Here is a 139,848-nt window from a genome sequence, read left to right as displayed (position 1 = left end):
GTCTTGCTTAAAACAATTCCTCTTGTCAAACGATCATATTGAGCCCCAAGCTGTCTTAAGTCTTTCTTACCTCAAGATTTTACCCCATAAAAATTAGAGATGGTTTTTATCTCCCCCCCACACCTTTTTTCCTTGAGGCTTAAACATCTATAAATTATAAATATATCTCTGAAACTATCCACAGAATTTATCTGGTGCTCCATTCTAAGGCTCTCCATGCTTTTTAACCACATGGCTGACTACCAGGACTGCTATGCTATCTGTACAAGACCAGAGGCCTTCATATATGTCCACGTGGATGGAGATCCTGGAATTGTGTAGTCACGTGTGGTGGCCCTAAGATTTTATACATTTCCAAAATCTTTATGGACATATTTCTCTGTCCCCTTATTTGAAAATTACAAAACATGCCTCTCTAGTAAAATCCCTATCAAATCTTAGCATTAAACTAGGCGTCAGCTAACCTATTCCATTGAAGAATTATGATCCTTTTAACAGTAAAAATAATGTAATAATAGTATATCTTCTCAGAAGTTAATTTTTTTAAAGGTGACTTTTTTAATATGGTCATTTCAGTCTGCAAAGAATTTCCACATTAATTATCTCATTGTATTCCCACATCAGCCCAGAATATAAGGTCTGCAATTCTCGCTTTCTCACACTGGGAACTGAGGCTTAAGAAGAGACAGCAACTTGCCCAAACTCACACAGCTACTTAGTGACTGATTGGAATTCAAATTGCTGATTCTACTTGCTGTGATATTTCCATTATGCTACTTTTTTCAAAAATTAGAAATATCTTGCCTGTGCCAGAGATAATTCCAGTGATCTCATAGGTATATATAAAATCAAAGAAGGTTTAATGATATTACATACAAACTCAAAAAGAGCAGAAAAACTACCCACAGATGTCAGAATGGTCTTTCTGGGAAATTTTATTTATTGTATATTAAATGTTTTTTATTTATTTTATTTTATTTTTGGCTGTGTTGGGTTTTCGTTGCTGTGCGTGGGCTTTTCTCTAGTTGCAGTTAGTAGGGGCTACTCTTTGTTGCAGTTTGCAGGCTTCTTACTGCAGTGGCTTCTCTTGTTGTGGAGCACGGGCACGGGCTCTAGGCGCACAGGCTTCAGTATTTGTGGCACGGGGGTTCGGTAGTTGTGGCTTGTGGGATCTAGAGCACAGGCTCGGTAGCTCAGTAGTTGTGGTGCACAGGCTTAGTTGCTCTGTGGCATGTGGGATATTCCCAGCCCAGGGCTTGAACCCCTGTCCCCTGCACTAGCAGGCGGATTCTTAACCACTGCACCATCAGGGAAGCCCCTGTATATTAAATGTTTTAAATTTTATTTTGTTATAGTTGGTTGATTGACTCGCTCATTAATTCAGTATACATTTTTGGGGTGTCTGTTATCGACAAGGCAATGAACTGAACACTATGAGAACTGTAAAAATGTGTATGACACAATCACTGACCTCATGAGATGTACAATCTCCTAGTACACAAGTAACTATAATAGCAGACAAAATGTTACAGATGCTACCAGAGGCTGTGAGCACAGTGTTACAAGACATTAGCAAAGGAGACTGTTGCAACTGCCTGCTGGTCTCTGCCACCACAGGCACTTTGTATACACCCCAGTCGTGGCTGCTGTACTCCTCCCCAGCCTGAGTGAATTGATGAACAGCTGCCTCCCCGCCTCCCAGGAGACCTTCCAAGACCAGCAGGTATCAGGGAGACTAGGAAACATCACTCAAGGATTTTACATTCTCTTCTGGGAAAGAGAAGCAGTACAACAAACAACTATTCAAGAATAAGATATCACTGGGAGAATTTAATATAGTGCCATGTGGCTGACAGGGTCTTGGTGCTCTGGCCAGGTGTCAAGCCTGAGCCTCTGAGGTGGGAGAGCCAAGTTCAGGACATTGGTCCACCAGAGACCTCCTGGCCCCATGTAATATCAATTGACAAGAGCTCTCCCAGAAATCTCCATCTCAACACTAAGACCCCGCTATGCTAAACGACCAGCAAGCTCCAGTGCTGGACACCCAATGCCAAACAACTAGCAAGACAGGAACATAACCTCACCAATTAGCAGAGAGGCTGCCTAAAATCATACTAAATTCACAGACACCCCAAAACACACCACCGGACATGGTCCACCCCACCAGAAAGACAAGATCCAGCCTCATCCACCAGAACACAAGCACAAGTCTCCTCCAAGAGGAAGCCTACACAACCCACTACACCAACCTCAACCATTGGGGGCAGACACCAAAAACAATAGGAACTACAAACCTGCAGCCTGGGAAAAGGAGACCCCAAACAGAGTAAGTTAAGCAAAATGAGAAGACAGAGAAATATGCAGCAGATGAAGGAGCAAGGTAAAAACCCACCAGACCAAACAAATGAAGAGGAAATAGGCAGTCTACCTGAAAAAGAATTCAGAATAATGATAGTAAAGATGATCCAGAATCTTGGAAGTAGAATGGAGAAAATATAAGAAACATTTAACAAGGACCTAAAAGAACTAAAGGGCAAACAAACAATGATGAACAATACAATAAATGAAATTTAAAATTCTCTAGAAGGAATCAATAGCAGAATAACAGAGGCAGAAGAATGGATAAGTGACCTTGAAGATAAAAGAGTGGAAATAACTACCACAGAGCAAATAAAGAAAAAATAATGGAAAGAATTGAGGACAGTCCCAGACACCTCTGGGACAATGTTAAATGCACCAACATTCGAATTATAGGGGTCCCAGAAGAAGAAGAGAAATAGAAAGGGACTGAGAAAATATTTGAAGAGATTATACATGAAAACTTCCCTAATATGGGAAAGGAAATAGTCAATGAAGTCCAGGAGGTGCAGAGAGTCCCATACAGGGTAAATCCAAGGAGAAACACACCAAGACACAAATTAATCAAACTATCAAAAATCAAATACAAAGAAAAAATATTAAAAGCAGCAAGGGAAAAGCAACAAATAACATACAAGGGAATCCCCATAAGGTTAACAGCTGATCTTTCAGCAGAAACTCTGTAAGCCAGAAGGGAGTGGCAGGACATATTTAAAGTGATGAAAGGGAAAAACCTAAAACCAAGATTACTCTACCCAGCAAGGATCTCATTCAGATTTGACAGAGAAATTAAAACTTTACAGACAAGAAAAAGCTAAGAGAATTCAGCACCACCAAACAAGCTTTACAACAAATGCTAAAGGAAGTTGTCAAGGCAGGAAACACAAGAAAAGAAAAAACCTACAGAAACAAACCCCAAACAATTAAGAAAATGGTAATAGGAACATACATATCAATAACTACCTTAAGTGTAAATGGATTAAATGCTCCAACCAAAAGACATAGACTGGCTGAATGGATACAAAAACAAGACCCATCTATATGCTGTCTACAAGAGACACACTTCAGACCTAGGGACACATACAGACTGAAAGTGAGGGGATGGAAAAAGATATTCCATGCAAGTGGAAATCAAGAGAAAGCTGGAGTAGCAATTCTCATATCAGACAAAGAAGACTTTAAAATAAAGACTATTATAAGAGACAAAGAAGGACACTACATAGTTATCAAGGGATAAATCCAAGAAGAAGATATAACAATTGTAAATATTTATGCATCCAACATAGGGGCACCTCAATGCATAAGGCAAATACTAACAGCTGTAAAAGGGGAAATCAACAGTAACACAATAATAGTAGGGGACTTTGACACACCACTTTCGCCAATGGACAGATCAACGAAAATGAAAATAAATAAGGAAAAACAAGCTTTAAATGATACATTAAACAAGATGGACTTAATTGATATTTATAGGACATTCCATCCAAAAACAACAGAATATACTTTCTCCTCAAGGGCTCATAGAACATTCTCCAGGATAGATCATATCTTGGGTCACAAATCAAGCCTTGGTAAATTTAAGAAAATTGAAATCATATCAAATATATTTTCTGACCACAACACTATAAGACTAATTACAGGAAAAACACCATAAAAAATACAAAGATATGGAGGCTAAATAATATGCTACTGAATAACCAAGAGATCACTGAAGAAATGAAAGAGGAAATTAAAAAATACCTAGAACAAATGACAATGAAAACACGACTACCCAAAACCTATGGGATGCAGCGAAAGTAGTTCTAAGAGGGAAGTTTATAGCAATACAATCATACCTCAAGAAACAAGAAACATCTCAAATAAACAACTTACACCTAAAGCAATTAGAGAAAGAAGAACAAAACAACCCCAAAGTTAGCAGAAGGAAAGAAATCATAAAGATCAGATCAGAAACAAATGAAAAAGAAATGAAGGAAACAATAGCAAAGATCAATAAAACTAAATGCTGGTTCTTTGAGAAGATAAACAAAATTGATAAACAGTTAGCCAGACTCATTAAGAAAGAAAGGGAGAAGACTCAAATCAACAGAATTAGAAATGAAAAAGGAGAAGTATTAACTGACATTGCAGAAATACGAAGGATCATGAGAGATTACTACAAGCAACTATTTTCCAATGAAATAGACAACCTAGAAGAAATGGACAAATTCTTAAAAAAGCACAACCTTCTGAGACTGAACCAGGAAGAAATAGAAAATATAAACAGACCAATCACAAGCACTGAAATTGAAACTGTGATTAAAAATCTTCCAACAACTAAAAGCCCCAGACCAGATGGCTTCACAGGCGATTCTATCAAACTTTCAGAGAAGAGCTAACACCTATCCTTCTCAAACTCTTCCAAAATACAGCAGAGGGAGGAACACTGCCAAACTTGTTCTATGAGGCCACCATCATCCTGATACCAAAATCAGACACAGATGTTACAATAAAGAGAAAACTACAGGCCAATATCACTGATGAACATAGATGCAAAAATCCTCAACAAAATACAGCAAACAGAATCCAGCAGCACATTAAAAGGATCACACACCATGATCAAATGGGGTTTATCCCAGGAATTCAAAGTTCTTCAATATACGCAAATCAATCAATGTGATACACCATATTAACAAATTGAAGAATAAAAACCACATGATATTCTCCATAGAGGCAGAAAAAGCTTTCAACAAAATTCAACACCCATTTATGATAAAAACTCTCCAGAAACTAGGCATAGAAGGAACTTACCTCAACATAATAAAGGACATATATGACAAACCCACAGCAAACATCATTCTCAATGGTGAAAATCTGAAAGCATTTCCTCTAAGATCAGGAACAAGACAAGGTTGCCCACTGTCACCACTGTTATTCAACATAGTTTTGGAAGTTTTAGCCACAGGAGAGACAAAAAGGAATCCAAATTGGAAAGAAGAAGTAAAGCTGTCACTGTTTGCAGATGACATGATAAGAAAAAAACATAGAGAAAAAAAACACAGAGAATCCTAAAGATGCTACCAGAAAACTAGTAGAGTTTATCAATGAATTTGGTAGAGTAGCAGGATACAAAATTAATGCACAGAAATCTCTTGCATTCCTATACACTAACAATGAGAAATCCAAAAGAGAAATTAAGGAAACACTCCCAATTACCACTGCAACAAAAAGAATAAAATACCTAGGAATAAACCTACCTAAGGAGACAAAAGACTTGTATGCAGAAAACTACAAGACACTGATGAAAGAAATTAAAGATGATACAAACAGATGGAGGGATAGACCATGTTCTTGGATTGGAAGAATCAACTTTGTGAACATGACTATACTACCCAAAGCAATGTACAAATTCAATGCAATCCCTATCAAACTACCAATGGCATTTTTCACAGAACCAGAACAAAAAATTTCAGAATTTGTATGGAAACACAAAAGACCCCAAATAGCCAAAGCAATCTTGAGAAAGAAAAACGGAGATGGAGGAATCAGGCTCCCTGACTTCAGACTATACTGCAAAGTTACAGTAATCATGATAGTATGGTACTGGCACAAAAACAGAAATATAGACCAATGGACCAGGATAGAAAGCCCAGAGATAAACCCACACATATATGGTCACCTCATCTTTGATAAAGGAAGCAAGAATACACAATGGAGAAAAGGCAGCCTCCTCAATAAGTGGTGCTGGGAAAACTGGACAGCTACACGTAAAAGAATGAAATTAGAACACTCCCTAACACCATACACAAAAATAAACTCAAAATGGATTTGAGAACTAAATATAAGACCATACACTATAAAACTCTTAGAGGAAAACATAGGCAGAGCACTCTATGACATAAGTCACAGCAAGATCCTTTTTGACCCACCTCCTAGAGAAATGGAAATAAAAACAAAAATAAACAAATGGGACCTATTGAAACTTAAAAGCTTTTGCACAGCAAAGGAAACCATAAATAAGATGAAAAGACAACCCTCAGAATGGGAGAAAATATTTGCAAACAAAGCAACTGACAAAGGATTAATCTCCAAAATTTACAAGCAGCTCATGCACCTCAATATTAAAAAACAAACAACTCAATCCAAAAATGGGCAGAAGACCTAAACAGACATTTCTCCAAAGAAGATATACAGATTGCCAACAAACATATGAAAGGATGCTCAACACCACTAATCATTAGAGAAATGCAGATCCAGACTACAATGGGATATCACCTCACACCAGTCAGAATGGCCATCATCAAAAAATCTACGAACAATAAATGATGGAGAGGGTGTGGAGAAAAGGGAACCTTCTTGCACTCTTGGTGGGAATGTAAATTGATACAGCCACTATGGAGAATAGTATGGAGGTTCCTTAAAAAACTAAAAATGGAATTACCATATGACCCAGCAATCCCACTACTGGGCATATACCCTGAGAAAACCATAATTCAAAAAGAGTCATGTACCACAATGTTCATTGCAGTCCTATGTACAATAGCCAGGACATGGAAGCAACTGAAGTGTCCATCAATAGATGAATGGATAAAGAAGATGTGGCACATATATACAATGGAATATTACTCCATAAAAAGAAATGAAATTGAGTTATTTGTAGTGAGGTGGATGGACCTAGAGTGAAGTAAATCAGAAAGAGAAAAACAAATACTGTATAGCTAACACATATATATGGAATCTAAAAAAAACAAAAGGTTCTGAAGAATGTACGGGCAGGACAGGAATAAAGACGCAGATGTGGAGAATGAACTTGAGGACATGGGGAAGGGGAAGGGGAAGTAGGGACGAAGTGAGAGAGTGAGTGGCATTGACATATATACACTACCAAATGTAAAATAGATAGCTAGTGGGAAGCAGCCGCATGGCACAGGGAAATCAGCTCAGTGCTTTGTGACCACCTAGAGGGGTGGGATAGGGAGGGTGGGAGGGAGACACAAGATGGAGAGGATATGGGGATATATGTATACATATAGCAGATTCATTTTGTTATACAGCAGCAAGTAAGCCAGCAGTGTAAAGCAATTATACTCCAATAAAGATGTAAAAAAAATAAAAATTTAAATATTTAAAAAAAAAAGAAATTAGCAAAGGAAAAGAAGATGCAACATAAATTTAAATTTTTGTCTACATTGAATATGTACTACTTTTGTAATAAGAATAAAAAGATTCATTTGTTTATTTTTTAAAGAAGGGATTGTTAAATTTATGAAAGAGAAACAAAGGTATGGAAGTGGCCATGGAGAGTCAGGAATGTATAGACCAACTTCTTTTTCTTTGTTCAGTGAATTAACAGAAGGAAAAGTAGCTGCCTTCCTCAGCAAAGTTTAAGGAAATGTTGTAGACTGGGGAAAACTAGGTTTCAATTAAGGTAAGCAAATTGAAGGATTTTTAGAGCTGGGGTGGGGGAGGGATCTTGGCTATCATCTTGCACACCCCCCATTATTTTAAAATTTATTTTTGGCTGCGCTGGGTCTTTATTGTTGCACGGGGTCTTTCTCTAGTTGCGGTGAGCAGGGGCTACTCTTCGTTGCGGAGCACGGGGTCTAGGTGCGCGGGCTTCAGTAGTTGTGGCACATGGGCTTAGTTGTTCCGTGGCAATGTGGGATCTTCCCTAACCAGGGATGGATCCCGTGTCCCCTGCATTGGCAGGCGGATTCTTAACCACTGGACCACCAGGGAAATCCAACCCCCCATTTTAAAGTGGAAGAAATTGAAGCACAAACAAATGAAGATACTTGCCCAAAGTCACATAATCGATTGCAACTGAGACAGAACTAACATTCTTGTCTCCACACCCCATGCTGCTTTCACTGGCAGTATGTAGAATACTGTCAGAGGCATAAACAGACTTAGATTATCTTTATTGGCTATCTACAGGTGTGCCTTAAACATCTAGGCTTTCACTAATTGTTCACTGAATGAGTAAAAAATTAAATTAGTAGTATGTTATTTGATGATACAAGGACAAATAAAATGATATCTATAATATATATCTGTCTACTTGACATCCTGAACAACTAATAAATATTTCAAATTTTCCATGTCCAATACTGAACTCCTCATCTTCTCTCCCCATACCTGCTTCCCTCTCAGTTCTTCTTACCTCTAGGGATGGAAACTCCATCCTTCTAGTTACCCAGGCTAAAAGTCTCCAAGTCATCTTTGACGTCTCTCTTTTTCTCCTACCACACATCCATTTTGTCAGCAAATCCTGTTGGTTCTACCTTCAAAATATCTCCAGAATCTGACCTCTGTCATCACCTTCTTTACCAGCACTGCCTTAAATTGACCCACAACTGTCTTTCTCTTGGATTACTGCAATAGTCTCTAAACTAGACGTCCTGCTTCTACCTTTGCCCACATCCAGTCTACTCTCAAAACATCCAGAATGATTCTTTTAAAAGTCAAGTCAGATCATCACTCCTCTGACCCCAGCTCTGAAATAGTCTTCCACTTCATTCTGAGTAAAGGCTAAAGTCCCTCCGTGGAACAAATGTTTAGAGCAGCTGTAGTCATAATAACCAAGAAGTGGAAGCAACCCAAATGTCACCCAATGGGTGTATAAACAAAAATGTGGTGTACCCATACAGTGGAATAATACTCGGTAAGAAAAAAAAAGTGAAGTACTAATACATGCTACAACTTGGATGAACCTTGAAAACATTACCCAATTGAAAGAAGCCAGTCAAAAAAGACCATATATTATACGACTCCATTTATATGAAATATCCGGAATAAGCAAATCCACAGAGACAGAAAATAGGTGAGTGACTATTTAGCACTGGAGGGATTGGAGGAAATAGGGAGGTGACTGCTAATGGGTACAGGTTTCTTTTTTTTAATTTTATCTTATTGAACTACAGTTGATTTACAATGTTGTGTTAATTTATGCTGTACAGCAAAGTGATTCAGTTATATATATATATTCTTTTTTTTCAGGTTTCTTTTGAGGATGATAAAAATGTTCTAAAATTGATTATATATATATACATATACATATATATTTTTTCAGCTTTCTTTTGAGGATGATAAAATGTTCTAAAATTGATTGTGGTCATGGTTGCTCGTCTCTGTGAATATACTAGAACCATTGAACTGTACACTTTAAATGGGCATATTTTTTGGTGTGTGAATTACATCTTTATAAAGCTGTTAAAAAATGGAAGGTAATAGAAGGGAGGAAAGAACATAATAAGAGGAACAGTATATGTAAAGACTCCAAATTGGGAAGGAACTTAGTATCTTTGAGGAATACAGGAAAAGCCAGTGTCCCTAGAGTGTATGAACAAGGCGGGAAATAAGCTGGAGAGTTAGTTAAGGGCCACATTACGAAGGATTTTAAATTTTATCATAAGCCTCAAAGTTTAAAAAGGATTTAAGCAGGTAAGTGACATAAGCAAATTCCCATTTCAAAAATCATTCTGGCTGTTGTGGGGAGAGTTAGAAGTGGGCAAATGTAGAACCAGAGCATTTAAAAGGTTATTGCAATAGATAAGGAAGAAAGGATGGTTGATGTTGAGGCAGAGATAAGAGATAGTTTGTGATCTACTTTGGAGGGAGAAGCAATGAAAGTTGGTGACTGGTTGGATGTAGGGCATGAAGGATATTGGTAGATGGAGATTCTATTTACTAAGGTGGAGACCCCTAGAGGAGGAGTGGTTTGGGATAGTATATTTCTGGACATGCTAAATTTGAGATGCATCTGAAAGCAACAAAGCGTCTATGTACATAGGTAGTTTGATATAAAGTCTAAATTGGGTTCAGATATTGGCTCTGCCATTTACTAGCACTGTGACATTGAGTAAAATTATTTTTTCCTGATTCCTTCATCAGGAGACAGCAATACCCTCTAATAGTCAAATAATAGCCTATTGGGTTATTACAGCTTGTTGGTTAAGAGCACAGACTTTGGACCCCAGCTGTCTGTTTTGGATCCTGGCTCCACCATGACTATTGCTGTGTGACTTTGGGCAAGTTACTTAACCTCTTTGAATCTCATTAATAAAAGCACCTATCTCCTAGGGGCATTAAATAGTACATGCATTAGATCAGGGATCCCCAAGCCCTGGGCCGCGGACTGGTATCGGTCCACGGCCTCTTAGGAACAGGGCTTCACAGCAGGAGGTGAGCGGCGAAGCTTCATTTGCCACTCCCCATCGTTTGCGTTACCACCTGAATCTCCCCCCAACCCCGTCCGTGGGAAAATTGTCTTCCACGAAACCGGTCCCTGGTGCCAAAAAGTTGGGGACTGCTGCGTTAGATAATACAAGCAAAGTGCTTTGGGCTTGGCATATTAAGCCCGATATAAGTGGTAACTATTACTATTATCTCACAGGGTTAACATGAAGAGATGAGATAATATACATGAAAGACACCAGTGTGTAATAGATGTTCAAAGAATGGGACTAAAATTTCTTTCCTTATTTTTCCACCTGAATTTTGTCTTAATCAAACTTTTAGCTTTTATCCAGATTAGATTAACCCGAGACACCCTCTCCTACTGGAAAGCCCACTATACCGCCCAACAATGTAAGGTGGGAGATAAAGCCTGGTTAACATTGCCGAAGAGGGGACAATGGATAAAGGAATGTCTAAGAGAGGAGGCACAGTCCAGGCTGGGAAGATAGAACGCAATTAGCAAATTTGGAATTCAGCTTAAACAGTGAAGCAGACACTATAGTTCCTGAGAAAAGGAGAGTTGGGTTGGTCTGGGACACTGGCTGCTAAGAGATGAAACTCCACAGCTGTGTCTTTTATCTGATGAATATCATCAATAAAGCAGGCCTCCTCCTGTGAGGACTCTGACTTGACAATATCTAAACTTATCATTAACTCTTCCCGAAGCGTTCGTGTGTGCCATCCCAGCTGGTCATTCATTCATTTACTCACTTGTTTGATTATTTAGTAATTCAATTAGTTACTAAGTTGACTATTTACTAATTCAACAAATATTTACTAAGTGCCAGGTGCTAAGGATACACAAGGTGAAAAAAGACAAAAGTTCTTATTCTAATAGAGCTTGAAGTCTGGTGGAGGAAGACAGGAAAGAAACAAGTAAGATGCATAAGTTCTATGGAGAAAAATAAATTAATGGCATCAGGAGAGATGTGGTCATGGTGAATAAAGGGCTGAAGGAGGGGAACATTACAACAGAGGGAACACTCAGTGCAAAGGTCCCGCATCTTCCTGTCTCTACCTTCTGTATCCCATTTCCCCATCCTCTAACATTTAAAGAAAGAAAGAAAAGTTTTTGTTGGACTGAAGAAAATAATATACTCAGTAACTCAAGGTATTCGTTTCTTAGGGCTTCTGTGTGTCAATTTCTCCTTTTCAACATTATGCCTGAGAGATTCATCCATGTTCCTCTGTGTAGATACAGGTCATTCTTTTTCACTGCTGCATAGTATTCCACTGTATGATATATCCTAATTTATTTAGTCATTCTATTTTTAATGGGCTTTTGTGTTGCTTCTGTTTGTGAGCTATCATGAATAAAGTTGCTTTGAACCTTCTTGTACAAGTCTTTTGATAGACATATGCCTTTATCTTTGTTGGGCATATCCATAGGAGTGGGACTGCTGGGTCATAGGATATGCATATGTTTAATTTTAGTAGATATTGCCAAAGAATTTTTCAAAGCAACTATACCAGTTTTCACTCCTGTTGGTCCACATCCTCATCAACACTTGATATTGTCAGGATTTTTAATTGTAGCCATTCTGATAGATATACAGTGGTTTTAATTTGCATTTCCCTAATGTCTAATTATGTTGAGCACCTTGTCCTATGCTTATTGGTCGTTCATACATCCTCCTTCATGAAGTGCCTATTCAAGACTCGCTCCTCTCCCCTGAACCTTTAAAAATTTGGGGGGTTGTCTGTATTTTTGATTGATTTGTAGTTCCTTATACATTCTGGATATAAATCCTGTTTGCAGATATACATCTTTTCCTAACCTGTCCTAATTGCCTTTTCACTTTCTTACCTGTGTATTTTGGCTGTCATCAAACTTTTTCCGTAAAGGGCCAGATAGAAAATATTTTAGACTTTGTAGGCCATGTGATCTCTGTTGCAACTACTCAACTCTGTCTTTGTAGCACAAAAGCAGCTGTAGATAGCCACACAATCAAATGAATAAGCACGGCTGTGTTCCAATAAAGCTTTATTTATGGGCACCAAAATTTTGCATTTCATATACATTTCACATATCATGAAACATTCTTCTTTAGAGTTTTTTCAACCATGTGAAAACGTAAAGACCATTTTGAGCTCACAGGCTGTACAAAGACGTGTAGTGGGCCGCATTTAACCTACAGGCCGTAGTTTGGTGACCTCGGATGTACTTCATAAATATAAGTTCTTAATTTTAAAATATTTCAACTTGTACCTCTTCTTTTGTCATTATTGTATTTTATTCCCATATAGGAAATCTTTGCTTACCCCACAGTCATGAATAGGTTCTCCTTTGTTCGATTCTAAAAGCTGTATTTTATCGTTCATGTTTATATCAATGATCCTTCTGGGATTAAGTTTTATGAATGGTTTAACTCTTTTGTTTCTATGTATTCAAGTTATTACATGTCTTTTCCAGCCTTAGTATGCAGCCCTGCCTTATCTGCTTTGTGAAACTTTCCCTCATGGCCCTATGTGGAACTTATAACTCTCTGCTAGCCTTTTATTCAACAACTACTTTTTGACGACTTATTATGTACCATGCTAAGCACAAAGGTTTGGCTTTTGTCTGAAGATTACATGCTGTTTTTTTTTTTTTTTTTGCGGTACGCGGGCCTCTCACTGTTGTGACCTCTCCCGTTGCGGAGCACAGGCTCCTGACGCGCAGGCTCAGCGGCCATGGCTCACAGGCCCAGCCGCTCTGCAGCATGTGGGATCCTCCCGGACCGGGGCATGAACCCGTGTCCCCTGCATCAGCAGGCTGACTCTCAACCACTGCGCCACCAGGGAAGCCCGAGTACAGGCTTTTGAAGAAATCAATTAAGTCTTTATAATAAAATGTGATGAGAGTCAGGATAATATTGCCAGTATTTGGTTATGTTTTTCTCCTACTAAAAATGAGTCATTTGAGGAAAGGGACCATAAGCTTTTCATTTGATTATCTCTAGCATCTAGCATGAATTCTAGTGTAGAACAGGTGCTCATGAAAATGTGTGAGTGATTAAACGAATGAATAAACACCCATGTATATACAGTGAATAAATACACACATAATGTATGTGAATAGGTATACAGAATATGTATATATATGAATTCAGTAAATGCACATAAATGTGTATGTTTGTGTATACCCACACAGAAACACAAAACTGTTCACATCTTCTACCCTTCTTCCCAGACACACACAGCTAAAGTGTCACTTGGAGAAACCACTGATCTTTCCCTTAGACAGAGGACAAAGTTATTCAGTGTGGATTAATGATTAAAGTCTCAATGGCTCTTGTATCAGACAGCCCAGGTTCAAATCCAGGCTTTACCACTCAGTAACCTCATAATCTTAGACTCGTTTCTTAACTTCCCTGTGCCCCAGTAACCTTATCTGTAAAACGGCAAAACCTTCCTCATAGAGTTGTTTAATGAGTCCATACATATGAGATAATTAGAGATCTAATTATCCGTCCTCAATGAGGACAGTAATTCTTGTCTGCTTTGTTCATTGACATATCCCTAGCTCCTAAAATTGTTTGGTACATATCAGATACTCAATATATACTTGTCACATGAATGATAAATACTGGATCAGGAAAATATCAAAAAGTCTGGGCTATTATTATTTCACATATGATATAAAAATTCTGAATTCCCATTACAGCCATTCCCCATCCCCCAACTATGACAATTTTCACTTTGGGAGTCCCAGCATTTTTCTACAGCGACACAAGGTGGCAGCATCAGTCTCCTTTTGAGTTATCAGCCATGCTCCAGTATTACCCATTCTGGAGACGAACTGCCACATCTTTATTTGCAAGTTCCTCTGTCCATTCTAGACTGCTTTTTTTTTAAAAAAATTAATGAACAGCATTCACTCTTTGAATTATCATAAAGTTAGCTCTTAACTGCTATAATTTCTAGCTAAAGAAAAGACGACTGCTTGTAGAAAGGTAAACATATTGACATGAACTGAGGCTACTGTACAGTAATACTACTGTTTTGTGTTCTCAAGCTCCCTTTTTGTAACAAATAACTGCTTGACACACAATGAACCCAATTCTTGCTTTTCAGTGACACAAGGTGCAACAATGTTGTTCCTTTCCAAGTCTATAAGAAAATACAAAACAACATAAAACTTCTCCGTCTTTTTAGTAAAGACGCGAGGCTAATTCTGCAGTCCCTCTAAATTACTCTGTGAAACCATGGTTGAGCAGCAGAAATTTCTGAGCACTTTTGAGGATGTACAGAAAAGAATTTTAGTTTAGAAATTAAGAGATCTGGAATTCTAGTCCTTCAGGAATCTCTTTACCTCCAATTTTAAGCAAATCTCTTATCTTTCAAAAATTCATTACCTTCATTTCTAAAATGAAGATAATAATCTCTGCCTTATCTACCTGAAATGAGATCAGTGAATGTAAATTCCTTTATAAACTGTGAAGGGTTCTATTTTACTCCGCATGAGCTAATGTTAGAATCATTTCCATTTTACCTTCAAGGAAAACCATTTCTATCCAGTTAAATGGGCTTGCCTCAGTTTTGTCATCTATAAAATGGGCTAACGATAGCAACCCGCCCCCACCTACTTTGGTGAACTGTAAGAATAAAATAATACATGTGAAAGTGCCTTTAAAATGAAAGTACTCCCACTTGTACAAGATTATTAGTTTAAGTAAATAGCTTTTCTTGAGTTTCACAAACAATCCTGAAGAAAATAATCTGTAACTAAATTGTCTAAAAGAAATAAGCTTGTTTGATTCAATATCTTCAGAATTCTCAAGAAATTGCACATTTCAAAAAAAGATAGATATAGAGATGCTGAAGGTGTTTTGCATCTAGGGAAAAATGAATAAAATTAAATGGTACATTCAGAGTTAGTACTGGATAAACACCTTTTTAGATCTCTGCCACATCTTTGTTTGCAACCTAGGCAGTCTGATACAAGAACCACCAAGACTTTAATCCTTAATCTATACTGAATAACTTTTAATATCTGTGTTTAAAACAGGTATATTGTAGAAACAAAGTGCTCATTTAAAATATTAACATTCAATTAACATTTGTCAACTACCTATTGTATACTAGGTATTTTCAAATGCATTATTTCATTATTAATGTTTTAGTCCCCAGAACCAGAGAAAAATGTCAGTCCCATTTAAAAGTTGAGGCAATTCAGGTTCAGAGAGGTTGTTGAGCATATCTCAGATCAAACAGCACATCAAGATGCTCAAAGCTTCTGCTCCTTCCTGCCTTTTCTCCAGAGTGTTACTCTGGAGGCCTCTATTCAGTCCAGTGGGAGCAGTTGTGATATTGAATCCAACACTTAGAGCAGCAAGCCAACAAGTTTTGTTTAGTAAAAACCAGAGATGGAATGGAACACTTTTAAAGAACTTGGATAAGTGGGTACTTGTTAGGCCAAACTTAGGTTTCTTTAAGTGAATTTCAATGGCTTGGGAAATTTGGGCTCTGACCTTTTGACTACACAATTTTATGTAAAGGAACTCAGTTACCTTTCCCTTAAGTATTTCCAGAGCCAATTCATGCCTTTTCAAAAAATAAAAAATGATTAATTATTAAATGTTAGGGGTTAAAAAGAGAGAGAAATAAAATTATGAGGTAACGAGAGATCTTAGAAATGAAGGCCTTTTAAATCTCTTGGGAGGTATCAGTTATTTAAGAATGATGTGCTGTGTTGCCACACATAATAAGTTAATCTTAAAAAGGCATTTATCCCCGCTGATGTTATAGTTTTTATACAGACTAGTTGAGTGAAATGGATGTCATTTTCAGGTGTGCATTCTGGTGGGCTATGTTTACCAGGAATTTAAATTATGTAATTACTTTGAAATGACACCATTCTAAACTATCCAGTCTGTTCTGTTGCATTTTACTTGCTAATTGGACTCTTCAATTTTAGGATTTAAAGCAAAGAGGCCTTCAGATGCATCTGGGGAGGCTGTTTTATTTCCTATTACATAAAGAATGATATTGACACTATATTTATGACTAGTTCAAGTCCATTTTAATGAGTATCTGTAGTGTTCTGTTCCCTTGAAGAGTTATCCAAATGTAATCATTGTTTGCACCCAACTACATGCACCAATTAACACTATGATCTTTTTGTTATGAAAAAAATAGCCCCCAGTGCCTTGTGAATGGAAATATAAAGCTCTTATTTAAACATCCATTTATTTTCCCTTTTATTCGCTCCTGGAATAACAGATTTTTATCTTTCTTAATAAGTAGCTGAATTTAATCCAGGGAACCTTTGAAGCCAAAAAGGTTCCTAGTATTCAATCCAGTGCCAGCTGAAGTTTACCATCAATCTTGCCCAGTAACTTTAAAGAGCCCAACAGTGACTGCTGAGTTATAATACCATTTAACTACAGTAAAAGTCTGGCTTTTAAAAATGCCTGTTCTTAAATTAATAAAAGTCATTTCACAGAGAAGGAAAAACAGACAGGAAATGTAAAGGGAGGTGACTATAAAATTCAAATAATAGAACAGAGGACTCTACAGTGGAATATTCATGGCTGTCAGTGGCACAGATGCCCTAGGACTTTTGAAACTCAAAGGAGGGAAAGATCAGAGTGGGCTCCTGAAGTTTCAGGGGTTTGCTCTTACTTTTCGTTTGGGATTCCAAAGATGTGGCTTGGTGACTTAGAACTTCAAGGGTGATTATCATGACAAGGAGTGCTGAGTGGGCAAAAGGGAAGACACCAGGAGCCCAGAATTCCTTTCAGAATGTCAGTAATGGTGAAATCGGTTTTGTATTGTTTCTGCTATTTTAACATGTCAAGAGAAGGTATTTCTCCTGGTAAAGCCGTCTAAGGAATTTGTTCTTCTGGTTTCCCTGGCTTTGACTTGCTGCTATTTGATTGAGAATGCTGTGTCTGATCTGCCGCTAGATACTGCAGCTCCAAAACTGTCTCAGAGATTCAATTACTCTTGCTTCCAGAAGACAGCGATTTTGCCTTTCTCTGCCAGCCCAATGGTTGCTGTGCAGTCTGGACTTAAGCTTAATTCTGCAGGCGTCAGACTCTGTGCGAGGTACCTGGGAGATGCTTTGGAGCTGATAATCTGTAGAGTGGACTAGTCTTTACTAAGTATAACGCCAAATCAGACTGTGATGAGTGCCACAAGAGTGTTATAAATAAAGTGTTGAAAGTGAAGTTAATTCTGTCTAGAGATCAAGACAGGGCTCAGAGAGAAGGTGACATTTCAGAGTACCCTAAAGCAAGAGAAGAATTTTGCTAGTTAGAGAAGGGATGGATGTGCATTACAGGCAGAGGGAAAAGGAGGACGGGGTGTGGAGCGGGAAAGGACTATTGGAGAAAGGTCAAATGGCTGGTGGTGGCTGGATATAGGGTTACTGAACCCCATAACAAGTCAGGATAAAAAAAGAACATGAACAATATAACATATAAAAAAGCTACAACTATTTCTGTTTCTGGATGTACAAAAAGAGACATCTGGAAGAAATGCCTATTTATTGTACTGTGTGCCCAGTTTTCTGCTAGGCACTACAGAAGATAGAAGGAAAGGCCCTTGCCTTGGAAATGATTATAGTCTACCTGGAAGAAAAATTAATTCACATAAAATAATTAATTTAAAAGCACATGACAACCTCTAAGGCAAAGCATTAGATTGCCCCCAAAACTACCCCCCGTAGTTGTACAAGCAGGCTGGGGGCCAGCTGAACTAGCAGGGGGTTGTAGGGCTTGGGACTCGTTCACCCTGGAAACAGGAATAAAAGTCATAGTTAACACCTATATACCTGGCACTGTTCTAGGCGTTACATGGGTTAGCTATTTAAGTCTTCACAATTACTCTATTTAGGAGAAACAGTTATTATCTCCAGTTTACATATGAGGAAACCAAGGCACAGAGCCACGGCCAAGGTTCCAGTCCACAGGGTCTAGCTCCAGAGTCGTGCAGTCCTTTTCCTGTTCGTATCCTCAGAATCTACCCCAGTACCCGGTGCTGGGTGTTAAGATCTTTAAAAAAAATTTGTTTTTCTTTGAGTATTTTCGGGATAATATGATTCAAATCAAAATAAAGACTTGAAAGCCCCAAATGTGTCAGGGAGGAGAAATGCTTTTGAGCTGCACAGCCTCAACTTTTACCTGACCCAAGGCCGGCAAGAAAAAGTTTCTTTTTATTCTTTTATTTATTTATTTGTTTTTCCTTTTGTGACAATTTAGTGTTTCTGAACGCTAGGGGCTCCCGGATTCTCTGGTTTGAGAGTAACTTTTCCTTTTAGGATTTTTTTTTTTTTTTTTTTGGAAAGGGGTGGGGGAAAATGTGGCCTTAATTATCCTACGTCTTCGGCTGCTTAAGGAAGGGGCTGTGCTTTCGGAATCTCTTCTGAGCCAAGTAAGGAGGTCCCTCTCTCTTTTTAAAGGACCTCTTGAAATAAAACTGCCGAAAACAAATCCAGGCGATCACAACGGCAGCTGCGGCGGCAGCAGCAGCAGCAGGAGGAGGAGGAAAGTTAGAGTTGCGGCAGCGCTTCGGCGTGGCTGGGCTCCGCGCAGCTGGGCTCCGCGTAGCTCCCATTCATTAAGCAACCAGCCGCGGAGGAGGGTGGTCGAGGGCCCGCGCTGCCCGCTCGCTGCTTTGCACACAGAAACGGGAGCCCCGCGCGTCCGGGGCAGCGCGGCGCTGCAGCAGTTTCTGCTCGGGAGTTGTCTCTCTCCCCTCTGGACTTTCGAACGATTCGGGATTGAGGCAGGAAAAGCAGAGGAGCCCCAGGGGAGCAGAAAGCACCACCGCCTGCCGTTGGAAGCGGGCAGCGGGGCCGCACTCTCCCGCCGCGCCCCGAGCAGCCTCGGCCGGGAGGCGACCCGGGCGTCTGGGTGTGTGACTGCTGTCGCGGGGCGTCTTGACCAGCGCCATGCAAAACTACAAGTACGACAAGGCGATCGTCGCGGAGAGCAAGAACGGCGGCAGCCCGGCGCTCAACAACAACCCGAGGAAGGGCAGCAGCAAGCGGGTGCTGCTCATCTGCCTGGACCTCTTCTGCCTCTTCATGGGTGAGCCCAGCCCCGTTGTCCCTCCGGCCCTCGGCGCCCGGCGCGCGTCCCAGCCCGACCGGGGCTGCGCGCCGGGCCGCGTCTCCCGGCTGCGCCGCGCAGTCCGCCCCGGGGGCCGCCCGCAGGCTTCTCGCGGAGCCTTCGCGCCGCTCCAGGCCCCCGGGTCCCCGCCCTCCCCGTTCCCGCCGCCTCCCCGGCCTGTAAAGGAGTGTCGGGAGCGCTGTAGGCTTTCGCGGGCCACTTGGACACCGAATCCTAAAAGCCGACCTCCGGTTGGAAGCCCGGCCAGAATCCCACGAAAGGCGTGGGCTCGGCCTGTTAGGATAGGGGAAATCGGTGGAACCAGGACCTGGAGCCTGCGTAGAGCTGGTTGCCCTCCATCCAAGTAAGATGGATCTCCTGGAGCGCTGGGCTCCAGCCTGTAGAACGCTGCGTTCCCCCGGCCGAATGTAAACATTCAGCCCTTCCGCCGGGGCTGCCTGGGCCTTTTCTCATGCCGCTATCCTGAACGCCCCCCGGGGGTTGGGAGGGTGCTCTCGAGGGGCGTGATGCTGGGTACCGATCCAGCAGTCACTTTTTAGGCGCCTACTGTGTGCCAGGGAGTACTGCCTCTCCCTGACTCGGTGCAACACGGGCGAGGAGGTCCATTTCACCGATGAGGCAACTGAGGCACTGGGAAAGCTAGCCACGGTTCATGCATCGGGACCACAATTAATTGTACTCCCAGAAAGCTGAGGCTGTAGCCCGCTTCTGTTTTCCAAACTAGTTGGAAGCACAGCTGGAAGAGCAGGAGTAAATGGAATGGAGTGGGAGGGAAAGGAGGATTTATGAACTCGCCCCCGGGGCAGGGGGTGGCTATTGGCAAGAATCTACAGGAGTTCCAAGATTGAAGTAAGTGTAGATTTTTTTTTTTAAGCGAATCATGGTGTTATGGGAAGCGTGCAGGACTTGTCATCAGGACACCACCACTCTGCCACTTGCCGGGGGTGCCACCTAACTGCCTCTCTGGCCTCAGTTTCCTCATCAGTTGAGTGAGTGGCTTGAGCTAGATGCTCTCTAAGGCCCCTTCCTGCATTAAGAACTCGGATTTGGTCCAGGAGCTGTTCTGCCAACTCTGCTAACTGAAGAAACATCTGTGTTCCCTGTTCCCCTTAAAATAGAACTCCTGCACGGAAGCTCAAGTCCCTTTGAAATGGAGTTGTCCATGCAGAGTGTGCAAACCAGAGACTTCTTGGGCTGGAGTCCAATGACCCTGTGTTCATGGCTCTGTAGCAGGATCCTTACTGAGGTCCATCTGTCCTTGGCTTGACTGTCCATAGTAAATTCTGAGAGTCAAAGAAAGAAAGGACTCTTGGAGCTTAAATATAAGAATGGCCCCCTTTAGATATGCAGAGACAGCTGAAGGTCAAATTGTGCTCTGCGGAAGGGAAGAAAGGTGACTGTAGTTCAGGTGGCAAATCCCATTCCCACCTCCTCGTATCAATTCAGCATTAAGATGTTATGTAAAGGAATTGTCACTGGGGGGCCTACCTTCCTGAAGGCCACTGGCTTATTATGCACAGTGCAGAGATGAGTACTTAAAAGTCCCCTTGCCAAGCTATTGAATGTTTAAGAGACCTTCCCTGGTCCTGGGGGAGTACCAGGAACACAAACACATTGAAGCTGTTTGCTGTAAACTTGTCTGGGGCTTCCCAGTGTTCACTGATGTGTTTTGTTCCCTGGTGGTAGGGTGAATTCTTTCTAGACTGTCTGTTCCCTGTACCCTCCTACCTCCTACTTGGTGATTAGGAAAGCAGAACTAGAACACACTTGACAGCCTTCGGACAGTTTTATTGAACTCCCCTCCTCTTTCCACTCTTCTGATTTCAGAAGGCAGTCCCACGAGATGGTGTATCTTATCAAAGGAAAAAGTGTGAAGGAATTTGCAAAAAGACACACCTATCAGCTATAGTTTAGCGGGGGACACAGAAATCCCAAGATACTGTTGTACATTGAAGGTGTTAAGTAAGGTGTATGTTTACACATTACAGCTCTTCATCTGCCCCAACTCTCCCTGTGTCCCCTTCAAAGCTAATATTCTATACCTAGCTGTTTGTTAAGTTTACTCACTATTGGCCTCTTTGAGCAAATGATTTTTGTTTACTGAAAAAAAAAAAGTTAATAAGATACCAGGACGTTGTATTTTACCATAAGGAGCACATAGCTATCCGTTTTAAGGTATGTGCCTTGCCATTAACATAATGTCAACCAAGTCATTTTCAATGTGTCTCCCCTATGCATAGGCCAAATTACAATATCACTAATTTAATGCCTCTCGACCACCCTTAATAGGAAACACTGTAAGGTAAACATTTACTTGAGAAATTTATGCAGGAGAACTCTATTTGGCTTCTAAAAGAAAATTATTAACACAACATGTGATTTTAATATTCCACACATCACAGTCCTAAAAAATTGTTTCTACTTGGTTCACTTTCTGCCTGGGACTGTCAGTATGATTTAATTTTTATATAGTGTATTGATCATATGGTCTGGATTACAAGGCCCTAATATATGAAAAAGGGAGACATTTTTCTGTTTATTCTCTCACAGGAATATATACCAAGCTTCCTCTCCTTGTGTCTGGAAAAAATAAAAGCTGATGTGCACTATACGTGTTATGTAAGTGGAAATATGCAAGCAGTTTAACTTGTTTCACATACCTTTTGGAATGTTAAATTCTTGGTGAAAAAACAGAAGTCCACTCTCCTTTGAGGACCAAAGGAATCTGGTGTCAGAGAATCACCAATGGAGGTTTATGTCTCAGAAAATAGCATCTTTGCCGATTATTGCTTTTATAAACACAGTTATGAATCTTTGCATAGTAGTTTTTCTGAAATGGATTTTGTTTTCCTTTCAGTTGCATAAAAGTATGGCCTGTTTTTTTATGCACTCCTGCTCTACCAGGTTACAAGAGAGCAGCAGACAATATTCCCAGGCAAGGAGGAATGAGCATCTACTGTCTTTCTAAGCCCTGTTAGCCTCTTTTTCAGATGAATGAGCTGTTTTCCTTTTCACTTCAACTCTGATGAAGAGATTATCTCCATTTTATAAATGAGAAAACTGAGGTACACACTGAAGTCAATTTGAGTTGATCTCTAATCCTCAGTGAGCATGACTGGAGTCCATCCCCCTTTTCTTCCCTCATCTGAAGAACCCTGGAACTCAGATCATTAGAAAATTCTAAAGCTCGGTTTGCAGAAAGTCCTGCCTCTCCACATTTTCCAGTTAGTCATTTGCACCAAAGCAGATGGATAAAGGTGGTTCAACTCTTCTGGTCAGTGATACGGTCTCGTCTCCCCAAGGTATCGTTTTGATTTGGGGTCGTTCTAACACTAAGTAATTCCCAAATTTTGAGGACGCCTTTTTACCCCATGAGACAGTGGTTCCAAAGAAAGCACAAATGGCAGTGCACGGCGGTAGCACAAATGCAGAGATTTGGTAAATCCATGTGGAGCTTCTCTGCTCTGTCCCCTGTCTCTTCCTTGTCCCCCTCCCCAGATATCTACTGAGTGCCTCCTTCCAGCCCATGCAGAGTCAGCCCTGCTGACTCTTCCAGGATGGTTGAAAACCTTCATTGTCTGGATTGGCTAGTTTCTTTTGTTTTTTGGTTTTTTTTCTCCTTAGCTCTTCCATCCCTTTCTCTTATACTTGAGATATACCATAGGGTTATAGCTGCCTTTGTGGGAGACTGTTAAAGCCAGAGTTGGTGGCCTTTTCCACTTTTAGCCCTTTTGACTTCCTGTCAATTTGAGATTCTTTCTTTCCCCCTTCCTGTGCAGTTGTTTGGGCTGGCAAGCCCTGTTCATAGCATGATGCTAATGATACCATAGTTGAGGGCTTCTTCCCCGTGTAGGCAGTTATGTTTATGGAGACACCCTGCCCTAGGTGTCATGTCAACCTGGTACACATTATTTGCAGAGTGATAATTTGGGGGATGCCTACTGTGTCAGTACTTCACCAACTCAGCTAATAAGGAGACCTATCTGGTGTGACATGCAGATTTCTCAGGCTCCTTCCCAGGAGATTCAAATTCACTAGGCTCTGGACCAGGGCCTAGGATTCTGTGTTTTATAAAAGCTTCTGGTGATTCTTATCAGGCCAATTTGAGAATCACTGTGTTGTTTAATAGCTAATGTCCTAAAGGGCAGTTGGTTTATGTAGAGGGATCGCATGTTCTGGCACGTTTTGAATTGTTAGGTTGTCCGTACTTTTCTTTCTGTTTGTGGCCAGTACACCTGTCTTTTCCAATAAAGATATTCAAGATACCTAGAGATTATCATACTAAGTGAAGTCAGACAGAGAAAGACAAATATCAAATATCAAAGACAGATATCACATATCTCTCATAGGTGAAGTCTAATTTTAAAATATGATATAAATGAACTTATTTACAAAACAGAAACAGGCTTGCAGCTATGGAAAACAAACTTATGGTTACCAAAGGGGAAACGTGGAGGGGAGGGATAAATCAGGAGCTTGGGATAACCGTACTTGGGATAACCAACAAGGACATACTGTATAGCGTAGGGAACTCAACTCAATATTCTGTGATAACCTATATGAGAAAAGAATATAAAAAGGAATGAATATAGGTATATGTGTAACCGAATCACTTTACACCTGAAACTAACACAACATTGTAAATCAACTATACTCCAATTAAAAAAAATATTTAAAATTGTTAGAATCCTTTCAAAAGGAAAAATTACCTCTGGGTGCTGGCCTGAAGGTCTGATTTTTAGTACAAGGACTTGCTGGTGTCTCCTAACTGCTAAGAGACTGGGATTTTTATTTCTTTTTAAACTGAGTTCTCTGTATTGTTGTAGGCCAAGTGACCACTTTGGATAAATGAAGTGTTAACTCTATAAATATCTTCTTTTGAGATATTGAAGTTTGTATATGAGTAAACAGTGAAATGAATGAATGCGGCTTCTAGAGAGAGCCTTTACAAGATCAAAGTTAGCTTGGCAAAGTGTTGTAGCAACAACACAAGCTTCGGATTCACCCAGGTCTGGGTTTGAATCCTGACATAAAGTCATCTACACATGTGACATGGGCAAAAATTATTTAACCTTTCACGCCTCAGTTTCCTCATCTGTAAAATACAAAAGCAAACCTGTGACCCTCGTATATGGTGAGGCTCAGATGAGATCACAAATCTGGAAGCAAAAAAAAAAAAAAACAAAAAAAAAAACAAATCTGAAAGCACTTCGAAGAGGTAAAAAGCACTAAATCATTATCGGGTATTATGTAGCTATTATTATTCACAGTAATAGCATTTTCCTTTCCTTCCCGGTGTCCTTACTCCTCGATGGTTCTATGAATTTAATATTTTGGCAGCAAAGTTGCCTGAAATATATTAGGGGAAACAATTGTGAAGAGAATCCCAAGAAAAAACCAGACAGAGGGAACACAAATGTTTTCTATTAGCCAGAGAAAAGCAGTGGCAGGTTTGGGAAAAGTCACAGTGCAGGAACCTCAAGAGTCTTTGGTGGTTACCTTCTTCCCCTCTGGAAGGGACATGGCTATATCATTTTAAGGGAAAGATAAATACACCTTTGTCGGGGAGGGAATTTGGACAAATGGCCTATTTTAGTGTCAACTCTTATATGTGTCCTTTGAAAGCCCAGAGGAAGAAAAAATAACTAAAAAGAGCAACATGATTAAAAATAATCAAAATGCTTGTCGTCCAGGGCACTCTCCATATCTCTTGAGGAAGGGAATCACTGTGGTAGTGAACATATTTATTGTTCAGGTCAACCATGTAATATAGATAGTAGATTCCTTTTAGAGAGGAGGAAACTGCAGTTCAGAGAGGTTAAGTAACTTGCACAACGGTGCCCAGCTAGTAAGTAGTCACTAAATTTTCCAGAACTCTCGTCGGCTTACCTTGCTGCCCACTTTTCAATGCAGTTAATGCAGTGAAGACTCCCTCTTTTCTATTCCATTCCATTTCATTTATTTCCATTTTTTTGAGTCCAAATATGTACAAATATGTTCTGCAGGGCCCAATAGAAATAGTTGCAGAACAGCTTGGAGTGTGCTGACTGAGCCTCTCGGTGGACGTAATAAAGAAAATTCCATCGGAGCAATTCTTTAGTGCCTAGATTCATGGATGCTTTAGAATTTGAAAGTACCTTGGGGATTTCATTATCAACAATACCAAGTCATTTTTTATCTCAGTCAGAAAAATAGGCCTCTTTCAACAGGGGACAGGTGGGAGGTCCAAGGGGGAAGCACAGGCTTTGGAGACAGATAGGTGGGAGTTTGCTTAGGGTTATTAGCTGTACGTGGTTAGGCAAGTTGTGACTGTCTCTGAGGCCTCGGTTTTCTCATTTGTAAAATGGGATAATATGTGTTGTGAAGTTGCGAGGCGATGCCTGGTATAGTGTGTGGCGCTGTGCACTCACCAGCTGCTGTTGTCATTGTCACCACGTCCTAGTCAGTGCCCTTGATTCACATAGGAAGACTTGGATGCTTGGACTGGTTAGTAATTGTCTGGTGATAGCGAAAGGGCAGGACCTAGAACCAAGGTCTTGCCTTTATACCATTTTGCTTTTCTGGTGCGTACTTGTCAGTTCGAAACTTGATTATCATTTATGAGGTAGTTCTCCAGAGAGCCCTATTCTCATTTTTCTCTTTCCTGGGTCAATTAAAAGAGGAACAAGACAAACAGGTTTAACTTTTAACCCAAACCAGAGGATGATAGTTTAGTGAGGGCAGAGACACATGGGGCAAATTTGAAGGACTAGGCAGTTTTTTTGATAGATCACTTTTCTTCCACTGGCCCTTGTTCTAGAAGGTGCTTATTACCAAAGATCACTGCTGACTGATTTGAACTTGAACAGGCACCATCTTTTTCAAATGATGTGTCCCAGGAGAGAAGAAAGAGAAGCCCATGTTTTCGAAGTGTTTGTTTTTGACTGAGGAGGAAACTGAGTCTCAGATGAAATAATTTTCTCAAGGTCATGCATGAGTTGGTGGTCCCAACATTCAAAAGAAGGCTAGGTCAGTTTCTGAAACATCCTTGTGAAACTATTCTTCCTTTAGGTCCAAGTTAAGTTATAAATTATGATCTGCATTAGAATTCCCAAATTTAAACCAAACCAAACCAAACAACACACATAAGATCCAGTTGGCACCTTATGAAAGGAACTTGATGATTTCTGTGTGCTTTGAGAGTATACACTGCAATCAGAGTATTGGTGGGAAGTGTGTTTTTGAGGTTTGTCACAAATTAACAAAATTATATGCTTAGAGAGTTTTGCAGAGAAATGCAAATCAGTGTAAGCGCCTTGTCATAATAAGCAGTATGCTTTTGTTCCTGTTTATGTATCCCTAAAGCACATAATACACATGATTATATTGACACGAAGGAAGCTGTTCTCACTGATGGTTTCTTTATCTCTGGCCCCCAAATTAGCATCAATCAGTATAATTTCTAGAGAACCTATTTAATTAAGTCTATGTTTGTACCTGTCTTTCAGGTATGTCTTGTCTTCTGCAGTTGTTTCTTGAGCATCTACTATGTGCAACACCCCTTAGTCCCTTCTTCCCCTGGGGTGGGGTTCCTTGTGCTTTATGAATTCCCACGTTGGGAAAGGGTAACAGACTTTTGGGTAATTTTACACACTTAGTGCTGCTGATTTGGGCATGGGAAGGGAGGGGCTATAGCTGCACAGTGAAAAGCAATGAGTTTGCCTGAGGGCTTGGAGCTGGGTCTTGTTAGAGAAATAATAGCCTTCATTACATGGAGTGGGAAAGGGTATTGCAGCAGAGGGAGCAACGGATGCTGAGACTTAGAAACAAGAACGTTTTTGGGAAGGGTGGGTGGTTGGAGGCTGGAGTGTAAGTGCTGTGTATTTGCATTGAGTTGGTGGGGAAAGAGAATGTTGGGGATGAGGCTGGAGAGATAGTTAGGAGCCAGATTAAAAAGGGGAGCTATAAATGGCAGGCCGCTAAGGGACTTGAACTTTAATTTGGAGGACCAGCGAATGAGGTTGTATTTTCGTTTTCATTTTTCTTTTTATTATGGAAAATTTCATACAGAAACCAAACACAGTATATACCTAGGAGTGGAATTGCTGGGTCATACGGTAACTCCATGTTTAACTTTCTAAGGACCTGCCAAACTGTTTTTCCATAGCAGCTGCACCATTTTAGAAGTACCGTAAGGTTAGTTAAAATGTGTAAGGAAAAAAAAAATTACCAAAGTTTTACAGGCAATGTTTGACATTAACATATTCATGCGCAGTTTTTAAGAGGGGATTAATTTAATCTGATTTGTGTTTGAGGGGAGGGAAATTGGAGGCCAAGGAGGGAGATCATTTGGGAGGCAGATTAGAAATGAACCTGAGGTACAGGGGACAGAGAGGAGAAGGATGGGTGACAAGGAGATTAAAAGAGATTGGGGGGGTGAGGGGGATGGTGGTGGTGGTGGGGTTCCTGATCTCCTGGTTGGGAGCCTCTGAACCATGGTGATGCCTCTCTCTCCACGAACACTTTAAAGGCAGTGTTTGTAGAGACCTGTGAAGCCTGTATTATAGGATTAGTGAATGCTTCTTTATGTTCATAGCCTTATTAGAAAGATGAGGCTCTAAGTTTTTTATATACATAATTTATTTAATTAATATATATTTTGCTCTGGAATTTTTAAATTTCTCAAAGCCCCTTAAAATAAATGGGCTATTGGAAATCCTCTTGGTTTAGAGAAACGGTTTTCCTTGAGTTATAATGGTATTTTTAAAACAGTTTTGCTGAGATCTAATTTATGTACCATAACATTGATTCACTTAAAGTGTTCAATTCACTGGCTTTTAGTATATTCACAGAGTTGAGCAACCATCACCACAATCAATTTTAGAACATTTTTATCACTGCAGCAACAAAAAAACTGTATCCATTAACTGTCACTCCACATTTACCCTCCTCCTCCCCCCATCCCATGGCAACTACTGATCCACTTTCTGTTTCCTTGCCTTTCACTCAGCATAATATTTTCAAGGTTCATCCGTATCGTAGCATGTATGTTCAGCATGTGTGTTCAGCAGGTATTAGTACTTCATCTACTTTTTTTTTTAACATCTTTATTGGAGTATAATTGCTTTACAATGGTGTGGTAGTTTCTGCTGTATAACAAAGTGAATCAGCTATACGTATACATATGTCCCCATATCCCCTCCCTCTTGCGTCTCCCTCCTACCCTCCCTATCCCACCCCTCTAGGTGGTCACAAAGCACTGAGCTGATCTTCTCCCTGTGCTATTGGACATAGATTTTCAATTCTCATGGTTATATTTACCTAGGAGTGGAAATGCAGGACGATATGGTTCCTGTGCTTGACTTTTTGAGGAACTGCCAAACTATTTTCCATAGTGCCTACACCATTTTGGAAGTGTCGTAAGATTAATTAAAATATGTATGGAAAAAATACAAAAGGTTTACCGAAGACCTTTGGAATTAACATATTCATGAAACCACTCTAGTGCTGCTTTGTTTGTCAGAGAATATTTCACAAAGAAACAGAGTTTTCAGTCAGTTTAGCAGTGTCAGTGGGTTTACGATGAGTGTGGGGAGAACAATAAAGCTGCCTGAGGAATAGATGCTGGGTGGTCAGCTAGACCCCCTCACCCGCTGAGTAACGTACTTCCACAAACCAGGGTGTGTGACAAGCAGATTCCTGCTTCAGCAAAATGAAAAGCAGCCTTAGATCTTCAGAGTACCCTGAAAACAGTGAAAAGTACAAATATTAAAAATCTCTATTCCTTGGATTCGCTTTACAATATTTTTAAGACCATGAAATAGAACTGTAGTTCCTGATAAGGTTGATTTTTTTTTTTTCCCATCCCCTTTCCCCCCTGGAGATGTGGCTGTTAGACCTGATTATCATCTCAAAAACTAAAATTCCTGCGCATCTTTTAGATTCATGTGCTGGATGCTGGGTGATATTAAAGGGTATAAGACACAAACACAGATCTTTAGAAACTGGTTGGAGTGTCAAGTTGAAAATTACAGTGACGATGAAGCTATAAGTGCGTGAAAAATGAAACCACATAGAATACAAGAAGGTGAGGAAAAGGCACTCAACCTTTATTATTAGGAGTTTTAGTTGATATCTCACTTAATCTTTCCAATAACAAAATAAGGTAGATGTCAATAACCGGTTTTGCAACTCAGAGAGGGTAAATGATTTGCTCAAGTTCACACAGCTAATAGGTGTTAGGCCTGGGATTTGGACTCAAGCAAGCCTGACTAAATAATGACAATTGCTAACATTTATTGAGTGCAAGTATGTACCTCTCACCGGGCAAAGCAGTGTGCATGCGTTCTCTTATTTAATTCTCCCAGTGAGCCTATGAAGTCTTCATTACTATTATCTCCATTGACAGAACTGAGGTTCAGAGATGTTAAAAAATAACTCACCAGAAGTTACACAGCAGGTGAGTTTGAGTTGGGGTCAGACCTGAAAAGTCTGTCTCATGAGGCCATTTTTTTTTTTAACATCTTTATTGGAGTATAATTGCTTTACAATGTTGTGTTAGTTTCTGCTGTATAACAAAGTGAATCAGTTATATGTATACATATATCCCCATATCCCCTCCCTCTTGCTTTGAGGCCTGAAGCCCAAGTTTTCCCCACTATTCCCTGCCAGCTTTCACATCAGCAACGCGTGAGGAATTGTCCAAAATGAGTTAGACTCATGAGTCTCACCCTGGGTTCTCTGGACCTGCCAAGGTCTGTTAGGGCAATCACAGGGCATCTCGTGCTCTTTTTAGGACTTCAAAAATACCTAACACGTCCTGTACGTTTTTCAATGATTAACTTGCCTAGACTAACTGAGAACAGCAGCCTCTGCCTGGACTGGTCGCAGCACTGGCGTTCTGTGCTTGTGATCTGAATGTGGAATGACACTGGCAGATCACTCTGGTCTCGCTGGTTATTTCCACTCATCAGGGGATGTGATTGACACTTCCCATGCTTTGATTAACAGAAGTGGAGAAATGATTTAAGTATAGTTTACCTGGTAAATAAAGACATCTTATAGATGTCACAGAGGGTCGAGAAGGAACTGCAAGGCATCTTTGATGGTGAAAAGGTTGGACATTCTAGAATGGACAAGCAGCTCTGGATTTAGGGCAGAGGAAGCCCGCTGGATCCTGGGAAGGCTTCTTAAAGGAAGGAGAGACTTGAACAAGGCCTTTGTCACTCATATCGGGGAGCAGGAATGGGTCTCTCTGTTAGTGACCCTGTTTGTCCCGTGGGCTCTGTCTGCTGTCTTGGTGGTTTGGCGTAACCTTTGGGTCACACTGAGAGATTGTGAGCTTCTCTGGTTAGTGGCTGTGGATGCGGCATCTTCATTAAATGCAGTAAATAGAACTTCCCCCAGTAGCCTCTTCCCCACAAATGACCCACATTGTTGTAAAGTTAGCAACCACTGACGGGAAGTGGCAGGAGTGCTTCCAGCCACACAGTGGATTTCATTAGACACTGGCCCAAAGTAGCTGTTTTGGTCATTTTGGCTTTCGTAGGCTTCTAGGGAGGAACGGCCTAATACATTCTTTCTCATCCTTGCATGTGTCCTGCTGTCATCTTCGCCTTAGTGGATATTTTGATTAAATGCCTAGTGTCTTCTTTTGAAGCAGCCATATGTTTCGCAAGGGAGGAACTTCTGGCAGGCTGAGATTTAAGAATATTTCCAAAGGTGTCACCAACTTACAGTAGTCCTCCCTTATCTGCTGTTGCCCTTTCCATGTTCTCAGTTACCCTCAGTCCAAACATATTAAATGGAAAATTCCAGAAATAAACAATTCATAAGTTTTAACTTGCATGTCGTCTGAGTAGCGTGATCAAATCTCTCGCTAGGATCCCCAACTGGTGACATGGTCAGCTACTGACATCCAACCATCCACGTTGTTATGACTTGATGATCCAGGATCACCCAATGCATATGGTCCTTCTTCTGACGTATCATCAGAAGGTCAGTAATAGCCTAACGCTGTGTCACAATACCTACGTCATTACTTCACTTTGTCTCATCATGTAGGCATTTTATCATCTTGCATCATCACAAGAAGAAGGGAGACTACAGTACAAGCAGATATTTTGAGAGAGAGAGAGAGACAACATTCACATAACTTTTATTACAGTATATTATCGTAATTCTGTTTTATTAGTCATTGTTGTTAATCTCTTCCTGTGACTAATTTAAATTAAACTTTATCATAACGATGTATGTACAGGAAAATTCATGGTACGTACAGGGTTCGGTACTGCCCACAGTTTCAGGCATGCACTGGAGCTCTTGTAAGTATCCCCTGAAAATAAGGTGGGGGGCTATTATACTTGAATCTTTTGTATAGCAGTTTTCTCATTTAAATCTGTCTGAAGAGAGTGGCTCCAATGCCCTGGCAGGAGGGATGATGGGTCCCACTGACTCTAGTAAACCTTTGCTTTGGACGGTCTATACTGTAGGCATTGTGTGAATGTAGAATTCTCTGGGGCTGGCTGGGAAATTAAAGTATACTTCTTGAGTCAGAGTATTCAAAATACAGGGCTTTCAATCCCAGGGGAAAATAAGCCCTCTTGATTTTAGGGTTTAATTTTCCGAAGGCCACTGATGGAGTTGAAGACCCTTTGATTATAATTTTGCTTTAAATTGGATGTTTGTGGTTGTGTTGACCTCAGCTGTGAAATCCAAACATTTATTATTAATTAATAATCCCTTTCATTGAACAGTTCTACCAGATGATAGCATATGCATCTGAGAATTTGAATGTAAATATTCTTCTTGCCTCAATTCATTTTTCTCATTCTAGCTCTTTCTTCAGCTCCCCAGCCCTGAAAAGCCCGCAAAACAAAACACTCAAACCACCCTACCCAGGATATCATTCTCCAAGTGTCAACAGGAAAAAGTCCGGGAAAGGAACATCTTTGAACCCTTGCACTATAGTCAGGCACATTCACGCATCTCATCAAAGCCTACAACTGTGGAGGGGAGCTATCGCTGTAACTGATTTTACAGATGTGGCAGTTGCCCTTGGGAAAGGTCGAGGAACTTGCTGGGGATCCTGCATCTGGAAAATGGTGGAATGCCTGGGACAAGAACCAGCCAGCACCTATGTCTCCTCTTTCCTCCCACAGTGAAGACTCGCGTTGAAATTTGCACTGACTGCTATTTCCAATAATAAGCATATGAAGCGAGCAAGCCAGCCAGAAAATTTTAAAATGAAATGACTAGACCTTGTAACGTGTTCAAGTGTGATTTGGGGGTGAAAGCCTTTTGCCCCTTTTAGTATTGCCTGTTTCTTTGTAAATTCCTAGAGGATAGATATGAGACTCAAAACGTCTGGGCTGGAAGGGGGAAGGGCATGAACTTTGCTGTACATCCCTGGCAGGCAATCATGCAAGGGGTTTGTTAACTGGCTTGAATTTCACAACAACCTATGGAGGGAGGAGGGGGTTAGAGTTCATTTCAGTTTCCTCAGAACCTGGTCGGCTCTGCCTGTCTCAACTCTTTTTGGTGGGTGGCGTAACACATTGTATTAATAATTCAGCTACTTCATCACTCGCAGAGACTGTTTACTAAGATTCCAGGGGAACTGCTCTGCTAGAATCTATTTGGAGCTGGTAGCTGGGACCATGCATCCACTTTGGTTGAAAATATGCTCACAGAGCATCCCAACTCCAATTCTGTAGAGCCTGAGAAGAAAAGGGCAGAAAACCGCGGCAGGGGACTACCTTGCCGACCTTGCGGATTTCGTACAGAGATGGAATGACTGGGGGATAGCGACTTCGGATTTGTATTGTTAATTCTTCCTATGGGTTTTCTCCAAAGGAGTTAAAAGGGCAGGGCAATGCAACAATTTGAGTGAAGCAGCCTGCACTTGGGTTAGAGGCTCTGTGTATTTCCCAGGCTATTGCAGGACTCCTATTCAGCTGGGATTTGAATGGGAGTGTGATTTGCATGAGAGCAAGTGTATAAAGTAGGTCTTTTTTTCCCTTTCCTCAAAGAAGTTTTGTGGCATTTCTTTTTCTGACAGAGTTGGCATGAAGCTTTGACAAACACAGACCGATGGAAAAGTTAAACAGGCCTGAGAGCAAGCGCATTTTGTCCAGATCCTTCACACTTAGAATGCAGAGCAGCTGGCAGGAGGCAGCTTAGATCACAGGAGTCATGGCAAGCGCTGTTCCTCCACTGTGGACTGGTGATGAATGGGAAATGCTCACAGAAGCAAGGGGAAAATGGATGATTGCCTATTTATCATTCTCTGTGGTCGGGGGAAACTACAGATGAGAACAGTCCTGGGACTCAGCTGTCCATCTTATCTGTCCTTCGGTATTTATTGAGATAAATACAAAGAGATAACAAAGAAATACTAGAGGCAGATCCTGCCCTCAAAGTGTAGGAGAGAAGATGAGAGGATAGACACACATTCATTCCTGGAGAAAACATGGCCAGGTGTCTTGAGCTGATCGTTAAATGAAATTTTAAAAAGTCCTAGAAAGTTTAAGAGGCAGCTCCACACTGATCCTGGGCTGTGTTCCCAACTTTGCTGTATTAGCTGGGTGATCCCTGGCATATCACTGCCACTTTAGGAATGGTAAAATGGAGATGATGATTCATTCCCTGCCTGCCTCATGGAGCTATTGAGACCAAGGGTACGGTATCACATATATATAGGAAAATGCTTTGAAACTGTGAAGTCATATTTGTACAATGTATATATATATATATATATATATATAGAGAGAGAGAGAGAGAGAGAGAGAGAGAGAGAGGGAGTGTCTTCTGAATCTGCTCTCCTCCATTCTCCCTATTTCTATCCCACTTTAAGTGCATGCTGTCATACACCTAGATCTGAAAACATTCCTTTACAGATCTTCTTTTTAGGGGGATAGTGTCCCCCCGTATATTATTTATGCATTAACTATACAGGAATCGTTTCTCAAAACTGTAATGCGGATCACATAGGCCCTTCTCTTCATGATTTTTATGACCTCTCGTGGACTACAGAATAAAACTTATTAGTATATTTGAGACCCTTCAGAATCTGGCCCCAACCAAGCCTTTCTGCTCCCCATTCCCTTCCCATCCCCCTCCACTTCCCCCCTTTATGCCCTTGTCCCAGACATCTCCATTCTGTGGCTCTTCCAGGAACTTTCCCACCAAATCATTTCTCTTTGCTTGATACGTGTTACTCACCTCTTAGAATCAATTCAAGTGCCACCTCCTCTGTGAAGACTTTTCTGATTTGCTCTGGGCAGAGTTAGCCCCTTTCTGGGCTATCATAGCACTTTGTATTGACCTTTCTTGTGTCAAATTTTTTGGCTTGTTTTATGGTTTTGTACAGTTCCATCTTAATAGATTATGATTCCCTTGTATATAACAGGTGCTTGAAAATTTTTATTAAATTCAAGACATTGAAGAAAATGTCAATAAAACATTATTTTAGTAAATATAGACAAGAAGCAAAAAGAAAAATAAAATTTTGTTGCTTATCCTACCATAGTCCTAAGGTAGCCATGGGCACAGTATCTCTTCTTTCTATAAATGGCTGAATTATTATTAAGTATAATTATAAAGCTAAACACTGGATGCTTAAGACATACTTCCTGCCAATCAGTGTGATGGAATGGAAAAAAGCCTTTGCTTTCTAGAGTTTATAACAGCCCATAATAAAGTATTAACTAACCTGAGAGATTGGGAGTATGTAGCTAATTAAAGGCAGCTAGATATTTGAAGTTCGATTTTGCATTTCATGCAGTGTTTTGAACTTGGTCAACAGACAGAATTTGTACTAACCATAATAGCTTCCATTAAAAAAAAAAATTGAACTTACCCTAAAAGCCAGGGCTGTATTTTAGGATGAGTGGTTTTTCTCATCCTCGTCATGCCTTAAGGAGAGGCTCTGAATGAGGAGAGCAGACGCCTCCTGTTGGGGAAAGATGCCCAAGCGGAGAGTTACGAAATCTAGGTTTATGTCTTAACTTTCTTATTAACTTACTGGGTCACTTTAGCCAAGTAACTTTTCCTCTCTGTGACACTGTTGTCTCATCTGTGAAATGGGACAGTTAAGTCTTCCAGCATGGAGAATTCTCTTGTTCTTTTGTCCAACTCGGCATTTCCTCTGAAATCTCTACCTCCATTCCTTAAAATATTTTAAAGTTCACATTGAAGGAGGAAGGGAAGGATTTTCTCCTTTCAAATCTTTTCTGTTTGATCATATTGCTGTACTTTTTCTTAATTCTGTCCCTTCAAAAGTATTTGGTTCATAGCTTTTACCATTGGAAAAACTTAAAAACAATCCCCTTGTATACTAGGACACTGCACATTTGTGTGTTTACCTTTTTAGGTATTAATCTGGGTTAATCTTGCTTTTCATAATTTTGAGAGGGCTGAGATTGTAGTACCAACATGTCTGCTTCAGAAGAGAAAGGAACTAACAGTACAGAGCACCTAATGTGTTTTATTCGATCCCTGTGATATCCTTGTGGAATGGGTGGATTACTCCAATTTTATAAATGATAAAACTGAGGCATGAAGAGGTTCGTTACTAGGAATTAACCCCAGATCTGTGTATCTTATTTCAAAACTCAGGCTTCAAGACCATTTAATCAATCTTCCCACTTTCACCCACACCTGGGGCAGTCCCTCTAAACCATCTTTTCTTGGTTAGTGTCAAACCTCTGCTTAATAATTTCAGTGATGGTAAATTTTATAGCAGTTCTAATTGTTCAGAATATTATGTTAATATAAAATCTACCTTTCTATATATTTAACCAAGCATCGGCTATGTTTGGTACTCTGCTGGTAAGTTGTTATTAACATTAATAATCATATCAATCAGTTTCATAATGAAAAGCTCCTGAATAAGTGGTGGTGATACGTCACTTCAGGCAATATTCGTTGAGCACCTTTCATGTACCAAGTACTGTGCTTGCTGTTGGGGTCTAATGATGAACTGGATGTAGTTCTTCTAGGGTCTTCTGGAGGAGACGCTGGTCAGATGCACCTCTAGAAATACAACACAGACATGGTACAGAGGTAACAGGATCGAACTGGGGGGCCTGGGGACAGTCTCGTCACAGTTGTTTGGATGGGCAACTCAGGAGAATGCTCTTAGGCACCATTGTCAAAGAAGGCATTGCGCTGAAGACCTTTCTTGAGCAGGGTGGTTCCCGTGCCTCAGCTCTAACCATTGGTACAATGACCACCCTTTAGAATAACCTTAGAATGCAGGAGTGAAGGGGCCTAAGCATCAGTCGTTTTCCCCTGCCCACTCCCATTGAATAGGTGGGAAAACTAGGCTCAGAGAAGCTCAGTCTCTTAGAAAATGAGTAAAATCCAGAGCAAATAAAACCCTTACCTTGTGCAGGTTCAAGTTTAAATGCAACATATGCCATATTTTAAAGCATCCCTTTATGCCGTGGATTTGGTTATTATGCAAATCAGATAATGACCCCATGTGTCATAAGGCCTTTTAAACCTTCACGTAACATCCCAAAGCACAGCAATATACTCTTACAGTAAAAAAAAATTCCAAAAATGTGATTATGTTAAAAGTGGGTAACCCTCCCACCCTCCCTCCAAATTCCACTCCCCAGAGGCAGCTGCCGCTAACAGTTGTAGTTCCTGCCAGCCTTACTTTGAATACACAGGTCTTCTGATTGGCATCCACCTTCATCCGTATTGGTTGTTTCCTGGACACACCCCACAGATGTCTGCCTTCTGGCTCTGGATCATGCCTTTGCTCTTCAGAGCACCCGCCCCTTCTTCTCTGCCTATGGGAAAGAGTATTCATCTCTAGTCTGGTTTCTGCTCATCCTGTATCCTCACTACCCCAACCTTGGGGAACTTTCACCTCCTCATTTCAAGTCCTTCCAGCTGTGACACTAGGTAGCGACCTTCAATCACTTACTTTCTGTTGGGTTAACTTTCCTTCCCTAAATAATGGGGCAGTTGAGTTAGATGATCTTTAAGCTCTGCTGAGGTCATCAAATATAAAAGACTCCACACTTAGGACATTGCTTCACGGTTAGATGTCTTGATCCGTGTTGAATTGCTGAATCCTGTACAGGGTTGCGACATAAGAGGAGAGATAAAGAGATTCACCCTAAGAAGTTCCCACAGTTTAATCTCAAGAGTTAGAAAGTTTTAAACTTTCAGAGGCGGTATGGCACAATGGAAAGAGGATGTGTCCTGGGGGACAGTTCTGGACTCAAATCCTGGCTCCACCATTTGCTAGCTTACAACCCGAGGCCAGGGTTGTAACCTTTCTGAACTTCAGTTTCCTCATCTGTAAACGAAGGACAACAGTTCCTATCTGACGGAGTGTCCCAAGATTGGGAGATACAGACAGTAGGCTCTTCCACATTAATCTCTACCCTACTCTCTAAAACCTTTTTATTTAGAAACTTTTCTGTCACAGTTGGCAAGCTTCACGAGGCATAAGAGAGAGTGCTCCCTGGATTGATAGGATGTGCAGTGTACACGGTACAGATTAGGTGCAGTTTACCTGATCTGCCAAAAGTAACTTTGGAGTCCTTCCAGGGAATCATCGAGTAGCTGTACAGATGTAGCTACCTTTCTGTCTGCGCTTGCTAAAGGAAGGTGTTTTCCAATTTGGAGAGAACGTGTTGGAAATTTGTCTTTAATGCATTCCAGTGTTCTGAGGCAAAACTTGCCCAAGAGATTGAGCAGAGCCTATGAACCAATATCATTTAAAGTTCGTTAAAACGATCGTCTTAATTGAATACAATGGAACAAGAAGTTCTCAGTCTTCTGGTAGCAATTAAAGACTAAAGAGTCAATTTGCAGTTGTTTTTGCAACTCTTAAAATAATACTTTCTCTGCCCCTCCTCTCATGAAAAGAGTTTTTAGCTATAGACATACCCTCGCATTGAGGATTTTGAAAGCTGTGAGGACCACAAACCTGCTGGCAAAGGCTTCTGCTGCCAAGGCGTCAGAGTTCTCAAAAGCAAGATGGTTCAAGCTCAGGATGCGCCGATTTGGAAATAGAGTCCAAACAAAGGGCCTTTTGAAGCAGGAAACTGGGCTTTGGCTTCTGCACAGAGCAGTGTGGGATTGGAAAAGCGCCCTAGGACTCGCTGAGGAGAAGAGGCACTATGAGACCGATGGGAGGAAGTATAAAGTTTCTCCATACAGTGAGACTTTCTTTCCAAAGCCTCGAAAGTTGGTTTCGGAAGCTGTCATCTTTCCTCTGTCTGCTTCATCGGCATGCCTCTAAAATGTGGACTTAATGACATGGTATGTCTTTGAGCAGAGAAGGAAAATGAGCCTCCAAGGTACATGGGGACGTTCCCATTCTAGCAAGATGCCTGACCTGAAGACCAGTGGTTTTCTTTCAAGACCCAAAGCAACCACATTCATGAATTCATTCATTCACTCACTTAATTGCAATATTTACTGATCACCTGCTACGTGCTAGCTTGATGGAGGTATAAAGTTAAACAGCACAATTCCCTCTCAAGGAGCTCAACATTTAGTTAACCAAAACTTGAAGTACTTCCCAATGTGTTCACGCACACATGACTTTCCTCTCCTCCATCACGCACACAGGATTTTACATTTGACCTTCCCTGCAGTGAAACTTCGAATACTCACCTTTACAGGTATTCCAAACAGCAGCACACTGACCAACAGAAGGAGTCCAGTTCAGGTAGAGAAGGGCTGTAAGCACGGGGGAAGGCTCAGTGATGGAGCTTAAGGAAGAGAAAATAATTTAAATTCTGATGGATTCTATTCTTCGTGGGGTTTTTTTTTCCTGTTCTTTTCCTGTTCCTTTTTCTTTTTTCTGGCCATGCGGCTTGTGGGATCTTAGTTCCTGACCTGGGGTTGAACCTGGGCCCTGGCAGTGAACCGAGTCATAACCACTGGACCACCAGGGAATTCCCAGTTCTTCATTTTGATATATCTAAACTTCACCTATTAAGCACAAACTTCCGTGACCAGAAAAGACCCACTTCCTGTCAAAGGCTTGGTGAGACAGAGGGAGGGGAGTGGAAACACAAGAGTAGGAACAACAGAAGGAAAAGGGTGGGTTTGGCAGGACCACGGGCAAGAGAACTTACGCTGGAGAGCCTGGGAGCTGGAACCCGTCGCCATAGAAGAAGCGCGGTGGCTTTGGGTTGTACATTTGGAAAACTGATTTTTCTGGAACAGAAAGGGCTCAAAGATGTGAGGCAAAAAGGGGCAACCTTTCGTGTATTAGTGATCTTAGATGTTTGCTCTGTGCCCCAAATGTGTATCGATAATGTAGCCCATGTGTTCGTGTCTTCCAAGAGTCAAGAATCCAAGCTTACTCGGTCTCTGCCTTGTAGCGTTATTTATGTGCCAGTTTACTATTGATTGTTCCTACACAGTAGTTTTACAGACGTAGGCTTGATCAACCCATGCAAACATTCTTGAATTCAGAGGTGCCAGGGCCTTGAATCTGCATACAGGTTCCCCTAATATTAGTTGGATGTTGTCATCAGATGTAGGGATGTCTTGATTCCCACCGAAGGTGGTGTTTTTGATGACAGGACTTAATCAGAGAAGTGACAATGTCTGATTGGTTGATTGAACAACATTTAGAAGAAAACTTTCTGGTGTGTTTACGGACACCAGGCCACACACGTAGCTTTTCTCTTGCTCTTTAGTTTTTGTTTTTTTTTTCTCTTTTGCTCTTTGAATTAAGAGTATTTGTATGGTAGATTACAATTTGGGGAAAATACTGTATATACTATGTATATTTGGAGAGGTATAGAGAATAAGTGAGGGTTTATGTGGAACCTTGACAGTGAAATCTGAGGCAGGGACCTTCTTTTTTTACTTCTCTATTTCTTTTTTTTTTAAATTTATTTATTTTATTTATTTGATTTTTGGCTGCGTTGGGTCTTCGTTGCTGTGCGCCAGTTTTTCTCTAGTTGCGGTGAGCGGGGGCTACTCTTCGTTGCGGTGTGCAGTCTTCTCACTGCAGTGGCTTCTCTTGTGGCAGAGCACAGGCTCTAGGCGCGTGGGCTCAGTAGTTGTGACATGCAGACTCAGTAGTTGTGGCTCGTTGGCTGTAGAGCACAGGCTCAGTAGTTGTGGTGCACCGGCTTAGCTGCTCTGTGGCATGTGGGAATCTTCCCGGATCAGGGCTCAAACCTGTGTCCCCTGCATTGGCAGGAGGATCCTTAACCACTGCGCCACCGGGGAAGTCCTACATACAATTTTCTATTTTTTTATAATTTATTTATTTATTTATTTATTTACTTTTGGCTGTGTTGGATCTTCATTGCTGTGTGCGGACTTTCTCTAGTTGCGGTGAGCGGGGGCTACTCTTTGTTGTTGTACGCTGGCTTCTCATTGTCGTGGCTTCTCTTGTTGCAGAGCATGGGCTCTAGGCGCGTGGGCTTCAGTAGTAGTGGCACGCGGGCTCAGTAGTTGTGACTTGCGGGCTCTAGAGCTCAGGCTCAGTAGTTGTGGCACACGGGCTTAGTTGCTCCGCAGCATGTGGGATCTTCCCGGACCAGGGCTCGAACCCGTGTCCCTGCATTGGCAGGCAGATTCTTAACCACTGTGCCACCAGGGAAGTCCTACATACAATTTTCTATGTTGCTAATAGTCACCATAATGAAAATTATTTTGTCTTTGCTTGACCATATGACCCTTTATGATCATTCAGAATTAAGCATCACCCTTTAATCACACATAGATTTCTCTTCCACTCCCTTTCTCTTCTCTTCACCCTGGGAATGGTACTATTGCCCCTGTTTTGCTTGATGGCTGTGACAGTACCATAGACTGGATAGCTTAAAGAGCAGAAATGTATTGTCTCAGAGCTACGGAGATAGAAGCCTGAAGTCAAGGTGATGCAGGGCGATTCCTCCTGTGGGCTGTGGGGCAAGGATCTGTTCCTGACCGCTCTCTTTGGCTTGTAGATGGCCGTCTTCATGTTCTCATGGCATTCTCCCTGTCTGCTCTGTATGCGTGTCTCTCTGTCCAAATATCCCCTTTGCAGCAGGTCACCAGCCATATTAGATTAGGACTGACCCTAATGTCGTCACTGTAATTTGATTACTACTGTAAAGACCCCACTTCCAAATAAGGTCATACTCGGAGGTCCTGGGGGTTAGAATTCCAATATATGAAATTTTTGAGGTGGGGCATAATTCAATCCTTAACAGCCCGCATTTGTATATGAGGAAATTGAGACCCAGGCCAAGTAGCTGGAGATTTGAATTTTGGCCTGAGTGAATCTGGAGTGCTGCGTTAGCATCTCATCCTGTCTTCTCCCCATGACTTGAAAATACCATGAACAAAGGGAAAAAAAATTCTTTGATCTGAATTTAATTAGCGTGAGACAATGTTTGATGGTTATTAACTGCTAAATTTAACTGAGTTTGACTATTTGAAACCTGTGTAAATCATGTTATTTAAAAATGAAGTTAAGTACAGCACACTATACTTGGTTAAAATGTTTTATTGCTCTAAAGCATTTGCTAAGCCTGTTGCACAGACTCTTCCATTCTTATCTGAAAGTACCAGATAAGTACTGGTATTTATAATACAGTGACCTGTAGGCTTTATAGCATCCCATCAATTCCCTGGCAACTGGATCACACTTTATAGCAAAACCAATCAGTATTAGATATGGGTCACCAATTTTTATCTTGTTTGTCTCTCTTTTTTGTAGATTCCTTTTAGTTCTTCATTTTCCTTCTCCTGCATTAGTGATTATGGCAAGCCACACACAAACACTCACATGTACACACACACACTTGCACCCCATATATATATATATGTATACACACACACACACACACACACACACACACACACACACACCCCATTAGACCCTAGGGAAGGCTAGAACCAGCATAACAATAACCGACTAATGTAGCCAGTCATGGTGCAGTTGTACAGCTCATGGATACCTGTACTTGTGTCTCTTTGTCACTGAGTGCACTTGGGCAAATCACTACTCTTCTTAATTTCCCCACATGAATTAAAAAAGAAAACGATTTAACTTAGGATCACTGCATCTCCCCAGTTGCTCTTACATCTGTGATTTGTTCATTGTAGGTGCCTAATAAATATCTATTGGACAAAAATGAATGAAAAGAAAGTGAACACATAGTTTCCATAGTGTGGTGTGAACTAAGGAAGATCCAAGTGACATTCCATTCAAACCAACATGAAGTGCTGAGAAAATCCCCAGTTATTTTCCTTTAGCTGGAAATAATCAAACATTGAAAAGACATTGGAATTGTAGAAAACTCTACATATGCCCTTGCCTGCTTTAAAGGAAAGGAAGAACTGCCACGTGGGGACATAGGGCTACCCTAGTCATCTTGCTTCATTCCAATGTATTTTGTGGCGGCCATAACCATAGCTTCATGAATTGAGTGCACTCTGTATATGGTACTGTACCTCTAAACTTCAGAGTAACCCCTCCACTGGCCCCACGTTACAGATGGCCTGGAGAGGTTAGCAGCTTACCCAACGTCACAGGACTAAAGAGAGGCAGATGCAAACTTCAAAAGCAAATCCATTTAATCCCCAAAGCCCGTGCTTTTCTTGATAGTCTGTATTGTCAGTCACCCGCTCCCATCTCATAAAAAACCCAAAGGCTTGGTGACGTTCATGATACATAATCAGTAACTCTTTGTGAAGTACATAGTAGACTTCTTTATTGGCCAAGATAACGCTTGTCTCTCTCCTTCTTACAGAAGACACACCATCTCATATTCATGATACGAGTAACACCGATTGAGCATTTCAGTGTGCTAGGCGTGGTGTGAAACATTTTCTCACACGGTATCTTTTTTATGTCATATCCCTGTGAGAAGTTAACTGGCATGTTTAAGGTGGAGACAGGACCCAGGTGTGTCTGACTCCAGAATACACACACGTGGAGCTATACCATGCTCCTCTTTGCCATGTGCTTCAGTAGCCAACAGATGGATTGCCACCCCCTTTAGCCTCATACTTCTCGTCTACGCCTGGTAATGCTTTTGAATAGTGCTGTGCGTTACGATAACCTGAGAGGGTCTGAGACTAGCAATGAGTTTCAGAGAGGTGTAGGAAGCAAGGAGGGGAACAGGCCCAGCCTCTCCTGGAGAGCAGGCAGTGTTTATTTGAGTTGTGCTGTCCTGGACCTAGCTTGGCGTCCAGGCTGTGAGAGGCTTTCATACCTCTTATTCAGGGCGGATGGGGATGTGTCTAGAGAATGCAGAAGGTTTTTCCTTGGGAAGATGCTTGTCATGTGTCACTGAGCAGGGAGCTTTAGATGTAAAGTCCTGTTCTCCGGTCCCTCTTCCCCATGGCCGCCAGGGTGCTCTCTCTCAAACACAACTTGGCCATACTGTCTACCCCACACGTATTCCTTTATTTTGAGTGTCTGCTGTGCACCCAGCAATGTGTAGAGGATGAATAAGAAACACCATCCCTGCTGGCTAGGAAATCAGTCTTGTTGGAAAGCCATACCCTCAAAACATAATTTTGGAGCTGGTTAGAGACCATTTAGGCTAGCTTTTCTTAGCAAGGGCTCTGGAGAACTGTGGTTCTTCTAGGTTGTACATCTCCCTGTTGAAACTCAAAAGTGAACTCTGATGAAGTCTCCAGGGAGAGCAATTTGTGCCAAATATGCTTTGGGATATAACCGAGTAGTGCAGGCTCCTCTCTTTAATAGATAAGGGGGCTTGGCGAGGAAAAGGGACTTTCTGAAGTCACCGAAGAATCCAATGCTGGGCTCCAAGACCCAGCCCTGGGCTTATTCTGCTGCACAGAGGCCCCCTAAAGTTACTCCCCAAAGTTACTCTGCTTCTATCTCAGACCAGGCAGTCCTAAACCACATATTTTCTCCTGTATCTTGAAACCATATGTTTCGTAGGTTTTTTTTTTCTCCCTTTCTAAGATAGGCCTCTGATGTTTGGTGTCTGAAATCGTTCTGTTTCTTTTTCAGAGCTGTTTTGGCAAAGACATTGGAAAGCTAGGTTCACAACAAGGCAGAAGAGAAAGTGAGAGGAGGCTTGCAGGTGTGGAGCCCCAGTAGGAAAGACGGGGTTTCTATGGGAATGTTACCAGCCCCCTAAATAGGGAGCTCTTTGAGAGCAGGAGCCCTGGTTTATTCATCTCAGTATTTCCCACTCCCAGCACAAAATAGACACTCAGTAAACCTTCGATATTCAATATGCTTTAAAATTTTTGTTTATTTGGTGTATGCATATAAAAATTCCATTGTAAAACCCCTTGAATTCCAACGTGAAATGGTCTTGACTTTTTAGAGTAGTGATTCCCAGATCGCCTTGGGATAGAATCATCTCAAGGTCTTATTATAAAAGGAGAATTCTCAGGCCCTCGCCGCAGAACTTCTGATTGAGTTATTGAGTGGGTTCTGGGCAGTGCCTGGAATGTGCTTTTAATAAGTGCCCCTGATGGTTTGGATGATTGGCCAAATCGGAGAGTCAGTATCCAGAGGGTAACGTTGTTCGATCCCCCATGTCACCCTTAAAGACAGACATGAAAATAAGCACTGGCCTTCAGGCCTGGAACCTTAAAACAAACACACACACAAAGAGCTGTGTGCGAAGGAATACAGAAAGGCTATATGCAGAACAATTGGCCAGTATAGCCTGGGTCAGATGGAGAGGGGCGATGGATAGAAGTGATTTGCAAGCCTAATTAGACCTCCTCCCCAGTGCTCAAACCTGCAGCTCTAAGCCTTCTGCTAATTGGCAGTCCCTTAATAGATTAGGACCTGGCATCAGGTTTGCATGTTATTATAAACCACACACAGAAAAACCCAGTGGCTGAGGAACTCCTGCCAAACCCAGGCCTGGGTTTTTGTGAGGCTTTTGAAGTGCGCTGCTCTTTCAGTATTTTGTATAGTCAGTGTACTAAAAGGCATCAAACCACTCCTTTGGATGGGATTTGTGAAGGGCGAGTTTGTTCAATAGTTAATTCCCCAAGACCCGTTCTGTCATCTTGACGGACAGGCTGGAGCCCATATATGCAGCTCTGCTCTCAGCAGTCCTTGGGGCATGATAGGAGACATGATTTCTCATGGATCCTGTCCTATCCTTAGGAATCTGTCCCCCTCCCCTTGGTGCGCTTGCAGGGGAAGGAAGAAACGTTAAGAGCGCATCTGCTAGAGCTGGGCTGAGTGACACACCATCTCAGGAAATCCTCACAGCAGCCCTTCCAAACTGCATGACATGACGTGTTTTGCCAATGAGGACGTGGAGATCCTGAGAACTCGCTAGTCCAGGGTCACACCGCTACACCTGGCGGAGAGGGGAGGGACTCGCACCTGGGTCTGCTCGCTGCAAACTACCACCGAACCAAACCAAAGCTGGAAGACCCTTTTTAATTTTTCTTGGTGCTCAGTTGATGAATCTGGGCAGTGTAAGAGTTTTTCTGAGACTCACATCCTGCGCGGGAATACTTGTTTGCATCCCTGGGTAATATATGTACTGTAAGTACACATCTCCCTCCTCAGATCATATAATAGGGTCCCTGCTCAGGGGTGAGGCTGCCATCACAGAGAGCCTTGCTGCACGGAGGGACCGAGCGGGGCCGCAGAGGGTGGCTTTGCAGAAGGCCTCTGACTGGCTGTCAAGGGCGCAGTCAGGTATGCCTGGAGCCTTTGAACAATTCCAGGGGCCTTGCCCTCTGCTCTTGTCGGCCCAATTAGGTTCCAGGGGGGCCTCCTTCCATTTTTTTCCAAGTCCATTTCCACAAAGGGAGAGCTGTAGGGGAGGCCGAGATTTCAATGAAAACCTTCCATTTTTCAGGCAGACATACCAGGCAGCTCTCATGGCGATACTATGGTGAAGGAGAATAATGTTATTTGGCATTCCGCCCTTTTAAGAAAGTGTATGTGTGTGTCGGGGGTGGTGATGCGGATGGACAGGCGGGAGAGGATAGGCAGAGAGAACAGTGCGGGCTTTGTAATTTACCGCAATAGAGCGGTCAGGTGGGCAGGGTCATGAGGAGAGGAGGGCTGCAGGGAAGGCCTCAAAGCCCCCTCCTTGGGCTGCAATACCTTCTCCTCCCCCTTTTCCTGATTCATTCACTTTGAGAGGTTGCAAAGGGGTTGTTGAGGAGTTTTTATGTTTTTATTTGGAAGAAGGGCTCTAGACGTTCTGTCCCTCGGAGAGAAGCTGGCTCCTTGCTGCTTTGCAAGGATTAAGGGCCTGGCTTCCAGAACCGTGGAATAAACATCCCAGGAACTACCCTTTTCTCTCCACAGCTGAAAAATGCATCATGGAGCAGTGGCTTCCTGGAGAGTTCTGGCAAAAGAGCTTCCCTCTGGAACAATAGGGCTCCTATAGCAAGCCACCTAGGAGTTCTTCCCTGCAGCCCGCTCTCCCACGTGCATCTGGATGACCACATTTTGTTTCCCTGATCCTGGTGGGTAAGGGGCGGGGCTCACAGCCAGAGCCACCAAGGGCGGCCCCAGAGCACAAGGGTCTCTATCTCGGGAGGGCTGACCCATTTACGAGAAGTACCCCTTCTGAGGTCCAGGCAAAGGCACCTAAACGTAGGAAATGGGATGGCTGCAGGGCACTGTGCAAAGCCAGCCTGACCCGGCGGCGTTTCTGCCCTGCTGCTCTGTGACCTTATTTCTCATCTTCTGTTCTGGCCTTTGCAAAATCGAGCTGGTACTGCTCACTGGAAAGGATTATTGGGAGGGATAAATGAGAGCCAGCTCAAAGTGCCTAGAATAGTATCCAGTTTGCAGGAGTAACTGATGCTAATTCCCACCCACCCCCACCCCCCGCCTCTAACCCACACTGCAGTATTGCTGATAGATACCTACTTCTTTGAGCCAAGAGCTGCCTATCATGAATTTGGTTTGTATCTGAAGGTTTGCAGATTTGGGGATGTTTTCTGAGGCTGTTCTTTATAAATGAGCATCTTTGAACCCTGGAAGGCTTTGCTTGGCCAGGCTACCTTCACAGACTTAAAGTAGCCTGCTCCCCAGTTACCCCAGCTGGGATAGGGGGCAGGAGGTGATGCCCATCTGCTCTGTAAAGATGCCATGGAAAGAAAGCCTTCAGTTTGTTCAGAAGATGCCCTGCACTCCTTGGATAAAGGTGAAAACTTTGGAAGGTCCATAAGACACCTGGTAAGACCACCTCTTTCATTTTGCACATGAAGAAATAGAGCCCAAGAGAGCAGCAGTGCAATGATATAGTTAGTTAGCAGCAGAGTTAATGCTGATGAATACAAGTTTTTATTATCAGTTACCATTGGTTAGTATTTGTTTTTAAGGTGGCCTTGGCTAGAGAAACTTTGACTAAATTCCCCAAACTCACTTGTGCTATCTTATCGCTACCAGGCATTACTTCACTGAATCGAAAACTAGTGTGGAGATCATTTTCCTTCCAGAATATTGGCTGAGCTGACCCAGCTCAGACTACTTGAGATTCTTTCTTGCTCAGTAGGTGAAAGGTTGGCTAATTTATTAGAACAGACACAAAGTAGAATGACCCCAATATATCTATCTGCCTTCAACTTACTATAATTTATAGCGATCCTAGTGATGATTAAGTTAGAAACCTTTTTCCTCCAAGGAAGAAATTTCTTCTGAATTGAACAACATTTCTACCTCTCAGTTTTTCCTTTTTCGCATCTTTTCAGCATCTGTGTGTTAGGAATTAGATAGGCTCCCTCAAACTACTTTTCTCACTTTGCCTCAAGAGTAAGAGGTGGGTAGGGGATGAGGGTGAAACTCTGAAGCAGTTTTTTTGGGGTGTGGGAGACTTCCCAGTTCTGGATTTTTCTTTTTGTTTGTTTGTATTGCTTTAAATACATCATTAGCATTCAAATAACAGCAAGGAATCTTTGAAATGCATTTATTGAGCTAGTCTATAAACCGGTATTGCACACCTATTGGCTGCTGAGTCATGTGCTAAAGGGCATCTTCCATGCTCCCTGAATATTTTAGAAATGCCTACGTGGAAGTTCCCGTCATGTGGCATCATGGGCAGTTGTCCCCAGAGTATGCCTTCTTAGAGGGCAGGGACCACTTCTTATTAATTTTTGTAGCTCATAATTCTCTCAGTGTGGAGTTTCCTCCATCAAAGCAGGCTTTTTCTCCTTCACTTTCTGGCCACCCATTGCAACTTGGAGAACTCAGTGGGGTATGCACCAAGCCTCAGATGTCTGGGAGAGAAGTTTGACTTCTACTTTAATCAGGTGTTCTGTGATGCCGTTCACTCCCGGGATATGTCTAAAATGAAAATATAGGCTAGAAGGACAGCACAGAGAGAGGAAATAAACTACAAATTAAAAAGTGATTAGTGAGTGTTTAGGCAGAAGGTCAAAGGGATTATTTTGGACTTCAAACTTTTCAGCTTTCAGGGCTTGTATTCAGTTACAAAATTACATCCCCGAATTATTTGTGCAGGTGGCAGCTGTCAGATTTGAAGAAGGTTTCTGTGTTTTACAAAAGGAACATTGACAGGGCTGGGAGTGGGGAGTATGCTCCTGGGGTGAGGGCTGTCTTCTCCACCACGCACTGGAATTGCTCCAGTCTTGTGCAGCTCGAGTGACAGTCCTTGTCTGAGCTGACACAGCCGTGTCCAGGTTGGTCAGGTGACCTTCTTGAGGAAACCAGTCAAGCCGGTTGATTGGCATGGAAACAGTCCCGGAGAGTCGATTTTCAGACTCGGAGCGCAGGGAACGAACCTTTGTTAAATACCTACCATATGGTATTTCATCCTCACAGCTCTTCAGAGTGGCTCTTGGCGTCCTCTTTTTACAGTTGGGGCTCAGAGAAGTTAAGCAATTTGCTGAAGATTGCCTACATGATAAGTGGCAAACCCGGTTTTCAAATCCAGGTCTGTTGCTTTCTTGAAATCTATGCTCTTCCTCTTACTGGGAACTTTCTTCGCAGCAGAGATTCCCAAGAGGATCACAGCAAATGGGTTAGGTCGGGGTGTGCTGAAAATGATCCTTTAGCCCTTGGCCTGCGAGCTAGGGTGGGTGTGGCACTGAATCACTCCTCAGTTTACCCCTTCCAAGTATGTTCTGATAGTTTCACCACCTACATGTCTGGGGAACTCTGAAGATTAAGTGTCTTAGAGATCATCCAGTTCAACCACTCCTCTGAGACTTGAAGCTGGTTGGGTTCTCCATAATTTACTCCTGGTGCAATTGTCTGCTCTTTGCGAGGGTATGTGGTACTGTGTTGCTTTGGGAGATTGTGTTAAAAAAAAAACAGGATTTGGGGATATGAGAGAGATTAGATTAAATTCAGAAACAGGGGGAGGTGTTGGGGAGAATCTAAGATGGGGGGGTCATAGAGTGTACTGGGGGCGGAGCCATATCCTGGGAATTTTAGTCTGTTTCCTATACAATTATTCAGTACCCATGCGCTGAGCACCCACTAAGTGCCAGGAATTATTCTTTGTGCTGGGGATACAGAGATGAATAAAATATGGACCCTTTTCTGAAGAGACTCTCAGCTAGTGAGGAGACTTACCAGAAAAGATTCATTACAGTGATAGGGGGTGGTGGGTCTCAGCCTTCCCATCTAGTAAATGGAATAAATGACACCTCAGATCTCTTGTAGTTCCAAAATTTTACCAGCGTATTACTGAAATGTTCCTGACTCCACTAGAGTAAGGTTTGTAATACCAACAATTATCTAGTGGATTTTAATTTGTAAATTCCTTCTCACTTGGCTTTGACTTTTTAGAATGAATGAGCTTCTATCAGAAAGAGGCTTTGTTTTCATTTTAATACTATTGCCTTGAAAAATAGAACACTCTATCACATAGACGTGTATAAGTTGGGTCCACTTCTTTCTTCTGAAGCATAACCATGTAATTTATTAACACGTCCACATTGTTTAAGTGGCCAGTAAGGCAGATTCATTCTGGCCCTACCTACCACCAGCTTCATGGAATAAACTTGCTAAGGCCTTTGTAGTTCAACAAGCCTTGGCTTCCAACCCTCATTCATTTTTTTTTCTTTTTAAACATCTTTGTTCGAGTATAATTGCTTTACAATGGTGTGTTAGTTTCTGCTTTATAGCAAAGTGAATCAGCTACACATATACATATATCCCCGTATTTCCTCCCTCTTGCGTCTCCCTCCCACCCTCCCTATCCCACCCCTCTAGGTGGTCACAAAACACTGAGCTGATCTCCCTGTGCTATGCGGCTGCTTCCTACTAGCTATCTATTTTACATTTGGTAGTGTATATATGTCCACGCCACTCTCTCACTTCATCCCAGCTTACCCTTCCCCCTCCCCGTGTCCTCAAGTCCATTCTCTATGTCTGCATCATTATTCCTGTCCTGCCCCTAGGTTCTTCATAACCTTTTTTTTTTTTTTTTTTTAGATTCCATATATATGTGTTAGCATACGGTATTTGTTTTTCTCTTCCTGACTTACTTCACTCTAGGTCCATCCACCTCACTACAAATAACTCAGTTTCATTTCTTTTTATGGCTGAGTAATATTCCATTGTATATATGTACCACATCTTCTTTATCCATTCAACTGTCAATGGACGCTTAGGTTGCTTCCATGTCCTGGCTATTGTAAATAGAGGTGCAATGAACATTGTGGTGCATGACTCTTTTTGAATTATGGTTTTCTCAGGGTATATGCCCAGTAGTGGGATTGCTGGGTCGTATGGTAGTTCTTTTTTTAGTTTTTTAAGGAACCTCCATACTGTTCTCCAGTGGCTGTATCAATCTACATTCCCACCAACAGTTCAAGAGCAACCCTCATTCATTTTACTAACCGTGAGACCTTTGGCAAGTCACGTAGCTTCTGAGCCTCAGTTTCCTCATGTCTGAAATGCAAATGTTATTAACTGCCTTGCAGTGATGACTTGACACAAGTTTTGGATTTGAAAACGTTGATAGGAGGCACAGTCTTTGGTTAAGTTTAAGACATACGCACATGCACATACTCATCCATATGTGTCTAATGTAGCCATCACCTATCACGGAGGACATTGTTGAATCAGGAGTTCATTATTTCTATTTTTATGGCTTCAGCCAAGGACTTTATGTTCTCTAGAGTACGGATGGAAAAGCCAAACGTCTCCAGGGGCCAGGTGGTTAACATAAATGACTGAAGTAGACCAGGTATAGGAAGATTGACGGTACAAGCTCAATGGGAATGGAACTGAGACACAGCCTTGGTTCAGGGAGACAGCAGGGCATGGTGGTGCCCTGGAGAATCTGTGCAGCCAGTTACCACTGCCTGCATTGATTGCCACAGGGCGGTAGAGCTGGCTTCAGAAGCTGAGATCTGAATGTTATGTGAGACCTCTTGTTATTAAATGTTGACAACGAATTTTAAAAATCTTAAACACTGGGTGGGCCAAGCGGAACATCTCTGCAGGCCAGGTTCGGCCATGCACTGCCAGTGTGTCACCTTCAACCTAGAACTTGGTAGGACCGTGTAGCCTGATGGGTTAACTTGGAATACCCTGACGGCCTTGGATTTCCTATCAGCATGACGTTGTTCTTGTAAGGCCTCCAGTAATGCTCCAGCTCTTCATTTTTGGCACTGCGTCTGGCTCCGGTCTTGCCTTTTGACTATCTCGAGCTTTGACCCTCCCAGGTGTCTGATGTCCTGCCAGTCCCCATATTGTTTATTTTACCGCCATGTGAACCTGGTGTTTTGTGTACACCTGGATAGCATGGCTTGGATGGGAGCACAGTGCTGATGAATTCATGTTTAACTGTTGGAAAAATAAGAAGAAATGTTTTTTCACCCTTATTATAGACTTACCTCCCATTCAGCCTCCTGTGATCTTTGAGAATACGGGGCAGGGTTCCTGCTGTGGTATTTCTTCTCTGTGTCAGGGTGCCAGGTCCTGCTAACCACTATCGAAGCCCCTTCTGTTTACACAATCCCTAGAAGTCCCTGGAATTAAAGGATTTTATGAGCATGCTTTTCCCGTGGGATCAGATTGCACTGGGGAAGAGGCTGGTGGGCCCGTGGCTTTTGACAGAACTCTGATCACATCTTATCCCTGCTTAAAAGCTTTCCATGGCTTCCTGTCACATACAGAAGCAAGAATTAACATTTATGGAGCCCAGCGGTTACTGGTTGTTTTATAAATTGTCCCAGTTAGTCCTTCCAGTCCACTCTTTATGTTGGGAACTATTACACAAAGGCCTATTGCACAATGATGCAGGTGGAGTTCAGGGAGGTAAACTGACATGCCCGAGGTCACACAGTAAGCATGACAGGTGATAGAAGTGGAATCCTGTCTGCCTGACTCCAAAGTTCCTGGTTAAATTGGAAAAAAGTAACTCTGCCAGAGTGGGTTACGTGGCTGAGTAGACTCCTTTGTAGAAAAGATATTTATATTTAGGTCTTGAATCAGAGTCTGCCAGTGGTACTTTAATCCAGATGTTAAAAACATTACTTCCCAGAGTTGTCAGGAAGATCAGAGGTGATCATTTATGTAAGAGCTGTAAAACCCTGTGCACGCATGTGATTCTCTCTCTGTACTAGTTCTGGGCAGTGTATTGAAAATGAACACATCTGGGTCATTAGGGAGACTGAGGCAGGAGAGTGGCCGGATCTGTACAAATCCATCTCAGCATCTAAGGAGGAGGAGCCTTGCTTTTTATCCTTGTTCAAGGTCAACCTACACTTTGCAGAGCTTTGTAGCTTTGTGAATAATCTGCATAGACAGAGTTCATGTTTACTTAAGAATAAAGGCTAACTGGCCCTGTCTCTGAATGAACTTTAGAGTCAGAGTATTCTATTGCATACTCTGGTTACACCTCTTATCAGCATAGTGGGCACTGAGGCAAATTATAATCTCTGGCCCTCAGTGCTTTGGCTGTATACTGAAAATTAATTTAGAGGGTTGTTTGGAGAGTTAAATCAGTTGATATATCCAAACCTCCTGGCACATAATAAGTGCCCAATGAATGTAAATTTACTCTCACCCTTTTAAAAGAGGGAGGAAAAGAGAGGAAGGAGGTCTTGGGAAGTGACCCAGTTTTACCTGGAGAGGAGGAATCGTTAGTCCTTCAGGCTCTAGTAGTTGTGTAGTACTAGAAATAAAATATCTTGTTTGTGAAATACATAATGGCAACCAAAGAGGTCTGGAATTCTCTCAGTGAAAGGTATGAATCATGGGCCGTTGGTTGAGTTTTTAGTTCTTGGTAGATATGGCAGCCCTTTAAAAATCCAACTGCACCAAAGCCGAAACAGCCAGAGCTGGGGGTTTTAAGGTGGCTGAAGTTCTTTATTTTAAAGGATAAAATGTGTTTATTTTAAGCCCTTTCAAATAAGAAAGATCATTCTAAGTCCTTTTTCATACCCACGATTAGACTAAAGACAGGTGTCTCTTTGTCACGGAATCTGAGATTTTTCCAAAGTTGAGGAACTCAGAAACAGTGCTCAAGGTTGTGTCCTGAGCACCTCACACAGTGCCCAGAAACTAAACTCAGGAACTGTCTATACATGCTTGTGGAATCCAGCTAAGACCAAGGACTTGGGCTCAGGAAACCCAGGGAGCAGGATTGGATCTGCCATTCCTTTCTTCATTTCTACCATGTGGTTGCTTTAAGTTCTGACAGTCTTCTTTTTGTAAAGAAAGGGCCTGAACTTTCCAGTACCGAAGGACTGAGCATTTGTCAAAGAGAACCTCTAGACCCAGAATACTGCATGTTCACACCAGCCAACAGTGAGCGTTTTTCATGGCAGCCTCTTTCAAAGGTGGGAAATGCCTTCATAGTAAACTTAGGTTTGTCTCATCTGGATTGTGGCCAGTCTAGAAATCTGGACAAATATCGTAAACCAAAGAAAGTTTGCACACTTCTAAGACAAGTAGCAATTAATTACTTTAAATAGAAACCTTGTCACTTACAAGCAACATAAATATTTGTATTTTGAACCTCTAAGTAGTAGCTGGGTTGACCATTCTGGCCTTAAGTGATTAAAAAAAAAAATCAGTCGGTCATATTTTAACAGGGAAGACATTTATAAAGAAAGGGAGGGTCAGGTCATGGAGTAAGAAAACATAAGCCCAAAGAAAGACAGACCTGGGTTCAAATCCCAGCAACCAACTAACTCACTTGGGAACCTTGGCCACGTTACAAAACTACTGGTTTCAGTTTTCTGTTGGTTACAAATGAAAGTAATGGCCTGCAACTTTTCAGAGCTGTTGTGGTGATGAAAATACATGAATTCCTAATTCGATTCTAAACTCCTTGAAATCAGAAGCCCGGTGGCGTCCACCTACGCTTCTCACATCTGGTCCAAATTGGTGCTATTTGCTTGCTTTGATTTCAGATGAGCTACTTAAACTTTCTGAGCCTTAATTTTTCACTTGTAAAGTGAGTAAAACAGTAAAGTTGGTAGAACTCTATAACCGTAGATAAGATGCATAAATTCCTGTCACAGAATCATTTGAGCAACTAGACTGTGCTTGATACCTACACACAGATTCTATATCCAGTATTATTTTGTGAGCAGATATGTAGGCTTTCTGCAGATATTAGTTTAATTATCACTCACACAGATGCTGAACTTGGCTTATTTTAAGGTAACTACAGCTCGGGTGAAGTAGAAAGTTGGACAACTCTGGAAAAGGTACTTGAAGGACATGGTCCATAGGAGCGATGGGAAAATCTCTCCCCGATGCTCCGATTTCGGTCATGCAAAAGTGCAAAAATTTCTCGTTCACTCTCCCACCCCCACTCTTTTCCTACCCTCACAAGAGCTTTCTAAAAAGCACTTTGAGAGCAGGAGGCTGTGTTTAATTTTGCACAAACTTGAAGCTGTGGCTGGAGGGAGCAGGGCTCTGGGGCTGGGTCACTTTGGTAACACTTCCCACATGACTTTATCAATGGGTGGGCCACGGAAACTTATCCCATGTTTTCTTACACCCCACCCCCAAACCGCCCAACCTGCCCAAGTGTTCGTTTTTTGAAGCCCAAGAACTTTCAAAGGCCTGAACCCAACACAGGGGCTTTTCTTCATGCTTTGATTTTCTGCCCGTTAAGTGTTTGTCAGTGAGTTCGTATTTCGCCTCCTCTGCAGCCTACACATCCCAAGAGGTCCCTGGAGGTTCAGGAAGTTAATTGATCCTTGATTAAAAGAAGGAGAAATGCTTGAGTTGAGGTCTAGCATCACCAGATGGGGCGTGTGTGTGTGTGTGTGTGTGTGTGTGTGTGTGTGTGTGTGTGTGTGTGTGTGTGGTGTGTGTGTGTCTATTTACATACATTTTGGTTCTGCTTTGCAGAAAGCTTGTAATGTACCTTTCATTTCAGATAAATCTAAATTCCGGGATATTGGCTTCGGAGTCTTCATTATATTCAGTACTGTCGTGTGTGGTGCACAGTGAATGTTCAGAGAGCAGGAGCCAGTGCTGCTGCCTTGACTGTTCCAAACAGAGCATTTTCTTCTTCAAAGCCCATGAGATTTGCTGGGCTTCAATTAATGTATTAAACTCATAGGTGCTTCCTTCCCTCTCTTTTAAGTGACTCATTTACTTTAGAAAGCGCCCAGGAGTCAGAGCATTTGAGCCCTGTCCACCCCTACCGCGGACGGAGGGATGCTGGTAAGTCACTTTAATCCCTTTGAACCTTAGGGTGACTGAACGTGTCAGCTGTCCCACTGCGGGGACATGTTCATGCTTTTCCCATCAACTGAAGGGGATCTGAGGTTATTCTTTTCCCGGAGCCAAGTCAAGATTTGACTGGCATCACCCCCAATCATACCACAAGTTTGTAGGGGAGACAGAAAAGGCCACCGGGTTTTCTAAATGCCGTCTCCACGCCTTTCAAGAAAATAAAATGGACCATATTCCGATCCAACTTCTTGTCTGTTTGTGGCCATCATCCACATAATTGGAACCGGAAACCCTCCCCAAGCCTTGGACAAGGAAGGAAGGAAAAGGATTTGGATCGTTCCCAGGTTAAGAGTACAGAGGAACTGACCAGACAGATTTTCTTTCCTAACCTTCTCTGTGGGACTTTCCCCTCCTTCTTCCTTTTAGCGTTTCTGAGTGTCCACAGTATGTGCCAGACTCGGTGCTGACACCACCCCGTGCTGCTGCCTGGTTTCTTCCAACGAAAGCAACTTCCTGTACTGGTTTTATTCCATGATGTGTGTCTTCCCCTACTAGATTGTAAACTTCCTGAGGGCAGGACTTGTGTCATCTTTGTAGTCCTCGTACTTAGTAGGCATATTTAAGACTCAATAAATATTTGTTGAACGAATGAATGAATGAATACATTATTATATCCTCCCAGCAATCCCAAAGCAAGATTTTGTTTTTCCCGTTGAGCAGATGAGAGGGGGGTTTTGGAGATGAAAAGTAACTTGCTCGAGTAGTAGGGAGCAGAGTTGAGATCATTAACCGAGTTCAGTCTGACTCCACAGCTCTTTTATATGTGTTTTATTGTCCTTATGAACATATGTTTTACAGGCCTATCATGTGAACACTAGTAAAAATAGAAGCTGGGGGCCTTAGGAGCGGAGCACAAATGTAAGGAACTTGGGGTCTGTTCCCTTCCTTTTATTAGCAACGCTCTGGCTCCTTGGCACCACAGAGACTGTGACCGGGCTCAGATGTGAAGCTAACGGTGTTTATCACGATGTGTGGAACTTTAAAAGTGGACTATTAATATCATGCTGCTGGCTTCACAGCTCCTTTTCATAGCCAACTTGGCCACATTTCAAAATGTTTAGGCAGTGGAATGAAGACGGCTCAGGCCCACGTGATATCTTTTCTCTCCCAGCCCCCAACCCGAGAAGATCAGCTAACCGCACTTGCCATCTCGAAGCCAGAACATGGATTCCCTGTTTCCCTTTCTTCCTTTTCTCCATCGCAGAGCTAATAGTTGTTGCCTTCCAGGGCCCCTCTGTGTTTACTCTCCGAAGGTCAGGCACAGCGCTGCGGTGTGCGGCTGGGCTTTCTTTTCAAAGCACCAGTATGAATTTGATAAAGTAAATTGTTGTTCTAGCAGGAAGCAGTTGGGGGGGTCACAAAATAAATAGCCGTAGAATTCAAATAAATCCAAAGAATAAAACCAAATAAATCCATGTGTGTATGCACAGTGATACGTAAATATACTTTTTAGAAAGTGAGCATTTTTATCGCTGCCAGTCTGGACCAAAGTCATTGAAAAACTGCAGAGTTCATGGTATATATATATTTTTTTCTTTAAGAGGCCGTCCGGGCCTTCGAACCACATGACATGAGCTTAATTCTTTTTGAAAAACATGAAAATGGAATCTTATCTTTTAAACGGCTGCTTATCGTGGGTTTTTTTTTTTTTCCACTAATGAAATTCATATATGGATGAAACCAATTTGCAAAGTGAAATTAGGGATTTAGGCACTTTGGGGTGGATTGAGAGACCCTGAGTGAGCTAAGCATTCGTTCTGAGCCTCTATCCTCTCCACTGGCAGATGAGTGATAGTAGTGCTTAAGTGATTTTAAAATGACTGCTCAGGGTTGTTGGAAGAGTCAATGCAAAAATGGTTGCAAAATACGTCACCTGTTGTTAGTGCACAGCAGTGGTGGGCTGTTATCATCGACAAGGTGGTTTTCATGGTCTTCCTTAGCCTGACATTCAGTGGCTTACCTTGCACTTTTACTTTACCTTTTACTCACCATTGTGAGGTGGCCTTGGGGCTAGGTATTGAATTTGGATATAGGGGAGGAAGTGTCTTTCCAGCCTAAAGAAGAGCATGAACCGAGACAGAGGCTCTGTGTCCTGTTTTGTTGGAGGGTGTATCAAGGAGGTTCAGGTCGTGGGGAACTCTGGAGGTCATACTTACGGATGTCATCTTGTCCTGTGCAATGGGGAAACATTGAAGAAGCTTGAGCGTGGCCACGACATACTTACGGTCAGGAAGCAAACTGGTGGATGTGGGTAAGAGGCACAGAAGGCCAGGAGACCAATTTGGAAGCTGCCGCCGTGTCCAAGAAAGAGATATTGTGGGCCTTCACTTTTTGCTTCAGGCTTATGAGGGCCTTTCCTGGCAGGTGATGGAATCCATTTTCCATGACCTTTAAGAGAATGGCAACTGAGCTGGACATTGATAAACTAGCAGCAGCTGCAAGAGTGCCTCGGTACCCCTGATGCCCTTGGGCTCTGCTCCAGGTCTGTAGGCAGGAGGGCCCAGCTCAGCTCTGCTCAGTCTTGTCAAAGACTCTTTGAACAGTGAAAGAAAAGCACTGGAAATGGCATTCGCTAAGCAGCTACTATGCGCGAACACTGTACTAGGAGTTTTATGTGCTTTGTTTCCTATTCCCCTTTAGTCATCACCACAATTCATTTGTGGGGAAACTGAGGCTCAGGAAGATGGAGAGAGAACCAGATGTCACATTGCTAGGAAGTGGTGGATCTGGGGTGCAAATTCAGGTTGTCTCTCTGATTCCAGAGTCTTCAGAATTCCAAGCCACAAAGTCTTGGCATGAGCTTCTCAAGGGGGAAATGATTGACTTAAGAGAGGAAGGCACTTGGAGGCATCATGAGACATCATTAGATTTGGGGCTTTGTTAGTAATAATTACAAATCGGGCTTTGATTTTTAGCAGGATGTTGTAGAGCAGTGGAAAAGCTCCTGCCCTGCCACTTCCACCGCCTCCCTCTGTGCTCTTGGACAAGGCAAGAGGATCACACCACACCCTTCTTAGTGGCCACTAAAGGAGGGAAGGGGGTGCACGTAGAGAAGCCTCTCTGTAGGCTGTAGATCAAATGCAAGGAATTAACTTTGCCATCGATGTTGTTATCTGGGGTGGTCTTTGCTGTAGGTCATTCTTCTTTGGCCTCCTCTCACTGATGTTTTTCCCTCTCTCCTGTTTTTTTCTGGTATATGCGATGATGGTTCCGTCTGGTCCAGCGGGCCTGCCCTTCATCATCATTGAGACAAGCACCATCAAGCCTTACCACCGGGGGTTTTACTGCAATGACGAGAGCATCAAGTACCCGCTGAAAACCGGTGAGACAATCAATGATGCTGTGCTCTGCGCCGTGGGGATTGTCATCGCCATCCTCGCGGTAAGCGCCCAGACCGCCGTGCGCAAAGCACGTCGTGGACTATCCGAGCTAGTAGAGGTTTGGAAGATCAAGTAGAATTTCATTTGATTAACACTGTTTCATGCAGTTAATACGATTACTAAAAGTATTTTAAAATACTAAATATATATATAAGTATTATAAAAATATGCTAGGCAACCTTCTACAATGCTTTGCATACCTTATCCTTACAACAATCTAACAAAGTCTAGATATTGTTCTTATCTTTCTTCTACAAATTAAGAAGCTGAGGTCCGCAGAGTAAAAATAATTTGCCCAAGGTCACTTAGTTAATGAGTGGTGGAGTTGGGATTTCAACCTATTGTCCCTTACCCCAGAGTCTGAGCTCTTAGCCACTGTGCTATAAATCAGCCCCAGATGATGGGGGTAATACCTTACCAAACATCTCAGGCCTTTTCTGTGTTCTTTCCACACTCTCGTGGTGCTGCTCTGACAGTGGTAATGCCACTGACATTCTCTGCCATATTGTTTAATTCTCTCATCCAGGGACTGTAGTGTCAAAGTGAAAATAGAATGAGACTTGCAATCCAGGGACCTAGGTTCTAGACCTGGCCCTCCACTGCCAAGCTGTACGTCTTTAAAATCTCGTTCCAGTGCTGTACGTCTTTAAAATCAGGGGTGACCATCTTGCTTCAAAACTTTGCAGTCAGAAGTAAAAGAGATCATGAATATTGAAGTAATTGGCAAACTCTTAATTGCCGGCCAGGCTGCTCATACACCAGTGTAAAATCTAGACTTACATCCAGATCTTCCCTTAGAGGAGGAAGCCTTCATTGAAGATGCCAGAATGTGCCGCCGACTTGACAAGGTCCAGGATTACTTTGAGCAATGGTAGCCTCATGGGAATCAGGGTATGGTCTATCTGGGCTTTACTTGGTCACTGCCCTGTTTCAGACGTGTCCATTTAGGGCAGGGGAGGGGGAGAGTAACTGAGGGTGTTCCAGTCTTATAATCTGTAGTTCATACATTTTCACAGCCATCCATTCCACACCTCCAATATTTTCTAAATCTTTTCTTTGTCCTTGAACTTGGGCCAAATGGGCAAAGGGCTATGCATCACATCCACCAAGATCGAAAATCTTTGTTTCAAATCCTTGAGTCATCTTTGTATTCATCCTAGCCTGGAAACTTAGCTTTGGCCTGTAACAGCAAGCCAAGAAGGAAGGAGTTAATATTAAGAACACTGCATGTGAAATAAGGGCTTAGTATCCCCCGCATTCAAATGGAAGATCAGAAGCTTGGAGGGATTCAGTGACATGCTCAAAGTGTAAAGCAAGTAAAAATTCAAGCCTCAACCTGGCTATTCCCAAATCTCTGTCCGTCTTGCAGGCTTGATTTAGGCTTGGAGGTTGGCTATCCTATCCAAGTGCTCAGTGGGATGGGCAGTTAGCGACTGTTGCCTTCTCTGCATCAAAGGCAAGCTGCTGATGGCCATGGAGCACAGTGCGTGAAGTTTTTCTTTGGACTTCCCCACTCTGGGGGTTTGTGATAACTTTGAGACCCCTGTTTGTTTTCTAATAACATCGTAAACGAGGCGTGCAATCAACAGTTTGACGTTGGGGGAGGGGGCAGGGAGGCTAGTAGAATTCTTTCCAGCCTTTAAAAGAAAAACCGTCCATTTGGCAACTGCGGTAGTTTCTTAAAGGTGGACTAAGGATCTTTGTGTTCAAAAGCTGAGAAATATGAAATCTAATTTTACTCTTTGCTCCAAATTAACAGTGTGGGGTTGAGTTCTCTAGGAAGCATGGCTTTGCCTGGAAAAAGCGTTTGAATACTTAATACAGTATCTTGTGCTAAGGTTTGAACAGGTGTTTTTTGACACTCGGAGGCTCAGTTAATTGAATGCTTTTAGAAGCCGACTCTAACCCGGGAGGCTTGAGATAAGAATAGCACAGTGACAGGGATGTTCTGTGATCTTCGTACTCTTTACGTGCGATTATCAGTGGCTTGCCTCGTGGGCTGCTCCTAGACGTGGCGCCCTGGAGAGAGACACTCCTCAGAGGCCTTGGGCCCCTCTGGCTACGTGAATTAGGTGAATCCCTGGTTCTTCTAGGCCTCGTTTTCCTCGTCTGTAAAATGAGAGTGTTCTTTGACTTCACTCCTGGGGATTGCTGTGGGAATCAAATGCCGTCCCTTCCGTGGGCACATGCTCGGCTGCAGTGGGCTGGGTGGACCCAGCGTGCTCAAGTGGCTTCTTTGAGGTCCACGTGTCTCTTCCATCCTTCCTTCCTCAAGCAAAATTCCTGGTCAGCAGCTCTTTCCCTGCTGTTTGCCAAGAGCCCCTTCTTCCTCACGAGATGCTAGTGTTTCTAAGAAAAATCTGCTTTGAAGAGCTTAGTTGTGGCTGGCCTCTCTCCTCATGTCACGTGGATGTTTTAATTAAAATGCTCCCTGACCTCCCAGGTTTCCTGGAAATGGTCATGTGCTGTGGCCTTCGTTATATAGGAAGGGCGGCAGTGATGTTTCCTTCTCCCACACAGGGTTAGCAAAATAGGTTTGGTCGGGCTTCCGTCTGGTTCTGAAAAAGGCCAGCCAAGCAAATGCGGTAATAATCGGTGTCCTTTGTCAGGGGCTACTCTTGTGCCATGGAAACCTGAGACCGTGTTCAAGCCTTTTGCCCTCGTAGAAACCCCGCCACCCTGACACGAGGTTTTCTGGTGTCTCGGTTTCTCATGGGGTTAAAGTCATAAGCGCTGGTTTATCCCTGAGCTCCTCTGCTATGGAACGTGTAGCAAATTAATGAACCTCACTGCGCTTCAGTGGGCTCATCTGTGAAATGGACATTATATGTCTACTTATGAAGGTTTTCAGAAATAAATAAGCTAAAGTATGGAAAGTAACTTAGGGCCCGACACAAGCAGTATAGTAGGTAAATGTTCACTATTTTTATTGTAAATGAGTAAACAGTCAAAAAGTTGTGAAGTGACTTAGCCAAGACCTCATACCCGGTATAAGTAGAATCAGGAAATGACTTCCAGCCTTTGCACTCGTCACATCTCCCGCTCTTTCCTTGTAGTTTATTCGTCAGAAACTGGGTCTCTTGACTCTCGTTCCAGTGCTCTTTGCAAGAAAACTTTTACCTCCTGATCCAGCTGCCCCTGCGTTTCAGCTGGAGGCATGTGTGACAGGTGGGCTCCTAATGAGGTCTGCTTGCCTGCTCACCTGCCATTAAGGACCGGAGCACTCAGGGGAAAAAGGAAAAGCAAAGACCTCAGAGGGAAAGTGACTAATTCCCATTCATATATATTCTCAATTCTGGAAAAGCTATACGACTTGAATTCAACAACGATAGCAACCCCTCTCTCCCACTGTGACCGGCCAGAGAGCCTGGCTGGCCCCGGCCAGAATCTGCTTCTGATCAGAGGGCGTGAATGACAGTCAGGGAGGGTGGAGGGGGTACCCAGAGCTGGAAATCTAATCATCCTGCTACTTGCTGCCCCGGTCTCCTCCCACCGAATGTCAGATTTGTTTAAAACAACACGAGAAGCCTTTACTGATTAGGATGCCCTTGTTCCAGTCTGAGGAGTCCCCACAACAAAGGAATCGCATGCCAGCGGGGTTTAGAGTGTGGTTGAGAGATGCACGAATCAGAAGTTATAGAGAAAGCAGACACCTTTCTATGGCAGGAGATGTGGAAAAATCTAGTCATTTTGACCTGTTTTTCAGATGTATCGCAGATTCTGGAATTATAGCATAATAGGAATTCCTTCTAAATCCACAAGGCAGTGGTTCCTATCCCTGCCTTGTAAGGGTTTAATGACTCTACAGCAGTGAGATCAGGAGCGAAAGCAGTACATATCATTTCCTATCTAGCCTTCTCTCGATTTGCCTTGTACCGCGCTGTGAAGGGAATTATGGGCAAAGATCTTAATATGGAAAAATGCTTAGTATTCTTTTTAAATAAACATGAGCTCAGTGCTTGCCTCGGTCAGACCCTGAAAGGGGTTTAATGAAGATTCTTAATATCTAGGAGTTGAAGCATGATGGATCACAAGTGAATCCCCTTCTCCCTCTGGCCGTAAAAACACTCCTTTTCCTCAGATCCCATTGATTTTGACCTCTGTCATGATATTCCTAACTAGAGAAAAAGCTTGGGCTTGGTCATCATCTGATTGAGGTTCACGGCCTGACTTCTGAGCTTATCCATTCTGTGACTTGTCCGTCAACTTCGAGCAATCCATGGACCCCTTTGGAAAAGAGCTATACCTTCCTTTACTGTAAATTGGTGACAATGGTTCACCAACGCCATAGGCTAGTTCTGGGAGTCAAATCAAGTGACAGTATGTGTGTCATCAGTGAGAATCAGCCTTTTCTTTTCTGTAGTGTCTACCGTAGCCTTTGTACCGTGCATACAAAGCCGCCTTCGTACGCTTATTCTTTTACTTGTACTTGGTAGTGATTCTAGGGGGTAGATTGGTACAGCTAAGGCAACTGGGAGTCAAGATAGGAAGTGACTTTCCCATAACTAAGGAGTGGCAGGGCCAGACCAGTAGTCCTCTGGATCCTAAGGCAAGGCTTTTAAGAAAAACAATGACACCACTGCTACCTTCTAAAGGCTGCCTCCCCTTCCACAATTACTTGTCAAGCCCCCAGGGCGTGGCAGGTGCTGGGGATGCAGTGTTGAACCTCAGCGCAACAATCTGTGTGTTGTCTCTTGTCGCTAAACTTCCAGAAGCTGCCCCATCTCAAGCAGACGAATAGCACCTTCAATACACATCGCCTTGTAATGTGTCCACATCTTGTCTCCCAGCTAGATAACAGGTTCCTGCAAGGCAGAGATCAGGTCTTTTCCTCCTGCACATGGTAAGTACTAAATAAACACCAAGCAAATATCATCTCTTCTCCAGGAAGCATCCCTTGGCTGCCTCCTCCCCCCACCTTCCAAAGGTCCCAGAGGTCCCCGGGCCCACCGCTATCGTTGCAGTCACTGTGCTGAACTGTCACGTCTGTTTGATTGTCTGTTTCCTCATTATCCTGCTAGCTGCATCACGGTAGGGACCGGTCTGATTTGATTTTGTATTGCTAGTGCAAGGCACAGACTTGGGTGCTCAATATACATGTTTGTGAAAATCACAGAGGAGGTCATGCATTTTGGGCAGAAACTCACAAGCATTAGGCCAAAAGATGTCAGAGGACCTAGGAAGCAGGGACAAGTGTCCTGTTTATCTCCCTAAAATCTTCCCTGTGGTCCCTGATGCACGTGGGGGCCTGCTCTCTACCACATGCACATTTCTAGCTGGAGAGACAAGAAGAAGAGCTTATAGCTCCGAGACTTGTTTATTCAGGATCAGGCTTCAGTTTGCCCACATCTGGACTTCATTACTTCCTCCCCACCCCCCCATCTCCCTTTATCTGAGAGAGCACTGCCAAGAAAACAAGGTTCCCCAAGATTGCTTCCTCATTAAAGGTTAGTCGAGTCTTCAACTCTGAAAAACATGAAGTCGAGCTGGCCCAGTGGTGCCTTGGTGGGAGACCCAGTTCCTCAGTTTACAATCCACTACATCTGTGCAATTATCAAGACCACCAACAGAGAGTGGCCCTGTTAATCCTTCAACTGTGTCATCCCGGATCAGACAGCTACAGAGTTTTTCTGAGACCTTCTTACCCCTGGGGGTGAGGTGGGGGAAGGGGCCCTATTTGCGATGTAACAAACACAGGCATGGAGGTTAGGATTTAGGTTTCTCCCTTTCCCCTCCACGCCCCATACTCTGCAGAAATTCTTCCTTAGTTACTGTCACTCTTAAGCGTTCAAGTTTATTTGGAATATGTGTCGAATATGAAGGTGGTGATATTCTCCACTTAAAGTGATAATGCTTAGGGGTCTGGGAAATCTGTTTGCGTGAGTTAGTGTTAGGGGATGGGGTAGAGGATCGGATACCATTGATGAACTATCTAGTGGGCCCGAAACTAATATGCCTTATCTTAAGTCCTCTTCAACAGCTACAGGGGGTAGGTATTATTTACCCCATTTTACAAATGAGGGAAGGTCCTGAGGCTTACAAGGGGGATGTGGCTAGTGTGAGGTTACTCTGCTTAATGAATGGGGAGCAGGAATGAAAACCCAGGTCTGTCTGGCTTCAGAGCCTGCACGTGAACTGACCTTGAAGACCCCCTCAGTGCTAGGGGCTATGCAGAGTGCTCTTTATTTAGTGAGCTAGAAAATCTTTAGTTCCTGGTGTAGAGAGCTCAATGTATAGAGGAAGACGAAACATCTGGAGCACCGGGCAGATGGCTGCCCGAGGTTGACAGTGTGGGATGGTGTTTTGTAGCAAGTGGTTTGTGCAGAATCTCTGGGTGAGACCTTCCTTAGAACAAGCAGGCAGCTTGTAGGCTTCCTCTTGGCCTAGAAGCTGATAGACAAAACATAGATACTGTCCTTGGAGCTTATGGTATAAAGGGGAAGCAGGGCAAGTACAAGACTGACTGTAGCATTAGATCCTCAAGGAGACTAAAGAATTGGTCTGAGAGCTAGAGGAGAGTCAGGGCTGTGCAGGGTGGTGGGCCCCAGAGAGGTGAGAGCTTCAAGGACAAAACAGGCCAAATGCTATAGATGGTCTAAGGTGTAAATAAAGTGCTATGGGAGTTGAGAGGAAGATCACTGAAGGTTGTTTTCATTGGTGAAGGCTTCATCGTCGTCATCATCATCATCCTTCGTGGAGCACTTGTCCCATTTAATATCACAACAACCCTTGAGCTCTTGGTACTGTCATCATATCATCCCCCTTTGTACACATAAGAGGGCTGAGAGTCCTAGAGCTCAGTTGTCCAAGACTCCTGAGTCAAAGAGCCCAAACTCTAACCCAGTGCACTAGTCGGCACTTGAGCTCTACTTTGAAGCAGAGGCGAGACTTTCATCAGAGATCCTGATACTCCAGGCAGAGGGGATGGCTTCACCATGACTGAAACAATAGGGTGTTTTCAAGAGTAGTCGAGCCAGACCCGTTTGGCTGGAGAACTAGAGTGTAAGGGAGTAGACAAAGATAAAGTAGGAAGAGATAACTGCAAGACTGTGAAACTCCTTGAGTGCTGAGGAGTTTTTACTCCAGTTAATTGCCTAGAGATTGATGAAAGTATTTTCAGCCTACTGGGTCAATTTTCCAACCAAGGTTAAGGATGAGGCCTGAACCACAGTGGTGGTAATACAAGGGGAAGAGAGAGACAAGAATGGATGTGAGACACCTTGCAAACGTGAGATGAACAGAATTTGATGACAGTGGGGTAAAGGAGACGGAGGGGTCTAAGATTTCCTGTCTTTGCAGTTCTATGTTTGGTGGCATCTTGAGTAGAAATGAAGGGAAGAGAAGTGAGGTTTGGGGCAGAAGTTGCAATGAGTGTGACTTGGTCAGGTTGACATGCTGATAACATCGGTTTGATAACTAACCAGTTGGATGATTTGGCGGAAGATTGGAACAAGACTGATAGGGGTAAATGGTAAGCTGAAACTAGAGAGAGAAAGGTGCCCTTTTGAAGGTCATCTTCACAGGGGTAATCATTGAAGCTATTGGAGCAGCTGAGATCACAGTGAAAAGAACAATCCTAGGAAGACCTACCTTTATCTGGTAGAACCCAAAAGTGGAGCCACTGGAAGAAGAAAGGTGTTTGAGAAATAGGAAGAAAAGCACAGTGGTGATATTAAGCTCGTTAGGAAATTCAAGGTCAAAAGGAACGAGAGGTAGGCAATAGGTGATGTTACAGAGAGAACAGTCGGGAGACTCTTGCATGGATAGGCAGAGCTGGTCATCTAGGAGACACATGGCTGTGAGTCCCTGACTTTGGAAAATATGATGCTTCACGCTTCAAACTGCCTTCCTTGTAAAGCTTGTGGGCTTAGGGCAGCCACTACTGATTTCAACCATTCATAGCTTCTATGGTGACCTCTCTCTGGCTTCTTTGCTGCCCATTATTCTAGATATTGGAGTTTTGACCTACCCATAAAGCCCAGAATCTCCACTGGTGGCCTTGGACAGATTTAGGTTCCCGTTGCCTTTCCCGATCTGTCAGGCACTGATCTTCTGCCAAGAGGTTGAAGACAACCTAGTGGGAGAAGAATGGGATATTAAATTTCTCATCAGTTATTTCTCGTCACGAAAGATACTGCATTTTTTTTGTAGTAGATGGAGCATTCAGCTCAAAGAAAACACAGCTACATGTATCTCCAACCTTAGAAGCAGGACCCAGATACGTTACATTTTTCCTTTCCCTTGGGACTGAGAAATAATGTGAAGAAAAGGATTCTCCATTATTCTCCATCATTTAATGTTTGTTGAATGAATGAATCTCTTCTGGGCTGAGAGAAGTTCATTAATCCACAGAGCTGAGATGTGAAGGGGGAGCTTGGTGCTCTGTGGCTGGCAGGGATCTAGATGTGCACATGCCTGACAGGGTTACATGACCTTCCCAGGTGCTCAAGGAACATCTGTCTCCCTGGAGACATCCATCCTGCCACCACCTGCTAGGGCTTCTAAGAGAAAGCTAGCTTGACGCCATTGGACAGAACACGGGAGGCCCAGGCTGCAGCGACAGCCCTGCCACTGCCCATTGCCTTGTACCTGAGGGTGATTCAATGGCCTCTCTGGCCTTCGTCATACTCACCAAGTATGGATAATAATTTAGTAATCCATAGGGTGTTGTCAGAAGCAGATAACAGTGGATAGGGAAATGTTTTGTGAGCCATAACAGGCTGTGCAGATGTTATCATTCAAGCAGATCAGAATATAGGGAAGTTTGTCCTTCGAACTCAGCAGGGGAAGAAGATGAGTTCTCAGGCTCTGAAAGACGGATTGTTGGGACACTGTGTGCAAAAGTCTTTTCTTGGGAAAGGGGACTGTTGTAAACAGCCCTCGCTGCCTGGGATTTAGACTTCCCTTCTGCTTTGTTCCCCTGAAAAAGGCATCCTAGATAAAATGGTCAAAACCAACATCTCCATACCCATATTTTCTGGTTCTACCCTGGAGGGGTGGTACTTCCACATTCTTTAGTGTGGAATGTTCCTTTCCAAGGGGCTCTTAGAACTGTCTTGGAAAAGATGTACTTGTATAAAAGTACAGGCATTTCCTACAGATATTGCAGGTTCAGTTGCAGATCATCGCAATAAAGTGAGTATTGCAACGAAGCGAGTCACACGAAATTTTGTTTCCCCAGTGCATGTAAAAGTTATGTTTACACTAAACCATAGTCTATTAAGTGTGCATTCGTAGTATCTCTAAAAATCAATGTATATGCCTGAATTAAAAAGCACTTTATTGCTAAAAAAATGCTGACAATCATCTGAGGCTTGCGGGAATCATAAGCTTTTTGCAGTGGTAACAGTAAAGACCGCTGAACACAGATCACAATGACAAATAAAATAATAATGAAATAATTATGAAATAATGAAAAAACTGGAAATATTACGAGTATCACCAAAACGTAATACACAGAGACATGAATTGAGCAAATGCTGTTGGAAAAATGGTGCCGATAGACTTGCTTAACGCAGGGCTGCCACAAACCTTCAGTTTGTAAAAAAAAGAAACAACAAAACAAACAACAAAAAAGACCTCACAATATCTGCAAAGCACAATAAAATGAGGTATGCCTGTGTTAATTTTTTGTTTCTCTTTTTTCCAAGGGCAGAAAAAAAAACAATGTTTGCATGGCTCTTCTGCTAGGTGCTAGGCATCTGATATACCACCTTCTTTTTTTTTTTTTTTTTTTTTTTTTTTTGCGGTACACGAGCCTCTCACTTCTGTGGCCTCTCCCGTTGCGGAGCACAGGCTCCGGACGCGCAGACTCAGTGGCCATGGCTCACGGGCCCAGCCGCTCCGCGGCATGTGGGATCTTCCCGGACCGGGGCATGAACCTGTGTCCCCTGCATCGTCAGGCGGACTCTCAACCACTGTGCCACCAGGGAAGCCCCTGATATACCACCTTCTTGAATCCCCTGGCAATCCTGTCAGGTAGAGATTACTCTTTTTATTTTGTTTTTTGGAGCTTTTTAAAAAAAAATTTATTTTACATTGGAGCACAGTTGATTAGCAATGTTGTGTTAGTTTTAGGTGTACAGCAAAGTGATTCAGTTATTCATATACATGTATCTATTCTTTTTCAAATTCTTTTCACATTTAGGTTATTACAGAATATTGAGCAGAGTTCCCTGTGCTATACAGTAGGTCCTTGTTGGCTATCTATTTTAACTATAGTAGTGTGTACATGGCAAGATATTACTCTTATTTCATAGACAAGGAGACCTAAGCCCAGAGAGGTGAAGTCACTTATCTAGGTCCAAGGTAAGAGATGGAATTCAGACCAAGGTTTTTCTGGCTCCACAGTCAGTGCTTCTTTCACCACCATGTGCTCTCTTCTTTCCAAAATGTCTCTCCTAATGTATCTCCAAATTTCCCCTCCGGAACAGTTCAATATTTGTGAATATGTGGCCAGTTGAGCTCTTGTACACCAGAAAAGACAGGAAGAGGAGCTGTCTGAGAGTTGGAGACTCCCTCCCTCCAGACTGCGGCCATTCTCCGGCAAGGACTGATTGACTGATCCCTTTCTCTCCACTCGTAGCTTAATTGCAATGCTTTCCCACTTTATTAGTTTCCAGATTCCGTGCCAAGTGCTTTAAAAGGCAGGTAGGGGAGAATTCTTCTCTGCTCGCTGGCAGCCTGCCATCACCCCCAGAATCTGTTGCTTGCTGTTTCAGAAAGGGATCCACATTGAAGGCATTTTTCTCAGCCGTGAAATTTACATATCATAACCTTGCTGACTGAAGCAGAAATGAGGGCTCCAGGGGCAGGAGTATGGGCCCGAGTGGGGACAGAGCCTTTGCAGGGGGGAGAGGGAGGGGGAGGGAAGAGCTTATTTTATTACCCGGGAATAAAAACATTGTGAGTAATGAATAAAGTCCGAAAGCAGTAAATCTGGAACTCCAGAGTTACGTGTGTAACGTGTTGGAGAACAATTTAAGCCCTCGCCTCTTCTGCAGAAGCGAGGTATTTGGGCAGCCCGAATTTCATTAAATGGTCTTTTAAGGGTTAGGATTACAAGAAGCCAAACCCGGCTGGTTCATAATGATGATTTATGGCTGTGTTGTCGACTCCCCGACCCTTCTGTACAAGGGGATGGAGAAAATACATAATTTGTTGCTCATTAACTCCAGGATCTGTCAGGGCTGCCCCAGAAGCCATGTGGTCCTGGAGTCATGTGTCTGCTAAATGGCTTCAGCCTGGTCCTGTCCTCGAAAACACGCAGTTGCCATTCTACAGTGGAAATTGTTTTTAATAACAATAGAAATAATAAAATGATCTCGATGTATTTCTTCTGTGTGTCTTTCAACTTGAGAGTCAGAATACCTGGGCTCTGCTCTTAACACTGTAAGCTTACTAGCCTCACATCCTTCAGATAAGTCATTATTTCTCAGTGCCTTAGTATTCCCACCTGTAAACTGGGTATATTGTCTTCACAGGTTGCAGATTAAATGAAACTGTAAGTTGCTAAAGAAACATAGAAGATTGCTAGTATTATTAGGGTTGTTATTGGGAATTTGAGGGGCCATCACACATTCTCTTTTTCATCTTCCCACGAGAGGAGGAAGCATTTTAATTAGCAGCTTGCTATTTGTGAGACTGTGGCACTGAAAACTGCAGTTTTAGAATGAAGGGATGTTAGAGCTGAAAACAGTCCTTGAGGTGTAATCAAACCCTTTCTCCCTAAGACGGCTGACGCAGAGAGGCGACTCCCCTGAGATTCATCAATAAAATGATGTAAGAGATGCTGATGTGCAGTGGGAACCCACATGTTCTTTTTCAGCATCAGATAGGAAATCACGCTCAGGCCATGCCGATTTAGAAACAGTTTCTTAATCTGTGGCAGTGGATGGCTCAAGGAACTCGGGAGCAATCCAAGGGCAGGGATCATTCATGGGGCTTTGGTTCTGCTCCTTGCCTGTGGTGTCATCTCCGAGGAAGTACCGTTCCTCTGCTACTAATTATTACCTTTGTTTGGTTGGGAGGCTACTGGTGGCGGTGGCACAGGAGAGCTGGGAATAAATGTCTTTGCCGTTATGAAGGAATGAATCACGGAGTCTAGTGCCCTCGTTTTGCAAATGGAGAAGCTAACTTATCCCAAGTCACTCAGTGAGTAGGGACTCGAGCCCTGGCCTCTTGACTCCTAGTTTAGTGCTTTCCCCCCCCCAGGTCTAATGTCACGTGGGCATGATTTATAAATAAAGAAGAATAAGAAAGAGAGAACATGATGGTGGTAACAAACATCTGGAATGTGTTAGCCTGTAAGGTTACATAGGGTAAAAGTATAAACAGGTTCAAAAGGGGAATTAGACCATGAATGGTAGGAAAGAATGCTGGGTGGAGGGTTAGAACACCTGGGTCTAATCTTTAGATGTGAGTTAATTTGGACCTCAGTTTCTTCCATATATAATGGAGCCTTTCATTTATGACCGGCTAGGCTTCTCAGATTTTAATCTCTGCAGCATGTTGTCAAAGGACTCTTAGTAATGTTTAGATGACATTTCCAATTTTGCAATAAAACAACTGTGAGGACCACCATCCTGCTCCCTTTCATTCATTTGTTCATTCATCGGATCGTCCTGTTCTCCCAGGGAGTGGCTAAGCCAGGATGCCAGACCAGACTGGCCTTTGATCAGCTCTCTCTAATATAGAGTCATATGATCTAGGAAACTCAATATGATCTAGGAAACCAAAGGGTAGCACTTAGAAATATCAAGTATTTATGAACACAGAATCACTGTATAAACGTTAGCGTGCTGGTAGCTGTTGTCACGACTGCACCTGCTCGCCGCGCCCCTGGGCCCAGCTGGAATTTCATGGCCATCCTCCCCCCAGACTTGGGAGCCCTGGACTTGGATCAGATCCCTAGCCTCGACGCCTTCCCCAGCTGTAAAAGAATGACGGGACACTTTGAGAAGGACTGCCCGGATGTGTCAGTCTATTGCTTCCCCTGTGGTTGTGAACATGCTCTCTGTTCCCTGAAAGGGCAAGTGTGGCTCATCAGCCTTCCCCGTGAGGAAGTGTGAAAGGGACTTTGTGGTGAGTGGTGAGTTGAACATCGCTGTCCCTGGACTCTGGTTGCATCCAGGAAGTGGCCAGGGCTGTGCCGTGGAGTTAAGACAAGGGCAGCAGGCTGTGTGGTGGTGCATCACCAGCGCAGAATAGGTCCTCGGCTGTGTAGGCAGCAGAGGCGTTTTGAGTCAGCTGCCCACCCCCCGTTCTTAATGTAAAACCCGACAGTTTTGGTTAAGGTGCTTTCCCTCCCCCAGCCTCAGTCCACCTCCTGGTGGTCCTGAGGAGTTCATAAAATAAAGTGTATAAAAAATAAATACTGGTATGCAATAGATAATCAATGGTTGGTGGCCCTTTTTTTTTTCTCTTTTAAGTAGTGATATCGCCCCTAAGCATGAAGGAGTGGGCACTGTGGGATGGAGGAAGGGCATGATCTGAAGTGCCTTGTATAAAGTTTCTTGGTTTGTAGGCCAGTGTTCTTTCCATCATGCGCTACTTCTAAAGAGTAAGATGAAAGAATCACTTTCTATGACCCAACAGGGCATTTCCCATCCATGTTACCACCTTTCCGGCAGTAACTGCAGAGATTTAAGTTATTTCAGAAGGACGCCAGGTAGGTGGCAGAGCCTGGATTCAAACCCAGGACTGGGTCTGGGGGCATTCGCCCTTTCCCACAGAAACCTCGGCCGTGGCTCGACACGGCACGGATCGAGGCCCGGTGTAAAGTTACATCATTGTTGGTGATCCTTTACCCCAAATCCCAGAATCCGGAAATGTGCTTAGGCCCTCAGACCATGATCTTGATTCTTCAATAGCTAAGTCATTATTTGTCTCTCTCTTTGTTTTAAAATATATGCGTGTGTGTGTATAATATATTTTTATATATTATGTATTTTTATATATTATATATTTACATATAAATATATTCGACTGCATATTTTTCTTGTTACAAAAGTACTATATGGCCGTGTAGAACTTTTTAAAAAAAGGAAAAAATGACTGTGTTAGCACATTAATCTTTTCTCCTGTGCCTATTTATGTCTGTATACTTCTTAAATAGAGAATTGGGATGTTCTAGATTATAACTTGGAGTTATGTACTGAATATCTCTTAGGTCAGTAAATATCCTTTACAGCCTCACTTTTGTTGCTGGGTCTTGATACTGCCTAACCCCCCACCCATTGTCTTTCAGATCATCACAGGGGAGTTCTACCGCATCTATTACCTGAAGGAGAAGTCCCGGTCCACGATTCAGAATCCCTATGTGGCAGCCCTCTATAAGCAGGTGGGCTGCTTCCTCTTTGGCTGCGCCATCAGCCAGTCCTTCACAGACATTGCCAAAGTCTCCATAGGGCGCCTGCGTCCTCACTTCTTGAGCGTCTGCAACCCTGATTTCAGTCAAATCAACTGCTCCGAGGGCTACATTCAAAACTACAAATGCAGAGGCGACGACAGCAAAGTCCAGGAAGCCAGGTGAGACCCCATCTCCCGTGGCACTGTGTCCATGCCTTTGCTGTAGGCAGTTCAGTGAGCACCTACTTAGTAGGGTACCAAGTTCAGAGCTGGGCCCCGGTTTAGATGGGTGAATAAAGCAGAGTCCATTCGTTCATTCTTTCTTTCTTTGTTTCGTTTATTCACACATTCATGAGTGCCCGCTAGGTTCCGGGCAATCCGCTGCCAAGGATGCAAAAATGAACAAGGCAGTGTGCTGCTTTTGGGGTCACTGTCTAGGGAGGGAAGATGCACGGACATGTACCGGGGATATGAATACAGCCCTTACACTGCCCTCTCTTGCTCTTACAGGAGGTCCTTCTTCTCTGGCCACGCCTCCTTCTCCATGTACACCATGCTGTATTTGGTGGTAAGTACTTTGATTCCAGTGGAGTCCAGCCCCAGCTTCAATCCTGTCTGTGCAAAGAGCCATCAGAATCGTTAGGGACAGACTTCACTGAGAAATCTTTGAAAAAGAGGTTAGATAGAAGAATTAGCTTCTATTCTGAGCTCTGCCACTGACTTAGCAGAAGTTGTTTCACTTTCCAGACTTTTCCCATGTTTCAAATAAAAATAATATTTACCATGGCTGCTTGATAAGGATTGAGCACCCATTTTGGAATGATTAAGTGATAAAGACACTTGTATAACATTTTATGGTAATAAGCACCGTTTTCTGAAAATCCATGAACTCAGTTGATCCTTTCAGAAGCCTTATGTTATAAGTAATATTATCTCTACTGTGGGAAAGGATTACTCAGTAAGTCTTAGAGAATTAAAGCAAACTGCCAAAGTTTATGCAGACACCAGAACTGTCGCTCAAATCCATGCCTTGTGCTCGAATTCCTCGTAATGTTCTCCGTGCCATTCCTCCCCCACCCTCTACTGATGGAAGGGCTTTAAAAATCATTGTGTGACTACAGAGTGATTTTGAATTTTACAGAATCCTTCTGCATCCCTGAGCACACGTGACCTCATAATAGCACAGTGAAGGAGGGAATCCTTGGCCCCACTGCTCAGATCCAGAGACCAAGGCCCAGAGAGGATCAGTAGTGTGTTGGAGGACCTTCAGGTAGTGGTAGAGCCATGGTCTGAGGTCCCCTGTTGGCCTCGCCATTCCATGCTTCCTGGAGATGCCGAGATGGTGCAGGTGAAGCGCCTTGCTCCCCTCCAGCTGCCACACAGACAGACAGCCGCTGGTCTGTTTCTCTTTGTCAATTAAATATGGTCCCACTGCCATTCCTTTCCCCTTGAATGAGGTCCGTGTGCCAAAGCACTTCCTGCTTTTGGCTGCTTTGATGGAGTTCAGAGCGAGAACGCGCTGAAAGGTCAGATGTAGCTCAGAGGAGCATAAGCTGTTTGGAAAAAGAACATTTTGATTTCAACTTATTTGAAAAGCATAATTAGGAGTTGGAAAAACAGCAGAGAGGTTTTTTTTGTTTTGTTTTGTTTTTTCCCCCAATCCTTTCCAAGTCTGGAGGCCTCCAGGCTTCCTGTTACCTAGGATACAGAGCTAAGAGGTAGGCCCCGACCTCTAAAAACATTAAATGTGGATTTTAAAAATTCATGGAGAGCACTTCCCACCATTCTTCATTTTTTGTTGTTGTTGTTTTAGTTTTTGCTTTGCTCTTAGGAAGGACAATTTAGCAGCAATATTTTGTTTCCTGTTCCATTTATATTTTACCCAGGGCTGGAAGCAATTTTACAGAATATAATTCAGTGTTTTGTAAAGTAAAAGTGCTGGCAGGTTTCTGGTACCTTCTAGGTGCCAGGCACTGTGTCGCACTCAAGCTATACCTTTCGATTCTCTCAATAACCCGGTGAGATGTGGGGGTTTTTTTGTTTTTTTTTTTTTTTGGTGGTATGTGGGCCTCTCACTGTTGTGGCCTCTCCCGTTGCGGAGCACAGGCTCCGGACGCGCAGGCTCAGCGGCCATGGCTCACGGGCCCAGCTGCTCCGCGGCATGTGGGATCTTCCCAGACCGGGGCACGAACCCGTGGCCCCTGCATCGGCAGGCGGACTCTCAACCACTGCGCCACCAGGGAAGTCCGTGAGATGTGTTTTGATTACACTGTTTTCAGTTTCAAACAAACAAACAAACCTGAATCTAACAGGTAGCTGAAGCCTGGTCCTCATGACCCCAGCATCGTTGTGTGTTCTTTTCATTGTGCTGCACGACAAAAAATAAGGCCAAACAAACCTCTGCAGGATAAACTTACAGAATATAAGCTCCAACCCTAATTTCAATGTCGCTTGAAGGTGACCTGCCTTTCTTCAGATCTGCTTTAATGGGTGAGATGCCCCCCTACCCCCAGCACCCATCACCTCCTGGAAGCTATGATTATAGCAAGAGCTGTCTGTGGGGGTGATGGGTGAGGAGTAGATTGTGATTGAATGTTTATTTGCATCTTTGAGGGAGGAAAAAATTATAGTGCCTTTATATTCCAGGAAGGAAGGAAGGGAGGGAGGGAGGGAAGGACGAAAGAAGAAGAAAGAAGACAGCCTCCTTAATCCTTCATCTCTGAAGCATATTTTTACACACACTCCCCCATGCACACACCGCACACTCTTCAGAGCTCTTGCAAACATACACACATTCACAACTTGCAGACACCCACATATACAACGTACAAACACAGGGCTCTCCTTTTAGCTCTAAGATTATCTTGTCTTAAAACAACCTCTGCAGGTAAGGGCTAAGAAGTAAGGAGGACAGTGCCCTTCACCAGGGCTCCTTTTTATGTGATATTACACAGAAATCTCAACTCTTTGAAAGTCCAATTTGCAAAGCTTTCTAAAGGAATTTTGAAGAACACCGTTGCCTCCTGTCTGGGGAAGTGGGAAATCCTGCAGTCCATCAGAGAAGCCCCTAGACTCCTCCCACAGGGCTTTTATATTGGGCTGCAGGAAGTGCCGGAGCTGCACTCGGCCTCCCACAGAGCCCCGTGGGCTTTTATGAAGGCAGCCTGTGATCCACAGCTTCTCTGGAGCCTTGGGAAGAAGCCCGTTTGAACCGGCTGGGCATGGCATTGACAGTGTTTGCCTTTAGAGTTGGACAGACCTGGGTGACTCTGGCCATGCCAATTACTAGCTGTGGAACTGGGAGTTGATTACTTAGGTTTTCGAACCTCAGTATACTCATCTGTCAAGGGGAGACAATTGTGTCTGTTTTTGCAGAGTTGTTGCCACTTTTCTTCTCTAGGCCCTGCTTTCCCCATCCGTCAAATGTAAGAGTGGAATTAGAAGGTGTCTTCTGATTCTCAATCTCTGTGGTTCTATTTAAAAGCAGTTGGGACCACGTGCTGAAAGAGAAGATGGGAGGCACTCAGAGACAGTTTTGCCCAGATTCCCATGGAGTTCAGAGAGTGGCGGACCAGAAGCGCCAGCCATCCCTTCGCCAGGCCTTTCAGTGCCAGCCACCGTCTAGAGCCTCCCGTGGCTTTGGGGGGCGCTCCATATTAGGTTTTGATTTGTAAAATGGATAGCTTGGAAAAACCATGCTCCAAACACCAAATTATCTCTGGGAATGGAAGCTTAAGGATGAGGTTAAGGCCTGTCAGAGATTAATGCAAATTCTAATCAGAGAAATCCCGCAGCCTATATAAACATAAGCGGTGCTTCCTACCCTTGAGCCCTGGTCTAAACTCCAGAGGACCACATCTGGATTGGCCCCACGCCTCCATGGTCAGGGATTGAGGATGGCCTGGCTGTCTGGATAAAGTGGCAACACAGGAGCCAGGCACCAATTCACATAGCACACCTGGAGTTACCTCTGTTGTACCAGGCAGGCTGCTGCCTTCTGGGGCTGCTAGATGAATCAGACCTGGGCCCTGCCCTCAAGGAACTCACCTATGCTTTCAACATTCATCATTCAGCATGTATTTAGTGAGTGGCTATTATGCACCAAGCCCCATGCCAGGGGTGGGGATATAGCGATGGGCAAGGCATGGGCATGGCCCTTGGGGAGTTCAGTCTAGAGGAACAGGTGGACAGTGACGATAGTCTTGTCCATGCTACAGGAGGGCCCGGGGTGTATAGGTTATTATGGAAGCTCAGAATTGTGGCACCCTGGCTAAGCTGGAGTGGGGAGCAGAAGCTGGGGAAGGCTTCTCTTAGGTAGTCACGGGATGGTGGGAGGGTTGGAAGGACTGCCAGGTGCACGGGTGGAAAGGAGGATGGTGATGCGGGATCTGCAGGTGTTCAGTTGAGTGGGGCTTTGATGGCTGGTAGGAAGCAGGGCGTGGAGGGTGCAGTGAGAGCTGAGAAGACCTGGGGGTCGTCAGCCCCAGCTCCTCCTTCTGCAGCTCAGACCAGGCAGCAGCAAGTTCGAGTGAGGCCTTTCTCGGCCTGCTGAGCTCCTCTCCTGGGAATCTGCGCCTTGCCCCTCCCCTTCCTCAGGACACTTTGTCAGAGAAGCCTTTCCTGGAAGCCCCCTCCTATACTCCCTAACTCCCTTTGCAGCCTTATTTTTTCCCCCAATTTCTCACCATCTGACATACTCTTTGTGTATCTCCACCAGATAAATTATAAGCTTCATGAAGGAGAGGTTTTTGGTCTCTTGATTCACTGCTGTTTCTCACTTCCCAGTGTCTGATACTTAAGTATGCAATGAATGATGAACGAATGAACGGATGGATGGATGGATGATGGATGGATGGATGGATGGATGGATGGATGGATGAATCCCGCGTCTTTTGACACTCCCAGGCCGTGCTCCTTTCCCATTCCAATCAGAACTTTGTTCATCTCCTCATCACTGACTTGATAGATCACAGAGGGCCTGTGTGATGTAGGGAAGGCCTTTGCTGCCTCTTTGCTGAACTGTTTGCCTTTGGACTCTTCACTGTGGTGCCCGTGAATACTGTGGATGTGTCAGGGGCTTTGTTGGGTACCAGGGAGGTGGCTGTGCTCTGATAGCCATGTTCTCTGGCCTCTGGTTGTTAGTCATTGAGCTTTTGTTCAACATGTTTAGAATCCTGGAGCAGTGGGGTCTGGTATGCCCACGACACATGCCCACAGATCCTGGGAGTGTCTGGTGAAACCCCTTCCGGGAACAAGGTGGTTGTTTCCAAGGGGGGATAAACCACAGCACCAGATGTTTTTCCTCTTCTTCCTGCCTGCCTCATCCGTCCATCCATCCATCCATCCATCCAGCAGTTTCTGAGTACCTGTTCTGTGCCAGACCTTGTGTGAGCAGCTGGGGACACCAAAAGAGCTCACATTTTGTGAGGAAAGCCTGAAAAATATTTAAATAGTTGCAAAGCAGTTGGCTAAGTTCTCTGATAGTGGTGGACTGAGGGATTGGAGCCCAGAGGAAAGGACTGTTATTAACTCTGCTCTGAGTCAGTTTACAGGCTCTCCTGAGCTTAAGATCAGGTCAGAGACTCTTCTATTCTAACTCTTACAAAAGCTGTACACCTGTGTTTGAGACATGCGTGCTATAAAAGTGTGTGACAGGTGAATTAGAGGAGCCTGAAGTCCATATGTCCCATTCGGGTTGTCCTTTAGTCCATGACGCCTGTATAGTCCCCTCAGATTGCTTCTCCAGAGACAGAAGTCCAATACAAAAGACCAATACTTGACATGCAAAGCACTAATTCCCTAAGGAAGCCAGGTGGTTCTGTGGTTAGAGCATGGACTTAAAAGAGGCAAATCTTACTCAGTGGAAATCATGGCCCATTGTTACCTTGAGCAGGTGACATGGCCTCTCTTGGCCTTGCTCTCTTCATCTGTAAAATGGGCACAATGGTTTCTGCCTACCAGGATGGTTGTAACAATTGCAGGGGATATAATTTAAAGCACTTCACTCGGTGTCGAAGAGCTCAGCAAACCAGTAGTTTCTTTTTCTCCCCCTGATAGTGGCAGAAAACAAGATCCGATTCCCTTCTAAAGGAGGAGAAAAGTCAACTAAAAACTCCTCTTTGTCCTGAACGTAGTTGAATAACTTCCCAGTTCTGCACCACGTAGAGTCACCAGGCACGTGAACCTGAGCCATGGAGGAGATGGGAGAAGGGAGAAAGTTTCTCCCGTGGGTGTCAGCGATCTGGACAGACTTCCAGGAAGAAAGAGGGCAGGGACAGAGGAAGGACAAAAGCCTCCTTCTCACTCTTAGCAGAGAGCTCCCAAGAGCAATGGAAATGAAGCCAGAGGACAGTACAGACCTGTTTCACCAGTATGCAAATTGTGTAATGAAACACAAATGACTTAGCAAGAACCAGTGAGACTCACCCCAGTCTGACTTGCTGGTTCAGCCCCAAGCTGGCTTGAACTCAGCCAGATCTTTCTAAGGAGGTTTTGTTAGAATTCCACAGGATCCCAGTTTTGAAGCTCAGACCAGGAAGAAGAGAGCTCCACTTCTGGAGTGAGTTCTGTGTGCCGAGGACTTTCATATACATCGGGGGGCGGGGGGGGGGGGGGGGGACAGACATACACCTTTCTATTGTAAACTCCATATCTACAATCAGCAGTTTTATTTTAGCAACTGGAAGAAAAATCTTAGTCCCAGAAAGGGACTGAAAGATTATATTCTTTTTTTTGTGAAGGAACTTGTTTTATGCATGTCTGTGTCTTTCACAGCTTTGAACAGAATAGATGCTCACAGCATTTTTTTTTAAGTGAACAAATCTCCTTATGTGACATATGGGAAAGCAGAAATCCAGAGAAGCAGAGTGCCTTGTCCAGGGTCAGACAGCTGGTGTGTAGCAGAGAAAAGATTCAAATCCAGTTGCTCTGTTTGCAAGTCAGGCACTTTCTGTGGCATCGCACTGACGCACAGGAAGTGGATTCTCTGAACACAGAGGCCTTCACACAGGTGGGGAATTAAAGACAGAGAGGACAGGACCTCAGGGCTGCAGATGCCCAGGAGAGGTCAAGCTGATTTAGGCTTTCTGGTTTTGTCCAGCTGCGCTCACCCCTTTCTTAACCACCCGTTTCAGGGTGCCTGGGACTTCGCTGAAGCCCCTGCCCGAGCTTTGATTCTGGGAGAGGCTCCTTGCTGTTTGGTCTAGGACAGGGCATTACATCCTTGGGGCCACAAGGTTTGACTCCCTCTCCTGAGTAAGGGTTACCTGCCCCCTGTGGAGTGGGAATGAATGGAGCCTCCTGACCTACATAGTATCCCCAGGTCAGGTTTCCAAGGGAGCAGGGTGTTCCAGAATGTACTCACTGATTCTGGGGAGGCCCGAGCCTCTGGCCTGGAGTGAGCGGCTCTTGTGAACTGGGCTTTCAACTGGCAAAATCCAATCCGTTCAGCACTTAGATTGGGGTAGGGCAGAGGGTGTTATCAGATCCTTTGGTCAACCTCAAAGCCTGTTGCCCTCAGCTGACTTTTCAAATCGAAAGTAGTCCTTGGGTGAAAGGTCATTGTGCAATCGCTTTCTTTAGTAATTCGCTTGTTTTGGTGAAATCAGCAAAGTCATTGAGTCAATCTCATCTATCAAAGAGAAAGGGTGACATCGATTTCTATAAAGAGTGACTTGAGTCCCTGTCTCATGCCAGGCAGGGTCCTGTGATGTGTCATTTGACCCTGGCAACCCTAAGAGGAAGATGATGTCCTGCCGGTTTCACAGAGAAAGAGACTGAGGCTTAGGGAAGTTAGTGAGTGGTAGAGCTGGGACTGGAATCAAGGCTGTCTCACCCCAAAATTCACTTTGCTACTGCTGTGCCCCTGCTACAGACACCAGGATCCACCCTGAGATCTTGAGACATTTCTCAATAAATGTGTCAGTTACTGATGGATTTGGGGGCGCGAGCTTCCATCTGCCCACTCATTCCATGCCTGACAGCTTCCCGAAGGGATTCTTTCCCCCAAGATGGCCCCTCACTTCTTTCTTATTCCTGAGCACTCCCTTTCTGAAGCTATTCTGATGACAAGTCTCTTCCTCCCTCCTCAAGTTCCTCTCATGTATTTGCTTTTTTCTTATATTAAGCTCCAGCCTTCAGTATCTGAGTCAGTGGAAGGGGAGATGTGTGCCTCGTTCAGGTTGGGAAACCCACCCTTCCTCTGTCCCGCCCTGATCTCCAGGGCCCGTGACCTAAAGTCTACATGGAGGGGGCAGGGAGAGATGGAGGATTTTGAAAAGTCATTTTTTGAGGACCTGCAGATTTTTAAATTGAGGGAAATGAGAAAACCTTGAGGTTATTAGGTCCAAATTCAGAGGAAAAAAACCATGGTTAGAGAATAAAAGCATCTGTTTTTTGAGCAGTACGTGGTGCCAGGCACTTACCACCAATCTGTGCTACAGCCTGTGAAACAGTGGTTGTTACATTATTTCACATGGGCGAAAACAGGCTCAATGAGGTTTTTCTTTTTTGGGGGGGGGGTGCTGCACCCCGCCGCTTGAGGGATCTTAGTTCCCTGACCAGGGATCCAACCCACACCCTCAGCAGTGAAAGCATGGAGTCCTAACCATTGGACCACCACGGAATTCCCCAATGAGGTTTTTCTGGTGAAAACCTGTGCCCTTTCCGTTGCCCACCCCGCCCCTGTCCATGGCCAAGACTGGCTGGAGGAAGGCCAGACCATGGTGGTCACACTACATATGGCCTAGTCCTTCTTCCCTGAACTTGCTATTGTCTTAAAGACCGGGTTGAGTTGGAGCTATCAACATCATTCTCACTCTCAAAAAGGAAGAGATTTCTTTGGTTCTTGATTGTAGAATCTGCTGTTTGTTGGGTCATTTCAGCAGAAATGAGGGAGTAGCCTTTGACCGGCAGATTATTTTCTGGTACTGAGTACCTTGCTTAAAATCATTTTACACCATGGCTTACAGTACCATTTCCCAATTGTGATTCACTAGGTAGATACTCTGTAAAAATAATGTCTTGTAAGTGATGAAAATAAACATTTAGTATTTACCAATCTTTTTTAGAAAGACCCTTAGTATTCCATGGAGTATGGTTTGGGAAAGACTGACCTACTAAATAAAGGCCACGTTCATTAGTTTGACCTCCAGTGCCCTTCATGAGCTGCCTGTGCTTGCCTCTGGAGCCCTGTGTTTCACCCCTCCCCCATCCCCTGCCCCATACCCCCTTTTCTGCTATTACAGAACTTCAAGAAGTTCTCTGCCGCTCTGATTGCTGCCTTATAAGCCTTTGCTCTGCCTGGAATACACACCCCCTCACTACCATCCCCTTAACTCCTAGAAAATACCTATTCGTGTTTAGGATTCAAGTCAAGTATACCTTCCCGTTAGTAACTGACCTTGGTTCCCCCAGCTTCTTTCATAGTATCTATAAAGCCCACAAGTGCACTTACATGTTTTCATATGTTCCTCCAACTGGATGCTCGTAGGGCAGGAATTATAACCTCTCATTTCTGTGTCCTTAGCACCTATCATAGTGCCTGGCTTATTTATTGAGCTGTGTGTGTGCGTGTGAGTGTATTTATTTATTTATTTATTGGCTAGTTCCACAGGTTTGGCCTTTTAGGTGAATTTTAGAATAATTTTTTAAGGTTTTTTTCTCCAAAGCTTTTTAGGATGTTCCTAGGAATCTGATTAAGTTTACATATTAACTTTTGAGTTTATAAGTTGAGGGTTCTTATAAATGGGTGTTCTTATAAATAAAAATCCTAGCGATCTATTCAAATTGTCCTTTATGTCCTTGGCTTCATAAAGGCTCTATGCAGTTCTTGGTAAGCTAATAACTATTTATAGCATCATCTTGGCCATTATGATGATTTTTTTTTTTTTTTTGCGGTACGCGGGCCTCTCGCTGTTGTGGCCTCTCCCGTTGCGGAGCACAGGCTCCAGACGCGCAGGCTCAGCGGCCATGGCTCACGGGCCCAGCCGCTCCATGGCACGTGGGATCTTCCCGGACCGGGGCATGAACTCGCGCCCCCTGCATCGGCAGGCGGACTCTCAACCACTGCGCCACCAGGAAGGCCCCATTATGATGATTTTATCTCTTCTTTTAGATTTTTAACTGGGTATTTTTTATAAAACGATTGGTTTTTATCACTTGTTTAGTGGCCAACATCATCAGTGCATTCTCTTTATTATTTTTTATTTGTTGTTCTTACATTTCCCAACAATACATTTATATAATTTCGTAGTGATTATAAAGTTGCCTGCTGTTTTCCAGGCCTGGGGTTTTTTTTGCAGTTGTCTTCCCAGTCGTTGAGGTTTCAGTGCTAGAGGTTCTTCCTACGCGGGCAAGAGTGACTCTGGAATCTTCCACTCTTCTATCTCCTCAGGTTTACTGCTGGCTTGTCAATCCTGACCACCCAAAGGAAGGTGTCCATTTGTCTCAGGAAGGGCAGAGTCACTCCCTTGCCACTGTCCAGGTCTATCTTTAGGCTGTCAGCCCCTCCCCTCTGCTCTCTTCCCCTCTCTCTGGTCTCCCAGTGCCTTGCTTTGATTTGTAGTCGGAAGTTCCCCTCGTCCCGTTGTGTCTTCCCCCTCATTTCCCAAGTTCCCACAGGAACCTGAGAAGTCTGCTGTGCCCAGAGGTTAGAACGGAAACTGCAGCAAGATAACTCCAAGGGACAATGCCCAGCTGACGTCATTGCAACTTCTTTGCCTCGGCCAGAGCGGCGTTTTGGTTTTTTTCTTCCATTTTTCTTCAGGTTACTCTTCTACCCCACCCAGTCCAGTCTCTGTCAACCTCTCTTTGAAAGCTCTCTGGCATTGTCTGGTTGGTTTATGTGTTTCCTCATATTCTAATGCAAAATCCCTGGTTCCAAGTGGTGACTTAGAAGCTTGTTCTTTGGTAGAGTTGCTTTCTTTTGAAGCAGAAGCATTCCCTTGCGACTATCATAATGAACCACCCTCCCCCACCCCGTCATCATGCTTGTGTTTCCATGACACTCCTGAGAGGCAGGTAGTGTAGGGATTGTATAGCCGTGATCTCCAGGAAAACACATGTGTGCATTGAATGAGTTGTCATCAATTGTAAAAAAGAAACCTTTACTAACTCCAGTTACTATTCTTTAATTGGTTTCAGTCAAGAAGATGATAAAAGGAAACTCAGGTTTCTGGAGGGTCTAGTCCATGCCAGGCCATTCTCATGAATTCTTTTCCTTGGCTCTTATTAGCTTACCTCCCTAGAAAAGCTCCATTTTTCTTAGTGTTTAGTAGAGGAACTAAGGCTCAAGGTTTAAAAACATGGGCTTGAGGTCAAGTCCAAGTTGAACGCTCTTTCTTCCAGATGGTTCCATGTGTGGGAATGTCACGTGTGTCAACCTGGGGCTAGAATGCAGGGGAGCGGCCAGTCACTCAGTGTCTGTTCGTTTTGTCTCCTCCCTCCAGCTGTACCTGCAGGCCCGCTTCACTTGGCGAGGGGCCCGCCTGCTCCGGCCCCTCCTGCAGTTCACCCTGATCATGATGGCCTTTTACACAGGACTGTCCCGCGTGTCTGACCACAAGCACCATCCCAGTGATGTCCTGGCGGGGTTTGCTCAAGGAGCCCTGGTGGCCTGCTGCATAGTAAGTAGCCTCTTGTCCTCGGCACACAAGCAGGGCCCTGGATGGCTTGCTTGTTAAATGTTTCCAGCTCAGTGACCAAAGCCAGGGAGCTCAGTCCTCTTCTCTGCTTGGCGTCTGAGGAGCCATCCTGCCCCAGGAGCCCTTCAGTGAAATGAGGATAATTCCTGCTTCTTTCCAGCCTGGGAGTTTTAATCCAACAGATTCTGTGAATCCTTTTCTCCAGAAATACGGAAGGTTCGTGCTCATAGTTGCAATAGCAAGAGGTCTTAGATATTATTCTACTCACTCACTCTATCCATGAGGGCAGTCAGGGTTCAAGAGGAGAAGAAACTTGCCTCAAGTCACATGTCAAGAGTCTAAGTGTCTGACTCATATGTTTCTCACATGCTGCTTTGGTGATCACTTGCTATTCAGAAGCACTTCCCAGCTGCTTGGAAAACATCTACCCTTCCCACTGTGAGCTTTACAGGACTTGGTCAGACCCTAAACTAGGTGTTGGCTGGGGAGGTGGGAGTATGGCGAAGGCTAAGCCCTCTCCTAGCCTGAGGGCTTTGTACAATCAAGTCACAGAGCTTCCTAGAGAATGGCCTTGGGATGGACCACATTCCGATCGGCCTCAAATGACCTACCCCTCCACGTACTTCCTCCCTGACTCCCAGTGAAGGGGGATGAGGCATTCCACCTCTGAGGCTCTATCTCTTCAGGAATCTCTGCTTTTTTTTTGCCTGCTAAGTTTTTGTTTTTAAGAGTCAAAAAGAGAAATTTTTTTTTTTTTTAATCTGTACAACATTACATTTCACGCTAAAATTTTGAGGGTTTTTTTTCAGCAAACACAACTGAGCACCTCCTCTGACATTGTGCCTTCCTGGGCCCTACTCAGGGGCACTCACCCTGGTCCAGCAGGAATCCGTGTTCGAGTACCACAAATGCAGCTTGTATTGTTAGTTTAACCCTTGCTCATTCCCGGTAAGAATCATGAAGTGAGATCTAGGCCAGCCCCTGGTCCTTTCCTGGTTTTTCAGCCTGGCTGCAGCCCCATGTCTCCCTGGAATAACCTCCCTGCTTTCCTGCATTCGTCACCCTGTGTTGAAATTGTGGACGTGTGTCTCCCTTTCAATCGTTTCTCAGGGACAGGGACCCTAGTTAACATATATGTTATTCTCCCTGTGTCACCAAGGCCTCTCAGAGATTCTAGCTCAGAGTAAGTGAATGCGTGTGTAATCAACACAAAGCTCGTACTCTTGAGAACATTCTCTTGAAGGCAGAGGGACGGAGAAGGCACAGCCCTTACTTCCAAAAAAATCCCAGTCTAGTTGCTCACAGCCAGGCCAAGCACAGGAGCTACAGTACAACGAGGGACTGTCACGGGGACTGGCCAGGGCACTTCGGCAGGCAGGTGAGGCAAGAAGAGGGGCAGGGAGTTGGGGTGATCAGAGTGGACACCACAAAGAAAGCAGCATCTGAGCTGCCGGCCAGCCTCATCCCAGGAACCCTAGTCTAGGGACTGGCTGTTTTGAGGGCTTTATTCATTGCTTTCTTTCGTTTTTCTTTTCAGTCAAGGCTAGAAGGGAGAGAAATTGCGGGAGCAGACCGTTAATGAGAGCAGCTGTCACGGAGAGCTTGTTCTCTGAAGCTTGGCCCTTTAATGTGAAGTGACAGTAGGGGATGGGTGTTTGCACGACAGGGTAACCCTTTGCTGACCGTGCCCTCTGAGCTTTGCTCTAGGCAGGAGGTCAGCCCACGGGGGCCTGCTGTGGTGTTTCCTTCTCGGCGCCACTGCCCTAATTAAAGTCTCCCGAATCCCCAATTAAAAAAATTGAAAGGTTGGGGGTTCCTTCATAGCCTTCCCCTCTTTTATAGAGCGCTCTCTACGCACAATGAGACGAAGTGTCCGGGAGGACCATGGTTTATTTTCGAGAAGGGAAGTGAGGGTCTGACTTTTATCCTGTTTGGCTCGGGTGCACTGGAGCACTGGATAGGAATTTGGTCCTAGCGTTTGTCAAGCATCTACTCTATACTGGCTCTGCTCTGGGTCCTTTACTCATCGGCTCCTTTTAGGGACACGAAGCCGTTGTATACCGTGGCCATTTTACAGATGAGGTCACTGAGGCTCAGAGAGATGACTCAAGTCATCTGAGGTCAGAGCTAGTTGACAGCGGCTCCCGGGATGATCACTGACTCCAAAGCTTTGCCCTCTGTGCTTGGCAAGGGGGCACGGTCACCGGAGCTGAGGCGGCAGGAGGCACCCGAGGCATAAGCAGCCTAGGCAGCAGCTTACAGAGCAGAAGTTAAGGGTGTCAGGGGCCTTCCCAACCCTTCGGGCTGATCCAGTTGCTGCTTTCAGTTGGAAAGCCTGTTTTACAGTGTCAGGATGGCTTAGAAAAGGGTTACAAACATCTTTCCCTGTCCCACTTATCTGTGAACACATGAGGGTAGGGACTTGATATTTCTCATTTTTCTCCCAGTGCCTGACTTCCGGCCTGGTCATGGAAGCTCAGGGTCCTGGCTGGCTCAGCACTCCAGCGCTGAGGGAGCCGTTTCATCTAAGCCACCTGAGAGGCCAGGGCAAGACACTGGAGTCAGCCTGGGAGCTTGAGGATGCTCAGCTTGGGGAAGAGAAGGCAGTGGTTCACTTCCCATCAAAGGAAGTATAAGGATCAAGACCCTGAGTTGAGCCAGAGACGGGTCTGGGGAACCAAGAGGCCGTCTGAGGACACCACGTGCTGGGGGAGGGGACCCTGAGGTGGCTGAAGGGCATCTGCCTCACGGGTTTTGCAGCTTTATCGGGTGCTTTTCCAGAGTTGTACCGTGTAGCTTGCAGCCTAGGCAGGAGCCTGTGGTCTCTGCTCTGCTGTGTCTCAAAGCAGAACTTGCCCCCAAGAATCAAGGCTGTCCTGGCACATACCAGGCAAAGCCGAGTTCTCTTCTCGCCCGTGAATGGGGCTGATATGAATGGATCTTAACACAGGGACATTACCTGAGCTTGGCTAGGAGGACCAAGAAAAGGCAGCGCAGTGAGGTACAAGGCCATCGCACAGAGGTCAAGGAACCCAGAAGCCATTTCCCACTGTGCCTGGTAACCTCCTGAGCCAAGCTTCGATGGACCCCCGTCAACAGGGAAATCATATTTGCTGACATGCATTGAGAGCTCACATGCCAGCCACTATGTTAAGCACTTTACATAGACCATCTCCAGTCCCCCAAAGATCCTATTTTGAACCCTATACCCATCACTGTCCTCACTAAAAAGATGAGAAAACAGGGACTAAGGAGGATGAAGTAACAAGGAGAGGGTAGAGGGTCGACCCCAGGGCGGTCCAGCAGAGACAGGTCTGAAGACCCCAGACTCTTCTTATAAGACCTCATCTCCTGCCCATCTCACGTCCCTTCACCTCCAGGCACATGAAACTTATCAAGATTTTTCAACACCCTGAGCTCTTATCTTAGACAGCTGTCCCCTTTTGATGGAGCACACAGTTCCAGTTTCACCCCATCTCTGATGAAACCTGTGTTAGTTCTCCATGTTGCTGCTCTGACAGATTACTACAAACTTAGTGGCTTAAAATGACACAAATTAATTTTCTTAGAGTTCTTGAGTTCTGAATTCCAAAATGGGTCTCAACGGGCTAAAATCAAGGTGTTGGTAGGGCTGCATTCCTTCCGGAGGCTCTAGGGAGAGTCTGTTTCTTTGACGTTTCCAGCTTCCAGAGGCTGCCGGCATTCTTTGGCTCATGGCCCCTTCCCCCGTCTTCAAAACCAGCAGCGTAGCATCTTCATCTCTCTTTCATTCTCTCTGACCTCTGCTTACATCTTCACATCTCCTTCTGTGATTCTGACTCTCCTGCCTCCCTCTTACGAGGACCCCTGTGATTACATTGGGCCCACCTGGGTGATTCAGGATACTCTCCCCATCTCGAAATCTTTAACTTAATCACATCTGCAAAGTCCATTTTGCCATGTAAGGTAACATATTCACAGGTCCTGGGGATTAGGACGTGGCCATCTTTGGGGGGCTGTTGTTTAGTCTAGCATACCTTCTCTTCTGTCTTTTCTGACGACAGATTGCCTAACTGTCTTCCAATGCTCCCATAGTCCTTTGCATGTTTTTCCTGCTGTGACATTCAGCCTGGTTCTGTCGTAATTGTTCAGATGTCTGTCTCCCCAGCTAGACTATGGGTGCCTTAAGAGCAGAATCCATGGCTTAACCCTCTCGTTGTTCATTATCAGTGCCTGACACAGTGGCTGACACACAATAGCTACTTGATAAGCACTGGCTAAAGAATGAGTGATGAATTAGCCTGTGACCCCAGGCAAGACACTTCTTCTTGAGCCTAGTTTCCTCATCTGAATTGATCTTGGAGGCCCTTAGCTCCATGACCTTCTCCCACAGAGATTCCGAGGCACAGCCGACTTTGGACTTTGTAGTAACTGAGCTGGACCTGCCTTCTCAGATGGAACCGTCTCCATTGCAATGCCTAGGTGGCCTCTATTTGGGGATCATGACATGTCTTTAAGTCCCCAGGGGGTACAGTGCATCACTACAGAATGTTGGCTCAGCCACTGCAGAGCCTTGGGCAACAGGCCATGACAGCCAAGCACTTTTACCCGGGTCTGTTGAGAGTAAGTCCTGTCACAGCAAAAAGACGTGTCTAGACAAAAATCACACGCCAAACAGGAGAGGGTTTGGTCCCCTCCCTCAGTGCTTACTAGCTGAACGCTTTCCAGAGGAGGAGGGCAATGGCAGCCAACACAGAAAAAAAACCTACACAGTGTTGTGAACTCAAAACAGAGACACGGACACACAGGGGCAGAAGGGCAGGCACACTGATGTACATCTTCACACATGTGGACGGAGGTGCACAGGACAGAGGCACGGGGACAGACCCAGTCGTACCCAGACACAGGCATCCATCCTCTTTCCGTCACCTGCACTCAGAATCACAGATACACAGACAGGCCAAGGCAAACACAGGCACATGCTCACACACACACACACACACACACACACACACAGAGCCACCCCTCCCAAGATGTGAACTCTACAGCTGGGCTCACCATTCCCACCCCTGGCGTAACCCAGGGACCTGGACGAAGTGACAGACCTCAGTTCATTTCCTATCTGGTGACAACTTGACTATCTGTCCACCTTCTCCCTGACCCTCCAACAGATGGCAAATTGTGGGGCCCTGGGAGGGGTCAGGGCAGGGCCAGGCCGCCATTGCTGTGGGTGCAGCAGAGGAAGCAGCTGCTCGTGAATTTCATAAACATGCAGCAGAGTCTTTCCTGGTTTTCCTCTTGCAGGGTGTGTGGCTCAGCCAGCAGTTGCTCTTTTGTGTGCTGCTATCTTCCTCCAGGATGTAGGGAAGGGCGAGGATGTTCTTTGTCTCTGCCGCAGTTAGGTGACCCTGGGAGAAAGGACAAGTGAGAATGTGAATGGAAGAAGGGTTCAGTGATGACAGCCCCCCAAGGGGAAAATGGGGCACAGAGAGAGGATGGGACACACCCAAGGACTCATGGTGGCGGAGTAGGAACCAGATCTCGGCTCTCTTGATCCTATCTCAAAGGATTAAACTAGTAAACTCCAAACACGTGTAGTCTATGCCCTGAATTTGTGAGATCTTCTGTAACAGGAGATTCCCATCTATTTCCACTGGATTCATTCCACTACTGCCTGGGCACAGGGGAATGGATGAAATGACCACCCGAATCATTTCTTGCCCTGCAAAAGCCTAGCTCTTTGCCCAGAAGCCCTGGGGCTGACCTTGTCATCCTGGGCCCCTACTCTCAGGTGGGCAGGGGTGCCAGGAACCCCTGGGTGTGGCAGAGAGAAGGAAGCAGAGGCAGGGGTAAGCTTTGCCCCCCAATAGATAATGACAATTTGCACAGTTCTTCTAAAATCTCCTTTCTCATTCCCCTGCTGAGATGAATGGGGTAGATGATGAGGCAGAGACTCAGAAGGGGGAGTTGTATTCCTGCCACTTAGGCATATTGGGCAAGTCACTTCCTCTCAGCTGCCTTTTCCCACCCCGCGATGTGGGGATGATACGTCTTAACATCACCTGATCTTTGGATTGAGGATTCAGTGAATTAACGGTGCCTCATGCTTGACACATGAAACGCATTGATCAGATGTGTTTTGCGTGTTAAGTATGGTGCCTTGTTTTAAATATTCACAGCTGGAAAGAATTGGTCCTTAAAGAGCTTAGAGTGCAGTAGTTTCCCAGCCATGATCCATAATAAGAAATACATTATAACCCAATAGAGGTACCCACACATAACTAAAATATTTCACAAAATAAGACTTATGCTTACTGTATGTGATACGTTCTAACATTTTAAATTTAACCCTTTAAAATGCTGGTAGTAACCGCCCAGTAAATTGATTTTAAACTTACTAATGACTTGTGACATGCAGTTTGAAAAACACTGGGCTATTGGGGACAGGCACGTAAACACACAAGTGCAGTAGAAGAGCACAGCCATTAGGATGGGATCCTGTCCTGGGGACAGTGGGGGGCTTGAGAGAGGGGAGAGCTCATTCTTCTTGAGGGTGCTGGAAGACTAGAAGAATTCCTGGAGGAGGAGAATCTCGAGCAATGAATGGATATTTTCTGAGATACAAAAGATAAGGAAGGGCATTTCATGCAGAAGGAATAACACAAAGACATGGAGATGGATGGGAACATGGTATGTCTTGTGACCCTAAAAAGTTCAGAATGATGGAACTTGTGGAATATTTGGGGGAAGTCAATAATAGTAGCTCTCTTGACCCTTTCAGCTTCAAAAGGTGGGATTTCTAGAAGTAGGCGCCTGCCTTCCTCTAGCCTCTGTTATTCTTGGATACCATGTTCCTGAACTCTAGCTGATACTGGATCTAGCATCTTAGTGACTGCCGTCAGCCCTCTGGGTCCTCCTTACCAGAAACCCTCCTTTGTATTAGCCAAGAAGTGCCTTCCTGTGAGGCTCCTTACAGGGCTCAGACGCCTGTTCTCCTCCACAATTGCCCGCGACTTTCCTCTGCTGCCCCAAACCCTCCTTCTTTTTATGGGACCAGCTCCCTTCGTGACCCTCAGTAGCAGTGATGGTCATGAATGATGGTAACTGAGGGAGGATTTGAAGAGCTCTGTATAGGTATGAAGCGTTTTCACGTGAATTCTCCCATTTAAGCCTTACAGAAACTGTGAGAAGGTAGATTTTTAAATAATGGTAGCACACAAATGCAGGGCAGACCCATCCTCTGAAATCATAAACCTCTTCATTTTGCATAAATGCAAGTCTAGACGAGAGTGTGACTTGGCCTGGGTCATAGAGCAGTAGCAATTTGGGGACTAGATCCTGCTGCCTGACTCCTCATATGACACTTTCTACCTCATCAAGTGCCCTTTCAGATATACCAGGAAATTACTCAGTATGGACACTGACAAGCTCCCGTGCCAGAAAATCACTGAAAGGCCTCTACTGAGGTCAAAAAATAATTATTGCAATCAAGTAACTCCCATTTAGTCAAAAGACAGGGCTGCCAAAGATGACTTTTCTTTAGACGGCACTTATTATACGTAGGGCGTGAGAGTGAGCTGAGACCCAAGGCAAAGAAAATTATTCCTTAATCAATGAGATTGTTTATTATGGTAGAGCAGGATGCCCAAAGGATATCCCAAGACCAGGGCATCAGGGTGTATGCAACAGGGGCAGCCCATGGTTTCTGTCCTCACAGTGGGGTGGACTAGATTTATTGAGGCTACGCTTGCTGGGCTCTGAGCACGGTTCATTCGCTTGAGTATCTCATTGTCTAAAGGGGAAGCATGACATAGCATTTATAGCGTTATGTCTGCACTCGAGCCTGTAGGCCTCATGCGAAGACAGAAGTTCATTGAAAGTTCAGCGTGGGTACCAAAGAGCAGATTCGAGCAGCTTAAGGAAGGGCTCATGGAGCCCAGTGTATAGATAAGGAAGCTGCTCTCAGAGAGATTACAAGATGTCTAAGACACACAGCCAGTGAGTGGCAGGTCTGTGGCTTGAGCCCGTCTGTTCATCTCCATGGACTGTCCACTGATGGCTCTCCTCACTCGAGTCTACATAACAAACACCACTAGAGTTTGTTCAATGCAGATTCTAGGCCACACTTCTAGTAGGTCTGGGTGGGCCCAGGAATCCGCTTTTTCAAGAAGCACCCTGCTAATTCGGAAATAGACGATCTGAAGATTATACTTTGAGAAACATTGGAATAGACAGCTCGGTTTTCTTCTGATTCTGAGATTCCAAAATTCTTCCACTCTTACGTTTATGTGCTCTGTGTTGGCATCTAAGCTCAATGAGGGCTTATAAAAATTTCAATATATAAGGGTGTGGTGCCTGTCTTCAAGGAGTTCTCTTATGCACTCTCAGGACTTGAAACACTCAGGGACTCCAGAAATATTTAAAGGACAATTTTGTTGTCATAATCTGCCCTTAAAAAAATGACACTCAGGGCTTGCTGACTCAGCAATTTGCAGCAATGGGAGTGGAAACCTGGCTGCAGACGAGACTTTTTGTTTCTGGCCAGTGGTTCTTGGTGAGCTCCAGGCAGGCAGCACCTAGGCCAGGCTGGGCTGTGTGCTTTGGGCATCTCCAGAGCTGGTGAATGCTGGTAACGAGGCATTGGAAGCATCTTCCTTTTTGATTGTGCTGACTCATTCCCCAAAATAGCCCCAGAAATTATTGGACTTTGAGAGCATATCCTATCTGCCCTGTGGAAAACTCCCATCTCATATGGTCTTTATGTCTGGCTTGAATCTATACAGGCTTTCACCTATTCGTCCATATTCTCAATCATTTCAATTTTCCCCTCTCTAATTTTCCTTGTTTCTGGTTCCTTCTCTTGTTTCTTTTCTTTCCACCCAAGGGGCAGGGGAAGAGACGTGACTTGATGTGGGTAGGCACTGAACGCGCAAGCCAGTGATCATTGCTCTGTTTATTAACAAGCCCCACTTGCTCATTTTGTGACATCATATAATCCTTTGAGTAAACCTCTGAGGTAGGCATTGTATCCCTCATTCAGGTATTTTGCTGAAAATGGCAAAACTTGGATTTAAAGACAAGTCTGTCCCACTACCAAGAGCAAAGCCTGTCATCAGTGCTACATGTGTAGGATGGAGAATGCGAGGTGGTGACCCAATGGCACAGTAACAAGGGTCGCCATTTAGAAGGAGACTCCTGTACATGTCTCATCTCATTACCGCCAACAGGATTCCTCCAGCCAGGAGTTGCCCTGTTTGTGTGTTTGCTCTCGGTGGAAGGGCTTCATTATCTTGAGTGCTTGTCTGAATCAGATTACTACGCCCTCAGATCACAGAAAAGCTTGCCTTTCTGACTCGGGAGAAGGTCAGAACCACTTTCCCAAGCAAATATTTGAGGGAGCCAGAATTTTAGAAGGCAGAGGAAAGCAGAGCTGTCATTTTTCCCCTAACGTAGTTACCCAAACTTGAAGAGTTTCGTTGGGAACAAGTGAGAGATTTCTAGAGTTAAAAACAAAACTAGAAATAAAAGCATTATGTCCCCCTGCACACATACATGCCACCTCCATCAACGGCAGTTGTGTCCTCAACGTTTCAAAAACCCATCTCTTCTTTGTCTTCACTGCATGGTGATCTTACAGGACTCATCCTCTCCTAGATTCTGCAACAGTGTCCTGACCGGGACCCCTGCCTTCGGGCCCTCGGCTCCCTTTCTGACGCCTTCTCCTTCTTAGGTAATCAATGATCTTAATGCAAGTCTTCCCAACGTGCTGCTTCCCTGTTTCAGCCTTGACAGTGGCTCCTCGGGCTGTGCCAGACCCCTTCTCAGTATCTGGCTCCCCCTCCAGCCTCACTGACCGCTCAGCCCTCCCTATACTGAGCTTCCTGCGGCCCCTGAACGAGCTGGGCTCCCTCACTCCTGTGCCTTTGCACGCGCTACTCCCTTTGCCTAGAATAACATTCCTGGCATTCACCACCTGGCTTACTCCTACTTATCCTTCAAAGCTAAGCTCAAATATACCTCCTTTGGGGGAAGCCTTCTAAGGCCCTCTCCCCTCCACTTCAGCCTGGGTTAGATGCCACATTCTCTGTGTTGCTTTAACACCCCGGCTTCCCTCTGTCATAATCCTCAGAACACTATTGTAACTGCTCTATTTACCTGGATCTCTCCCTCATTGCCCTGTGAGCTCTTGGAGGGCAAAGAACTCTCTCTCTTCTGTATATTTATCATCTCAGGGCTTTGGCACGGAGCAGATGTTCAATAAGTGTTTACTGATTGCACTTTTCACAAAAGCAATTTGTGAAGGTAGAGGAGAAGATAAATGGAATTGAAAGCATATGCTCAGGGTAGGAGAACTTAAAACTCTCCCTGGTGCTTCGCGCCTAGATTTCATGTTTGCCAAGACTGTCGTCTGATCGGCTCTTTCACACCACAGAGGAGGTCTGTGCAGTGGGGCTGTGGGCTGGGAGTGGCTTTGTCCCTCAGACCTGGGGTAGCCACCTAATTCGTGTAGACCCTTCCCAGCCTGGGCCTCTGGGTTTTCTTTCCAGGTGGAAATCATCTTCTGCAGGAAATAGAACTGGCCTTTCCTAGTCCTTTTTGTATTCTGCTGTTCAAGCATGAAGAAGGAGCCCTGTTTGAGTCTTGATGGGATCGTGTTTCATGATCCCCCAAAAAGTGTTTGCGTAACCTCAGGCCACGCTGAAGGCAAAATACAGCTTAAGGGGGGATCCTGCTGGACCCGACTCCACTTTTTATCTTGCCGCTGGGGTGTGTGCATGTGGCGTGGGAGGGTGTGGTCCCCCTGACATCCGTAGGCGTTCTCCGTTGCCGATAAGATCCAAGGCCAGAGTGCTTGCTTCCAGTGGAAAGAAGTGGAGGAATTCAACAGCAAACATTTTATAAGCTCCTGGTGTGTGCAAGGCTCAATGCAAAGGCCTGTGGGTGATGTGGGATGATTAGGGCTGGGCTGCATCCTCAGGAAGCCTCTCATTAGGAAGAAAGACTGATGGGCGAAGTTTTGGAGACACGAGAGGACGTGGCTTACTCTAGGCCCAGACATGACCTTGGTACCACACAAGGAACGCCTTTATTGAACTATGTGCCAGATGCAGGTTTAGTTCTTATCAAGTACATTCTTGCCTTTAACCTTCATTTCATTCCTATCTTGCAGTTCGGAAACGGAAACTCTTAACATGTAGTGGATATGAGCTCAGGAAATTAAATTGGGAAGTCAGCCAGTAGATGGAGGTGGTATCGGGATCTTGAAGGGAGGGATGTTTGTGTGAGGGTGTCCCCTGCCGTCTTTGCCCTCAGCACATGGCCCACAGGCTGGGAGAAAGATCTCTAAGGAATGAGATTCGTAAGAACCCTTATTTGGTGGCGCTCGCTGCTAGGCTGGAGAAAGTGGAGTTCAGAGCCAGCGATGGAGAGACTGACCGAAATCTCTTCCTCGGGGACAAAGTGAAGGAGGAAGGAGAAGGTAATTTCCAGGTAGAGATGAGGACATGGGCTCTGTCAGAGAAGGGTTGAAAAGTTTAATGATCTCCTATAACTTTAATCATGTTTGTTCAGATTTCCTTATACTGGGGGCAACTGAAACCCCCCTTCCCCACCTGTTTGTAAAGGGTTCCCGTGCAGGGGGAGCCTAGGGCCTCCTGGCAGGGTTGGGTACAAACCTTTTCTCTCCTGGTTCTCAAGCTGGCCCTGGCTACGAGACAAACCTTTCTGTGCCACGGTTCTCACTGTTCACACCTCCTTAGAAAAGAAAGAGACAAAAGGCTTAATTTTTTCCTTTGCAAAATGGTACATTCAATAGCACTCAGGCTGCAAATGTCTTAAAATGTTCCATTTCTTGGCTAATATTTCACTTTCTTGCTGTTGGATAGAAATCGCCTAGCCTTCTTTCTGTATATATATACATATATATATATTTTTAACCAAAAACTAGTAGTGAAATGTTTAAGTAATATATATATAATGGGTACAAAAATTCAAAACATACAATACAAAGGATTTTATGGTGGCCAGTAAATAAGCCTCCGCTTCCCATTTGCCTTCTAGTCACCCCATGCTCTGTATCGCTACAGAGAGAACACTGTGGAAATCGGTTCAGCAAAGGATCCAAGTCACTTCTGTGGCCAGGCCCTGGCTGCAGAGCCTTGGTGTTGGTGCAGTCTTATTAAGAACTTCATTTTCTTGCCTATAATGGGCCCTGAATGAAGTCACAGGGCCGTCATTATTAGTGAGCGCGTGACCATCTGCAGGACAGACTCTTCCATCCAGAGAGCCGTTAGCCATAGGACCTTTGAAGTGTTTTAGCCACTAAAACACTAGTGGCTAAACTCAGCCATGTGTTTCCTATTAAATTACATGACTGACAGCTGCCTCTTATGGCTACTTAGTACAAACGCCTGTTGCTTAATGGCTCAAATGGATATCTGTGTATTTATTTTGCCACCTAATACAAAGCATAAATTTTTCTTACTCTGGTAACTTAGCAAGTTCTTGAATCTTTCATCATAAGCTAATTGAGACCGGAACTCTGCCCGAGCCATCCTTATACCCTTGTGGGTAAGCGTTCAAGTAAAGGTTTCTCAGCGATTCTAAGAACGACTCCGTGAGGGCACATGCTCAGGAGGAGGAAGGAGGTTGGGAATAAGCGATAGGAGAATTTTTGTTGACCTTTCCACCGGGTTAGTTGCTGACTCCTTCAGTCAGGAGACCCTGGCTTCTCAACCCCCATCAAATTGTTGACATCACTGGGCTTTCAGGAAAAGGTGATAGCGACGGCTTCCTTGCTCCAGCGCCTGCCGATAGGAATTCGTACTGGCTGATCTCTTTTGGTTACACCCTAGATTCCTTTGTGAGGAAAGGGAAAGTATCACGGACTAATGACGGTGACTAATTATGACTTGCTTCCTTTGTGTGAGAACTTATCTTTCACTGCTACTCATTTACCTTGAGAAATAAGGAAGTCCTGCTTGCACACAGGGGGCACTGGACTGAGAGCCCACGGAAGTGCGGGCTGCCCCTGCCATGGCTGTGCAACGTCGGGCGTGTCACTGCCTTTCTCTGGGCCTCAGTTTTCCTCTCTGTACAAGAGGAATTGGACTCTGTGGTCTCCTTGGTCCTTCCGTATTCAAAGATCTACAGTTTGGGGGCGCCTTTCTCTAAAGTCTATGCTCCTATGGTCTTGCCTTTGCCTCTCCCCAAGGCTCAGATGTCAGTGACTGATTGGGACCTCTGATTTTGTGCTTCTAGGTTTTCTTCGTGTCTGACCTCTTCAAGACCAAGACGACACTCTCCCTGCCTCCTCCTGCTATCAGGAAGGACATCCTTTCACCTGTGGACATTATCGACAGGAACAATCACCACAACATGGTGTAGGTACTACCCACCTCCTGAGCTGTTTTTGGAAAATGACTGCTGACAGCAAGTTTTTGCTGCTCTCCTATCTCATCAGACAGTAGAATGTAGGGAAAAACTTTTTGCCCGACTGATTTTTAAAAAGGAAAAAAAAAGTCTTACCTTGTGGCCTTCCAAAATAGGTAGTGTTCACCTATATGGAAACAACAGCAAACTAACAGCAAGTGCGGGAATCCTGGATATGCAGCTGGTTTAAGTGTTCATGTTCTAGTGAACACAGGCTTGTTCCGGAACAAACACTAAGATGATTTGAGTAGAGCCTGCCGGTCACCTCTGTGACCTGAGGAATCCCAGGCCTGTTGGAAAAGCTCAAATTCACCTTGTAGCACACAACGCCAGAAATAGCACTGAATCAAGAAAATAGCCATGGGAGGCTCCCCTGTTGTGTCTCTCTGTCCACACCACTCGATTCTCCACTGTGACTTTGGTTCAGGAATCTTATTTGTTTGTTTGTTTTTGTTTTTAACTCTAAGAAGAGAGCACGTTTGCTCAGTCAAGTGATCAGATCCTGAATCCAAATTCCCAGTTGTGAAGCCTTATCACTCACTTCCTCAGCCCGTAGGCCAGCAGCGCAGTCCCTCACTTTAGCGATTAGGTGACTCTTTGTGGATGAGTGAATTTCACAAATAGCACAATTTCAGAAGCGCTCGAGGGCACAGGCCCTCCCGTGTCTTCTCTTGATGCACCAGCCTGTGATGCTGAGACGTCAATTACAGGATGCTGATGTCGTGTACATCAATGACTGGGGCACTGCCACGCTCAAGTAGTGATGGTTAGCTTCGGTTACTGCTTTCTTCCTGGAAACCCTTGCTGGGTGCCCACCGGGATTGCCCGGGAGCGCCCGGAGACGAGCAAAGATGTGGTCTGCCATCAGCTGATGGAAAGCAGCCTTCCATGCAAGAGATGAAGGAGTGGAGGGGGCAGAATGAAAAGTGAAGCAACCCTTTGGCTACTCAAAGTCTGAATGAGCCAGAGTAGCAGACAGTCTCACATCCCAGAGGCTGCCCTTCCAGATAAAGTGGGGGTCTCTGGGGGAGCCGCTCTTGCTAAGCTGTGTAAAGCACTATTGTCTTGGGGTTGATCTCTAGGGCAGTTCTTGGTAGGTTCTGCTGGGCAGAACACGTGGGTTAAATCTCCGTAGAGTTTCCTCATCCTCTCTCCGTAAGTGTCCTTCCAAGCAAGGTCCCACTCGAGGCAGCAGACAGGGACCGCTTCTACTGAACCTTTGAGGAAAGGAGGAAGGAAGAAATGCTTTCAGATCTCGGATGCAAACCTTTCAAAGGGCTAAATGTAACCACATGGGTCAACCACATGCACATCCTTACAACAGAAGCCGTCCTTTCATTTCAACTTATAGCAAGCTATGATTTTTATATATAAATATTATATAAATAATGTATAAAACATTAAAAGTTAACTATGTAAAATATTATTTCTGAAACAATTTTAGCTATATCCACTATGACTATAAACTGTGTCTCGACCTGTGTTATTTACATTAGCTGCTTACAAAAGCATGGAGTTCATTTTTTTTTAATATCAACTAAAATATTGTAGTTCTGTGCTAGACATTGTTTTTACAATGAAAGAAATAACTGCAACTAGAGAAAACTGTATAAAAACATTAAATTGTCAGTATTTTTGTAAGGTTCCATTTTGTAAAGAGAATAATATTCAAAGACTTTTGTAGAATACAAAGTGAAAACTTGTATCTGCGAAACTATACTTGTATTAAAGGTGCTTTTTAAATAAAAGCTCATAACAACTAAGGAGGGAGTTGGAAGCTCGGAATGATTGAGGGGGTTGGTCTTGGGTGGGTGGGAGGAGGGGGACTTGAAGGCTGTGCTCCTCGAGGGGCCTCGCCTCCCCTCAGGGCATCACCGTGGGATTCTCTCAATGGAAAATATGGTGGCCATGGTACTGTCGATAGGGATGCCCCAAGCTCTTTCATCTCTGAGAGCCTGTTTGCAGAGTGAACAGAGAGAGCTCCAGTCCTGCTCTCCTCTCAGGGTCTTCTAAAGAGCTTTTGTATTCAAAAGGGGGGTTTCCTCGGGGCAGGGGGAGCTGTGGGTCCCCGAAAGCAGATAAGGAGCAGACTGTAGATAAGGTGTGCTTCGGGAGGTAACAAAGGGAGTCCTTTACCCAGCCGGCGACATCAAAGGAAGGAGGCTGCACCGCTAAGAATGGTATTTGCCCCCTGCTTTCCTTCCCTGTGTCTCCCCAGCCTGGAAGAAGAGGGGAAGCTGGACGTTCACTCACATTGTTTAAGCACCTGTGTGCCAGGCGCTGTGGCCTATTTGTCGCTTTTGATCCTTCCAGCAGTTCTTATTTTGAGAAATAAGGACTGCTAAGGAATGCAAAGATGATGTTTAAGGTCGTAGAGGAGTAAACTGCAGGCCAGAGCTTGGGTTCATTTCCTATTTTGCTGCTGTCACAAATTACCACCAACTTGTGGCTTAAAACAGCACAAATGTACTATCTTCTCGTTCTGGAGTCTTTGGGGGCTCCGTTTCCTGGAGGTTACAGGTTATTAGCAACCTTAATTCCATCTGCTACCTTAATTCCTTAATTCCCCTTTTGCCACGTCACATAACATATTCACAGGTTCTGGGGACTAGGACATGGGCATCTTTGAGGGGACCATTATTCTGCCTACCTGTGGCCGCCAAAGATTCACATCCAGCCCACATGCAAAGTATATTCACCCTATCCCAACATTCACCAAAGTCTCAACACATTATAGCATCAATTCAAAATCTCAAATCTCATTATCAAACTACATCCTCTAAATAAGGTAAGGATGAGCTTCTGGGTTTAATCCATCCTGAGGCACAATTCCTCTCCATCTATGAATCCGTGAAACTTAAGAAATAAGTTATCTGCTCCCAAAATTCTGTGATGGGACAGGCATAGAATAACAGTTATAGACATTCCTAGTCAAAAGAGAAAATGGAAGGAAAGAGGGAATCATTGGTCTCAAGCAATTTTAAAATGCAGCCAGGCAAACTCCCATTTGATTTCAGGGCCTGGGAATAAACCCATGTGGCTTGTGGCTTCCTTTCTGCCACCAAGGTCAGCCTGCTCTTCGCTGCTACACAAGCCTCACTCAGGTCCCTGTCCTAACTCAGCATTTTCCTGTAAGTGGAGTTGTAACTTTGGACCCCACAATGCAGCGAGGGAGATTCTTAAGGCCAGAGTCCAAAGTTTTTCTTTCAAATCTAGGGGAACAAAGTTCCAGATAGACAAAATAACTCCCTGGCAGGAGGAGGGGGGTACACAGCAAGTTAGTGGGGGAGCCGGGGAGACCAAATCAGGTCATTCCATACTGCTTGTCTCCCTGTCTTCCCATTATACCTTTCCAATAACACTTGGTGAATGAAACTAGTCTCAAGGAGGGAGAACGCCATTTCATGGGCACTTAAGGAAAGATGGGGCCTGTGCCATGGTATGGTGCAGCTCTGGGATTCAGATCTAAATGATTTCAGTTATTTGTTGATTAATACTAATTAAGTACTCTGTACCGGGCACTGGTAAACACATGAGGTAGGACAGTGGATAAAAGGGGCAGGGTCTCAGCTTCGAGGGAATTATGGGCTACAGAAGAATGCAAAAAAATCAAATAATCACACAAATAGGTAATTAAGAAGTAAGAAGAGCATTATGAAGAAAGAATACAGGAAGCTATGAGAGACGTCATTTGGAGGACTCTGTCCTATCTGATGGTGGTTTTTCTGAGATCTACCAAGGGCCAAAGCCTGTGTATACCACTTATCTACACCAATGACATAAATGAAAAGAGCTCTGCCAGATGTAGGTCTAGGAGAAGAGACAAGTAATTACGGTAGTGTGATAAGGGGAGGAGGGGAGGTGTTACAGGATCATAAGTAGAATGAGTCAGACTTTGACGTCCTCCATGTGGACCCTCTCCCTATCTCTGGTAAGCATCCCTTCTAGGACATTCAACCCTGAAAAAACATTCCAGCTTCTGCATGAACCAACCCTTCCAATGACGATAATTGTGCCTTCAACAGACCTTTGCAGTTTTCTGAAAACTTGAGTGCACACATCACATTTGGATTCCCCTCACCTCCTTGGGAGAAAAGATGAGGCATGAGTGGCCCCAGATGTCAGAGATGAATGTAGGCTCAGGGAGGCTTTGGTAGTTTTCTTTTGATACCAAAACAGTTTGTAAATAATAATGAATAAGAAAAAGAGAGACAACATCTGTTTTAAACTTTCTAAGAGAGGATATACAAATGGTAGATAAACACAGAAGTGTACTCAGCTCTGTTAGTCATGGGGGAATGCAAATTAAAATCACAGTGAGATATTACTACATACTGTGACATCCTTGTCTAACTTAACAAAAAAACTGACAGTACAAATGTTGGTGAGGAGGTGAAACAATTGAACTTTCATTCACTGCAAGTGGGGTTATAAACTGGTACAGCCATTTTGGAAACTTTGGCAGTATCTACTAAAGCCAATAATATGCACACCCCATCCCCCAGAAATTCCACTCCTAAATATACACCCAACAGAGGGATGTATGTGTTCTCACCAAAACTGGAAACAACTCAAATCCCCATCAACAATTGAGTTAAAAAGTGAAAATTAAAAAGATCATTAAAAGGTATAATTAAATATTCACATGAGGAATACCATTTAGCAATGAAAATGAACAAACCCCTGCAATGCACAACAATATGACTGAATTTCACAGAAAGAATATTGAGTGAATGGAACCAGGCACAACAGAATACATACTGTGTGAGTTCATTTTTATGAAGTTCAAAACAGGCAAACTCACAGCAAAAGAAACAATTAACAAAATGAAAAGACAACCTACTGAATGGGAAAAAATATCTGCAAACCTTATATCTGATAAAGGAGTTAATATCCCCAAATGTAAAGAACTCATACAACTCAATAGCAAAAAACAAATAACCCAATGTAAAAATGGACAATGGACCTGAATAGACATTTTTCCAAAGAAGTATAGGAATGGCTAACAGGTACATGAAAAGATGTTCTACATCACTAATCATTAGGGAAATGCAAATCAAGACCACAATGAGATATCACCTCATGCCTGTTAGAATGACTAACATCAAAAAGACGAGATATAACAATTGCCGGTGCAGCTGTGAAGTAAAGGGAACCCTTGTGCGCGGCTGGCGGCATGGTAAACTGGGACAGCCACTGTGGAAAAACAGTATGGAGGTTCCTCAAAAAAATAAAAGTAGAACTATTATATGATCCAACCATTCCACCTCTGGGTATATATCTGAAAGGAATGAAAATCCTGTGTTGAGATATCTGCACCCCATGTTTATAGTAGCATTATTTACAACAGCCAAGACATGGAAATAGCCTAAGTGTCCATCAACAGATGAATGGATAAAGAAGTTGTGGAGGGGCTTCCCTGGTGGCGCAGTGGTTGAGAGTCCGCCTGCCGATGCAGGGGAAATGGGTTCGTGCCCCGGTCCGGGAGGATCCCACATGCCGTGGAGCGGCTGAGCCCGTGAGCCATGGCCGCTGGGCCTGCGCGTCCGGAGCCTGTGCTCCACAAGGGGAGAGGCCGCAGCAGTGAGAAGCCCGCGTACCGCAAAAAATAAAAAAAAAAAAGAAGTTGTGGAATATAGATACAATGGAATATTATTCCGCTATAAAAAAGAAGAAATTCTGACATTTGCAGCAACATGGATGGAAATGAAGGGCATTATGCTAAATGAAATGTCAGACAGAAAAAGACAAATACTGTATGATCTCGCTTATACGTGAAATGTAAAAATAACAAAAAGAAAAAGAAAAACCAAACTCATAGAAAAAGTCATCAGATTTGTGGTTACCAGAGGCAGGGGTTGTGGAGAGGTGGAACTGGATGAAGGTGGTCAAAAGGTACAGACTTCCAGTTACAAGATAAGAACTAGGAGTGTAATGTACAACATGATGATGTAGCTAGCACTGCTGTGTGGCATATAGGAAAGTGGTTAAGAGAATAAATCCTGAGTTCTCATCACAAGGAACAAATATTTTTCTTAATATATATTTTTTGTATTATAAGAGATGATGAATACTAACTAAACTTATTGTGGTAATCATTTCACAATATATGGACGTCAAACATTATACTGTGCACCTGAAACTTATACAGTGCTGTACGTCAATTATATCTCAATAAAACTGGGGGAAAAAAAGAAAAAACCCAAAACAAGCAAGCAAAAACAATACATTTCAAGGAGTTCAGTAAGAACAGAAAATTCCAGAGCGATGATTATACCTTGGTCAGAAAAACACACTTGAACCAAAATAAATATTTGTACCACTTGATTCCTAGCATTGAAAGGGCCTGGTAGGAAACCAAGGAAATTATTTGACTGTCATAATGATACTCAACCTTGTTTTTCTCTACTCATCTCCTATCACAGATTCTCAAAAAGGGGATCACTGACTTTCCCAGCCCCCATTCAGCTGATCATGTTCTATGTATTTGAGAAAACAGGAAAGCACTTGAGATGTCTCATTAGCCTGGTTATTGCTGCTTCCTTCCTTCGACATTGTGCTGTGAGGGTATGGCAGCTACCTTGCCAGCCATAAGGAAAAAGCCAGAACCTCACAGAGCTCTGGGGCTCTGGCAGCTACCTTGCCAGCCATAAGGAAAAAGCCAGAACCTCACAGAGCAGTTGACCAGTGCCCTAGGTGGATCAGCTCTGGAGGCACCTGCGTCTAGACATCTCATTATGCGTGATAACTAAATGCCTCTGTTATTTCAATAAATTCAATTCAACGTTAAAAGAAAATCAGAAAAAGCTCATCTACAGTGATAGAAGTCAGATTTGTGATTACCGTTAGGGGGCATATCGACTGGGAGAGGACTTAATGTGGGTGGTAGTCACTTTGTGAAAATTTATTAAGCAGTACATTTCGATTCATGTATTTGTCTATTGCTATGTCACACTTCAACTGAAAAAGGGAACAGAAGGAAATTTGTTCAATACCAAAGGAAAATAAAAAGCTTGACAAGATATTGGCAATTTTTACTTCCTAAATAGCTTTCAAACTCATCCCTTCCCTTTATTCCCTTTATTTATGTGAGGCCCCATTAACTCTTTTTTAACCAACTGCAATAGCCTCTTTACCAGGTATCACTGCTTCAGTCTACATTCTTGTAAGAATTCCTCCATACAGCGGCCAAAGGGAACCTTCTAAACACGAATCTGACCATGCCACTCACCTGCTCAGGGAATAAAATCCTTCACATGGTATTTATTCTTCTTTTTAAATTTATTTCAAAAAATGTAATATAATACAGAGAATAACACGAGAACCGTGTGTCTACCACTCAACTATAAGAGATTAGCATATTGCCCTATTTGTTCCAGATCAGATATTGTTGTTGTTAAGAAAGAAGCGGTTGAGATACGATTTTAGCCCAGTCCCTTCATTCCACACAGTCTCTCCGCCAGGTAGCTATTATCCTGAATTTGGTGCGTGCCCTTTCAAATCAGGTTTTCTTACTTGACCCAACATATGTATGCATCCATGAGCCCTATATAGAATTGTTTAGTGAGTGTTAAATAAGCATATATATAAATAGTATCAAAGTAGTACGTTTTTTATAATCTGCTCTAATCACTCACCATCGTGTTTTTGCGATTTATCCATGATGGCACACAGATCCGTAATGTTCATTTAACACTGTAGCATCACTGTATGGGTAAACCATACCTTATTAATCCATTATAAAGTTGATGGACATTTAGATTGTTTCCAGTTTGTTGCTATTGCAGACAGTGCAGACATAGACTCCTTTATGTATTTCTCCTTTTAGTCCCAATACACAAAGAAATGGAATTGCTAGATGGTAGAGTATATGCGTCACCGCTCTAACAGATATTATTGCCAAAATGCTCTCAGAAGTAGTTGTATCAAATTTATACTATCACTAGCAGCGTACGTAATTTCTATTTGATTTTCATCTTCAACAACTGGTACTGTTGGACTTTAACATTTTAGCAATCTGATAAGTGTGACTAAGTAAAATCCCTCTGAATTTTAATTTTCATCTTGCACACTAAATAGGTTGAGTGTGTGTGGTTTATAATTTTTTATTGTGAGCTTATCTATAGCAGGGTTTCTGTTGTCTATGGGAGTCCCATGCATCCTGGTCTCTAAAAAGCAGTTTTGTGTTTGCTGCCACCAGGAAGGAATCCCAGGGGGTTCATAGACCCTGGGCTATGCAATCAAATTATGTTATTCTCTTTTTAAACTTTCTGAAGAAGGATTTCAGAAAACAGTTCAGTCCTATTAGATGGATATATAGGACTGTGTGATTTGGCTTCTATGTGCCTCTCCAACTTCAACTTCAGCCAGAAGTTATTACCTTGGTTTTATATGCTCCTTTTATTTCTGATACATGGAATGTCTTTTGATCTGGTCCATGTATTAACAGAGGAAGGGAACTATATTCAGTGGAGAGAACTGTTATATTTTATTCAGTATTTCTATGTGTTTTTTCTGGGAGAGGTAATCCTACGTTAATGAAGTCTGCCATGTCGCTAGATTTGGAATTTCAGCATGGGATTCCTTTCATGATCTGGGATTTTCCTATCCCTCAACCCCTATTTCTTGTGATACACCTACCTTTCCCCTTGTCCCCTAAAATCCAGCTATGCTGAATTGCTTGCAATTCTCCCAAACTCATATCACTTTGCTTTTGCATATGTAGCTACCTCTTCCTAGTTATTGTCAAGAATCAGATCTGCCTCCACCTACCTGGGAAAACTCTGAGCCCAGAGGTTGTGTTGGATGGCTTTGCTGACCTTCCACTGTCATCTTGCTCTGCAATTGACTAGATGTCCAACTATCTCACCTATTGACTGTGACCTCCTTGCAGGCAATGACAATGTCTTATCCTTCATTTCCTTAGGATGGAGCACAGTGGCTAGCACAGAGTAAGTACTCGATTAAATATTTTTGATTGAATAGATGACTAGAGTCCCTTCTTTAGTATATGTTTGGAAGTGTGTGTGTGTGTGTGTGTGTGTGTGTGTGTGTGTGTGAATTATATATGCAAGGATGTACATGTATTTGCCAATACACAATTGTGTATCTCTGGGCATGCACGCAAGTGTGTGTGTGTGTGTGTGTGTGTGTGTGTGTGTGTGTGTGTGTCCAAGTATATGCACGTACGTGAATGTTCACTCTGCTTCTTCTGAGTGGGTGACACAAACTCTTAGGTGGCATTTGTGGGGATGCTATGATGTTTGTGGTGACGGCGGAGAGGGGGAATAAAGGATAATTGCCACTTTGGTGCCCAAACTGTGGAATATGTGGTCCAAGCAGCTCTCAGAAACTTGCCCCATGGAAGGTGCCTTTTATGGGGGGTGGGGGGGTGGAATCCATTGTACCTAAGTAAGCACTGCACTGCCCTTGAATTCAGGGTGTTGGAACGAGGGGTTGGAAGGAGTTTTGACATCAGTGGTACAGCCTCAGTGAACAATGACTCCTGTGGACCTCATCTCTTTAACTCCAGTAGAAGCTATGTGCCAAGTTTTCACTTTTCATTTTCTTTTTAATCCTTTAAGGCCAGTTCCTGCCTCACACCGGGGCCTCTTTCCATCCCATTAAGCCTCTGCCTTCTATTTCTGTGTTTCCTTCCCTCTCATTACTCTGGCATGTGTGGGCAAACAGAAACTTTCTACTGGCACTCTCACTCGACATCTTTCTCTTTCTGCCTGATTCACGGGAGGCTGTCTGGGGGTCCACCTTGATTGGCAGGGGAGTTCCACGACCATGATGTCACCTCTGCTCAGTTGGAGGACCCCAGCATGAATCAAGACATCAGAGGAAATGAGTGGTGATCCCCCAAGGAGACAAGCTCATAAAATCATCATCAGTGACAGCAAAGGAAATTAAGGAAAACTGAGGTCAGAGTTATAAGAGTACAGCCAGTGTTTGTTTATTCATTCCTCATTCATTCAGTGAATGTTCACTGAGCCCCTACACTTTGAATAAGACATAGTTCTTGTCCTCAAGGAATTTACAGTCTAACGAGGGAGACTGATGGATGGATAAACAGAAAGACAAAAGTAAGCCCAGGATACTCTGGAAACCCAAAAAAAGAGGAGTCTAAATGACAGGAAGATCAGAGAGGAAGCAAATTGTAAAGAACATGGGTTCAGAGTCAGATAGACTTGGGTTTAAATCTCCAGTCTGCCATTTAACTACATAAACCCCTCACTTCTTGAACCTCTGTTTCTTCAGTTGGATGTTGGAGATAACATAATACTTATGCAAAATGGTTATAATGATTAAATGAAATATTTTAGTATAGAGCCCAACTCACCACAAGCATTTAAATTGAAGATATTTTCTATCTTACATAGATATTGCTTAATGTTAAATTTTGAAACAAGTAGGAGATGGCTAGATAAAGAAAAGGGAGCATGGTGTTCTTGTCAGAGAACACAACCATGTCCAAAGGGCTGACACATTTCATGAGCTGATATATAGCTTGATGTGGTTGAAATAAAGGGATCGCATGTGAAAGCAATGGCAGATGAAGTCAGAGAGGTAAGTTGAGGCCAAATCATGCAGTCTTGTATACCTACCTAAGAAGTCTGAGCTAGTATCTCTGGAGGCTTTCAAAAGGGAGTAACATGATTAGATTTGCATTTCTAGGAAGTTTCTCTGAGGCAACTTGACAAAAGAGCCTTAGCATGGACATATAATTTGCTCTACTAATGTTACTTCTAGGAATTTATCATAAGGAGATAATTAGAAATAAAGACAAAAGTTTATGTACAAGAATGTGTGCTGAAGGCACATAAGGAAATTGGAAACAATCTAAATGTTGACTAATTGGAAAACGATTAAATAAATCACAATACATCCAGTTGATACAATATTTTAAAGCATTCAAGTACATTTGGCAATATTTCAAGGTATAGGGAGGCATTCAAAAGAAAATGCCAAGACAAAAAGAAGAATTCAAAGCTTAAACACAGTGATTCTGGTTTTGATTTAAAATAAATAAACAACTGAATAAATATGCAAAATTATTGGGAGGAGCTGTACCAAAACCAAAAAGTAACTATAGTTATCTTTGCATAGTGGAAATATTGGTGATTTCTGTTTTCTTTTTTCAAGTTTTTTCTATACTTTCCACATCTTTAGAATGAATATGTAGCTTTCAGAATTTAAAAACATTTTTTAAAATGATCACTCTTACGGGCATTGTAGAGAATAGAGGTTTATGTAGGAGAGACAGAAAGAAATGAGACAGTTAGTTGACTATTACAATAACCCAGGAGAGAAGCAATAAGATTTTTAGCCAAGGCAAAGCCAGAAGGGATGTACAAGCAGGAGGGCGGATTCTAGAAATATAAAGAGTTAGAATTGAGAAGACTTCATTGCCTATTAGATATGGGTGAAAACAGAGAGAAGAAATCAAACATGGTGCCCAGGTTTCTGACTTGGGCAATCAGGTGGAGTGTGTACTGATCTCAGAGAGAGAGAAAACGGGGAAAGGGCAGTTTGGAGGAGAGAGTAGTAGAGATGAGGAACTCTGTTTGGGATATGCTGACCTTCACCTGTCTCTGAGATGTTGAGATAGATGTGTCCAGTAAATAGGTGGATAAATAGGCCTGCAGTTCATTTAGTTACTCATTCATTCATTCAACAAATGTTAATTGAGTACCTACTCTGTGCCAGGCTTTGGTTTTGGACAGCAGTATACAAAACAAAATAGAGCTTGCATTCCAGTTGGGGACTAGGGTCTCTAGCTCAGAATAGACATAACAGACATCTGGGCTGAAGACAGACCTATAGGAATCAACAGCTTGGACATGGTAGAGGTGGAGAAAGACGTGAGAAGTGGATGAGATGGATGGCCCAGCGGGGTTGTGCAGGATGAGAAACGTGGGCTTGTTTTGGATCAAGTTCAGTCAAACTATTTCTTTTCTATGGCTTAGAGGATTGAACTGCTTTGAAAAATGTCTGCACACCCTTTAAATATGATTACTTTCTGACTGTACTCAACTCCCAGTCTAGCTACCACTTCTGTGAGAGGTGGACAAGTCACTGAAGCTTAGATTTGATGGTCTTATCTCTAAACTAGGAATAATATGGCTTTAACCTGCGTCAGTATAACTCTCCTGCTTCAGGACCTCTGCACTCTCTGTTCCTCTGCCTAGAATACTCTTCCCTGTGACCTTCCCCTGCTGGGCTCCTTCTTCTCATCAGATGTCTGCCCCACTAACACTCCTGCAGAGAGGACTTCCCTGACCCTCCAGGATAAAGCAGTGCAAACCCAGGCCCTTGATACTCAAGCACTCTATTCTAATCGCTGTCTGCTATTTCTTTTACTGTTTTTTACTCATTGTTGATTCTTGCACTCCCTAACCAGAACGTGTCATGAAAGTATGGGTCAAACTTGCCTTGTTCTTTGCGATAGTCCAATCTCCTAGAAGAAAGCTTAGCACATAGTAGGCAAGCAGTAATTTTTGAATTATTTTGCATTTGAATAATTTTGAACAAATGAAGGATTTTCCAGCTTTATGAGCAAATATTAATAAACAACTCTTGAACATTTCTATGTGCCAAGTACCTTGTTAAACTGCTGGGGATACAGAAATCTTACTTGCTTCTTATTTGCAAACAAGTTTACAATCTCATGAGAGATACAGACACCTATGCAGCTATTATAAGGGAGTGAATCAAAGCGGGGCAGAGGTTTGGGTTGTTGTGAGGAAGGGTCTGGAGATGTGCTGTATGTGTGGAGGACGGAACTAGGTGGTCTCGGGGCTACAAATTGGAATACTGGGATTGTGATGCCAACTTGATATTCTGACCCAGAGGCTTGGTTGATGGATGAAAAGATAGGACAGGAGAATGAATCCACTTTACACTTGCACTAGACTATGAAATTTATATCTGTTTGGCTCACAAGCACATCATATCCAGATGTATATACACATAGTAGGTGCTCAATAAATATTTTTTGAATAAACAAGTTTCATCTCAGCATGAAATAAAATTCACAGTTGGTATATTCCTGAAATGGAATATCATTCAGCCTTAGCAAGGAAGAAAATTCTGACACACGCTCTGACATGGATGAATATTGAGGACAGTTTGCTAAATGAAGTAAGCCAGTCACAAAAAGAGACAAACTGCATAATTTCACTTATATGAAGTATGTAGAATAGTCAAAGAAATAGAAACAGGAAGTAGAATAGTGGCTGCCAGGGACTGCAGGCAGGGAAGAACGGATGGTTGTTTAATGGGTATAGAGTTTCAGTTTTGCAAGAAGAAAAAGTTCTGGTAGTTGGTTGCACAACAATGTGAATATACTTAACACTACTGTACACTTGGAAATGGTTAAGATGGTAACTTTTATGTAATATGTATTTTACTACATTTAAAAGTAAAAAAATAAAATAAAATAAAATTCAGGGTGTGACTAGTGATTCAGTTGCATCTGAATCTGTGTTATTTTGTTCTCCTAAGTGAAAGAACTCAAAAAGTCTGTGTTCCTAGTGAGAGTTCCTCCTGTTTTCAGAATCTATGAACCTGCATGAAAGGGGCAAGGGGAAACTGAGGCTCTGAGAGGTTTTGTAATTTGTCCCAGGTCACACTGTCAGCAGGGCTGGTCCTGTGATAAGAACCTGAGTCGTTGACTTGAGGGCAGCGCTCTCCCCATTCCACCTGTGGTCAGGGGTCAGGGGCAACCTCTGCAGCCACCTCTCACATCCTGATCCTGCTTGGGGCACCACGGTTCCTGCCGCAGGACAGATGTCCCTTGACATCTCTGCTTGAAAATCTGATAGGCACCTTGCAATCAGCTATACGGAGCTCCTGATTTACTAGTTATCAGATGGTATATTCTTAAAAATAATTTTTGATGATAGTTCACTGTGTGATTTTTGGCATACAACTTAGGAGTTCAAAGAATGAAGTCGCAGTCCTATAAACAAAACTCTTTCCCCATGAACTGATTCTTGACACTAAGTTCTCTGTGCTGACATCTGTAAATATGATAAATAGGACTAGAATTCATGCTTAACTCTGTGTCACTCTAGTGATAAATATTATATACCAGTGGATATATATACTAAAGAAAATTCTCAGATATCCCATTATGAGATAAATTCCCTATACTTTGTATGTTTCCTTACTTTATATGTTTAGGAATTATTTTTTAAAATCCAGATTTGTTATTTTGATCAATTGTGTATACTAATCATTATAATGATAACTCAATGCAGATGGAATTTTTTAATGCTTAGAACCATATGGTTAGAGGAAACAAAACATCTTATATAGCATTTATATACATTTTAGAGAGATATGATATGGTGATCAATAAAAGACTTTCAATCTTATAATCTGTATTAGGTTAAGATTCTGGAGGAGAGGTAAATGGAATGAAAATATGAGTTCAAGGAATAAAAGAAACTAAAATTTCTGATTGTTGAGAAGAGTTCTTTCATACATTTTTAAAAGTAAATGTAGGCATCAGAACACTATGATATTCACTTTCAACTAGATCATTTAAAAGTGACTTAGTACCTTTATTTCAAATTTTCAATATTTACAAATTGCCATAAGTTTCTTTGCAACTATGTAAACTTACAATGAACAATTTTAGAGGTCAGTGTAAAATGTGTGTTAGAGTACATAAATTTTCAGAATTCTTTTGTGGGTGTGTAAACCAAACCAGTTTGAAAACCGGGGGCGCAGACTGTCCTTGATAAGTTGTACTGTAAAGGATACTGAGAAATGGGTAGGTAGCGGGAGGAAAATATGGAACCTCAAAAGACCTGTTTGGTTTGGGTTCGCTCCTGTCTCTAACGATGGGAGAAATTACAGAATGTTTATGTGCCGAGGAGAATGATTTAGCCAAGAAGGTGAAAGTGATGGTGCGGGAGAGGAGGGACGGTGGCTTGGGGCAGTGAAGGACGTGGGCACAGAGTACCAGCAGACGTGAGGCCCGTGAAAGGACAAGGCAGAGCGACGTGGCCGACGCCGGGAGGGAGGGCAGAGAGGATGGGCGAAGGGCAAGCGCGGATATCCGTGTGGGATGGAGGAGCGGGTGGTGGCTGGAGGAAGTTCTCTCTGACTGAGTCTATTTCCTCAGTAAAATCAAAGCAAGATTAGCAGCCGTGAGGAAGGGTGCGGGAGGAGGTGTTGGGAACGACAAGAGAGAAGATGTCGAACGGTCCTTTAGAGGAGTGGAACGGAATTCACTCGGGAAGTGCAGTAGGACTTGGGCTTGGTTTCAGGAGTTTGTTGAGAGGAGTCAGCCAGGCGGTGTGCTTCTTCCGCCACGTACAGCCGGGTGGACGCAGGTGAGGGCGGGCGGGAGAGTTGTATTTACCCAGCTTGCAATGTGCAGGTGCGCACACTGATGGGTGCGGGTGCAAGGGAGTTGAGGCCGAGTCATTAAAATGATGGAGCCTGGACTTTAAGCTGCGAAAGGAGGGACAGGACGGCACAGGGATGGGTGATGCAATCCATGAATAATTAACTCCCTGTGGGGGGCCAACTGCTGCGTTTGGAGTATTGACTTTCTTTTTAAAATTTCAGCCGTCTTATTTTTTTCCCCCCAAGGGCACTGACTCTCCGATTCTCCTCCTCTTCCGTCCTCAATATTTCTGTCGTCGTTTTCACAGGTGGAATATCTTCTAACATCTTCAAGGAGGTCAGTCGCGGTTTCTTTCAGCGTTACCTCTGCCGCCTGCGTGGCCCGCTTTGCGCGTTTCCTAGGCATTCGCGTTTCTGTTTGTTTTGGTTGCCGGCTTTCCTCCCGCAGCCGCGGATCCGGGCGGTCCCTTCAGGTTCTGGGGGAGAAGGAAGCGCTGATTGGTTGTCCTGCGAGCCGGTGCGGGGCCTGTCGCCGGGGGGCGGGGAGGGCGGCCGGGAGCTGAGCCAGCTGTGGTTCTCCCTGGGCCGCTGGGCTCCGGCCGTCCCTCCGTCCCGGGCCTGGGAGGCAAGCGCCCGGGGCGGGACTGTGCGGGCCACGGGGGACCTGATTTCTTGTTTTCTGCCCAGCCGGACGTTTTGGCACGCAATGCAGATGCTTTGTAGCTGGGCATTTATCTGGGAGAGTGTTTGCGGTGACGTCACAGAAACAGATTTTGTTTGGCCTGCCTCCCCGCCCACTCCCCGCCCTCTCCAGACTTCTTCGGGTGGGCAGGCACGCACCCAGTGGGAGCAGTCCAGGGCTTCCAGCCAGTCCTCCTTTTGAAAGGCACGGGGTCGGAAGGGTGATTGAACATTAACTCTTCGTGACGGCAGTTTATCTGTCAGGGAGGCCTGGCGGCCGGAGGATTTCGATTTCCAAGCAGCTCCACGCACAGAGTGCTGTCCACCAAACACTGTATTTCGTGCTTCGTTCGTGCCACACCCCGGGGACGTTTCCGAAGAGAAGGGCAACTTCCAGCCCTTTAGAGTGACTGCCTTTCATTCTCACGTCCCAGCTCTTGGTGGTTCCTGCACTGAATTCTCACAACCTGTGATGTCGACATTAGTCTCCCATTCTTCAGATGAGGCAGTTGAGTCTTAGAGAGATGAAGTGACTTACCGATATCATCTAGATAGGTGGGACAGAATTCGGTTTGGCCCTGATCTGCCTTCAAAGCCCAGGTATAATCTATTATTCTACCAGAGCCATGCCCTCCAGGGATACTGGGTTTGCTGGGTGGGGAGAGGACAAGAGAACTAAGTAAAGCCGGAAGTGCAGACTCCAGGCGACCACTAAAAGCAAGGGAAAGCACCATGACTTACTTTGTTTGCTTGCTTGTTTCTGTGCCCTTTAGGGAAATATGCCCAGAGGAAGTTCATTTAACCTGGCCCTGCAGGATGAGCAGGGAATTCCACCCGCTGACAATGGACATTTCAGGCCCTGGGAGCAGAAGGTCCAAAGGGGAAGAGATTCTGGCATCCGCAGAATGTAATGGGGGAAGGCCCTTAGGGAGACCCCAGCCCTTCATTTTACTGAGGGAATAAATGGAGGCCCAGAGAAGGTACTTAATTATTTAAGATCACGAAATGCAAGTGCCCAAATTGGGGCTGGAATCCCAGTACTCTGCCCTTTAATCTGTGGTCTGTCTTTATTAGTAATTTAGTAGTAAGACACAATGTAAGAGTTGTTCACACTTGTTCAGCACTTACTAAACAAGTACTTCATATATATTCCTTTCTTTTAATCCTTGGAACAACTCTATGAGGTAGACAGTATTTTACAAAGGAGAAAATTGAGACTGAAGGAAGTAACTTACTCCGGATCACACTGCAAGTCTGAGCCTGGAGCCCAGGCTCTTTCCTCTCTGCTCTAGTAGTGATAAGCAGATACGGAAAGAAGGGTGTGACCAAAAAAAAAAAAACCCTTTTCAACGTATGTATTTTTATCTCCCGTATTCAGATGAGAAACTGAGGTTCAGAGACCGTCAGTGACTTGCCTAAGGTCACAGAGCAATAAAGTGGTGGAGCGGGCAGTGGTGACTACTCCTGGGTTCTCTCTACTCCTATCACAGCCCCCACCTTGGAGAGAGAAGCAGTCAAAGCCCCTTGTCTCTTGATCGTCTTTCACATCTTCCAGACAGCTCTGCCTTGGGATCGTCCTCTGCAGGCCAAGTGGCTCTGGTCAAATCTTACTTCTCCAATGAGGAATTACCTATCCTAACAAGACAGGGACCTGGGTCTCCCGGCGGCCAGTGAGGTGATTTTCTGCATTCCTCCTCACTTTCTCCTGGGCAGCTTTGTCATCAGGGGATCTGGATCACACTATCCCCCAAAGACCAAAGTGTGCGATGCTTTTAGCTCCAGGATCCTTTGGAGAAGCCACTTGGTCAAGCCCCTTTGGTTTAAGTTTGCAGGATAAGCATCGAGGGGCAAAGCCCGGTCAGGACGGTGGTGCTGGAGGCCTGGGGCCTGCTTGAACTGCGTTAGCACCTCTTACATCTGGGTGAAGAGTGACGAGTAGACAGAATTATGAATTGGGGGTGGAAAAATGAGTCTCCCCAAATATTTCCGTTTACTAGTAACCCTCACTGACCGAGTGAATAAGCTTCATGAGAGTGCTCCAAATTAATTAGGTTTATCTGGCTTGTCTTCACTGCTAAATCAGGTGTCTCTGAGGGCTTGGCTTCCAGAAGGGATGTTTGAAAGATGGGTTTCCACTGTGGAAGGAAGCTCTGGACCAGATCCCAGGAGGTCTGGGGGGCTCGAGCCAGCTCTGCCAATGACTGACTGTGTGACCCTGGAAAAGGCAGTTCACCTCTCTAAGCCCATCGTTATTCATTCACTCATTCTGTCATTCCATACACATTTCTGGAAGCGCTACTGTGGGCCTGGCACCGTCTTAATGGTTGAGACAACTTCTAACAAGACAACCTCTGCAGTGGTAGACCTCATAGCTTCTGGGGGGAAACGATCAAGGCTAGAGACTGTGAGTGGATTCTAAGCTGCTCTGGGATATGGGTAAATGCCCCCTGGAAGAACTGATGTCAACAGGACCCTAGCCCTTATGGAAGCTCTGTGAAAATTTGAAAAAGGCTCCTCCTTTTCTGGACAAATGTAGCCTCATACCTGGATGTACAGCTTGGCAAGCAGAGCCTAAGCAGATCCTTGTGTCCCCAGTTGCCTCCTAGGCTGATCACTCTTGCCTGGTGAACAACTTGCTTATCTGAACACAGCAGCCCTGAATGTCAAGATTGAGATAGAAAGGTCCGGTAGAAGGAAAAGGTGGCAGAGACCATTTCAGGCTCAGAAAGGAGTGTGTATAAACCCCGCAGGCTGGAGAGAATGCTGCCTCCGCTTGGGGACTTGCCTGTGGTTCAGTGACTGGAGGGACAAGTGGGTGGTGTATTAATGGGGGGATTGAGGAGAGATGAGGTTGGGAAGATTGGCAGAGGCTGTTTCTTCACTTATGAAGCAAACAGTTAGTGGGCATCAGTGCAAGTGTAGTGCCATAAATACTAGGGAAATAGTGAACAAAATCAACCCAATGCCCTTCCCTGGAGGAATTCACATTCTAGTGAGATCCCGATGGGCCTCCAGTGTCTATGACGGCATCATGAGGCCATATTGATTTCTGACCCACCTCCCCTCTAGCACTGTATGAGCCCCCAACCAAGATAATGAGTATAAAAGGCCTTTGAGAACTGGGAACTTCTGAATCATTCCAATAAATAATCACTTTTAATCTTTTTCTTTTTGGCCGGACTGCGTGGCTTGCAGGATCTTAGTTCCCCGACCAGGGATTGAACCTGGGCCTGGCAGTGAAAGCACCGAGTCCTAACCACTGGACCACCAGGGAATTCTCAATCACTTTTTTTTTTTTTCTTGGGGTACGCAGGCCTCTCACTGTTGTGGCCTCTCCCGTTGCGGAGCACAGGCTCCGGACGTGCAGGCTCAGCAGCCACGGCTCACGGGCCCAGCCGCTCCACGGCATGTGGGATCTTCCGGGACCGGGGCACGAACCCGTGTGCCCTGCGTCGGCAGGCAGACTCTCAACCACTGCGCCACCAGGGAAGCCCCTCAATCACTTTTAATCTTAATCTGAGTGACTAACACTTGTGCCTAGGAATTCGGGGGCTTGTTCCTGGCACCCACCTGATCCTACCTTCTGAGAAGAAGACACCTTTTGTCATGGTCCTGATGCAACAGGAAATGTGACGTCTTCCCTTGCTCTACTCTCAAGGCCCATCCTGACCAGGAAAGATCCAACCTCTCTGGGTCAGCTGAGCAGGCTGGATGGCCTGTGACTTCCTGGGGCCTGTATAGGAATTCACTGGCTCGTTCTCAGGCTATGAGCATCTGCTGTGGTCAAAGGCTGTTTCTCTTCTGGCTGAAGCACCGGTGTGGATGAGAGAGTCACTTAAAAATCACAAACAAAAGGGAAGCTCTGACTCTTGGATAAGAGAGGGTTATCCCCGGGCTAGAAGCTGGGTCTGGCCTGATCAATAAATAGGTATGATTCAGTGAAAGAGGCTGATTCCTAGGCCTGGGAAATTGTCCTCTTCCTCACTATGTGGCTGTAGACAAGTCAATTCCCCTTTCTGGGTAGTAGTTCCTTCCTCTATTAACCAGGAGGTTGAACTTATTCAAACCTGAACAACAGAGTCATTTGAATTCTTCTGTGGGACCTCAGTATGTAAAACAGATAAAAACAGTGGTGCCGCGGTTGAGGCAAGTGGTGGGGCCTGGAGATCTGCTGATCTCATCTTGTCCTGCCTCATCCTCCCTGGACTTCTCCCGCTACCAGATATTGTCCTGGAGTCAGAGTGGAATTTGGTTTGAAAATGAATGGATTAGATCATTTTTCCTCTAACTGGGCTCCGCTGGCCCCTGGGTTCAGGGTAGGGGTGAGTGCAATTTAAAAGTTTTGTGATAATTTTGTGTATCCATTGAAATGGTTATCCAGCCCTCTCCCCATTCCATATAAACATAATCATCCTCCCCCACCTCCATTTCTATGTATAGATGTGAGATTTCAGTGGCCCCATTTGACTTTCTATTTATGACTATGGCAACACCATGAATAAGTCTAAAATGTTTTCCATTTCACTTTCCGTGCAGTGTGTTTCCCAAATTGGACAATCTGTGATTTTTTTTCCTTAAAAAAGATGTATTTGTTAGAAGACAGTAGCATAAACAAGGTAGGAATTTATTTCTCTCTCATGTATGAAGTCCAGGTAGGCGTTCCAGGGATAGAATGATGGTTTCTTGAGCATCAGGACCCGAGCTCTTCCCATCACGTTGCTCTATAGTCCTCATCATGGGCCTTCCAACCTGTGATCCAAGAAGGCAGCCCCAGTTCCTGCCATCAAGTGTGCATTTCATCCAAAAGGAAGGAGGCAAGGAGGAAAGTAGAGAGCCTACCATTTCTTTTTAAGAGCAGAATTTACACACATCACTTTTTTTCACATCCACTACCTATAGTTTGATCATATGGCCACCCCTACCTTCAAGGGAGGCCAAGTAATCTCTTTAGTTGGGCAGTGTTGTGACCAACTAAAAATTCTATCATTATGCAACAGAAGAGAACAAATGGGCCAAATGGTAATCTCTGCCGAGAGTCTAGCCATTTCTCAAGCTTGAGACACATGAATTTCTACACTTTTTTTTCTAGGTGTGAAATTCTGTGATGTGAGTAACATCTAAAAACTTCAACCTGGACAGGAGCTCAAGATTTCAGCTAATCCAGTCCTTTCATCAAATGATGAAGATGTTATGGACCCATTTTACAGAGAAGACAACTTTGGGCCAGAGAGGTTAAGTGACCCACCCAGGGTTAACTTGGTCAGTAGCACAGGGAGAAGTTAATCTTGTGGAGATAATTGCAGGAGTGGTGGGATTCACTGGGCACCTGGGAGGGCTCTTTGCTCTGTGCTTTTTATTGCTGCTTCCATGATGTCCTGGCTCTTCAGACCATACCTTACCGCTGGTGCTATCATTTGGGGGATAAAGTGGACTCTGACCCAGGGATCAGGATGTCCTGAGGGAGTCCAAGCTTTGCAGTCACACAGAGCTGGCTTTCAGTCCTAGTTCTTCTTCTTATGACTCTGCTGCCTTGGGCAAGGCATTTTCTCTTGACCTTAGTTTCCTCTTGTTTAAACAGAAGATAATATTCATCTCCAAGTTTTCTTCCCACCCTTCCTTCTTCCTTCCACCTCCCCCCCCCCTTCCCCCACCCCTTTTCCTCCTTTTTGTCACTCATAGAATGAATAAATAAAGGGAACTGGTCTGGGACTTAGTACTTAGAAGTGAAAGCCCAAGGTAGTTTCCTTTCTTTCTTCCTTCTTCTTTCCTCTTCTCCTTTCATTTTCTTTCTCTTGTTTCAGTTTCATGTACGTTTAGATTTTTTCCCACGAGGTTCAATAATCATAGGACCCAGAGGACTAAAAAAAATGTAGTAGTTGGTACGCACCAGATTCTCTTCAGAAAATGCGGTGCCCAGAAATAGTTGCCCTGACTGGCGAACTTCTACTTCCCTTTAACATTTTTTTTTTGGCTTGTTTTTTGCATCAGGCAAGGAGAACTATAGTCTTGGGTTTCCCCCTCTGACACCTTACTGCTGGACCCTGACGTGGCTATTCCCTCCCTTCTTCATGATTTCTGAACGCTTGAAAATGTTTATAAAATGTCATGCTTCCTGTGGGGTCTTCTCCCCCTTGTATTTAGCTCTGGTTTTCTATAAGCTCCTTGAGGACAGGGAATGGACATCTGTGTATCCCCGCCTTTATGTGTTAGAGAAGTGAAAACTGAAGCCTGATTGGAGATGAACTTCCTCTGAGCAAGGACCCTGTGTTCTACTTCTTTGCCTTCATCGTAGCACCTATGAAGGACAAAGGAAGGAAAGAGGAGTGGAGGGAAGGAGAAAGAAGGTAGGGCAAGGGGGAGGAAGGGAGAAGGTGGGAAATCAGCATTTAAGCATGAAAAGTACCAGCTTTTAAGAAAATGCTACCTCGCTTAATCTTGACAGTGCACGTGTGAGACAAATTGCAGAGGTTGAGACTGGAGCCCAGGAAGGTGCAGTCACTTGTCCGAGCTCCCACAGCGCATGCAAAGCAGAATGAGAAACGGAAACAAGATCTGTGAAGCTGAGGTGAGGGTCTTATTCTTGAACCATGAGTCAGAGTTACTGACACAGTCAAGTGTGAGAATTAAATGCACTGTGTAGGAGGCTAGGTCTATCTCAGGGATTCCCTTTAATGATAGTAATAATGAAGCTCTGTGACCCTGACAAAGTAGCTGGTTGTCTTGCAGCCTCAGTTTCCCCATCTCTAATGAAGGGGGCCCTCTGTGAGTGTGGGGGTCCCTCTAGGCTCTTGAGGTGCTGGGATTCAGCCTCTCTCCCTGAATTCCTCAACCATCAGTGTGAGCCATTTAAAAATGATAGATTCTTCCAGCAGGAGCAATGCCTCTTTCGCTAGGTCAGGCCAAGCAAACTTACTTGGGGTTTTTGATGGGATTTCTCTTAATTGATTGGGGTGAGGAGTTCAGAGTTAAGTTGGAGGACTGGCTTTTCAGCTCCAAGCTGGAAGAGACTGGGGCCTGACATGATTTGAGGTTGCCTGCCCCCTCTTAGAAGGCTGATTGGAGAGCATTCTGCACCCAGCAACACTCCCTACTCCCTGGAGAGCACAGAGGGAGCTGATGTAAGCTATCTTGGTCCTGGAAGGAACGATGTCAAATTTCTGGGGCTTTCCTATTTTGACTCTCCCCATTGCCTGGATGGTTTTCAGTGTTCTTTTGTTTTATTTATTTATTGGTCTGTCTCTCTCTCTTTTTCTTTTCCTCTCTCCCTCCCTCTCCTACTTCCCTCCTTCCCTCCCTCAACTTCCTTTCTTCCTTCTTTCCTTCCAGATGTATTCTTATTCTCAGTTTAAAAACATTTAAGACAATAAGAGGTTTTGAATGGTAATGCTCTCCAGAGTCTAGCTATCAGCGATGTTTTACATCTTCTGATCATTGGTATTTTCCGTCTCTTCCTTATTCATTTAACTAAGACTCATTAATAGTAGCAATAGTTACAATTGGGAGAACTTACCGAGCACCATTCTTTCAGGTCCCACAAGGCACTGCGTTCTTTCACCCAGCAAATATTTATGGAGCATCCACCCATTTCCAGGCACCATCTTGGAAGAGATTCATTCACAACCAAGGCAGAGTCTCTTTTCTGAAAGGAGCTTACATCGTAGTTGGAAACACAGACAATGAGCAAGTAAACAAATATTTAATGTATTTTCAGGTTATTTAATTACATCCTCAAAACAACCTCATGGCAGGTATTATGAGCCCATTTTACATACACAGAAACACTGAAGTGTGGATAATGAAATTACCTGCCCAAAGTCGCATGAGAAATTTGAATGCGCCCCAGCCTGTGGTCTTTGTAGGACCCAATGAAGCTTTTTATTGTTAGCCCAGAGGCAGTAGACTGTGAAGCTATGACGCTGAAGCTCCAGGGCTCCTCACTTGCATGAGCCCTTTTTCAAGTCACTTCGGACCTAACTTTTTTTTTTTTTTTTGTGGTACGCGGGCCTCTCACTGTTGTGGCCTCTCCCGTTGCGGAGCACAGTTTCTGGACGCGCAGGCTCAGCGGCCATGGCTCACGGGCCCAGCCGCTCCGCAGCATGTGGGATCTTCCCGGACCGGGGCACGAACCCGTGTCCCCTGCATCGGCAGGCAGACTCTCAACCACTGCGCCACCAGGGAAGCCCCGGACCTAACTTTTAATCCCTTCCTTAGTGAGGACCCATCACATTTTATAAGCCTCGGGCTTCACAAAACCTGGACCAGGCTTCACCAACATAAGGATTCAGAGACGATTCTAATTTTCCTCAAGAACTTAGAATCCAATGGAGGAGAAAGACATGAAAATAAAACATCGTAATACATAGGGATGAGTGCTATCATGGAGGTGTTATGGACTAAATTGTGTCTGCCAGATTCATATGTTGAACTCTAACCCTCGATGTGATTGTATATAGGCAGAGGGCCTTTAGGGAAGCAATTAGATTAAATGAAATCATAAGGGTGGGGCCCTCATCCCATAGCATTGGTGGCTTTGTAAGAAGAAGAAGAGACAGCAGAGAGCTCTCTCTTCCTACACACATGGAGCAAAGCCCACATGAGCACACAGAGAGAAGGCAGCTGTCTGTAAGCCAGGAAGAGCACTCTCACCAGAAACTGAGATTGCTGGCACCTTGATCATGGACCTCTAGCCTCTAGAACACTGAAGAAATAAATTTTTCTCATTTATGCTACCCAGTCTGTGGTATTTTGTTGTGGTATCCTGAGCAGACTTGAACAGGAGGCAGGTACAAGGCAGATGGATTTGAGGATGGGGGAAGCATTCCAGGCATAGGAAACAGCCTGAGTAAAGGTGTGGAGGCCTGAGGTAGCACAGCATACCTGTAGAACCGTAAATAATAACTGTACGTACTCTGGTGGAGTACGAAGGCAGAAATAAACAGTGAAGGTGGGTGGGAGAAGGTGGCAACCATGTGAGATGCCATGCTTAAGACTGGATAGGTGTGGGAGTGCCCCTAGTTTGCCCTTGAGCAGGGCAGAATCAAAACCATCCTGGTGGCAGGAGGAAGAAGATGGATGAGAGGGAGGGAGACTAGTTAGGCGACTAATGTAATAGTCCAGGTACGAAAGGGTGAGGCTATGAAGTAGGTCAGTGAGGTTGGAGAGAGGGAATGTGTTGCAACTAGGAGGAGAGGATGGGAGAGAGAAGAGGAGCTAGAATCATACTCGGGTTTCTCATTTGGGTATCTGGGTGGATGGTGCTTGGAATATTTTGGCCACATGTAAAGTGACTTGAATATATACATAGATTTAATTTACTTATGAGGAAAAGGGTTTGGAATTCTTGTATTTCAAAGAAATATGAGGTGGAAGTGTGCCATGGTCCTAGATCTGAAGGTCTGGTCAACTGGATGCTCTGATATTTGGGAGCCAGCAGAGTGGGAATAGGGTGTCCAAGAGGCACAGGGGAAGATCTGCAGGCAGCCTTCATTAGCAACATTATGCTTCTTAATAGAATACTGCTTCTTTTTCTGTTTTTTTTTTCTTTTTTTTAATAAACCTGAAACTTGGGCCAAGAAAATTATAATGTCTTGGAAGGAGTTGGGGTCAAATTTGGGGCGAAGAGTCTGGTCGAGTCCTCGTCCTGACCTAACCCACCATGTGCCTTTGGGTGGATCAGTTACTGTCTCTGGGCCTCAGTCTCACCTTTTCAAAACTGAACCACTTGGGTTAAATGATCTTTACATTCCCTTTTAGTGCTCATATTTTATGTATCAATGTTTAACTAACATTATGTAAAAAATGTACACAAATCAAGAGTTTGGAGAAGATTAGAGTTTTATTTCCAAGGACAATGCCTGATTCAGTCCTGAAATGACAAGCTTTAACTCCTACGTCATTTCATCTCACCCTGGATTCACAGACTCATAGAGGAGTCTAGAGAGAAGAGATTATTTAGATACCATCCAGTTCAGTTTCTTTTTTTTTTTTTTTTTTTTTTTTGCGGTATGCGGGCCTCTCACTGTTGTGACCTCTACTGTTGCGGAGCACAGGCTCCGGACACACAGGCCAAGCGGCCATGGCTCACGGGCCCAGCCGCTCTGTGGCATGTGGGATCTTCCCGGACCGGGACACAAACCCGTGTCCCCTGCGTCAGCAGGTGGACTCTCAACCACTGTGCCACCAGGGAAGCCCCAGTTCAGTTTCTTGATTCCACTTTTGAAGGGAGCGAGGAACAGGAAGAGCATCACCCAAGGTCATACAGCTGGTTAGTAGCAGAGTCAGGCATTGAACCCAAGCTTCCCGACGAGGGCCATGAGGGGCGTATAACCACCAGCTTACTCTGTAGACTCTGATGTGAGTGGTATCCCTGGAATTATCGAGGCAGAGATCCTGCTCTTGACCCCCACTTCAGCACCCCGCTCATTCTATGTATCTAATTGTTTAAAATGCCTCCTCCACCCCCCTGGATACCTGGCACCCTCACTTCTTCCCTTTTACTTGCCAGCTGGAATTCTATTCATCCTTTAAAACTCAGTACAAATGTCACCTCCATGGTCCCCTTTCTTCCCTCTGTACATACCTTTATGGCCATATAAACATAACACATTGCACGGCAATGGTTTCTTACTTATCTCTCTACAGTTAACCGCAAAGGTTGGGAACCGTGTCTTATTCATCTCTGTACTTCTAACATCTATCTAGCCCAGGTGTTCAACTATTGTCCATGGAATGAATGAATACAACGGATAAATGATAGCATGAGTATAAACTGAGGTCTGCTGGAGAATATAGAATCAAACAGAAAAGGCTTAGGAAGCCATGTCCCATGAGGTGTAAATGAGGCTAGGGTTTTCCTCTCATCCGGTTATTTCTTGGACCTACAGGTCATCACCCTCATTAAGGACAGCTCTGCTAAGCTATAAGCAGGAAATGCCTTGGTATCAGGCCCGATGGCCCATATTGAAGACATAATCCTTTGGCCCGTGACTCACCAATGGATTCCAGAAGGCTCAGTGTGGGTGGCCTTCCTCAATCAATCAATGGTTGGGCGTCCCAGCTTGTGATTGGATCCAAGCCACCCAAGCGTACAGGTCTCTTAGATGCAGGCTGTATGGAGACCTCTGGCCACCAGGCCTGTATAAGTTGTAGCCACCCACCAGGAGATACAGAGAAGCTTCCATAAAATCCAGCTTTTATGACCACTGACACCCCCTTGAGCATGGTTAATATGATTAGTTAACGTTTATGAGACACCCTCTGTGCAGTGGGGCCAAGGGAGAGCCAATTTGGCAGCCTCAACACAAATGGATGTTTCTGTGTAACCCCACGAAGGTGATCCCTCCTCCCCAGATGAGTTCATTTGCAAGTATATTCAGGAGCTCATATAGGCCAGGGCAAAATTCAGTGCATTCTGTATAACATCAATCTAGGCATTAACCCAGGGGAACTTCAGTTAACCAAAACCCAGCAAAGGAAAACCCTCAATTAATTGGATCTTGATTTTTGCACTTCTACCGATTTGTTCTATGAGTGACGTTGACGTGCAAAGTATTTGGTTCAGTCTTTCTCATTCAATAAAATATAGGAGCTGCTGACTTTATGCGAGACCCTGTGTCTGCTCTCCGCATTGTAGAAATAAATAGACAGCCTGTGCCCCCAGACAACTCAACCTTGAGGGTAAGAGAGGCATGGCAATAAAAATATAGCCTTACAGGTGATGTGTAAGAGCGAAGTTCACAGAAGAGTAGAGGCCTAGAGGAAGGAGCGGTCAGCAGGTTAGGCAAGCTTTATAGGAGGAAAAGCTTAAGACGGCATTTGACTGGTGGTGACAATTTCGGGATAGGTGGATATGGACCTTACAGGAAGAGGAAATGAATGAACAAAGGTACCGGAAGGTGAAATGCCATAGGATATTCAGGGAACGCTAAGCCATGCGGACAGGCTGGAATCTATGGTGTGAGGGGATGAGGTGGGAAATCTAGGCAAGGGCTAGATTATAAAGGGCCTTGCCCATCGTTTAAGAAGTGACTGCTGCATTTGGAAGCACTGGTCATCCCCTTCTCAGAATGCTCTCCTCCCTTGATCTGGGTGACATCACATCCTGATGGAGTAGCTCCTACCTCTTTGGCCTTGTCTCCTCTGTTATTTACATGGAACTATCTTTCTCTGCCATGTTTTTTTTTTTTTTTTTTTTAACATCTTTATTGGAGTATAATTGCTTTACAATGGTGTGTTTCTGCTGTAGAACAAAGTGAATCAGCTATACCTATCCCCATATCTCCTCCCTCTTGCGTCTCCCTCCCACCCTCCCTATCCCACCCCTCTAGGTGGTCACAAAGCACGACTCTGCCCATGTTTTAATACCAGTGTTCCTCCCCTGTTTTCTTCTCACTCTAGACCCTTCTCTGAGCAATTTTCCCACTGCAGTGATTCCCCAAATGATACCCCTCGTGCAGATAAGTTCTTTCCTGAACTCCAGATGTGTACATAGATCTAACTGCCTAGTGGATGTCTCTACCCGATGGGGGTAGCCCTTTGTTCTCTAAACCGTCATTCGTTCTGTATTTCCAATCTTATGAAAAGCATCAACATCCAGCCCCTTGTTGTAGCCTCTGGCCTGGAACTCTCCTGGACTCCTTACTTTCCTTCATGAGTCACTTCAATTCCATCAACCATTCATTCATTCATCCCCTAGACATTTATGGAGTTCTGACTTTGACCAGCAGCTGGTGATGTGGAGATGAGTAAAACAGAACCCTGGCCCCTGAGGAGGAGTCAGAAGAAAGGGACATGAACAGGTGGCTGTCACTCTGGGTGCACAGTGTAGCAAGAGGGGGCTGTGGGAGCATGGAGAAAGCACCTGCCCCAGCTTGGTGGCTGGCCTGGTGTGAGGGAGAACTGGCAAAACTTCCTCCAGGAGATGATTACCTGTGCCGGCCCTCAAAGAATGAGTAGCAGGAAGGCAGGGCAGTAGCGGGTGGGAGATGGTGAGGGAAGAGAGTCATTCCAGGAAAAGGGAATAACATGAGGAAATGAATGGAGATGTAAATGGCACAGAGTGGCTGCAACTACAAGCAGTTGAGAGCTGCCGGAGAGAAAAATGGGAGGTGGTAGGAGAGAAGGAGGTGAGGTTGGTTATAGTTACACGGAGCCTCGTGTTCCCTGATGAAGAGTCCGGATGTATCTCAAGGGAAACAGGAACCCGGCATTTGGAGCAGGGGTCTGACCTGATCAGGTTAATTGTGCAGGAAGATCACGCCAACAGATGGGGTAGGTTGTCAGGGGAGGGAGGGGCTGCTCCAATAAGAATACCGATGCAAGAGGTGATGAGGCCAGACCTGGGCCAGGTGCTCCAGGAATGGGGAGGAAGTGCGCCTGGGGAGACGTTTCTCAAGCAGGGTCAGCTGCCTTTGCTCATCACTTGACTATGGGAACGATCCAAGGATGGAATGAAGGGGCTGAGTTTTTTCCAGCTGAGAGAACACAGGAGTGGAAGCAGGCTTCCTGGGGTAAGAAGCCTTCAGTTTTAGACCACTTTTGAGATGTTATTCCCCCAAATGCTTTGTAAGCTTGATTTTCTTCACATGGCGGACTGGGGCTGCCTGCACCTCCTGGATCTGACCTCGACCCCTCTGGGTTGAATTCATAACTTTGAACTGGGCACAGAGGCCCAGAGCAGAACAGAGAGCTGCTGGGAAACGTGGACGGTGGGAGTGAAGTCACCAGTCACCTTTGCTGCCCCCCAGGCTGCTGGCTTCAGTGGGCCTCCTACACCCTACCATTTCCCGCTAGGAACGTGGAGCCACTGGAGAGATACAACCACTCTCCATCCACACCGGCAAGTGTGGACCCTGTCCATCCCTGAAGGAACACTGTCCATCCCTGCCTCCGTGCCCGTCCACCTCCACGTGTTTCTCATTAAAGGGCTGATGGAGGGGCCACTGTGGTTCGTGGATTTTTCATTACTCTGTCCTCCTCCAACTTAATCCTCCAGAAAAGCTTATGGTCTTAAAGGGAAAGGGGCTTTGATGAAGAGTGTGCGGTTCTCAGAGAAAAGCGGGTTTTAGGGTTCTGTCTAGATAATAGTTCCCTTTTCTCTTTGTTTTGCGTTGTGTTCCTTTTGTTTTAAAGGGCAGGTGTTTCCTGTTGTCTTTGGACAAAGTAGCATCTCTCTGGTATTTTCTTAGAGCGAGTGAAGTGGGGTCAGCCTGAGGGAAGCATGGTGAGCACAGGGGTTGCCAGCCCTGAGCTACTCCTTCCTTGTCTATAAGAGGTTGGCCTAGATGAAGTCCGAGTCCTCTTAGGTCCAAGAATCTAAGATATGGTTCCGAGGGTCCGTGAGGTGGGGTGGCAGCACCATGAACAGAAAAAGCAGCGAGCTGGGAGCCCTTGCTCTTCTTGCCGGCTGTTGAGTCCCCGGGTAATTCAGCTCACCTCCCTGAATTAGGATTTTCCTATCTGTCAGATAAAGACAATTATCCTATTTGGGTACTTTCAGGCTGTCGTGAGGAACAAATGGAAATGTCAGAGGGTAATTTGTAAAGGACTGTGCATGTCAAGGAACTTGGGCCCAACTGGTGACTTTGCTCAGCTGGCTCCTTTGACAATTTGAATCGGGCCAGTTGAATTGTGGCCTAGAACGTGGTCAGTGGGAATAGTGTGTATAGCCAGTATCCCTCCTCAGTGAGACCCAAATTTCCTCATCAGTACCATGAGTACAATAATAAGTATCCCACAAGGTGGTAGTGAGGAATAAATAACATAATTCCATTCACCTCTTCTTCTATCCACCCATCTGTCCATCAGTCCATCCATCCAGCCACCCATCCATCCATCCATCCACTAAACTTTATTGCACACCTGTTGTTCACCAGTTTCTGTGGTGACCTCTGGGTACCCAGAAATGAATAGGATATAATCCTGTCCTCTATGAAAGCACAATCTAGGTACAGAGACATAAAACTAACCAAAAAACTTATAAAACAAGGAGTTCAGGGACACACATGTAGTCCAGGTGTTTGGGAGCCCAGCATTTAGCTTAGTCTGTGGGTCAGCAAAGTCTCCTTGGAAGAGATGGCATCTGAGCTGAGACTAGAAGGATGAATCAGCCAGGTACTGGGAGGGTTGGGGGAGGGCACAGGCGAGGTAGACCACCGTCCAGACAAAGGGACCAACGTGGAACATTCTTTTTTCGTAACTTTGCATGGCTTATTCCTCACTTCTTTCAGGCCTCTGCTCAAAAGGTCCCCTCCTCACAGGCATTTTCTCTGAGCACTTTGGTCACTCTCTATCCCTTTATCCTGCTTTAGTTTCATTTACATCACTTGTCATGACCTGAAGTCATAGTATATTTATTTTTGTGTACTTAGAGTCTGTCTTCTCTGTTGGAAGGTAAGCTCAGTGTGGGCAGGGACCTCACCTGTCTTGTTCAGTGACAGATCCCCATCCCTTCAGGTCTGATGCTGTATTAGTAACAAGATACTATAGGCTGGGTGGCTAAAGCAACAGAAATTTATTTTCTCATGTTTCTGGAGGCTAGAAATCTGAGATCAAGGGGTCAGCAGGGCTGGTTCCTTCTGAGGTTCTTCTGAGGAAGAATTTGTTCTATGTCTTTCTCCTAGCTGCTGGTGGTTTGCTGGCCATCTTTGGTGTTCCTTGTTTTGTAGACACATCACCTTGCTCGCTGCTTTCATCTTCATGTGGCATTACCCCTGTCTCTGTGTGTGTGTGTGTGTGTGTGTGTGTGTGTGTGTGTGTGTGTGTATGTGTCTGTGTGCCTGTGTCCAAATTTTCTCTTTTTATAAGGACACAATTCCCTGTATTCCAGTGTGACCTCCTCTTAACTAATTACATCTGCAATGACCCTATTTCCAATTCAGTTCACATTTGGAGGTACTGGAGGTTAGGACTTTAAGATATGAATTTTGGGGGGACACAATTCCACCCAAAAAAGACACACAGTAGATAGTTGGGATCTATTTGTTGAATGAAGGAATGCATGGATAAAGGCAGAGAGGCAGGGATTAGCATGGTGCCTCTGGGGAACGCTGGGTTGCTTGGGATTCTTGGAGCTTCAAGGGCAGGGCAGGGCCTGGTAAGAGCTAACACCCAGGAGGTATGTGTACCTCTTCTTTAGCACATGGGAAGCACCCAGTCAGAGGCAGATGCTACGATTTTAATTTCTACCGGTTGTTAGGTGGATATATTGCTATCTCCGTGGCAATGCATCCTTGCTCCTGGTGCGTCGCAGTTCACAGCACGGCAGAGCTGAGTGTCAGCAATTTGGGCCAACACCATCCTGTTTACCAAGAACCGTATGCGCACCAGCTTACTCAGCAGGTCCCAGAGGCCCATGTCTTATACGAGGCCCTCTAACCTGGTCATCTTTTCTTTACATCCCAACAATGGGCTGCATTCTGCCCTCTGATTAACAGCCTATCATTCATGACCTGAGGTCAGTAATGGTTACAGGGGTTCTGGTACATTTCCTTTAGGGTCATAACCACTGAGACACAATTTCTGATTAATCAACCCTTGTGATACAGCATGAGCAGGGTAACAGAACATAAATAGCAAAGGAAACCAAGATTAATGTGGAAATGTCCCTGAGATATCAGGATAGGAAGTTGGGAAAGAGCCAAGAGGGCTTCTTGGATAAGCTGGAGTCAGACGGCTGTAACCTCAGAGCCGAGTGAAAAGGGCTCTGGTGTTGATTGCCTGTCATGAATCCAACCTCTTCCACCTACGAGCTCTGGGATCTGGGGTGAGTCATCCTCCCACGGTGAACCTCAGTTTCCCCAGCTCAAAAGTGGGGACCGGGCTTCCCTGGTGGCACAGTGGTTGAGAGTCCGCCTGCCGATGCAGGGGACGCGGGTTCGTGCCCCGGTCCGGGAAGATCCCACATGCCGTGGAGCGGCTGGGCCCGTGAGCCATGGCCACTGAGCCTGCGCGTCCGGAACCCGTGCTCCGCAATGGGAGAGGCCACAACAGTGAGAGGCCCGCGTACCGCAAAAAAAAAAAAAAAAAAAAAAGTGGGGATCGTATGACCTGCGTCATTGTGAAAATGCGAGAGAATGCAGGAGAGTTTAACAGAGACTGTGGCGTTTAACAAGAGCTCAATGCATGGTAGTAACAATAATATCGCACACAAATTTAGCGCTTATGAGGGGCAAGGCATTATTCTAAGTGATCTAACCCCATGAGGTGGGTACCATCGTAAAACTCACTTTGCTGTTGGGAGAACTAAGGTTCAGAGGGTTTAAGTAAATGCCCAAGGTCACATAGCTACTAAGTGGTGTAGCTGAGATTCACACTCACGCAGTTTTTCCTAGAGCCCCTGCTTTTAATGATCACGCCGTGTTAACTGTTGGCCTAATTACAATTGATGTTAATATTCTTTAGCTATATGATGAGAATTTGGGGCATTTTCAAATCAAGAAAACTGGAGGGAAGATAAATAACAAAAGTTATTAAACGATTCCCATGTGCCAGCCAAAAAAATACTTATCTCAATTAACCCTCACGTGCAGCCTGGAGAAGATGTACGATCACCTGCATTTTAGAAATAAAGAAATCATGACTCAGAATTATTGTGCAGCTAAGATTCAAACCAAGTCCATCTGGGTTCAAAGCCCAAGCTTTTTCTACCACACCCGCTGCCTCCGGGAAATTCATTGGAGATACATTGGAGGGGCTGCGTGATATCAAGAGCCCTATCCCTAAGGGGTGACTAAAACATGGGAGGCTCTTCCTGACTTGCGTCAGAGCTGAGTTAGTAAGGAAGACCATTTACAGGTTCACAAGACATGGGGTCCAAAATGAGTAACGAGTCAGACTCCCAAAGGAAGTTAAGAGGGCAATAGGAAAAATACTGCTGGGTCTTGATGGTCCATGAAAGCGCAGAGGAAACATCAGCAAGTAAGGAAGATGGATAGGAGAGCTTATATTTAAAACTGGCTGGAGGTAAGGAAGGAAGCGATCAACCTAATTTTAGAAAGCCTTAGACTCTGAGGCTCCTAAGGTTTGAGACTGGGAACTCGGGTGAGGATTACTTGCCATTCATCATCCACTGGCCTCTAGAGGAGGAGCTGGGGCTGATTCAGCTGGGAGGTATCCTCCGGTGGGGTAGAAAAAGGATGAGCTTTGAAGCCAGGGAGATCTAGTGTTGAGCTACATTTGGTCAACACTAGAGGTGAGGTGGGAAAGGCTTCACCAGCTATCATCAACAGGGTCTCAATTAAAGATCTGATTTATTCAAGTATCTGAAAACATTCTACAATGAAAACTGTTATCAGATGCTGCTTGTACTGTGCTATGGACCACACATATACTGTTTTCAGAAGACTTGAAATGCCAGGGGTAGTTTAAAGACTGTACACCTGATGGAGAAGGAAGACAATGTAATGTTTCAGCTGGATCCAGAGGTGCATCAAATTCAGGGACAGCTCCAACTGGCAAACAGGTGTTTCATGTTGGTATCCAAGAAGAAGTGGTTGATAACGGACAATTCAGAAATGCTTTCCCAAAAGGTGGATGGTTCTTTAAAAAGTTTGAGGTCACACCCCTTGCAGAAAACACTGACACCCAACACACTGATTCTTGGTCCAGGAAACACGGGTCTTCCACGTATTAAAAAAAACAAAAACAAAAAACTTATTTCACCTCTCTGTGGCTTGGCTTCCTCATCTATGAAATGGGACGGTAGTATCTGCCTGCCACAGTTTTTGTTAAAGATTAAATGAGAAAGATGGAAAGGGCCTGGCCCTTGGTAGGCACTCAATGAATGTTCATTTGGTGAATCTCATGGGGAGGTGAAATGTTTGTAAAAGGAAGTCTTCACTGAATCACGATAAGAGTATCATCAGTAGATTCTAATTTCTTTAGATCAGAGGAGGTTTTCATGTCTTCTGTGTTCTGTTTTTGGCCTTTCACTTATTCAATGCCTACTATGCTCTGAAGGCCCTAAGAACGCTTAATAACTGCATGAATATAAATCATATACTCAAACCCTGGCATAAAGTATTGTCACTAATTACATAATGCACACTGAAGTTTACATTATAGGACTTTAACGCCGTTAGCTCTTTTTTCTTCAAAACTGAGGTATATTTATGTTTTTCTTTCCTGATTTCAAAAATAATGTAAGTTGGTTGAAAATAATTCTGTTAATTCAGGATGATATGGAGTAGTAAGTAAAAGAATTCTCTGTAATTTGACTTCCCAGACATAACCATGTTTTGTTATGTGTATGTGCTTCCAGACTTCATTCTGTATGCATATAAACCAATATGTTGCGTTGTCTGTACACACACAGACACACACACACAAACCTTAGTGCAGAATCTTGATCTCTAGCTGAGCCCATTGCCACCCAGAATAAAGACTACATTGCTCAGCCTCTGTTCCAGCAATGTGTGTGCAGGGGGCTAAGTTCTAGCCAACAGCATATAAGCAGACAGGGTGTGCAGCACCAAGAAGGTTGCTTAAGAGAGGCTGGTGGAGATGGGAGGTGTGTCTTTTCGGCGTTTTTTCCTGCCTTCTTCTGACCTACAAAACAGATGCCAAGGTAAAGTGTCAGCAGTCATCTTAGGCTGTGAGGGGACTCTGAGGATGGAAGCCGCACGTTGGGGACCAGAAGAGAGTAGCTGAGGCGTTGATAACTTAAAGGAATAGCCATACCAGCCCCCATCGTCCTTCTCCAGGTCTTCTTTAACATTGGAGAATAACTCCCTGTGATTTTAAGCCACTGTGATGAGATCTTCTGTGAGCGGTGCCTGGACACTAAGTACCTAAATGATACACAGTTCTTCCCCACCCCTTCCGCTTAGCTGTATATTATATATATTTTCCCCTGTCAATGCATAAACAAATCTACTATGTTCTTTTTCATGACTACATAAATATTCCATTGTAAGGATTTACTGTTAATTTTCTCAATTCCTCATTGATAAAACTCCTAAGTTCTTAATTTTTGAAAATGATGAACAGTGTGGACCGTAAATCTTTGTGCACATTTTAGTATTTTCTTAGGATAAGAAGAGGAATTTTAGGGCTAAAAGAGATGTGCATTTTAAATTGGTAATTTAATAAAATTGATAAATTGTTCATTGTAATTGATATGTATTGCCAAATTATCTCTAGAAAGGTTGTTTCAAGCTCTACTTCTGCAGGTAGAATTTAAAAAAAAATTGTGTCGTGAGATTTTTCATACATGCAAGGCACAAAGAGGAACATACAAAAATCTACATACATACTATTCTGTTTAAGTAGAACATTTCCACAACGGCCTGAACTGTCCTGTGTATCTCATTCCAATGGGACCATCCAACTCTTCTTACCCAGTGGGCTAGTGTCTCTCCTGATCTTTCAACACCCCTTGAGGCCAATGGGTGAATCTGTAGGATTCTTTTACTTGCAAGCCATGGACACTCTCCCCCACTCAAAAAGAATGCATTGGTGCCTACAATTTAAATGTCTGGGGTAGAACTTGTTGGAGGGAGGAGTCAAAGGAGGTCATCAGGACCCCATCTCTCTTCCTCTCTCAGGCGTCCTTTCCTCCACGCTGGTAAGATGGCGGCCAGCACCGCCAGGCCTGCATTCTTCAGGTTCACATCCTGAACCTGCAGGAAAAAATAGTGCATCTTCCCTAACTCCCACGTAAGACCTGGATTCATTCCAATTAGATTAACCAGAGTGCTGTGCCCATCCTGAATATATCTAGCTCCCATTATGGATTTGTCATGTGGAACCTCTCAAACGCTTCTGATGTTCATTTATATTTTCTGCCTGAGATGGGATAGCAAACCCCAGAGTTAACTACCTTTTCGGTAATGTGGTCCCTGGCAGAGGATACAAGGATAAGCAACGCTAACATTTCCTGAGCGCTATAATGTGCTGGGCCCTTATCTCATTCATCTGCAAGGTGGGTATGATGTCCGTTTTGCAAAATGGAGAAAATAATGGCTTAGAGAAGATGAATGGCTGCCCTGAGCTCACACAGCTTGTGTGTGTTGGGACTGGGGTCTAACCCCAGGGTTCTCTCATTCCAGCGTCCAGTGGAAACACGGCCAGGGCATGCTGTCTCTCTTGCAATAGTCATGCATTCACCTCACAAGGCTGATGTAAACTGAAGCACTGCACAAACATTAGTGCATTGAACTCATTGTGATGTCCTCACTTTACCTCCTTCAAGCCCCCTGGGGGAGGGAAGGAGACAGCTTGGTAATTGGCCTGGTAATTCTGAGTAAACAGATTAAGTAAGGGCTGAGAGAGACAAGTTATTTCCTGAACTATTTTTTTCTTTATTTCTACAAGTAAGTTTTCAGGGGATATCTACAAGTGTTTAGAATTTTGAGAATCATATAAAACACTTACAGTAGAGGTTTACTCTGGGCAGGCTGCGCGGACCCTACAAGGTATGATGGAAAGAAGCAGGGCTCAGGCTAGATGGGTGGGGTTTCCAGCCGGCTTCTGGCTGTTGCTGGCTCCACTATGTAACGTGGAGCTGGTCCCATCTCCTTGATGACCTCGGTTTCCCCACTGGTTCAACACGGGCTTTGGATAAAGACATGCCCATCCTACAGCTTTTCATCTGTAGAATAGCTGTGGGGTAAGGGTGATTAGGAGCTGCTGGTAATCCCAGGCTAACCAAGTGTTATCCGTGAGCGTCTCAGGAAGAAAAAAAAATATCTTCCATTGGCTGTAGGGCAGCCTTCTTGTGGGCTGAAGAGGAGCTGAGGAATGGGACCCTAGGGGTTTTCCTGCTTCTGGAAATATCTGGCTTTGGTTATTCCCCAGCCAAAAGCTTCATGACCCCTGCAAGGAGTCACTTGGAGTACCTGACCAAGCTCCAGTTTGAACGTGAGGAATATAGGTCGTTAGCAAGAGGCTTTCATGTCCCGTAAACTGGCTTCCTGGAGGGGAGAGCTCACCACAGCATAATCAAGCTGTTATTCAGAAGCTCAGCCTATTTCCAGCCAGGGGCACACAGAGCTTCTGGAGGAGGGGCAGTGCCAGGAGGTGGGAGGAGCACGGGATGGGGGGTCAGGGGCTCTAGTCCAGGCTCTGCCACTGAACTGGGCAAGTCACTCCCTCTCCTTGGGGCTCATTTTCAAGATGAGAGGTGGTTATGGGTGTGCTTTGGGACTTTCCAGCTCAGACAAAAACCACACGAGGAAATGAAGTGAACAGATCATGGAGCCACTTGCCTGAGTTCTGTGGCAGCCTTGCTCCTCACTGTCTTTGTGTCCTTAGGTCATTTATTTAAATTGCTGTGCCTCAGTTTTCTCATCTGTAAAATGGGAATACTCAATGTTCACACCCCATGGAGGTTTGTGATGCTTCAAGGTAAAGCCCTTCAGGTAGTGCCTGGATAAAGTAAGCACCTCCACATATAAACCCTCACAGTGATCGTCACCCACTCCATAGCAGGCGGCACCCTCTGTTTGGGGACTTGGGGGAGCAGACCTTTTGGGGTTGGGACCTCAGGCCTGCAAGGCTCCGGCAATGCATGAGGCTTCCTGTGGCAGTGGGAAGATGCCTTTATACTCAACTCTGTCTACTGGGGACTCTACAGGGGAGGACACCCCTCAGCAAGGAAACTCCTGGGAGGTCAACGTGTAAGACTTGGAGGTCTCCTGCCAGGAAGAGGGGAGGGCAAGAGAAAGGAGAGAGAGAGGAGGTGGAAAGATAGGACCAGGCTGACTTGGGTTCAAGTCCTGGCTCTGCAGTGTCCTTGCTGTGGGAGCCTTGAACGAGTCTCTGGATTCATCCGAACTTCACGTCGCTCTTCTGTAAGATGAGAGCACGGTGCCCAGACCACAGATCTGTGCAGCGTGTGAAAGAAACAGCAGGGTGAGAACATCTGGCCTGGTGGCAGTTACACCAGGGATGCTCAACAGGTATCAGTCGGATGTGAATCAGAGGCATGGAGGACGCAGCCTGTGATTGCAGCAGGGTGCTCGGAGAGGAGCTGGTGGTGTGTGCATGTGTGTGTGTGTGCATGTGCCTGTGCAGGTGTGGCACAGTGGAGGTGGGGGGAGGGAGAGGAAGGGTCTGCCTCTTACCTAGTGACCTGTCCAGGTCTCTTTATCCTAAACACCCCTGCCGTGGTTCCTGGCCACACCTCTCCCACCGGACACTGGCTGTAGCCTCTTAACTGGCCTCTTTGCTTCTGGTCTCACACGCTGCATATTTTCCTTCACCGTGTGATCAGAGTCATCATTCCAAAACGGAGATCTAGTGTCACTCCTTGGCTCCTTGCTGTCCTCAGGATAAGTAACAAAGCCCTGGGCCAGGATGTCTTCTGATTGTCCCCTGCAAGGCCATCATCCTCCCTTCCCCTCCTAGGACCCTGACCCCCAACGGGGCCACCGTGTTCATGTTCCTAGCTGGGTTCAGCCAATGCAGACCCGGGAGATGGGAGGGAAGGAGGCGAGCGGTCAGAGCACTGACCTCCTGCTTCCCTCCTGCAGGTTCCCGGGGGAGGTTTGTTTCCCTCTGCCAAAGGCCACAGCTCCTGTCACTGTCTTCCCTGTACCCTGCCTGCTCTGGCGCCCTCAGGCTTCAGGGTGGCACTGGCTACTAGCCCGTGAGCACTGCAGCATCCATTCTCACTTTTCCTGCTCCCTGACCACACTTCATGTAAAGTTTCTTACACTTTTCTTAAGTCACTCAAGTGAATGTGCTGTCTCTTTCCTGCTGTGACCCTGCCTGATACATACTGCTTACAAGGCCCTGTATGCTCTGCCCCAGCTGGTCTCACCCCTGCACCCGATGTGCCCACTTCTCCCTATTAGTCACACTGACCAGCCTCTTTCTCACCCCAGAGCTTTCCCACAGTTGGAGTTTCCGCCAGGATCACTTTGTTACTCTGTACCTGCTTCCTCCAAGAAGCCCTCCTCGATACCCCCAGGCTTGGTCGGAGCCCCTCCTCTAGCTCTACAGGTCCGTTTGTACTCCCCACGTCACCGCAGCATGAATCATGATACTGCAGTTGCCTGCTTACCTGTCTTTCTTTCCTACCAGATTGTGGACTCCATATCTCGCTGGTGGAGAGTGAGGTAGAGGTTAAGGGCACAGACTCCGGAGCTGTCCCTCCTGGGTTCATTTCCAACTCTCCACTTCTCAGCTGTGTCTGTGGAGCCTTAAGCAAGTCACTTAACCTCTGAACAGTTACCCCATCTGTAAAATGGGGATATAGAAAATATCTACCTTTGGGGTTGTTGTGAGGATTACATTAGTTAATATATGTAAAACTGAGTATTTTTGTAATTCCGTATATTTGCTAAGTTTGTATATATATAAGTGTTAATATTAACTCATATATGTCATACTTAGTTTTATATATGTTAACTTAGTTAATATAAGGAACTTAATGTATGGAGTTATTAACTAATTTGGTTAATAACTGGTACCCAGAAAACATTAGGTTTTTTAAAAATTTTTTGGCCATGCCGTGCAGCATGTGGGATCTTAAGTCCCCGACCAGGGATCGAACCCACACCCCCTGCAGTGGAAATGTGGAGTGTTAACCACTGGACCTCCAGGGAGGTCCCAACATTAGGTATTATGGTCAGTTGGTGACACACAGTGTATGCTCACTGACGATAAGTGGATTCTATGTGACAGGTGTGTCATTGCACAATACTGTACTTTCTTGTTTAGTTTTTACAGCAGGCTTGGGAGGAAGAGAGTCTAGAAATTCTTTTTTTTTTTAACATCTTTATTGGAGTATAATTGCTTCACAATGTTGTGTTAATTTCTGC

At 44.3% G+C, this 139,848-nt stretch overlaps 1 protein-coding gene and 1 long non-coding RNA gene across 2 annotated transcripts; both read left to right on the top strand.

Annotated features, from left to right (window-relative positions):
- Window positions 1–18,727: 18,727 nt before the first annotated feature.
- On the top strand, window positions 18,728–100,801 carry PLPP3 (phospholipid phosphatase 3). Its single transcript, XM_060022705.1, has 6 exons — window positions 18,728–19,592; window positions 59,480–59,637; window positions 73,885–74,165; window positions 74,496–74,553; window positions 85,433–85,609; window positions 98,867–100,801. The coding sequence occupies exons 1-6, from the start codon at window positions 19,454–19,456 to the stop codon at window positions 98,990–98,992; spliced, it is 939 nt and encodes a 312-aa protein (XP_059878688.1). The 5' UTR covers window positions 18,728–19,453; the 3' UTR covers window positions 98,993–100,801.
- Window positions 100,802–114,471: 13,670 nt separating this feature from the next.
- LOC132432380 (uncharacterized) lies at window positions 114,472–123,867 on the top strand. Its single transcript, XR_009520886.1, has 5 exons — window positions 114,472–114,740; window positions 120,174–120,343; window positions 121,295–121,428; window positions 121,527–121,649; window positions 122,613–123,867. It is a non-coding gene; the product is annotated as an uncharacterized lncRNA (long non-coding RNA).
- The last annotated feature ends 15,981 nt before the right edge of the window (window positions 123,868–139,848 follow it).

This window comes from Delphinus delphis, chromosome 1 (assembly GCF_949987515.2).
Source record: "Delphinus delphis chromosome 1, mDelDel1.2, whole genome shotgun sequence".
NCBI classification, from domain to species: Eukaryota; Metazoa; Chordata; class Mammalia; order Artiodactyla; family Delphinidae; genus Delphinus; species Delphinus delphis.
This window is presented reverse-complemented; position numbering and strand designations above follow the sequence as displayed.

Coding starts and splice junctions, on each gene's coding strand:
- PLPP3 (XM_060022705.1), top strand. CDS start 19,454: ATGCAAAACTACAAGTACGACAAGGCGATCGTCGCGGAGAGCAAGAAC. Junction 74,166..74,495: donor AGCAAAGTCCAGGAAGCCAG/GTGAGACCCCAT, acceptor TTGCTCTTACAG/GAGGTCCTTCTTCTCTGGCC. Junction 85,610..98,866: donor CCCTGGTGGCCTGCTGCATA/GTAAGTAGCCTC, acceptor TTGTGCTTCTAG/GTTTTCTTCGTGTCTGACCT.